This window comes from Rhododendron vialii, chromosome 7a (assembly GCF_030253575.1).
Source record: "Rhododendron vialii isolate Sample 1 chromosome 7a, ASM3025357v1".
NCBI lineage: Eukaryota > Viridiplantae > Streptophyta > Magnoliopsida > Ericales > Ericaceae > Rhododendron > Rhododendron vialii.
In genome coordinates, this window is record NC_080563.1 from 34177964 (window position 1) to 34307743 (window position 129780).

Sequence of the window (129780 nt, forward strand, 5' to 3'; positions counted from 1 at the left end):
TTCCCCTCTCATAACCCGGCTCCTAAACCTCAGATATTGAAGGTGACGACAGACCAGTCTATGCCTTTTCAAAATCAAACAACATAGCAAACGTTTCAAGTTCGGTCCCTTGGGTGAATACCGCAAAACTTGAGTGGCGACTCTGAATCGAAGCGTTTTGCCGCACTTTTCCGGGGCGAGTGCCCACAAAGACTTTGTTGGGAAAATCAAAGAAGTATGTTGATATGCAGGATAGTGTGTTTGAAGATCTCAATGTGAAAGCGCTTAGTTCGATTCAGTTGTGTTTAGCCAATGATGTGCTTCGCGAGGTTGGGGAGGAGGATACAGCTGCCGGTATTTGGTTGAAGTTGGAAAGTATCTATATGACGAAGTCTCTTACCAACCGGTTGTATTTGAAGAAGCGCCTTTATATGTTTCATATGAGTGAAGGTACACCTGTAAAAGGCCATCTTGATGAATTAAATCAAATTATTATGGATTTAAAAAATATTGATGTTGTGATTGATGATGAAGATCAAACCCTTATTGTGTTATGTTCTTTGCCTGCGTTTTATGAGTATTTTGTTACTACCCTACTTTATGGGAGAGATATGATTTCCATGGAGAATGTTAAATCTAGTTTATATTCAACGGAATTAAGGAAAAAAGTATCCGATGAAAGTGAGGTTTATGCTGATAGTTTGGTGGCGCAAGAAAGATCTTTTGAGAGAGATAATGGTAGTAGAGGGATTTCTGGCTCTCGTTCCACAAATCAGAAAGTAAAGTGTTTTTACTGTAGGAAATACTGGCACATGGTGAGAAATTGTCATAGGTTCAAAAATAAGGACAATTTTGAAGAAAAGGTTGTTACTGGTATTGTTGAAGAGGATTCCAACGATTTACTTATGATTATTTCTGTGAGTGTCGGTGATGTCTGTTCGAATATTGAATGAATTCTGGACTCCGGATGTTCTTACCACATGTGTCCAAATGAGAATTAGTTCGATACTTATGAATCGGTCAACTGTGGTACAGTTCTTATGGGGAATAATATGTCCTATAGAATTGTAGGGATTGGAACAGTTAAAGTCAAAATGCATGATGGGTTTGTAAGGACGATTTTTGGTATTCGACATATACTAGATTTGAAAAGGAACTTTATCTCTTTGGATATTCTTGACTCTTTGGGTTGGAAGCATACCGCTGAAGGTGGAGTCTTGAGGGTTTTGAAGGATGCTTGTGTTTTGATGAAGGGTCAAAAATCGAATAACCTCTATGTGCTTGATGGTAGTACGATTGTGGGTGCTACATCTTTGGGATCTTCTTCGGTGAATTCGAGGTTGAATCAGTATTGGGTTTTTAACTTCGTGGTGGAGTCGGTAATTAACTCCGTGTGGAGTTTAAGCAGATCTTCGTGTGTATCCGGGAGGGATACGTTGGGTGGGAGGTGCCCATTGGAAGATAGAGGCTCAATTTGGAGGCATGTGCGGCTGGGTTTCTTGAGTCGCATTTACAAGATCAAGCAGATGTGCTTGAGCCTTGCTCATTTTTGTCGTTGGTGATTGCCCCATAAGGGGCTTTTGGGGAGATGAGCGATTGAAGGTGATGATTGTTTATAGTGTTGAGTTCGAGTGAATTCAAGTCAAGGTGAAGAATTCAATACAACAAAATTCGGTTCTAGTGACGTACAATAGTATGTCGGCAAAGGCTTATTTGCGTTGGCAAAGGGTTTAGGCGAAGCAAGTCCTTGCATCGGCATGCTGTCGCCATTGCAATGTCGGCAATAGAATTTGCCGATGCAAACACTTCAGTTGCCAAAAGGCAGTAGATTTGGTGACGCGCTTTGCGTCGGCGAAAATATGGTTATGTGGGAAACGTATTACACCTCTTGGGTTTCGAACTTGGGACATCTAACTACACAAGCTTTTACGCGCAAGGCTCTGACCAACTGCACTATACAAACTTTTCGTTATATATTTGGAATATCTAATATATATAGTATATATTTAACATTAAAATAGCAATTGAAGTTGAATCGAACGTGATTTTGAACCTTTAAACATTAAAATTAGCAATTTTTATAAACATAAAAATTGTAGCCCTTTATGCTATTGTTCAAACCCAATTTGAATTATCCCCAATCAGAGTTAATTTATTTAGTATTTCGGGCATAACTTTTAACTCATAATTGTGATTGAGGTAATTCAAATTGTGTTTGAACAATAACACAAAGGGTTAACAACTTTCATGCTTATCAAAATTCAAATAGGGTGAAACAATTTAAGTATTTTGGACCGAAAAAAGAATGGGTCTTCTAGAAATGATGTCATTTTATGTTATTATATTTTAATAATTTTCTTTTTGTGATTGTTAATTTTTTCTACTCCCTCCGTCCCAATTTAAATGTATATTATGGATTTTCGTTCATTTTCAAACCCAAAAAAATATTTTGATATATTATTATTTTTATTTTCTTACACCAAATTAAAGTGAAAATGCACAAAAATTCGTAGGGGACATTTAAATTGGGATGAAGGGAGTAGATACTATATCTATGTATTAATTTCACGGATTCACTAGATTTTTTTTAAAATTTCTTATCATTACATACTTGATCAGACGTAAAATACCAATTCTAATAAAGGATCTACGTCTCAATGAAGGGGCTTTCAAAATCAAATAGACCCAAAAATTTACAAGAATTATTAGCACAAAACCTTGGTTCAGAAATAAATAAATTCAATGTATATACCTTTTAAAGGTAGTGGTTAGCTATTTTTTTAAATGATCGATCTAAACCTTTAGTATTTAACGTCTTATCAATTATATATTCTCGCCAAAATTGGTGACAATCAGATGTCAGCAACTATATGATCATAACACATTCGGTGGTTCCTAAGGCATTAAAGTCCTATAGTATACAACTTGAGGGCCGCTTGAACTTTTTTTTTTAAATCAAAACTGTCTATCTTATAAATAAGAAAGATTAAACCATTTCTGCCAAGAATGTAGTAAATCTCTTATCATTACATACTTGATTGCACGTAAAATATCATTCTAATAATAAATCTGCTTCTTGATGAAGGGGCTTTCAAAACCCGATGGACCTAAAAATTTACGACAATGATTAAAACACTAACCACAACAAAATGAATGGTATCGATCAATGTGTTTGTGCTGCGGTCATCTGGCTACTGTACATTAGACTATAGAATAAGACATTGGTTTAGAAACAAGTAAATTGAATGTATAGATTCTAATGGTACGTAGTTGTTGGCTCATTTTTTTGAATGGTCAATCTAAATCGTTAAGATTTAACGTCTTATCAATTATATCATTCTCGCCAAAATCAGTGATAATCTGATCTTGGCAACTACATGATCATAACATATTCGGTAGTTTCAGAGGCATTAAAATCCTATAGTGCACAACTCAAGGGCCACTTGAGCTATTTTTTAAAATCGGAACTGTCTATCTTTTACATAAGAGGAATCAAATCATTCCTGCCAAAAATAAAGTAAATATCTTATCGTTACATATTCGCATCGATGAAAAACTTCATACCCAATGGCGACACACTTCGCGTCGCCAATTGCGAAGATTGTTGGCGCCTAATATCCCGCCAAAGAATTTACCTTTTGGCGACTTGATTTGCGTCGCCGAATGTGAAGAATGTTGGCAACATCAAAGTGTGTTGCCAATAAATACCCAACGACGACGCGAGGTGTGTTGCCGAATGTGAAGACTTTTGACGACATCAAAATGTGTTGCCAATACATATCCAACGGCGACGCATTTTTGTTGTGTCGCCGAATGTGAAAATTATTGGCGACATCAAAGTGTGTCGCCAATACATACCCAACGGCGACGTATTTTTGGGTGTGTCGTCAAAAGTCAGATTTGTTGCAGTGATTGTTGGGAATGCCTTGAATATTTTGTTCTACATTGGTTAATTACGTTGTTTCCATTTTTTGTACCCTATTATAAATAAGGGGTTTGGGGGCTACTAGTATTATGATCTTTTGTTCAAGGGTTTAGATATTAGGGTTTTGTTCATCTCTTAGGGTTCCACCAAGGGTTTATGTCTCCCTTTTGGGTTCCACCAGAGATTTATCCCTAGATATCTGTTTGGTGCTTCAAGTAGAGTTACGAGTATAGCCGACTCTTTTTGTTCTCTCTCTGTTTATAGTGAATCCTCTTGTTCTTTTCCCTGTAGAGTACGTTATTGCTTTGTGCTTGAGCGGAACCACGTAAATCCTTGTGTTTTGTTTATCACTTGTTGATTTGTTATATTCTCAATTTCGTGTTCGGCACAACATCATCGATATAAAATACTTCCAATGAGTTTTTTCTAGGCAAATTCTCACTTTGCCGACCTTACACAAAAACCCATTGCAGAAGCTAAGTCCAAACCTACACCAGACTAATCTTTAAGGCCCCATTTGATAACAGTGATAGATTGATGAGATTCGTAAGGAGATGGGATTAAGATTGGGATTGGTAATGAGATGGGATTGATAATGAGTATGTTTGTTTGAGATAAGATTCGATGATGGGATTGTTAATATTATGTTTGTTTGAGATGAGATTAGATGATAGGATTGGATTGATAGAAGAGATTGGTAATGAGAAGGGATTGATAATGAGGACAGGTTTGGATGAGATTACCAAGACCATTTTCAAGAGGGTATTAGCAATACCCCCAAGTTGGGGTCTTAACAATCCGACCGAATTGATAGTCTAGACCATTTTTGGGAAAACAAACAAGGTATTGATAATACCTCCACTCTACCAATCCAATCCCAACACCTTGGAGGGTTATCAAACGGGGCCTAAGAATCTAATTAACTGTGTAGTAACCAAATCGAATTGATTCCATCATTCCTTAGATCTGTGCCCATAGCAAATCCCCAAACCGAGGGGAGAGAGAAAGAGAGTTCTGGTCTAGATTTAGGAGTAGAGAGAGAGGGTTGAGTTTTGATAAAGGTGTAGATCTTATTTGGTTCAAAAGTTTTGAAAATTTTCTGTCACGCCCTCGATTTTCAATATAAATATCAATGATTTTCATAAATAAAACCTTACCGTAATCCGTACGATAACCAAAATAATATAGCATTTCCATTTCCGTAATCACACTTCCTTCATTTAGTAGTTCCCAAAATATTACATCTTTGGCTTTGAAGCCCAAAAATAATGTAAGTATTGAGTGTCGAAGAGAATTATGAGTTTATAATATTCCTTGGCCAAAGATTTACAAATAAAGTTATTAATACATCTTCAAAAGAGATTTACAAAGATGCCTAAGTAACTCTTCAATGTTAGCTTTCAAAATAATGATCACATCCAAGCACTCTAAGCATGCATGCTATTGCCCTGGGTAAGTACCTGAAAATGATATAAGGCTTGAGCTACACTAGCCTAGTAGGAAATTCTACACTAACATTATATGCAAGAGAAATGCGAGAATGATCATAAGGCAAGAGCAAGATGTAGACCACATGACAGGCAATAACCAAGGATTAACAATCCGACATACTCGATATGAAATTTGGTATACACCTCAACCTTTAACCGTTTTAACTTTCCCTGAATCCAATGTCGCTTCGCGTTATGTGTCATGAGCCGAAGCTCCTGTCGGGCCAATTAAGGGATCTCGATACCCCCTGTTAGGCACCATACCCATCGGTAGGTCCTGAATGTAACCAATATGAGCTTTTGCTCCTGCCAGGATAATTAAGGGATCCCGATACCCCCTGCCAGGCATCCACCAGTCGATGGGTCCTGAATGTTCATCGTTGTGTCAAAAAGGGTTCAAGCGTCTTACATTCTCATATCGTGTCATTTCATTTCAATCGAAATTCATGTAATAATTGACGTCAAAATTTACCGAACAAGGACAAGGGATGCAAAGATACATAACGAACTCAACGAATATGATTAACAACATTATGGGGTGATTTGGTGATAGTTAGAACAAGTTAGAACTGATCAGAGGTTAAAACAATGGAGTTTGGAACAAAACAACAAATCTGTCCTTAAAGCACTGTTGTATAGATACTGGCCAAATCAGTATCGATACAACAGTGCCTTAAAACATTCCAGAGATTCTGGTATCAATACTAACTATATGAGTATCGATACAAATGGGTATTCGAGCAGATTTTCTACAGATTTCAAGAAATCCAACTACAACAACAACAACCATAAACACAATTTCAAGCAAGGAGAACACTTATATCACATATATTGAGATGTAGAATCCCTACCTCAAGGCCGAAGAATGAAACCCGCAAGAGACACGAGCCCTAGCTTCCGAAAATCAAACCGAGTGCAATACGACTCCTCCGAGCTTAAACCAACGAATTACACACCACAATACCCGTAGAGGGTGAAGGATTGAAGGTTGTTTTAGCGGGTTTTGAGTGGAATTAGGAGAGAGGGAGAGAGAGAGAGGGAGAGAGCCGAGAGATGAGAGAAAGAGGCATGAGGGGTGGGGGAGAAAAATGATCTCATACTCTCTCACCCTCCTATATGTACTCACATATATGTAAACTACACATTGTACCCTTCCACAATCAATTCTATCACTTTGGCCCAAAATCACATAAACACTAATATTCTACATTTTCCATTTTCCTCATTTATAAACATTAAAATTAATTAAATTAGATACGAGTCTCTACATTATACCCTCCTTAAAGACATTTCATCCTCGAAATTGTCCATACCAAGACTAGCTAACATAAACATCACATATGCATGCAACAATCACAACAATTAATCTTATGCAATAAATCAATTATCATGATACTTATATCTTAAACACTCACATTGGTTTATTCCGGAAATAGGTGCAGATACTTCTCTCTAACTTCGTCCTCCCTTTCCCAAGTCAACTATTCTCTACCTTGATTACTCCACAAGACTCGCACCAACGGTATCGTCTTACCCCTCAAAACTTGATCACGCGAATCTAGAATACGTATCGATTCCTCCCTATAAGACACGTCGGCCTCCCATTCGAGTTTAGACAACTCATGCACGTGCGACGGATCCAGTTGGTACTTTCTCAACATTGACACGTGGAATACGTCATGTACACCTGATAGCTTCGGTGGCAAGTCCAAATGATACGCAACCTCCCCAATCTTCTCAATGATATTAAACAGCCCAATATAATGTGGCAAGAGCTTTCCCTTCTTCCCAAAACGAGATAAACCCCTACGAGGCGATACTTTAAGGAATACGTGATTAGAGCTGGGCAACAGACACGTAACACGATAATACGACACGAACCGGACATGAAGTTAACGGATTAGGGTTGACCATTTTTGACACGAAACACGAAATTGACACGACTCGAGAACACGAATTCTAAATGGGTCGGGTTCGGGTTGAACACGCGAAACCCGACATTGACATGACTAACACGATTACTTATCCGTGTCACCCAGTAACACGACCCGACCCGAACACGAAAAAAAAGGTGACACCCATTAGCACGACCTGACCCGAACAAGAAAAAAAAGGGGCTGGGCTATGCCAAGAATCAAACCCAAGTCTCTGGCTCATTTTTTAGTATTTCCTACACAAACAAACCACTATACCACAAATTGACTTGTGCTATGGATTTGAAAAATTAGTATAACGTATATAGCTCTATTATATAAAAACGGGGCCCTCAAGTATATAAAATTAGTATAAAGTAGATATCTCTATTAAATGATTCCGATTTTTAAAAAATAGCTTAGACAGCCCTCAAGTGGTGCATTATAGGACTTTATTGCATTTGGAAGCACCGAATGTGTTCCAATCATGTGGTTTCTGACATCCGATTATCACCTATTCAGTTGAAAATGATAAAATTGATAAGACGTTAAATCATAATGGTTTAGATCGAACGTTCAAAAAAATGAGTCTGCAGCTACCTTTGAAATCTATACATTGAACTCACTTGGTTCTAAACCAAGGTATTCTGCTATAGTCTAATGTACGCGAGCCACACAATTACAAAACAATTATGACGATTCATACCGTTCATTTTGTTATTCTTGGTGTTTTAATCACTCTCACCAATTTTTGGGTCTATCGGATTTTAAAGGCTCCTTGATCAGGTCGTAGATTAATTATTATGAAAACTTTTGTTATGTACGATCAAGTACATAACGATAAGAAATTTAATTCATTATTGGCATGAATGATATAATCTCTCCAATGTAAAATCTAGACAGTTCAGATTTTTCAAAAATAGCTCGGGCGGCCCTCGAGGGATGTATTGTAGGACTTTACGAGATTTTTTCATTATTGGAGTCTGGTATCATCGTATGCACATGCAGCACATGATTACACGGTTCATATAAAAGGCAATGAGAAGTTCAGATGTTGCCCTAGCGCAGACATCTCTTATTCTCTCTCTCTCTCTCTCTCTCTCTCTCTCTCAACGACTAAAATACTCAATGTTCCGAATCTTCTGATCTCTCTCACTCTCACTCTCACTCTCACTCTCGTCTCACGCCTGAAAGACTGAATCTCAACGCCTGAGGTTCACCGTTCAAACACCGCTCACCGTCTCGCGCCCTAGCGCGGACATCTCCCGTTAGTAGTTGCCTAATTGGTACGTCTCTCTCTTTCTCTCTCTATCTCCCTCTAACTTCCGATCTAGATTTTGTTAGCTACAAACCCTAAGACCATGTACATTGTACCCCAGATTTTGGTACTATGTTTGAAGATTTTGTTACTGTTCACCAAAATAGATCCGAAAGAAACCAAAAGAGATACTACCTTTTCGGGTTCTTGATCTTCTTGATTTTTCCTCGGTGAAGTGTTTGCCTTTGTCCCAATCGAAAACAATAGCAATAGAGGAGTCTTTGCGATTTGGGTTTCTGAGTTTTGACCAAAAATGCTAGAAAGGTCCATTTGGTGTATTTTTACTTAGTCTCACTCTCACTCTCGTCTCAAGTTGTTTGCGATCTGTTTCTGTTTCGGATCTATTCCTGTTTTTGTGATCTGTTTCTATTTTTACTTTGTCTTCATTACTGGTTCTATATAGTCATTTACACTGGTCTGTTGCGATCTATTTGTTTCACTTATACAATCGTTTTGACTACACTGGTTCTGACAGTTAATCTTTGAACAAATGGATACAAATCCTACAATGGAATCAGTTCATTCTCAATCAGCTCATTCACCACCTGAAAAAGGTGTAGGCAAAGCCAAGAGCAAGAAGCCTCCTCTAAAGAAGGCTAAGAAGCCTGTTCTGAAGAGAAAACGTAGGCTTACGTCTGAGGTATGGAATTATTTTGACATTCTTGACAAGCCTAAGAAAGAGAATGACCCTGATAATGAGAATGACCCTGAGAACCATGATGATGATGAGAATGACCCTAAGAACTCTGATGATGTGATTGTGGATAATGAGCCTGAAAAATGCAAGTGTAAGAAATGTGGTCAGGTGTATCTTTCAGATAGTAAATATGGAACTGGAAATTTGAAGCATCATTTACTTGTTTGTTTAAAGAATCAAACAATGGATATTGGACAGATGCTTATATCTAAAAATGGAGCATTGCAAGTAGGGAAATTTAACCCTGATAGGTTTCGTAAACTGTTGGTGCATGCCGTAGTTAGACATGACTTGCCACTTAGCTTTGTCGAGTATGAGGGTGTTAGGAATATTTTTACCTACTTAAACCCAGAAGCCCACTCAATTTCAAATAGGACTGTTATGACTGCCATCCTTTCTCTGCATGAGAAAGAGTATCGAACTCCAGGTCGCAATTTGCGTACTTTACCTGGTAGAGTTTGTTTGACGTCTGATTTATGGACATCTATTGCCACGGATGGTTATATGAGTCTTACTGCCCACTTTATTGATGCGAATTGGGTGTTGCACAAGAGACTTCTGAATTTCTTGTACATGCCTCCACCATATAGTGGCGTTGCATTGAAAGAGAAGGTGTATGATTTGTTGGGTAAATGGGGCATCGAGAACAAGTTGTTCTCTTTTACTTTGGATAATGCTTCTGCAAATGATTTGCTTGTTGACTTGCTTAAGAATCATCTTAATTTGAATGGTGCACTTGTGGACGAGGGTAGTTGTTTTCGTATCCGTTGTTGTGCTCATATTCTTAACTTGGTAGTTCAAGTGGGGTTGAAAGAAATAGATGTTGTTGTTGACAAGATTAGGGAGTGTGTCAAATACATGAAAGGATCTCAAGCAAGAAAACAAAAATTATTGGAGTGTGTTGCACAATATTCTCTAGATTCCAAAAGAGGTTTAAGGCAGGATGTTCCAACTAGATGGAACTCAACATGTCTCATGCTCGCAAGTGCCATTTACTATCGGCGTGCATTTTGTCAGTTGCAACTTAGTGACTCGAATTTTAAGCATTGTCCTTCTCAAGAGGAATGGGGTAGAGCGAAAAAGATTTGCCAGTTCTTGAAAGTTTTCTATGATGCTACTTGCATTTTCTGGGGTTCGAAATATCCTACATCAAATTTGCATTTTCCAAAGGTTTGTGCAATTCAATTTCTCCTAAATATGGAGATGAACAGTACTGATCCTTTCATGAGAAGGATGGCTAGTCAAATGATGGTGAAGTTTGACAAGTATTGGTCGGAGCATTCTATGATCTTGGCAATTGTGGTTATATTTGATCCTCGTTTTAAGTTTTAGTTGGTGGAGTATTCTTATGGAAAGTTTTATGGTGAGTCATCCAGTGAGGTATTCACATAGTGTACACGAACCCGGGAAAAGCTTTTTGGTCTCTTTAACGAGTACCAATCTAAAGCCTCTTACAAACCTAAAGTTGTTCAAGGAAATGTTGTTCAAGAAAACCAGGGTGAATTCATTGAGGTAACAACATTCTTTTTTACATAGTGTTCATGTAAATTAACTTGGTATTTTGAGTTATCTTCTAATTTTTTTTATATTTTATTATTTATAGGATTTTGATGCATTTGAGAGCCATTCATTTGTTTCTAGTGCACACAAAAAATAGCTAGAATTGTATTTGGATGAGCCTAGGCTTCCAAGAAATGAAAATATTGATGTACTTGAATATTGGAGAGCCCATAATTATAGGTATCCGAAACTTACATCGATGGCTCACGATGTGTTGAGTATTCCTATTTCTACGGTTGCTTCCGAATCTGCATTTAGTGTTGGTGGTCGAGTTCTTGACAAATATCGGAGTTCTTTAAAGCCTAAAATTGTTGAGGCTTTGATATGCTCTAGGGATTGGTTGTTTGGAGGGGAAGGTAAATATATTGTCATCCTTTGTTATGCCTTTTTTAGAGAATAAACTTGAGACTAACATGACTTATTGTTTGTCATTTAGAAATCGACAACGTGAAATTGGATGATGTCATTGAAGACATAATGAACTTGAATCTAGACAACGATCAGTCCGAATCAGTGGGATGTTCTAGTTCCGTGATCAATGTTGAACCTTGATTAAAAGTAAGTATTATCTACTACTTTGATGGTGATTGTTTTTAACTTTTTATGGCATGGCTTCTAAATTGTGCAGCAATGACTAGTCTAGTGTAGTGATAACTAGTCCTGTGAAGTCAGTTGTTGGAAATTAAAGTTTAGAAATGCTTTGAACCACTCTCTTCTAGTAAAGAAAAAGAGTATCAATCCATTCCACTGGGTTAATTAGTTGAAATTTGGCATGGAGCGATGCCTATTCTGAGAATAAGAGGAAGGACAAGTTCATTTATCACAGAGAGTGAGGGATGGGGGAGTTTGTATCAAGAATGGATGTTAACTGTTAAGTTTCTATAATTATGAATCAACTCAACTCAATGGAGAGTGCTGGGCCATCATAGGATTGTTATTATTTATTAAGTTAATTGTCGGTCTGAAAATCTCAATATGCTTTGGTACTCTTTCCTATAATTAGTTGACGTATTCTTTGTTTTTATTTTGTCTCACAGCTCTGCTTCAATTACAGCCTTGCAGGGATATGGTAGGGCTCTGTGGTTGATGCAACGACAAATGGGGAGTGTGGTTTTGTGAAGAAGCCTGATCTGGAAATGAAACCAAATAATGAATGGTTCCGGTGAGAACTTGTTTTGTATTTGAATAGTTTTGTATTTGAATGTTTAACTATTTAAGTCAGACTTATTTAGTATTGGAACTTATCTTTATAAGACTCTAAGTGGTGGTGGACCTGGTGATTGGAACTTATGTTTGCAAGACTCTAAGTGGTGGTGGTCCTGGTGGTTCATTTGATTTTTCTAGGTTGGATGTTGTAGAGACCCGTATTTTAGGCCTTTTTTTTCATTTATATAATTGTACGGCTTGTCGAGGTAAATAGTGTGGATATATGGAATGACGTATTTGTGGAAGGATATAAAGGTAAATAGATGAGAGGTGCATGTGTGAGTGTGTGGTGTGAGGGCATGGGATTATTTCCCCCACCTATGTTATTTCTAGGGAACACTTTCCCCTTCTCATTTTTCTCTCGGCTGTCTCTCTCTCTAATTCTCTCGTCTCTTTCGGCCCTCATCTCTCTCTCCCGACCTCTCCACTAAAGCCCACCAAATTGGTGCAAAACCCATACAAACCCACCTCCATTTTTGGCTTCTATACGCGACTCCAACCTTGAATCTCGTGGGTCTTGCTCGGAAGAGGAGTATTCAGTTTATTTCGAAGTTTGGAGAGCTAGGGCTTGCTCAGCTTGTGTGGGTTTCGCTTCTCGACTTGAGGTAGGAAATTCTACCTCTCTTTATATGTTTTATGAGTGATGTGGTGCATGAAATCGTGCTTGTAATGTCATGTTTAAGTTTGGATTAAAAATTTGGTGTTTCTATAAGAATTGCCTGTCTTTCCTGGATTCCTACCGGTAGGCCCGTCCTTTCTACCGGTAGAACGTCGTTGCTTTGCCAGAAAATCGATTCCCTACCGGTATGAGCTTTTTCCCTACCGGTAGAACAAGTGAGAAATTCTTAGCAAGTAGCTCAAACGTATAGCAGCAGCTCAAAAGCTGTTCACCGTAACTACCTTCTACCGGTAGGAATTCCTTACCTACCGGTAGGTCATGCACGAATTGGAGTATTGGCCTTTCTGTTTTCAGTTTCTACCGGTAGGACTTGCTTGCCTACCGGTAGGAGATTAGTAGATTACGTTCAAAATCGTGGTCTCTCTGTTTCTAGGCCAAGCATTAGAATTCTTACGTTCAAAATCGTGGTCTCTCTGTTTCAAATTTCTACCAGTAGGAACTTCTCACCTACCGGTAGGTCGGTAGGCAAGCAAGTCCAACCGGTAGAACTAGACCTACCGGTAGGTGAACAAGTCCTACCGGTAAAAACTGAAGACAGAAAGGCCCAACATTCCGAATTTCTGCCTGACCTATCGGTAAGTAAGGAATTCCTACCGATAAAGGTTAGATACAACTAGACCTACCGGTAGGAGATTAGTAGATTGTGCTGCTTTCTTTTCAGCTGCTTCCTTCAGCTGCAGTATCTTTCAGCTGCTGCAGTATCTTTCAGCTGATTCCCTATATTTTTTTAACTCACATGTCGAAGCTTTTCATTGACTCTAATGAGTTTGTTTACACATCTTTCCAAGTGTTTTGGTGAGTATTACTCGTTTCTCACATAGAGTGGCATCCAATGGACTAGAGTGAACATGTCTAGGGATTAGACGAGTAGTATTGCAATCCGTTCTCTCTCTCGACTCGTAAAATTCTTAGATTCCTTTAGTACATGCTTTTACGGACTCCGAGTATAGAAACCAGATAATCGGGCATCTTAGAGTCTAGTCGTGGGTTAATATGTGGCTTGTGAAGGTATGGAAAATGTACTTAGAGGTACGGTGAGGACGTGTGGGATTATGGTGTACTTAAAGGAAAAGGCGTGTATTAATTAATTAGTTAGAGTCTTGACATGGATGACAGTTAAAAACGGTTTGAGATGTAATCAACGTGGTGGATTGGTAGATTGTTTAGAATGCTTGAAGTGAAAATCGATGTGAGAAAGAATTGTTTGAGATGATAAAATAACTTGTGTCCTCATGACTCGTCAAGTCTTTTAATCCTTTTGACACTCTCTCTATGAGGTTCAAGTGTAGAAACTAATGGATAAGGTATGGTAGGATTATACGTACGGGCTTGATACGCTATGTCAGATGCGAATGGGTAAACCAGTAAAAAGGCATGAACATGTACATTTGTGGAGTCACGTAATGATTAATTAAAATTCAGTGGTATAACCGTCAAAGGGATGATGAAATTGATTATGAAATGATGTCGATTGTGAAAAGTGTGAAAGGTGACCCAAGTGGTCGTTATTTAGGGAAAAGACTCGGGGTGACCCTACGCTCGAGGGAACTAGACCCGAGGTGACCCAACTGATTCATATTATTGGAGGAAAAGACTCGGGGTGACCCTGCGCTCGAGGGAACTAGACCCGAGGTGACCCCAACTGATTATTATTATTAAGGGAAAAGACTCGGGGTGACCCTGCGTTCGAGGGAACTAGACCCGAGGTGACCCTAGTGATTATTGATGGAAAATACTGGATTAAAGGGAAAGAAAGGTTTTGCAACAAAGGGATTTAATGAAGATCAATGTGGACACGAGAAAGATTGTACTACCGTACGAAGAATAATAAGATGTTTTGATTTGATTATAGACAAATGTGGAACAATGTGAGTTTAATAATATAACTAGTTAAAGAAGTAAACGGCTTGTGACATTGATGTGAAGTCTAGGACTCTTAGGCGATAATTTGCTGTTTGTTGGTAGTCACTTGTACTATAGATGTATCTGTCCATACTCATTCATTCTCGGTGTATGATTCATTCAAACTACATATAGCTTGAGCTTAGAATTCTCTACTGGGCTAGTATAGCTCAACCAAATCTTTCTTTTCAGGTTCTGATGCCGGGCAATAGATTGCATGCATTGTGTGCTTGACAATAAAAGACTTTTGGAAGCTGACATCACTGGTTATTTCGTCATCTTTGTGAAGATCTCAATTCGTTAAAGATGGTTTTGTAAATAATTACTATTGAATTTTCTTTTGACTAAAGTTGTAATTATCTAAACTTAAGGACTTGTTTGTAAATTAAACAGGTGGGAAACTCCTTTAGGTAACGTATACGATATGCGAGGTTTCTCTTTTATTGAAATGTATTACTTAATTATGTTGAAAATCAAGGGCGTGACAGAAGTTAGAACTTAAGTTTTAATTTTTAGGACTCTGTGAATGCAGGAAGTATTTTATTTGCAGAAAGTGTTTAAACGTGTTCAAACTATGTCATGTTACGGGTTGACACGACTATCTAATAAACAGGTTACACAGGTCGTGTTCGGGTTGACCTGTTTGTTAACAGGTCGTGTTCGTGTCTGGAAACTTGACCCGATAAGTAAACAGGCTGTGTTCGTGTTGGGTTGTTGGTGACACGAATCCGGCTGACACGATACGAACCCGACCCGACCCGACCCGTTACCCAGGTCTATACATGATCCCCTTCTTCAAATGGCAATGGGTGACGATGACGATCGGCATAATTCTTTTGTCTACTTTGAGCGGTCAACAATCTTTGGCAAATCACTTTAACTTGTTCGGTTGTCCTCTCTTGAGCTTCCTTAAGGCGTTGGCGAATAGCTTTCATACTCTCAGAAGTCTCTTTGATCATATCCGGCCCCACTAACGTAGTCTCTCCCAATTCGGTCCAACACATAGGTGATCGACACGGTCTCCCATACAAGGCCTCATACGGTGCCATTTCGATACTAGATTGATAGCTATTGTTGTACGCGAATTCTACCAACGGCAAATGGTCCTCCCAACTACCCCGGAAATCCATCACACAAGCCCAAAGCATGTCTTCCAAAATCTGAATTGTTCTCTCGGATTGCCCATCGGTTTAAGGATGGTATGCGATACTAAACAAAAGATTCGTGCCCAAAGCGGCTTGCAAGCTCTGCCAAAAACGTGCGGTAAATCTCGGATCTCGATCGGACACGATAGATACGGGAATCCCATGAAGTCAGATAATCTCCCAAATATACAAACGGCTAAGTGCATCCACGAAATCGGTAACCTGAATAGGCAAGAAATGAGCGGTTTTGGTCAAATGATCCACGATTACCCAAATAGCGTCATGCTCCTTCGGCGTCCTCAGTAAACCCGTAACAAAATTCATGGTCACGTTCTCTCACTTCCACTCGGCCATAGGCAAAGGTTGTAACTCCCCCGCGGGTCGTTGATGTTCGGCTTTAACTTGTTGGCACGTAAGACACCTGGATACGAAAATCACAACGTCCCTCTTCATTCCGGACCACCAAAATTGTCTACGTAAGTCATGATACATTTTCGTCCCTCCCAGATGGACGGCTAATGGTGAATGGTGAAACTCTCTCAAGATTTATTCCCGACACGAAACGGGTACGAATAACTTTCCTTGATAGCGCAAGCTTCGATCGGCGTGAATCATCCACCCCTCTTGAGCGTTTTCACTAAGGAATTTAGCACGAAGTTCCCCCACTTCTTCATCATGTTGTTGAGTCTCAATCGCTTGAGTCGATAAGGTCGATTGCACGGTCAAGTTGCATAGCGTAACCCCTTCCTCGAACTTCCTCAAAATGCGAAGCACAAAAGCCCAAATCATTCATCATTTTCCACTCGTGGATAGCTAGACTCGCTAAGTGTATCGATTTTCTATTCAATGCATCCACCACGACGTTCGTTTTCCCCGAGTGGTGTTGCAACTCGAAATCGTAATTCTCCAAATGCTCCATCCAACGGCTTTGTCGAAGATTAAGTTCTTTTTGAGAAAACAAATATTTCAAACTTTTGGGATCAGAAAAGACTTCAAAATTTTCAGCGTACAAAAAATGGCGCCAACTTTTCAAAGCAAAAACGATGGCCGCAAGTTCTAGATCATGTGTAGGGTAATTCCGCTCGTGAGTTTTCAACTGTCGCGACCCATACGCTACTACTTGCCCTGCTTGCATCAACACGCACCCCAATCCCTCCTTAGACGCATCACAATACACGAAGTAGCCAATTCCACATTCGGGCACAATCAAAATCGGTGCGGTAGTCAATTGCTTTTTTAACTCCTCAAAAGCTGCCTCACACGAATCACTCCAAACGAAACGAGTCCCTTTACGCGTTAACCTAGTCATCGGTGCCGCCAAATGAGAGAAGTCGAGAACGAAACAACGGAATTACCCGGCCAAACCCAAGAAACTACGAATTTCAAACACGTTTTCGGTCACTGCCAATTCATAATCGACTCTATCTTCCCCGGATCTACAGACACACCACCCTTCGAAACCACATGACCCAAGAATTTGACCTCGGATAACCAAAACTCGCACTTACTAAGTTTGGCGTACAATTGGTGCTTTCTCAAGAGTTCAAGAACAATGGTGGGATGAGATTGGTGTTCCTCCTCCGTAGGCAAGTAAATAAGGATGTCATCAACGAATACAAACACAAAACGATCAAGACACGCACGAAAAATACGATTCATTAGGTCCATGAAAGTAGCTGGAGCGTTTGTCAATCCAAAAGGCATAACAACGAAATCATAATGACCATAGCGAGTGCAAAATGTGATCTTAGGAATATCCTCTCTTCAAATCCTCAACTGGTGATAACCGGACTTCAAGTCAATTTTGGAAAACACTCCGAAGTTGATCAAACAAATCATCGATTCTAGGCATGGGATACTTGTTCTTAATGGTGACTTGGTTTAGCTTACGATAATCGATACACAAGCGGAGTGAACCATCCTTCTTTTGCGCGAAAAGAGCCGATGCTCCCCACGGTGACATACTTGGACGAATGAATCCTAAATTCTCCAATTCCTGTAACTGAGTCTTTAATTCTCTCAATTCGGCAAGCGCTAAACGATATGGAGGTACGGAGATAGAAGCGGTACCAGGAAGTAAGTCGATAGTGAACTCAATCGAGAGAGAGAGAGAGAGAGAGAGAGAGAGAGAGAGAGAGAGGGGTAAACCAGGTAACTCTTCCGGAAACACGTCCGGAAAACCGCAAACCACTTAGGGTAACTCCCCACGCACGGAGGCATCCTCATCTAATGTCAAACTCGCCAATAAGGAATAAATTGACTCGCGCTCTCGAGACCCACATAGGTACGATTCTAACGGTTCCCGACGCTCCCCAAAGAATTCGAAACAAGGACTCTCAGGAGGACAAATACGAACTTGAAGCTTGAAACAATCAATGGTAGCAGGAACGGTAGATAGTCAATCCATTCCCAAGATAAAATCAAACCCCGACATTCCCAAAACAATGAAGTTTTATATAAAACGACGGTCATAAATGACTAACTCACAATCTCGACAAATACGATCAAGAGGCGTTCTACCTCCTAAAGGTGTCTCAATGAATAAATGAGGACTAACATTTTCCACTTCCAATTCCAAGGCACACACAAATGATACAGTAATGAATGAATGCGATGCTACAGAGTCAAAGAGTACTTTAGCAAATGAGTTGAACAAAAGAAATGTACCCCTCACAACAGATGTCTCTGGAGCTTGAGAAGTGGTAGATGGAATAGCAGAAGTGATGTTGTAAACTTGCCCCTAGGTACCCTAACCCTACACAAGACCTCCCTTCTGACCAAAACCTTGAGTAGGCGCGGAAGAACTCGCTCCCTTATCAACCTCGAAATTCTGAACTGACGTAGCCTAGCGGAAGTGAGGCTGCCGCTACCTCTGAGTGCCCCTAAACTGCTGGCCCACATTATACCTCGTTCCCGGCTGCTGCACGGAACCCGACTCGCTTTGCACTCCCGACCCCTGAGGACCATTCCTAGCGAGATGATCGGTCTTACCACATACATAATAAGCCTTCAGAAGATGTGGACACTGAGCACAAACGGGTCCAGGTTGATTGCACTTGTAACGCACAGGTGGAGCTCTAGATAATGCACCCTGAGTCCCTAAAGAAGAAAGCGGTGGCCTAAAGTTCAATGAATTACCCTACGGTGTCTGAGACGGTTCCCTCTATCTCTTCCTCCCCTAACTCCTAAAGCTTCCCGACGACGAACTCACACTCACAATTTGTTGTCTCAGTTCCCAAACTCCCTTATTCCTCTACGCTTCCTTTGGTATCTCAATACTCTTCGCACACTCAACAACCTCGGCGTTTTTTGTCTTGCGTTGAACCATTACCATCCTCCTCACCGTGTTATGAAGCCCCTTCTCAAAACGTCTACATTTCCTCTCCTCCATCGCCACCAACTCTGGCGCAAGTTGAGATAAAGACTGAAACTTCTGAGCATACTCCGACACGGTCATACTCCCTTGCTCCAATCTCTCAAATTGGTCTCTCAGCTGCTCGCGACTAGTCTCTGGAAAATATTGTTCCTCAAATAATGTCTCAAACTCGGCACACGTCAGATTCTCAACATCTGGTTCATTTACTTGAGTTACGGTCCTTGCCGTTGTCCTCGCATCCTTTCTAGATTCTAGGACAGATTCCCATCACTCATTTACTTCCTCGGTTTGTTGGACAGCCATAATATTTACTCGTAAGTCATCTTTGGTAATCTTGAGAGCATTGATGAGTATTTGCATTTGCGCTAACCAGTGATCAGCCACAAGATGGTTACTACTCGTCCCATCAAACATTTGAGGATTCCTACGGCTAAACTCTCGCATTGCCGATAAGGCTCGATTGTCTGCATTTTCTCTAGGAGCTTGGTTTAACAAATTTGAAGCTGTAAGTGCTGTGACAAGATCCCTAGCAAATTGAGTCTGAACGTGAGGTACGCCTGCACCTTGACCAACCCCTGCCCCTAGATTCCCACCTGGGTTCTCCCCATGCTGACTAACCTCATCCTTCAGTGGCACCCCATGGCCACGACCACGGCCACGATCTCCCCAGTTTTCGGCCGCACCCCGTCTAACACGCATTCTCGGAGGCATCTTACTACAACAATTAAGAGAGAAAACTATCAACCACAACATATTTACTATGACGTAAAAGCCCCAAACTTCCCAACACGAGTCAATAACAACTCCACGCCACTCTACTATATTGAAAAAGCAATGTCAAGTAGTCATATGAATGTTAGTCACACAAGCATGCACAAATCAAGTCAAAAGATGCAAAATTTTGAACCCATGAGACGAAATGTCTCACCATGGTCTCTAGGTGTTCTAAACCTATACTGCTTTGATACCAAGTTTTCACGCCTTCGATCTTCAATATAAATATAAAATGATTTCCATAAATAAAACCTCGCCATAATCCGTACGATAACCAAAATAATGTAGCATTCCCATTTCCATAATCACACTTCCATCATTCAGTAGTTCCCAAAATATTACATCTTTGGCTTTGAGGCCCAAAAATAATGTAAGTACTGAGTATCGAAGAGAATTATGAGTTTACAATATTCATTGGCCAAAGATTTACAAATAAAGTTACTAATACATCTTCAAAAGAGATTTACAAAGATGCCTAAGTAACTCTTCAATGTTTGCTTTCAAAACAATGATCACATCCAAGCACTCCAAGCATGCATGCTATTGCCCTAGATCAGTACCTGAAAATGATATAAGGCTTGAGCTACACTAGCCCAGTAGGAAATTCTACACTAACATTATATGCAAGAGAAATGAAAGAATGATCATAAGGCAAGAGCAAGATGTAGACCACATGACAGGCAATAACCAAGGCTTAACAATCCTACATACTCGATACGAAATTTGGTATACACCTAAACCTTTAACCGTTTCAACTTTCCATGAATCCAATGTCGCTTCGCGTTATGTGTCATGAGCCGAAGCTCCTGCCGGGCCAACTAAGGGATCCCGATACCCCTTGCCAGGCACCATACCCATTGGTAGGTCCTGACTGTAACCAATATGAGCTTTTGTTCCTGCCGGGCCAATTAAGGGATCCCGATACCCCCTGCCAGGCACCCACCCGTCGATGGGTTCTGAATGTTCATCGTTGTGTCAACAAGGGTTCAAGCGTCTCATATTCTCATATCATGTCATTTCATTTCACTTGAAATTCATGTAATAATCGACGTCAAAATTTACCGAACAAGGACAAGGGATGCAAAGATACATAATGAACTCAACGAATATGATTAACAACGTTATGGGGTGATTTGGTGATATTTAGAACAAGTTAGAAATGATCGGGGGTCAAAATAATGGAGTTTGGAATAAAACAGCAAATCTGTCCTTAAGCATTGTTGTATAGATACTAGCCAAATCAGTATCCATACAACAGTGACTTAAAACCTTCTACAGATTCTAGTATCGATACTGACTATTTTAGTATCGATACAAATGGGTATTCAAGCAGATTTCCTACAGATTTCAAGGAATCCAACTACAACACCAACAGCCATAAACACGATTTCAAGCAAAGAGAACACTTCAATCACATATATTGAGAGGTAGAATCCCTACCTCGAGGCTGAAGACCGAAACCCACAAGAGACACGAGCCCTAGCTTTCGAAAATCGAACCGAGTGCAATAGGACTCCTCCGAACTCAAACCAGTGAATTACAGACCACAATACGCGTAGAGGGTGAAGGATTGAAGGTTGTTTTAGTGGGTTTTGAGTGGAATTAGGAGAGAGAGCAAGAGAGAGGGAGAGAGCCGAGAGATGAGAGAAAAAGGAGTGAGGGGTGGGGGGTGGGGGAGAAAAATGATCTATTACTCTCTCACCCTCCTATATATACTCACATATATGTAAACTACACATTGTACCATTCCACAATCAATTCTATCACTTTGGCCCCAAATCATATATACACTAATATTCCACATTTTCCATTTTCCTTATTTATAAACATTAAAATTAATTGAATTAGATACGGGTCCTTTACATTTGTGAAAGTTTTTCCACCAAATTTTTAAGAGTAAAGAGAGAGTGTGTGTGTGTGTGTGGGGGGGGGGGGGGGAATGGGTCCCAACCATAGGCCACGTCGGATCGGTATGGGAATTGGTATGAAGGTCGTTATTGATAGCAAAATTGTAATATTTTTGCGGCGTGTGGGCATATGTAGTTTATTTTGATATTGGTGGTTTTCGGCATATTACCGAGATGGGCCGGGTATGAGGCTTAAGTTTATCGTTGTGATTAAGGTTGATTTAGTCGATTTAATTGATTCAGTTGAAGTTATGAAATCGTTTATTGATTCTGTTATGTCTTTTTATTGTCCTCGTATTATATACTTCCCGCAGAGTTTATGTGGTAGGTACAGAGCAGAATAAGGACGGGCAGAGTTGGAGTATTTGAAGAATTTTATCTATTGGAGATTATTTGGGAAAAACAATTTTGTCGTTAGTTTGACGGTGTAGAATACACCATATAATTGTTATAATTTTTGAAGCTTAGTTGAGATAATGGGGCTTGGAAGCGAATAGAATACATGTATTTTGGAATTTTATTCTTGAAACAGGGGGGTCGTTTCAAGGCACATGTAAAACGTGTGGTGATAAAGGACTCTTAAATACCACGTCACAGTGTCCCAAGAGCACTGAATAACTACTCCCCTCTCCGCCCCACCTTGTTGCCATGCCTAACCTATGATACTTAAATATTGTTTCTTTCTCAAAGGGCATCGTACGTAAGTTTTCATCCGAGACATTCTGAATAGTTATGGTCTCATTTAAAAATTTGAATAAACACAAAAAATGCTATTGATTGACTAAAATCCCTTATTATTTGGGTACGTATTGCATATTTTTAGATTTCAATAAGCCCATCATTTTTTAGCTTGAAATTGCCTTCTTAAAAAATAAGTACTTATTTGGCGTTCGGGAACGGGGCCCTAATAAGGATGTTTTGTTAATTTTATTTTTTTCAAGTAGACAAATCTAGTAAATTATGATCCAAACTTTTTAAAAATCAAAAATCTACTTGAAAAAAAAATTTAATAGAATCCGCTTGTTTTGGATAATCATGTTTAGTAATTTTTTAAGCTTTTGGTTATAATTTTTTATTTTTTCTATTCCTCTCGTCAAGATGAACAAAAAAATTTAATGCAAAACCAATATTTTTAAAAAAAGATGAAAATAAGATCGAAGATTAGTTTTGTCACTATTTGACCATATCACAATTTTTACACCACCCAAAAATAATTTTTAGAGGGGCAATTCCTTACACTATTTTTTTTTCAAACATTTTTCTTAAACTCTTGGTTGAGCTTATCACTTGCTTTCTTTTTTATAAAGAAAAAGCGTTAACCATATACTATCTTTATGTGGCAATAAAAATAATAACGAATAGCAAACAAGCATAGTGAAAGGATGAACACAAATTTATACATCTTTTATAGATAGATAGTATTTATATAAACATCATATGAGTAAAGTACCAAATAGTTTACTCTCTTTAAGAATCTAAGATTTCAGGTTTAAAACTTCTCGAGTGCTATCAATTCTATTGGGGCTGGTTCATACAATGCATTTGCTTCAACTATAATTGGGGCTTCCACTCCTGAATAGTGAGATTAGCTCTAGTATTGGTCGAGATGTACTTAAGCTAACCCATACATTAGAGTTACTAAAAATATATAAAGCCAGATGGTAACAAAGAGGGAGTAAAAATTTGTTCGCGATCTGCGTTCTTAATATTTCGAATCAGTCTATTAAAAATAGATAAATAATGAGCAATTGGACGTAAAATTAAGAAAATATATTGTCGTAAAATAGGTACTCATATAAAATGAATAAGTTGGGCCAAACTCGACTTAAGGATTAGTTTTCAAATCTTTTTCCTGGGAAAAGGAGAAGTTCGAGTACTTGGACAAGGGTGAAAAGTAGAAGGTTTTAGGAGAAAAGGAGAAAGTTGTGTAATAGTTAGAAAAGTAAAGGAGTTATTGGCGTTTTCTCCACCAATTTCTGTAGTACCTGGCACTTGAGTGGAAGTAATTATTCAATACTTCGGGAGCACCGTCACGTGGTACTTTGAACCACTTTACAATCACATGTTTTTTGGAAATTTCACAAAAACTTATGATTATAAAATAATCCAGAATACCACGTAAAGTAGTTCCGGATTATTGTATAATTTCACCTTAAGCGGACATTTCCTCTAAAGGTGACTCCCACTGACATTTCGCCAGGGCTATTTTAACTTTATTTGGTCTTTACCCGATGTCTCAATGCACACCTTCACTTATTATTTATCTCCCTCATTTCTTGTAGAACTAAAAAATTGTGTCCATTTAAATTCATTTGTTATAGTCCTATTATTATGTGGCGTTTCGCTAAACACTTTTTGCATTTTCTGGGTTTTTTGTTTTGTTTGTATTTAAATTTTTTTTGCATTTGTTAGTTGTACATTTATTCTTTTTGTTTTTCGTCGAAATAAAAAAAAAATATGACTTTTATACAAATATTTTGAAAACATCCAAAATAAAGTCCAAAAAAAATTTCATAAAATATTTGGGTAAACATTCGCTTAAGAAGATGGATTGTAATTCTACAATTCAGAGTATGGATGAAATCGAATCGAATCAGTTTGGTTTAAGTGATTTTTTATGAGACCGATTCAGTTCTGGACATGACTTTTCAGGACCGATCCCAATCGATTTTATTTTGGTTAGTATTGGTTCGAGGCGGGGTTGGTCCGATTGGAGGAATCGGTCCAACCGAAATGGGCCAACTTGGGCCAAGTTAAAAAACTTTATTTTGAGCCAAACCCACCACTAGATAAAACTTCGATTAGATATCAATGGATTAGATTTTAGGAGTAAAGATCAACGGATCATATTGGTCAAGGGTAAAATTTTTAAAAGAATGGTATAGAACTTCAGTTTTTACTTTCGGTTCGGTTGAGTCCTATACTGGTCTAACAATATGGTTTAGTCCTGCCGGAATTCCAGGAAACTAAGACCGAACTGAAAATTAAAATTTTCCAGATTTCAAAATCGAACCCGATCATGATAAAACAATAGTTACAATATAATTTGACATCAATGATAATTTAAGGAGTCTAGAAAATAAAATGAAGTATAACGTTATTTATCGAACAAATTTTCGAGGTTAATTTATTCGACACGAGTTTTTTTTTTTTGTTGATTTTGAAGAAGATTTTTTGTGCTGAGTTAATCTTAACCTTATAGGCACAAGTATATTGTTAGTTTATGTAACGGGCCTAATTTATTTTTATTTTTTTTCCTTCCTCGGTCTAAATATGCATGTATATTAGCACTACACAGTGTACGTAATTTAAAGGTTCTCCTCATACACCAATAAAAAGGGTATTTACTTATTAGTATTCCAATCCCCCGCAAGGACACCTTTATCTTCATCATGGTCACTTTTAGAGTTTAAGTTTTCATTCCGACATTTGAATAAATTCTAAATTGCTCTGATTTTATTAAATACCTTGTCTTTTGGTTATAAAGACAACAGATATATTGCTTAAGTCTGCCCTTACATCGGTGGAGGCCTCCTCCTTTTATAGAAGTAAGGAGGATAATATAAACAATACACATATAATGGCAGTTGTTTAAGCTGTAGCTGTCGATACTCACCAAGAGCCAAGTACCATTGACGAAAACGGCCAAAGAATTTTGCTGTACACTTAGTAATAACAATATTTAGGCGTAGAGTTTTGGGATGAACAGAACTTGGAGGTTCTAAGCATTAACATTAGTAATTACGGTTTTCATATCTATCACCTTACCCTGTATAGCAACTTTTCTGACAAATCGGTCATCCAATTAATTACAATCCTCCGAATAATCTGCATTTTTGCAGCCCTCATTTCAGAATTTTGAGCGTATTACCATCTTCCATAAATGGAAGACGTATATATCCACTTGATAGGCCGTATTTACATCCTACATGAACGGAGTATGCGATCTAATAACTCTAAGAGTAAATTTTAGAAATGATCCCTCTCGTTACAATCGAGTCTCAATTTCGCCCCTAGTAACAGTTGCAACACTTTTAACCCTGAAGTTTGGTTAACTTACCTATTTGGTCCAATAGATATCATTTGCTTCCAAAACTTTTGAAAATGTGCTTAATGAAGGGCAGTACACACATGTGAGTTATCAAAAAACCATGGTTGAATATATAAGGGGGACGATCAACATTACTGTTTTATTGGGCTGAAGAGCGTCCATTTTCAACATCATAGTCATGATCGGGACCATAACGCAACTCATATGGGTTGCAGAGTGAACGTGTCTTCGCGAGTTTATTGACGGTGTACTGCCGGGAAATGGACGACTTCGGAAGGCTGCTTCCCTTGTGAAGGCTCCGATTTATACTTTTCGGGTCATCTTTGTCGTGGCCCTGCTGCATTTCAATGGCATTCTTGATGAGGTTGGTCGATCCTTCTTCTTCCCTTTCCTCGTTTGATTTTGTTGATGAGGGTGAGGGTGACTTGTTCTTGTAGATGGTGTAGAGGATCAACTGGGCCGAGCCCAATACAAACCCAATTGCATTTGGTACCTGATTATTGGCCCATGTATTAAAAGCATATACTAAAAAATAAGGCCATTTTGCTTTTTGGGATTTTTGGATTAACCCCTACACTTAAAATAAACATGCATTTTAAAATAAAATAGAGAGTGGGGAGAAGAACTTACTCCAACGTAATAGTCCTTGACAAGGAGAGCGTAGACAGACCAAACTCCAGCATTGAGGAAAAGAAAAAATGACAATAAAAATGGCATGTACTCCACACTTTTCGTCTTTACCACCATCCTCTGTCACCCATAACATATAACACAATTCTAGAAATGAGAGCCCACAAATTAAATTGTTCATGTCTTGTCTTAATTTTATTTATCTTGCTGATCTTTTGCAAATAGGATAAGAATATTTCATCAATTAATAGTAAAATCGAAAAACAACAGAAAGCACATTCATTCTTCGCCAAAGGAGTAGACAGCCAAATAGGTGGATAGACTTCTCTCACGTGGACACACCTAATCCTCCAAAACCCCTGCCAGCCAAACAATGGGGTGCCAAAGAATAAAGGAAAAGAAAAGGAGAAATAATTACCATGGAAGATAGGGGTGCTGCATACATGCCTATGGTCAATACTGCACATATTATTCCCACAATTGTTAGCCGGAGGCTTCCATGGATTGCCCCAAGAGCCACCCCTATCACCGTTCCCAGAAAAAAAACGTCGAATATTCCCACCAACTTCATTGATTTTACCTGAAATTTATATGGTTCTTTCATTTATATATATATGGATACGGAAATCAACAACCCAATTATTATATTTTGTGTATATATAACTCGTGACATGACTGGTTATCAAGTTGGGCCTTATTTTAAAACACAACTTGCTCCCGCTGATCGTATTCCACAATGGTAAGAACAAATGATAATTAATACACAACTTTTGATAATTAATACCTGCTGAGAACATTTGTTAATGCTGAAAGGGAAAGTCTACAATACACACCCCTTAAAAGGGTGTATCATATACACATATTTTATAGTTCATTCATAACATTTTAGTGTATTTCATAACTTTTGTTCTAGAATTCATAATCTTTCAGCAGTACGATTCGTAACATTTTCATTATGATTTATAATGTTTTAGTGTATCTCGTAACCCTTATACGATTCGTAACTTTTTAGTAATACGATTCGTAACTTTTTCTCTATAATTCATAACATTTTGGGATCACACACCCAAATAAAGGGTGTGTATTGTAGTTTTTCCCATGCTGAAAATGTCCTTGACAAGTATTAATTATCAAAACACATACTTAGCCGTCATTTTCCCTATTCCGTATCTTTCATCTTATAAAATCATGCCAGTAGACTGCAACGATTTTTTATTGATCTAAAAATTGTAGGAACATGAATTTTCTTCAATAAATGGACGCAACATATGATTCAAAAGATCTTATGGTACAAATTTGATGACATCGTGTTACTATGTTATAAAGATCAATTCGAATTTTTTTCATGGACGACAAAACACCATTTAACTTAAAAAGGCACATACCATACTGAAAGAACCAATAAGGCGTTATATTGGGCTACAGCCCAATCCACAACATGGACTGAGGACTACAAAGAGTATAGGCTAAAGTTCACTAACATCCCTTAAGGTTTCTGGCAAATGGAGAGATCTCTCCTTAGGTCTTTGAAATTACAATGTCCTCCCTTGCTATTGAACTATTATATTTATGTTAAATTTAGCTCTTAAATGACACAAATAACCTTAAAAAAAAAGCTAATATATTTATGTATTGTTTTTGTCATTATTTCATTTTCAATCGGATTTGTTGACTAATAGGAGTATTAATTAGTATTTTGTTAATTAAGTTATTGGTTCTTGTTATATATTTTCTTAATTTTTGGGGCTCTTATATATGCTCTTGTACCAATTTTAAATTTAAGTATTTATTCCAAGGTATTTGTTTTACAACTACCATTAGAATTTATTTTCATGGCTTTATTTTTCATTTTGTTCATTCTCCATTTCTCATGTTTCTTTACATAGTGATCTTTTCAAAAAAATGTACGAACATTTTTTTAATTTTTCACTAGTTTTTAAGACTTTATTCGTAAAAACATATCAAATTGCTAGTTGATTAACAGATAAGTATGTTTTATTGTAGTGATTTTGGAAAAAGAAGGAGAAGAATGGATCGATATTTAGGTAAAAATATATTTTTTATTTCTTTGTATTGTTAACGAATGTTTAATACTGACTTTATTTTGTCAAAACATATAATAAAGAAGTCACGATAAATATTCCATATGGTGAATTATATATTTACGAGTGCTTTTTATTTTTGAAAAAAATAGAAGTAAGAGAGAAAAGCGATGGACCATGATTATCAATATATAAAACACATAAGTAATTATAAGAGTTCGAGCATAGCTACATAGCATGTATAACTTAAGTCTAATCTTGTTTGAACATTAAATCGCAGATTAAAAATTAACAAAAATATTAACAAAAGAGTTGAATGACGAGTTACAATTAATTTTCCTAAACGGAGAGCAAATTTACCTTTATATTCTTTGGAGCATAGATGAGAAACAGAGTGACATAAACGAATTGCAAGACAGCACCAGCAGCATTGACTGTGACAATAAGCAAACCACCTGGCTTAAGGAGTCCATAGAAAGTCCATAGGCTTGTGCTCAGTAGCGTCGTTATGTATGGAATTGCTTTGTAATTCTCTGTTGATTTCTTCTTCACCACTCGCATGAACGTCCCTCTGAAACCACACATTCAATTTTAAAGTTCTCATAAAGGCAGGTGTCCGAACTGACTTACGCAAACATAGATTAATCCCAAAGAATCAATCTCACTGTCCACTAGCAGAGTTCACAGTAATTGGTAAACCATCCCTACTTATTCCAATTTGCACATAAAGAGCAACAGGTAGAAAGCAATACATTTGATTTCAATGATTATGTTTCCCAATAAACTGATGGTTTGAGTAAAATTAAAGACACAATTACTCTGATCAGCTGATCGTATTCCACAATGGTAAGAACAGAAAATCTCCAAGGAAAACCAATCTTGTAAATGAAAATTCATCAAGGGTACTGATGATAATTTTTAAATGGCACCCCCTAATCATTTTGTGCAAGGCAAATATTTTTTGAAACTATCCGTTCCGAATATCAATTGACCAAGGAAAAATAATTTTAATTTTGAATTCACCATTGGGATCGGCTCAAGCTCGGTTAATTTTAATTGACTAGTGAACTAGTGCTTTAACCTGGCACGGTAGCAAGTAATATGTAGTCGCCAACTATTTGTGATACGAATTTAAGCCACATAAATAAGCCCCTTAAAAATAGAAAAGTGGGATGAAATTTCCAAACGGAAATATAGCTTTCAACCGACAAAGCACTATTTCGCCCGTAAGACTTGTGAGCTGGAGACAACAGATTATTGCTATTTTCAATCAAAGTTGAGAACTTTTACCGCAAAGAAACGGCTTATTTACTTTTTTGGTCCCCATAGTATTAACGAGTGGTCAATTTCATCCCCAATCTTAATATTTGTCCAATTTCGTCCCCAATGTTTAAAATGTGTGTTAATTTGGTCCCCACCCCTAACGCTGTCTCTCTTATCCGTTAAAACAGATGGCATTAGTGGTATTTCACCTCAAAACACTACAACAACAAAAAAAAATCCAAAAAAAAAAAAAACTAACCCAAAACCATTTTTACTCCCATTTCTGCTCTCCTCCTCTACTTACCCACCGCGGCTCCTCTAACCATCACCTCCACAACCACATCCATCACCACCAGCCGCGACGTAGCCCACCTCCACCCTCTCGATCAATTACTCCCCACGACGTCGCCACCCCTTTCCAATCTACCCTCATCGCCATCACTTATAACAAGAACGCTACAGACCCAAACCCAATACTAATTGCAATCAAATCCACTGCCAAAACCCTACTAACCATCAACAATGGTACAATCACCATTCACCACCACTCCGCCGCCGCCGTCCATGGCCGAACCCGACTACGGCGACCCAAACTCCAACTTTCTCTCTCTGACAGCTCTCAACCAGTCACCCATGGAACATCTACTCCCCCTCCAACCCAAATAAAACCCACCTTCCCAAACCCATGGACTTACCCAATCCCTCTTCCAGGCATACCAACTATTGATGAACTGATTTTTTCTGGTCCGAAAAGAAGTAGTTCGAAAATTCACTTTGACCGGTGGGTATTGTGCGTCTTATTGAGACGATCGCATCGGTGGATGTGCGATCGGTTTTCGTCACTGGAAAGGATCGCCCGTACGCGCTGTTTAGAGGGCGCGCGAGGCGGCGGAATCGCTGGGTTTGTAATAGCCGGACAAGTGACAACCACTGCTTGCAACCACCGGCCCACAAAACCACTTGCTGCCACGAGCCGGTGACACAAACAGCCAAACTGTCTCCCCGTCGCTCCAGGCGTTCACTGACTTCATCTCCCTTGGAACCCCAAAGTTCTGCTCCAAGATCTTGAATATCTTGTACTACAATTTCTGGTAATTATTAGCCCTATATGTATGGCTATGGAACGAGTATTTGATTTTTGATACTGCACAGACCAAAAAAAAAAGCTACTATCCAGTTGACATTTTTAGTTTTTTTTTTTTCAGTTTGTTGCTAGGGTGAAATACCACTAATGCCGTCAATTATTACGGACAAGAGGGATGGCGTTAGGGTCATGGACCAAATTGACACGCATTTTAAACATTAGGGACGAAATTGGACAAATGTTTAGATTGAGGACGAAATTGGCCACTCTTTAATACTTTAGGGATCAAAAAGGTAAATAAGCCGCAAAGAAACCATAAGAAAAAAAAAAGTGGGTAAAAACTAAAAACAATTTGCCAATTAGTATAAAGGAGAATTTCAACACCTGTACCATCAATCTTCTTATATTGAAGCTGGGAGGTCTTTGGCCCAACGGCATAGAAAATGCACTAAGGTGCCAGGAGAAATGAGGTCGGAAGTTCAATTCCTCCTCTAATTTATTAATCTGATTATTCTAATAATATTGATTTTCGCTGATTTAAAAAAATCCTCTTATATAGAACTTTGACATTGATCCAGAAGGAAAAATAAGGGGAAATAAAAACTTCTACTATTTTAGTTTTTTTTTTTTTTTGACATGGACTATTTTAGAATATTTATTAATTAAAAACCATCAAGTTACATAAAGTCATACTTACATTGGAGAAGCAAAAACTAGTAAGGAGATTATATTCCCTGCAGAAGATAAAAAAGAGTATTACGAGAAAAAAAAAAATACTAGTATCTCAAGAATAAAAGAATTCGAATATTTCAAGAGTTTTTGTGGCAAGTGAATAATGCTAACCAATAAGGCCGATGATGAAGCTCAAACTAGCCATCGAGAGAGAGAGAGAGAGAGAGACGATGATGATTTGGGAATGAACCAAACAGAGAGGTGAGATATATAGTATGTGAGAGAGAGAGAGAGAGAGAGAGAGAGAGAGAGAGATTGAACCAAACAGAGAGGTGAGATATATAGTTATGTGAGAGAGAGAGAGAGAGAGAGAGAGAGATGATGATGATGATGATGATGATGTGGGAATGAACCAAACAGAGAGGTGAGATATCTACTAGTATGTGATGGGGAGAGAATTGGGGAAAGAGAGTGGGAGGACAGAAGTTAGGTACTGCTTTAAATGATTTTCTAACATCATTGGACGATTGCCATGCGGTTGGCTCGATTTCAAGACTTACGGATTTGTTCATTCCTAAGGCCTTCGGGTTCGAAAACCTTTCAGGTGCTATCAATTCTTTCGGGACTAGTTCATAAAAAGTTTTGCTCCGTCTTTTATTGAGACTCCCGCAGGTAAGGCGATGGAATTGATTCCCAGAATTGGACCAACGTCGCATCGCAGAAACTTGAATTATCAAAAAAGTGTTGGGAGTCTGATCCACCTGAGGTCTTCCGTGTGCGCGCAGACCCAATCCGTTGGGAAGTATCCACAAAGTCCACACCACATCGCCTGAACCCAATATACATTGAATGACCCATATCCACTTAAAAGGCTAAGCCTTGTAAGTGGTGAGCCATCCAATTGTATATTAAGGTTCAACTCTTTTTCTATTTATCCGATGTGAGACTCAATCTTTCACACATGTTCCCAACAATCTCCCCCTCATGTGTGAACCATCCATTGGGCCTAGCTCCCCCTTATCCATGATCTTTATTCTCCAACACCAATTTAACCCCGGCCTTCACTGCACCTACTCCATCGATCAAGAGCCAACCCCTTAACTCCATCGAGAGCCTCCATGCAGCGCTCCGCCTGCATCCTTGCTCCATCGAGAGCCACCTTGGATTTTTCTCGCTCCATCGAGAGTCCCCGTGCAAGTCCACCAAATCGATTTGAGTCCGCCCAAAGATCGTCAACCATCGGCTCTGATACCACTTGTTGGGAGTCTGATCCGCTTGAGGTCTTCCATGTGCGCGCAGGCCCAATCCGTTGGGAAGTATCCACAAAGTCCACACCACATCGCCTGAACCCAATATACATTGAATGACCCATATCTACTTAAAAGGCTAAGCCTTGTAAATGGTGAGTCATCCAATTTTATATTAAGGTCCAACTCTTTTTTTATTTATCCGATGCAGGATTCAATCTTTCACACATGTTCTCAACAAAAAGGACCATTGCTTTGCATTCTGACACGTTGCATTTTGCACCCAAAATTTTCTCGTATACCAGACTCTGCTTTTCTGGGCTACTAATATCTAATGTGGTTTTGTTTGTCTCTGTCGGCTGAAACCTTTGGTTCTAAAGCCGTTTTTTAGGGGGAAAAGTGATGGGCATATATATCTGAAGATAATCTTTTTCACGGAGGCTCCGTGAATAATCTGTTCACGAAGTGGCACTATTTTAGTCATTTATTCACGCAATTAACTTTTCTTTAAAAAAATTTCATTAACATTTTGACCGTTTAAAATATTTTTAGACTGTCATAATTGAAAACTGTAAACTTCCAGTATCTTCGTAAAGAAGATTTTCTCATATACTTATCCGATATGGATTTGGTTGGAGAAATGGAAGTTTTGGACTCAAACATGCCCATTACGTACCTACAGTCCAAACACAGCGTGAGCCTTATGGATTGGTGGCAAGCGTTACTGTACTCCGCGGGTCCGCAATTATTGCATGCGATGAAAAAAGGTTGGGTAGGCGAATCCGAACTCTCCAAAATCGAAAAGGTGTTCACTGTCGCAATTTTGTCGCTGCAAAGATGAATGATGATTACAAACATTTGCTTCTACGTACGTACAGGATGAGCCTAGACTTCATAGTCGACACTTTAAAGTCAGCGCTGTGCTGAGCTAAAGTTTTTGTTATGGCCGTTTTAGATCTCCAAAAAAAAATTAATTTAAGAGAATCCTTCAAATTTTTTTCCTTTATAATAGTTCAACAAAAAGACAACATATTTTATTTTTACTTTAAGCTCCTGAAAAGTCAGAGCCGACTCTTCGACACAGTCCAATTCTGTTTGGCAATTTTGAATTTGTTATCAAGGATGATCAACAACAACACTTATACGATCTTCCTCATCTTGTTCGGTAGGAAAATCGTGGTGCGTCTCATGTGGACTCTGTAAAAGTGTTCTCATTAACGGTAAGCTAGTCGGGTGCGATGACGACTTGGGATTGTGATTTCCTTTGCTGAGACTTGGATTTTCCGTCTTGGCGACGTTGGTACTTCGCATTTCGATGGCTTCCTGATCGGTCGCCTGAATTGAGCCGATTGAGTTGGATAAAGGTGACTTGTTTTTGTAGATCATGTAGAGTAGTATCTGGGATGAGCTCGTCGCAATTCCAATTGCATTTGGTACCTAAAAAGTAAAAATGAATCATAATTTCTTGGATTTTAGCTTTAGTACTTCAACATGGATTTCATTTTCTTGAGTTGTTCTTCAGTGATACATTAGTAGAGCTATCTACGGATCATCTATTCTCCTCCTTATATTATCTTCAATACCAAAGGAATCAAGAGACAACGAGAGAAATTGTAGGCTAATGGATGATGTGAAAAGTCTCCTATGTAACGGGCTATATATCTCCCAATGCAGAGGTGATCATGAAGAGGAAGATATATAGACCTTTACATGAAACACCCCCTTCAATGCGCAAAAGTGAGAAAAATCTTACGATGACGTAAATGTCTTTGAGGATGAGAGCAAAAGTAAACCAACACCCGGCATTTAGTAGCAGGAAAAAGGAGAGGGAAAATGACATGTACTCTACACTCTTCGTCTTGATTACAGTTATCTGCTATGGTAAGAATAGAATTAACGAATGAAGGATAATAGAATTGACGAATGAAGGATTGAATGCCGAAGGTGGCCTACGTAAGAGTAAAAATATATCAGCACTTCAATTTAAAAACAAAATGAGGTGTTGACAAACTGTCAAGTTTCTAGTGGCACTTGCAACTGCCATGAAGAGCAGCAATGCATGAGTATCCACCGTACAAACAAATGGGAAAAGAAAATGCCAGTAGAGCTAGACCCTTGCTGATCAGACCAGTAAAAATAGACCTTGGTCAATGGTCAATGGTCTTTAATGTGGAAAACCTTATTCCAATTAGTAAGAGGAATTTTCTGATAAAAATAGACCTTTAGTTTTCCAATTTACAAGTATGCCAGCAAGTATTTTTGGGCCTTGCTTTGACTAGATGCATGTTGAGCTTTTATTTTATCTTTCGATGGCCTAGTTTTTGGGATATATATATATATACACACACACATTACATAGGACTATTAGATATTTTGGGGCCAAAATCTGCCATTTTTTGGTGCCATGGCACCTTGGGCTAAAGGGCTTTAGCCTAAGGCCGGCCCTGCAAACCGAACCTATGTTGTAATCACTGGCAGAGCCAAAATTTCCACTCGGGAAGGGCCGAACTAAGAGGAGAAAAAAATTAGACAAAAACAAACTCCTCAATATTGATTAAGTATATTGAAAATAGAGTTCAAAATTTAATTAAGTATGCTAAAAAAAAGTTTCAAAGTATTAAAATCACAAAACCTGGTGTGTGTTTTTTGGTTCTGGAAAGGAAAACTTTAAAGTGATTATGAGAGTGTTATTCCATTTCACATGTGGTAAGGGTTGACGCACTATACTCCTTGCACTAGTCAAGAATTCAAACTCCACCAACTTCATTCCCTTTCTTTCCTAAATTAGTACTTGTAGAATATGATTTGTCTTGTTTAAAAAAAAAAAACAAAACCTTGAAACCTCACCACGTGTTTGGGACCTGCTCGGCACCCAAAATTTTTTCTCGAAATTTATCTTTAGTGACATTATAATTTAAAACTGAATGTAAAAAAATACAAGAAAAAGGAAAAGATAGGACCGATTCGATGAAACGGGTTACCGTAGCTTCGAGGGGTGCTACATACATAGCTATGGTGACTGCTGCACATACAACACCCATAAAGATATGTCGTTTTCCTTTGTCGAGAAACACTGCAATGGCTATTCCGATCACCGATCCAACAAGTGCTATGTTTAGAAATCCCACTAGAATCATCGTTTTCACCTGAAAATGGCAACAAGAAATAATTAATCAACAATGCTACGTACACATTTCTACCGACGACTGTTCTTCTTTCACATATGTGTCGATCCTGCATATTTAATTGTGGAGTTGGCCCATCTTAAACCACCATATATAGTTTGTAATTTCACCAATAGTGACAAAATTCGACGAAGCATGCATAGTCAGCCAAAGAGAAACATTCAGCATTTGCAACCCAATGAATGTGTTGAAATATTTTTCGATTTTCATCGAAATGATACGATTTTATTTTACCATAAAACAATTCATGTAACCAATTACGTATATAATATCACTAGAATCAGTTACAAACTCGACTGTAACAATACAAACTTACAGCCCGTTTGGATGAAGGATTTGATTTTGGGTGGATAGAAAAGAAGAGTGGATTTGAGGGTGGATATATAATAAGGGTGGATATGTAAGAATGGTGGATTTATAATCCGGTGTTTGGATGATTTTTTAAGAAAAGAGATTTGAAGAGTGGATATAATAGGATAAGATGTCAAATGACTTAACTGCACTTGTATTTAAATTTAATGTTTATATTACAATAATTGCAATATAATTTTATGATTAGGCATTAAATTAAAATTGTATTTATAAAAGTACTTATTTTCATACTTTTGAACTTTTAATACATAATAATTTATTTTTTAAATATAATTAATTCAACTTATTTGATAATTTTACTCTTTCATTACAAATTGCAAGGAGTTTTTTTTCTTCTCAATATGGATTTTTTTGTGGCCTTTAGATTAATTCAATCATTCTAGACCATTGGATTGGGACATTGTTTTCTAAGAACCAAATCACTAGATTATTTTTCCCACTTTGGAAATAACGTGGAAGAGATAAAAATCTGGTTCTCTCCTCTCTCTCTCTACCCATAGCCACAAATTCAAATCCCCAATCTCTCTCTCTCTCTCTCTCTCTCTCTCTCTCTCTCTCTCTCTCTCTCTCTCTCTCATACTACCACCAATCCCACAGTGGTTCTCTCATCTCTGGTTCTCAATCGTACGGCGGCAGGAATGACAGTGGCCGATCACAGGTGACGGCGACATCCTCCTCTTCTTCTTCCTCCTCCTCCTCCTCCTCCTCCTCCTCTCTCTCTCTCTCTCTCTCTCTCTGTGATCACAGACTGAGCAAGGGTAGGCTCGTCATTCACATATCTGGCTCAGGGTGGATTTGCCAACGCCGGGGTACCCCCTATAGTTGGTAATCCGGGCCGCAGGTGGATTTACAATCCAGAAGAGCCAAATCCACCCACAAATCCACCTGCGTTTTTTTCTTCCCAAACACCTGATTTACGTGGGGCCAGGGCTCCAAATCAAGCATCCAAACAGGCTGTTATCCCCATGGTATTAACAACTGAGAGAGGCAAGAAGATAAGTACATGATTGGTACTTCGCATTTCGATGGCTTCCTGATCGGTCGCCTGAATTGAGCCGATTGAGTTGGATAAAGGTGACTTGTTTTTGTAGATCATGTAGAGTAGTATCTGGGATGAGCTCGTCGCAATTCCAATTGCATTTGGTACCTAAAAAGTAAAAATGAATCATAATTTCTTGGATTTTAGCTTTAGTACTTCAACATGGATTTCATTTTCTTGAGTTGTTCTTCAGTGATACATTAGTAGAGCTATCTACGGATCATCTATTCTCCTCCTTATATTATCTTCAATACCAAAGGAATCAAGAGACAACGAGAGAAATTGTAGGCTAATGGATGATGTGAAAAGTCTCCTATGTAACGGGCTATATATCTCCCAATGCAGAGGTGATCATGAAGAGGAAGATATATAGACCTTTACATGAAACACCCCCTTCAATGCGCAAAAGTGAGAAAAATCTTACGATGACGTAAATGTCTTTGAGGATGAGAGCAAAAGTAAACCAACACCCGGCATTTAGTAGCAGGAAAAAGGAGAGGGAAAATGACATGTACTCTACACTCTTCGTCTTGATTACAGTTATCTGCTATGGTAAGAATAGAATTAACGAATGAAGGATAATAGAATTGACGAATGAAGGATTGAATGCCGAAGGTGGCCTACGTAAGAGTAAAAATATATCAGCACTTCAATTTAAAAACAAAATGAGGTGTTGACAAACTGTCAAGTTTCTAGTGGCACTTGCAACTGCCATGAAGAGCAGCAATGCATGAGTATCCACCGTACAAACAAATGGGAAAAGAAAATGCCAGTAGAGCTAGACCCTTGCTGATCAGACCAGTAAAAATAGACCTTGGTCAATGGTCAATGGTCTTTAATGTGGAAAACCTTATTCCAATTAGTAAGAGGAATTTTCTGATAAAAATAGACCTTTAGTTTTCCAATTTACAAGTATGCCAGCAAGTATTTTTGGGCCTTGCTTTGACTAGATGCATGTTGAGCTTTTATTTTATCTTTCGATGGCCTAGTTTTTGGGATATATATATATATACACACACACACATTACATAGGACTATTAGATATTTTGGGGCCAAAATCTGCCATTTTTTGGTGCCATGGCACCTTGGGCTAAAGGGCTTTAGCCTAAGGCCGGCCCTGCAAACCGAACCTATGTTGTAATCACTGGCAGAGCCAAAATTTCCACTCGGGAAGGGCCGAACTAAGAGGAGAAAAAAATTAGACAAAAACAAACTCCTCAATATTGATTAAGTATATTGAAAATAGAGTTCAGAATTTAATTAAGTATGCTAAAAAAAAGTTTCAAAGTATTAAAATCACAAAACCTGGTGTGTGTTTTTTGGTTCTGGAAAGGAAAACTTTAAAGTGATTATGAGAGTGTTATTCCATTTCACATGTGGTAAGGGTTGACGCACTATACTCCTTGCACTAGTCAAGAATTCAAACTCCACCAACTTCATTCCCTTTCTTTCCTAAATTAGTACTTGTAGAATATGATTTGTCTTGTTTAAAAAAAAAAAACAAAACCTTGAAACCTCACCACGTGTTTGGGACCTGCTCGGCACCCAAAATTTTTTCTCGAAATTTATCTTTAGTGACATTATAATTTAAAACTGAATGTAAAAAAATACAAGAAAAAGGAAAAGATAGGACCGATTCGATGAAACGGGTTACCGTAGCTTCGAGGGGTGCTACATACATAGCTATGGTGACTGCTGCACATACAACACCCATAAAGATATGTCGTTTTCCTTTGTCGAGAAACACTGCAATGGCTATTCCGATCACCGATCCAACAAGTGCTATGTTTAGAAATCCCACTAGAATCATCGTTTTCACCTGAAAATGGCAACAAGAAATAATTAATCAACAATGCTACGTACACATTTCTACCGACGACTGTTCTTCTTTCACATATGTGTCGATCCTGCATATTTAATTGTGGAGTTGGCCCATCTTAAACCACCATATATAGTTTGTAATTTCACCAATAGTGACAAAATTCGACGAAGCATGCATAGTCAGCCAAAGAGAAACATTCAGCATTTGCAACCCAATGAATGTGTTGAAATATTTTTCGATTTTCATCGAAATGATACGATTTTATTTTACCATAAAACAATTCATGTAACCAATTACGTATATAATATCACTAGAATCAGTTACAAACTCGACTGTAACAATACAAACTTACAGCCCGTTTGGATGAAGGATTTGATTTTGGGTGGATAGAAAAGAAGAGTGGATTTGAGGGTGGATATATAATAAGGGTGGATATGTAAGAATGGTGGATTTATAATCCGGTGTTTGGATGATTTTTTAAGAAAAGAGATTTGAAGAGTGGATATAATAGGATAAGATGTCAAATGACTTAACTGCACTTGTATTTAAATTTAATGTTTATATTACAATAATTGCAATATAATTTTATGATTAGGCATTAAATTAAAATTGTATTTATAAAAGTACTTATTTTCATACTTTTGAACTTTTAATACATAATAATTTATTTTTTAAATATAATTAATTCAACTTATTTGATAATTTTACTCTTTCATTACAAATTGCAAGGAGTTTTTTTTCTTCTCAATATGGATTTTTTTGTGGCCTTTAGATTAATTCAATCATTCTAGACCATTGGATTGGGACATTGTTTTCTAAGAACCAAATCACTAGATTATTTTTCCCACTTTGGAAATAACGTGGAAGAGATAAAAATCTGGTTCTCTCCTCTCTCTCTCTACCCATAGCCACAAATTCAAATCCCCAATCTCTCTCTCTCTCTCTCTCTCTCTCTCTCTCTCTCTCTCTCTCTCTCTCTCTCATACTACCACCAATCCCACAGTGGTTCTCTCATCTCTGGTTCTCAATCGTACGGCGGCAGGAATGACAGTGGCCGATCACAGGTGACGGCGACATCCTCCTCTTCTTCTTCCTCCTCCTCCTCCTCCTCCTCCTCCTCTCTCTCTCTCTCTCTCTCTCTCTGTGATCACAGACTGAGCAAGGGTAGGCTCGTCATTCACATATCTGGCTCAGGGTGGATTTGCCAACGCCGGGGTACCCCCTATAGTTGGTAATCCGGGCCGCAGGTGGATTTACAATCCAGAAGAGCCAAATCCACCCACAAATCCACCTGCGTTTTTTTCTTCCCAAACACCTGATTTACGTGGGGCCAGGGCTCCAAATCAAGCATCCAAACAGGCTGTTATCCCCATGGTATTAACAACTGAGAGAGGCAAGAAGATAAGTACATGATTGGTACTTCGCATTTCGATGGCTTCCTGATCGGTCGCCTGAATTGAGCCGATTGAGTTGGATAAAGGTGACTTGTTTTTGTAGATCATGTAGAGTAGTATCTGGGATGAGCTCGTCGCAATTCCAATTGCATTTGGTACCTAAAAAGTAAAAATGAATCATAATTTCTTGGATTTTAGCTTTAGTACTTCAACATGGATTTCATTTTCTTGAGTTGTTCTTCAGTGATACATTAGTAGAGCTATCTACGGATCATCTATTCTCCTCCTTATATTATCTTCAATACCAAAGGAATCAAGAGACAACGAGAGAAATTGTAGGCTAATGGATGATGTGAAAAGTCTCCTATGTAACGGGCTATATATCTCCCAATGCAGAGGTGATCATGAAGAGGAAGATATATAGACCTTTACATGAAACACCCCCTTCAATGCGCAAAAGTGAGAAAAATCTTACGATGACGTAAATGTCTTTGAGGATGAGAGCAAAAGTAAACCAACACCCGGCATTTAGTAGCAGGAAAAAGGAGAGGGAAAATGACATGTACTCTACACTCTTCGTCTTGATTACAGTTATCTGCTATGGTAAGAATAGAATTAACGAATGAAGGATAATAGAATTGACGAATGAAGGATTGAATGCCGAAGGTGGCCTACGTAAGAGTAAAAATATATCAGCACTTCAATTTAAAAACAAAATGAGGTGTTGACAAACTGTCAAGTTTCTAGTGGCACTTGCAACTGCCATGAAGAGCAGCAATGCATGAGTATCCACCGTACAAACAAATGGGAAAAGAAAATGCCAGTAGAGCTAGACCCTTGCTGATCAGACCAGTAAAAATAGACCTTGGTCAATGGTCAATGGTCTTTAATGTGGAAAACCTTATTCCAATTAGTAAGAGGAATTTTCTGATAAAAATAGACCTTTAGTTTTCCAATTTACAAGTATGCCAGCAAGTATTTTTGGGCCTTGCTTTGACTAGATGCATGTTGAGCTTTTATTTTATCTTTCGATGGCCTAGTTTTTGGGATATATATATATATACACACACACACATTACATAGGACTATTAGATATTTTGGGGCCAAAATCTGCCATTTTTTGGTGCCATGGCACCTTGGGCTAAAGGGCTTTAGCCTAAGGCCGGCCCTGCAAACCGAACCTATGTTGTAATCACTGGCAGAGCCAAAATTTCCACTCGGGAAGGGCCGAACTAAGAGGAGAAAAAAATTAGACAAAAACAAACTCCTCAATATTGATTAAGTATATTGAAAATAGAGTTCAGAATTTAATTAAGTATGCTAAAAAAAAGTTTCAAAGTATTAAAATCACAAAACCTGGTGTGTGTTTTTTGGTTCTGGAAAGGAAAACTTTAAAGTGATTATGAGAGTGTTATTCCATTTCACATGTGGTAAGGGTTGACGCACTATACTCCTTGCACTAGTCAAGAATTCAAACTCCACCAACTTCATTCCCTTTCTTTCCTAAATTAGTACTTGTAGAATATGATTTGTCTTGTTTAAAAAAAAAAAACAAAACCTTGAAACCTCACCACGTGTTTGGGACCTGCTCGGCACCCAAAATTTTTTCTCGAAATTTATCTTTAGTGACATTATAATTTAAAACTGAATGTAAAAAAATACAAGAAAAAGGAAAAGATAGGACCGATTCGATGAAACGGGTTACCGTAGCTTCGAGGGGTGCTACATACATAGCTATGGTGACTGCTGCACATACAACACCCATAAAGATATGTCGTTTTCCTTTGTCGAGAAACACTGCAATGGCTATTCCGATCACCGATCCAACAAGTGCTATGTTTAGAAATCCCACTAGAATCATCGTTTTCACCTGAAAATGGCAACAAGAAATAATTAATCAACAATGCTACGTACACATTTCTACCGACGACTGTTCTTCTTTCACATATGTGTCGATCCTGCATATTTAATTGTGGAGTTGGCCCATCTTAAACCACCATATATAGTTTGTAATTTCACCAATAGTGACAAAATTCGACGAAGCATGCATAGTCAGCCAAAGAGAAACATTCAGCATTTGCAACCCAATGAATGTGTTGAAATATTTTTCGATTTTCATCGAAATGATACGATTTTATTTTACCATAAAACAATTCATGTAACCAATTACGTATATAATATCACTAGAATCAGTTACAAACTCGACTGTAACAATACAAACTTACAGCCCGTTTGGATGAAGGATTTGATTTTGGGTGGATAGAAAAGAAGAGTGGATTTGAGGGTGGATATATAATAAGGGTGGATATGTAAGAATGGTGGATTTATAATCCGGTGTTTGGATGATTTTTTAAGAAAAGAGATTTGAAGAGTGGATATAATAGGATAAGATGTCAAATGACTTAACTGCACTTGTATTTAAATTTAATGTTTATATTACAATAATTGCAATATAATTTTATGATTAGGCATTAAATTAAAATTGTATTTATAAAAGTACTTATTTTCATACTTTTGAACTTTTAATACATAATAATTTATTTTTTAAATATAATTAATTCAACTTATTTGATAATTTTACTCTTTCATTACAAATTGCAAGGAGTTTTTTTTCTTCTCAATATGGATTTTTTTGTGGCCTTTAGATTAATTCAATCATTCTAGACCATTGGATTGGGACATTGTTTTCTAAGAACCAAATCACTAGATTATTTTTCCCACTTTGGAAATAACGTGGAAGAGATAAAAATCTGGTTCTCTCCTCTCTCTCTCTACCCATAGCCACAAATTCAAATCCCCAATCTCTCTCTCTCTCTCTCTCTCTCTCTCTCTCTCTCTCTCTCTCTCATACTACCACCAATCCCACAGTGGTTCTCTCATCTCTGGTTCTCAATCGTACGGCGGCAGGAATGACAGTGGCCGATCACAGGTGACGGCGACATCCTCCTCTTCTTCTTCCTCCTCCTCCTCCTCCTCCTCCTCCTCTCTCTCTCTCTCTCTCTCTCTCTGTGATCACAGACTGAGCAAGGGTAGGCTCGTCATTCACATATCTGGCTCAGGGTGGATTTGCCAACGCCGGGGTACCCCCTATAGTTGGTAATCCGGGCCGCAGGTGGATTTACAATCCAGAAGAGCCAAATCCACCCACAAATCCACCTGCGTTTTTTTCTTCCCAAACACCTGATTTACGTGGGGCCAGGGCTCCAAATCAAGCATCCAAACAGGCTGTTATCCCCATGGTATTAACAACTGAGAGAGGCAAGAAGATAAGTACATGATTGGTACTTCGCATTTCGATGGCTTCCTGATCGGTCGCCTGAATTGAGCCGATTGAGTTGGATAAAGGTGACTTGTTTTTGTAGATCATGTAGAGTAGTATCTGGGATGAGCTCGTCGCAATTCCAATTGCATTTGGTACCTAAAAAGTAAAAATGAATCATAATTTCTTGGATTTTAGCTTTAGTACTTCAACATGGATTTCATTTTCTTGAGTTGTTCTTCAGTGATACATTAGTAGAGCTATCTACGGATCATCTATTCTCCTCCTTATATTATCTTCAATACCAAAGGAATCAAGAGACAACGAGAGAAATTGTAGGCTAATGGATGATGTGAAAAGTCTCCTATGTAACGGGCTATATATCTCCCAATGCAGAGGTGATCATGAAGAGGAAGATATATAGACCTTTACATGAAACACCCCCTTCAATGCGCAAAAGTGAGAAAAATCTTACGATGACGTAAATGTCTTTGAGGATGAGAGCAAAAGTAAACCAACACCCGGCATTTAGTAGCAGGAAAAAGGAGAGGGAAAATGACATGTACTCTACACTCTTCGTCTTGATTACAGTTATCTGCTATGGTAAGAATAGAATTAACGAATGAAGGATAATAGAATTGACGAATGAAGGATTGAATGCCGAAGGTGGCCTACGTAAGAGTAAAAATATATCAGCACTTCAATTTAAAAACAAAATGAGGTGTTGACAAACTGTCAAGTTTCTAGTGGCACTTGCAACTGCCATGAAGAGCAGCAATGCATGAGTATCCACCGTACAAACAAATGGGAAAAGAAAATGCCAGTAGAGCTAGACCCTTGCTGATCAGACCAGTAAAAATAGACCTTGGTCAATGGTCAATGGTCTTTAATGTGGAAAACCTTATTCCAATTAGTAAGAGGAATTTTCTGATAAAAATAGACCTTTAGTTTTCCAATTTACAAGTATGCCAGCAAGTATTTTTGGGCCTTGCTTTGACTAGATGCATGTTGAGCTTTTATTTTATCTTTCGATGGCCTAGTTTTTGGGATATATATATATATACACACACACACATTACATAGGACTATTAGATATTTTGGGGCCAAAATCTGCCATTTTTTGGTGCCATGGCACCTTGGGCTAAAGGGCTTTAGCCTAAGGCCGGCCCTGCAAACCGAACCTATGTTGTAATCACTGGCAGAGCCAAAATTTCCACTCGGGAAGGGCCGAACTAAGAGGAGAAAAAAATTAGACAAAAACAAACTCCTCAATATTGATTAAGTATATTGAAAATAGAGTTCAGAATTTAATTAAGTATGCTAAAAAAAAGTTTCAAAGTATTAAAATCACAAAACCTGGTGTGTGTTTTTTGGTTCTGGAAAGGAAAACTTTAAAGTGATTATGAGAGTGTTATTCCATTTCACATGTGGTAAGGGTTGACGCACTATACTCCTTGCACTAGTCAAGAATTCAAACTCCACCAACTTCATTCCCTTTCTTTCCTAAATTAGTACTTGTAGAATATGATTTGTCTTGTTTAAAAAAAAAAAACAAAACCTTGAAACCTCACCACGTGTTTGGGACCTGCTCGGCACCCAAAATTTTTTCTCGAAATTTATCTTTAGTGACATTATAATTTAAAACTGAATGTAAAAAAATACAAGAAAAAGGAAAAGATAGGACCGATTCGATGAAACGGGTTACCGTAGCTTCGAGGGGTGCTACATACATAGCTATGGTGACTGCTGCACATACAACACCCATAAAGATATGTCGTTTTCCTTTGTCGAGAAACACTGCAATGGCTATTCCGATCACCGATCCAACAAGTGCTATGTTTAGAAATCCCACTAGAATCATCGTTTTCACCTGAAAATGGCAACAAGAAATAATTAATCAACAATGCTACGTACACATTTCTACCGACGACTGTTCTTCTTTCACATATGTGTCGATCCTGCATATTTAATTGTGGAGTTGGCCCATCTTAAACCACCATATATAGTTTGTAATTTCACCAATAGTGACAAAATTCGACGAAGCATGCATAGTCAGCCAAAGAGAAACATTCAGCATTTGCAACCCAATGAATGTGTTGAAATATTTTTCGATTTTCATCGAAATGATACGATTTTATTTTACCATAAAACAATTCATGTAACCAATTACGTATATAATATCACTAGAATCAGTTACAAACTCGACTGTAACAATACAAACTTACAGCCCGTTTGGATGAAGGATTTGATTTTGGGTGGATAGAAAAGAAGAGTGGATTTGAGGGTGGATATATAATAAAGGTGGATATGTAAGAATGGTGGATTTATAATCCGGTGTTTGGATGATTTTTTAAGAAAAGAGATTTGAAGAGTGGATATAATAGGATAAGATGTCAAATGACTTAACTGCACTTGTATTTAAATTTAATGTTTATATTACAATAATTGCAATATAATTTTATGATTAGGCATTAAATTAAAATTGTATTTATAAAAGTACTTATTTTCATACTTTTGAACTTTTAATACATAATAATTTATTTTTTAAATATAATTAATTCAACTTATTTGATAATTTTACTCTTTCATTACAAATTGCAAGGAGTTTTTTTTCTTCTCAATATGGATTTTTTTGTGGCCTTTAGATTAATTCAATCATTCTAGACCATTGGATTGGGACATTGTTTTCTAAGAACCAAATCACTAGATTATTTTTCCCACTTTGGAAATAACGTGGAAGAGATAAAAATCTGGTTCTCTCCTCTCTCTCTCTACCCATAGCCACAAATTCAAATCCCCAATCTCTCTCTCTCTCTCTCTCTCTCTCTCTCTCTCTCTCTCTCTCTCATACTACCACCAATCCCACAGTGGTTCTCTCATCTCTGGTTCTCGATCGTACGGCGGCAGGAATGACAGTGGCCGATCACAGGTGACGGCGACATCCTCCTCTTCTTCTTCCTCCTCCTCCTCCTCCTCCTCCTCCTCTCTCTCTCTCTCTCTCTCTCTCTCTCTCTCTCTCTCTCTGTGATCACAGACTGAGCAAGGGTAGGCTCGTCATTCACATATCTGGCTCAGGGTGGATTTGCCAACGCCGGGGTACCCCCTATCGTTGGTAATCCGGGCCGCAGGTGGATTTACAATCCAAAAGAGCCAAATCCACCCACAAATCCACCTGCGTTTTTTTCTTCCCAAACACCTGATTTACGTGGGGCCAGGGCTCCAAATCAAGCATCCAAACAGGCTGTTATCCCCATGGTATTAACAACTGAGAGAGGCAAGAAGATAAGTACATGATTGGCGTACCTTTTTGTCCTTCGGAGCATAGATGAGGTAGAGAATTACATAGATGGATTCCGAGAGCACGCCAAGGCCATTTACGGTCACAAGAAGAAAACCATTTGAGACTAAAGCTCCATAAAAAGTCCACAAACTTTTGCACAATAGTGTTGTTATGTATGGAAGCGCATCGTAGTTTTCTGCTGACTTCTTCTTCACCACTTGCCAAAATGTTCCCCTGAAAAATACCATATGTACAGGTAAATATTAATTAGCAAGTGTCAGGGGTGGCGGCTTCAAGCCAGATTTCAGTTCAGCGATGACATAACCGCACAGACACAGTTTCAATACTGTACAACATACAATTATACAAAGATCAACATAAGATAGTTGTGAAATACTCCATATTCAATCATATAAGGGGTCGTGATGTAACATTGTACGAAAGTTCAAACAAAATTCTTTGCAGAATAAAATGGCTCGGGGTAGTCGTTCCATCTTTGAAATTGGAACTACCATATCTGGAAAACAAACAATTTCGTCTCTCTTCTTTTATTAAAAAAAAAAATGAAGGCAAATTACTTTTCTTTGTGGTGTTAACAGAGGCAACTGAAGTGATATCATATTTACTAGCTAGAAATGAAATTGTATATCACTCAAAGAAAATAGAAGCAACCTCAAATATTGAACCTTGAAAGACCATTACTATAATGTTCCCCCAACCAAAACAAAAAACCAGCAATTTTGTTATGGAATTTGCACTGCATGTAAACTAGTCTAGCTTTTCACCGAGAATAGAAAAGTTACAACAAAAAAAATCTAATATTAATTCCATTCCAGAAGTTCATTTGTGCACTTGCTCGAGTGATGATTCTTACAAATCAGATCAGCATTGTTCCTATCTCGCCATCTCTGCATCTTCCAAAATGACTTGCATTGCATAATGCAAACAATAAAAAATAACGAAAAAGATTCAATGAATTTTGAGTGGAAGCCTAAAAAAAGTACTGAATAAGCTTCTAAAAATGTATTCTCCAATCAAGAAGCACAATATGGCAGAATAGAATGACATCTATTGGGAATGTCTTGAATATTTTGTCTCACCTTGGTTAATTATGTTGTTCCCGTTTTTTGTACCCTATTATAAATAAGGAGTTTTGGGGCTACTAGTATTATGGTTTTTTGTTCAAGAGTTTAGATATTAGAGTTTTGTTCATCTCTTAGGGTTCCACCAAGCTAGGGTTTGTGTCTCCTTTTTGAGTTCCACCAGAAATTTGTCCTTAGATATCTGTTTGATGCTTCAAGTAGAGTTACGGGTATAACCGGCTCTTTGTATTTTTTCCTTGTTTATAGTGAATCCTCTTGCTCTTTTTCCTATGGAGTACGTTCTTGCTTTGTGCTTGAGCGGAATCACGTAAATTCTTGTGTTTCATTTATCGCTTATTGATTTGTTATATTCTCAATTTCGTGTTTGGCACAATAAATTGGTATCAAAGCTCTAGGTTTTAATCCGAGGCTTTCTTTTTCCGTTGTGTATTGTGCAATTGGTGATCGTTTCAATAGCGACTCGTTTTGAAATTGCAAAGTTCGATAGGCAAGCTCTAGATTCAGTTTATGGCGTATTAAGATGACTTATTCAACAAAGATTACATAAACACTTTTTGCATTTTCTGGGTTTTTTGTTTTGTTTGTATTTAAATTTTTTTTGCGTTTGTTAGTTGTACGTTTATTCTTTTCGTTTTTCGTCGAAATAAAAAAAAATGACTTTTATGCAAATATTTTAAAAACATCCAAAATAAAGTCCAAAAAAAAATTCATAAAATATTTGGGTAAACATTCGCTTAAGAAGATGGATTGTAATTCTACAATTCAGAGTATGGATGAAATCGAATCGGTTTGGTTTAGGTGATTTTTTACGATACCGATTCGGTTCTGGACATAACTTTTCAGGACCGATCCCAATCGATTTTATTTTGGTTAGTATTGGTTCGAGGCGGGGTTGGTCCAATTGGAGAAATCGGTCCAACCGAAATGGGCCAACTTGGGCCAAGTTAAAAAAACTTTATTTTGAGCCAAACCCACCACTAGATAAAACTTCGATCTATCAATGGATTAGATTTTAGGAGTAAAGATCAACGGATCATATTGGTCAAGGGTAAAAATTTTAAAAGAATGGTATAGGACTTCAGTTTTTACTTTCGGTTCGGTTGAGTCCTATATACTGGTCTAACAATATGGTTTAGTCTTGCCGGAATTCCAGGAAACTAAGACCGAACTGAAAATTAAAATTTTCCAGACTTCAAAATCGAACCCGATCATGATAAAAAAATAGTTACAATATAATTTGACATGAATGATAATTTAAGGAGTCTAGAAAATAAAACGAAGTATAACGTTATTTATCGAACAAATTTTCGAGATTAATTATTAGACACGAGTTTTTTTTTTTTTGTTGATTTTGAAGAAGATTTTTTGTGTTGAGTTAATCTTAACCTTATAGGCACAAGTATATTGTTAGTTTATGTAACGGGCCTAATTTTTTTTTTTTTTTTCCTTCCTCGGTCTAAATATGCATGTATATTAGCACTACACAGTGTACGTAATTTAAAGGTTCTCCTCATACACCAATAAAAAGGGTATTTACTTATTAGTATTCCAATCCCCCGCAAGGACACCTTTATTTTCATGGGAGAATTTTTCATAAGTCCATTACAACACTTTGCAAACTCATCTAGTCCACTTCTAAGTTTCATAACCCACTAAGTCCATTAATAATTTTAATGACAAAAATATCCCACCTAAGAATCAAGGGCCTTGTTTGGCCAACACGAAAATATATTTTTTTCAATTTTTTTCGTTTTTGTTGCAATCAAGCCGTTGTTGCCGCCGCCGCCCCCGTCGCTGCTACCATCACGCCACATATAACGTTATATGTGTAACAAAAAACGTATTTTTTTCATTTTTCTCTATTCTTTTTATTGAACCCGCTACACTTAACATTTAACGTTATATATGTGACCTCTTTTTGTTTTTTCCTATTTTTCTTGTATTGATTTTTTAATGTTATATGAATGATAAAAATTTGGGAGAATTTTTCCCAGGTCCACTATACCACTTTCCAAACCCACTAAGTCCATTTCTAAATTCTATAACCCCCTAAGTCCACTAACCTATTAGTAAAGATATAATAACCCTGGTTTGTCTAATATACCCCTGCTTTCAAAAAATCTTTTATCCCGTTTTTTCCTCCATTCCCCTTTTTTTCTCGGATTCCTCCATTATAAAACCCATCCCCCCTCCCCCCCTACCCCCCATCCCCCCTTTTCCGGAAGAACAAAACCCAAATGAACAAAACCCAGACGATTTCCCATTAGAAACCACAGACGAACTTCTTTGTCGTCGCCTTCTTGGTAGTCGGCAATCTTGGTCCTCGTCGGGCTTCTTCGGCGTCAGCCCTTCTTCGTCGTCCTCGATCGGCGAGAAGCACTCGATCGTCGTCGCCGTCCTCAAGCACTCAAATACCGGCGTCGTCTCCGTCGTCGTCGTCAAGCACTCGATTGCCATCGTCACTCCAACAACGAGATCAACGGACGAAAAACAGAGATCAACCCACGTCCCAGACTTCCTTCGTCGTCGATCGCCCTTCGTCGTTGACATCGCACTCCTCCTCGCCGTCACCCTTCGTCGCTTTTGCATATATGTATATATAGTTTCTGATTTATATAACATTATATCTGATCTACTGTCTCGTAAGACATTTTATATGATGTTCTGTTGCTTTTGCATAGATGTATATATAGTTTCTGATTTATATAACATTATATATGATCTACTGTCTCGTAAGACATTTTATATGATGTTCTGTTGCTTTTGCATATATGTATATATAGTTTCTGATTTATATAACGTTATATACAATATACTGTCTCGTGAGACATTATATATGATGTTCTGTCGCTTTTGCATATATGTATATATAGTTTCTGATTTATATAACGTTATATACGATCTACTATCTCGTGAGAAATTATATATGATGTTCTGTTCAACAAATATATAGGGTTATATATGGTTATATCAATGTTGGTAATTGAGTTCAGTTCAAGATATATATAGGAACTCATTAGCAAAGCACAATTGAACAGTTAATAATATATAAGTTAGGGTTTTGATTGCGAGTAGATATGATTATATCAAACTCTGATCATTATATGTTCTACTTTATTGAATTGGTCCGCGCAGCGGCCTTACTGACTTATTATTTGTGCAGTTGTTCAAGGGGTGAAGAGTATTAAGTTACATGTGAAACCGACCGTGAAGAAGGCGACGGCGACAAAGGGAAAGAAGTTACAAGATCTCCTCTTCTTTTTTTTCCCATTTTTTTTAGAGTTAGAAAGGACAGAATCTCATGTATAATGTTATAAGGCTATATGTTTATTTTTTGTCACACTTATTACGTTTTTTTGTGTGTATTTATTTATGTGGCAAAATAATACACATATAAAGTTCTTTGTTTGTTTTTGCATTGTAAACATATATAAGATTATTTATATATGGTTATCAGAAGTTAGTCAATGAAGCCGCTGCGCGGAACAATTCAATAAAGTAAAACATATAACGTTATATGTGAGTTCTATGCTGTGAAACTCCAAAAAAATAGAACATATAACATTATATGAAAGCTGCTAACTTGTGTACCTCCCAACAAAAAAAGAACATATATTGTTACTCGAAGCAAGTCATTGAGGCCGCTGCGCGGACCAATTCAATAAAGTAAAAATATAATATTATATGAGAGTTTTTGTGCAGCGAAACTCCAAAAAAATTATAGAACATATACCATTTTATGTTAATATATGTACGTTCAGATGTAAACGTGGAATGTTATATGTTATTGTATTATAATAAAAAAAGATTTCAAAAACTCATATAACATTAAATGCGAGCCGATGAATGAGTATATAACGTAAAATGTAAGTATCGCACGTTAAATGAAAACTGATAAACGAGTATATAACGTTATATATATACAATTACGTTATATACAGTGTATCAGAAAAGGAGAATCTTTTGTCGCTTTATTCCAACGTAACTACTGGGATTTCAAACGTAGAACGGATAATGGGCTAAAAATATGGGATTTGAATGGAAAGGGTAATCTTCTCTCTCTCTCTCTCTTTCTCTCTCTCTCTCTCTCTCGTTTGGACTCTGTTTCCCTTTTTGATATGGGAACAACGTGAATATGGGAGATTTTATAGGAGTGAGATATGGGAGATTTTATAGGAGTGAGATATATCAGATTAACAGTTTTTAAAGGTAAGGGTATTTTGGTCCTGAACTAATTCCTTTTTTAATTGAATTGGACTTAAGGCCTCACCAAAACCTAATTAGTGGACTAGAGAGGTTATGAAATTTAGAAGTGGATTTAGTGGGTTACAAATATGCTATAATGGACTTCCCAACAATTTTTATAAAAGTTTCCTAACATACAACATTTATTTTTGATTTTTCTTGTTTTTAATCTTTAACGTTATATGCTGGTCCATACAAACATATAACATTATATGTGAATTTTTTAATATCTAAATATCTCAAAAAAAAAATAGAATATATAACATTATATTTGAGCTTCTGCAACTCTGAATCTCACAAAAAAATAGAACATAACATATAACATTATATGTGAGCTTATGTAGTTCTAAATCTCACAAAAAACAGAATATATAATATTATATAAGTCTCACAAAACATGACATATAAAATTTTTTGTTCTCAAAACAACGTCATATCTTTCCGACAATATTATATATCTCAAAAAAATAACATTATATGTTCACATATCATGCTACCATTATCCTTGTTTTCAGTCGCGCCTTGAATTCCAAGTTGAATGTTGATGAGGTCACAGGAGGTCGAGCTTCATTTTTTCACCATTTCTTCATCGAATTCTTCAAAATTTGTGATTTTTTTGCCTCCGAATAGAATTCTTATAACCTCTATATCTACATATATACATATTCAAAACAACATTAACATATCTTAAAAACGAGATATAATATTATATATCTAATCCTAGGAAAAGCAATATTACACATGACAGAAATTCACATATAATGTTATATGCTCCGTTGTTTATCACTTATAGAATTGGTCCGCGCAGCGGCCTCTTCGACTTGATTCTGATAATATATGAATATATCTATATGTGCTTTTAAGAGGCCGTTGCACGAACCTATTCAATAAGAGAACATATAATGTTATTAGTTCTTTTCTTTTCTTTTTTTGAGTTTTACAGGACAAAATTTCATATACAACGTTTTATGTTCTCTATGCAAATTGAAATATTTTTTTTATTTCAATGTTATATATATATATATATATATATATATATATATATATATATACACACACACACACACACACACGTACATATGGTCACATATATTCTCATATAACCATATATAATCATGTATGAATATATCCATATGTGTTTTTGAGAGGCCGCTGCTTTGACCAATTCAATAAGAGAATATATAACGTTTAGTTCCTTTGTTTTGGAGTTTTACAGGACAAAATTAGGTACTAATGGCAAATTGTCACATATAACATATATGTCTCAGTAGATAAGATCATCTATAACCAAACCACATCGCTAACCAAGTTTCAAATCACATATTTTCACGTATAAGTCGAAGAGGCTGTTACGTGGACCAATTCAATAAGTAATCGATAATGGAGTATATACTGTTATATATGACAGAAGCTCATATATAATGTTACACGGTACAAAAGGTTATATATAAATGTTATTTGTTCTCTATATTAAATAACATAGAATATTTCTAATCTTGAATGTTATATATAACAATATAACGTTTATATTATTTATCTCTTTCTAACTAAGAATGTTTTTAAAAAAATGACATTAAATAACAACAAAAACACAACCTGCTCCAACCTTATATGTCTAGCCCTAGAAAAAACACACACATAACCTTATATATTTATTCAAAAAACTCCAAATATATCAAAAGCAAGTCGGAGAGGCCACTGCGCGGACCAAATCAATAAGTAATTGATGAAAAGCATAAATATAACCTTATATATTTATTTAAAAAACTTCAGATCTTTAACCCTAGGAAAAGCACACATATAATCTTATGTATTTATTCAAAAACCTCCAAATCTGAAGATAACCGAACACGGGACAAACAAAAGACTGGGTCAATGATGAGCAACCAAGATTGTATAATCTTGGTGCTCTAGTTCCCTAATTTGTAGCATTTTGATTCCCTTAGATATCATTTGTATCTCATTTTGCACGTAAGGGTTTGTTTTGGTTGTCTCAGGTAATACGCGATGCTAAGGCGGTTCTTAACGCCAAGGATCGTAGTCGGAAGTATCCAAGGGTTCGAGGCAGTGAGGCAATGTTCCACCAAGCCCTGTCAGGTGATTAATCTAGGCCAAAGAGGGTGTCGGGTCGCTATCGGGCTGTCGGGGCCAAAGCAGAAAAAAATCTGAAGTTCTGCCTCCTATGAACCGGTACTGGGATTTGGCCAGTACCGGTTCATGCTGTCCAGAGTTGAAGTTTTCCAACTTTTGAAGACCTATGAACCGGTACTGGGAATTGGCCAGTACCGGTTCATACTGCAGATTACAGCCACGTTTTTGCTGCTTTTTCTACTTTCTACTTTTGGAATATCTTCCACTTTTGGTTACTTTTGGGATATTTTCTTGGGATATTTTGTGAGAGAGAGAGACCACCTTGTATAAATAGGGTCTCTCTCTCTCTCTCTCTCTCTCTCTCTCTTAAAGATTATCTTGTCACTTTCCACTTTAAGTCCATTATTTCTCTAGAACTCCATTAATGGTTTTCAAGTTTTTCTAGCTAATGTCTTAAAGAACTCCTCAAGGTATTTGTTGTTTAATGTTTTCTTGTTTATTAATGTTGTAGCCGCGGACTAGATCCTTTATAAAATCAACTTTATTTTCATTTCTATCGGTTTAAATTCATGTCTTATTTCTATGCTTTGGTTTTTGCTTTAAGTATGTGTGAGTAGTCATTTGGCAAGTCTTGGGATAATCTTTCCCGAGGACTTAGGTGGTTATTTGGTTTTCAAATATTAGGGCTTAAAAGCATGATTTATGGAATAGAACTTAACTTGCATTTTTGGTCCAAGCAAAGGGGTGTTAACTACTTGGTGAGGCGTTTGCCAAGCGGTCTTGGAAAGCGGCTCCCCGATGGCTCGTGGCCTCCTATGTGTTCGATAAATTCGTCAAACAAGTTGGTTCGCCTCCGTTTAATCACATCTTTCATTAAACGTAGTCATAAAAGTTAAATTCTCCGGGCGAGAGCACGCGGTCGTGACTCTCGCCTGAGTTATAATCGAGAACCGGTAACCTCCTTTGTCAAGGGTTAGAAGATCCTTAGACTTGCCTCTTTTAAGTTAACTAAGCTTTTTCCTAGTCTTTTGCCCGGGCGATTTTCACCAATTCTAAGCAAAACCAAGTTGGCCGTCTTGAACGCCGCAGTCTACCTTTTAAACCTACAATCCAGACTAGCTATATTGCGAATTCCTTGTGGTACGATCCCGGTCTTGCTGGTTTACTATGCTACCGACGACCTAGCCATACGCTTGGGGTGTTTCTCAACCTTATTGGAATGCGAGGTTCGGAGGCTAAGCATTTTTGGCGCCGTTGCCGGGGATTTCTTTATCTAGCTTATTTGGAGGATCGACAAACCATTGTAAGTACTCCATTTAATTTTTCTTTTATGTGTATTGAACTCAACGTAGTGGATACCTCTAACTGAGCCACCAATTCGACTTGAGGTTTAACGAAGCTAGTCGAGCATCAATTGTCTTTTTACTTTCTATTTATTATTGCTTATATAGCTGTGGTGGTGGCATAACCCCACAGAACTGTTTGAGAACGAGGCGGCGGCATAGCCCTTCTAGTCTGTTTTATTGGTCTGTGCAGGTTGTATGCTCAATATTTATCGTAGCCCCTTATCGAATCGGCTACATCGATCTGCATCTCGTGAGTTATCACTTACATTAAGCCCAATGGCAGATCAACCGGCAGCGCGTACTTTACGCGATTATTTAACGCCTGAAAGAGGTCCACATGTTTCCCCCATAGGCATTCCCACTTGCACTGCCGCTAATGCGTTCGCTTTTAAGCCAGAATACCATCGGGTTATACCAGAGTTTCGGGGGCATGATTTGGAGGATCCCTATGCTCACATTCGGGAATTCGAGACTATCCTTAGCACCTTTGTGACCGGGCCAGGACAGCTAGATCAAGCTCGCTTGAAGTTATTTCCTTTCTCGCTCAAAGACAAGGCTAAGCAATGGTTCCATTCTTTGAAGCCCCGCTCTTTGCTGACATGGGGGGAAGTGCAAGATGTGTTCACCACGAAGTTCTTTCCGGTCAGCCGAACCAAGCTTCTCATGGATCAAATTCAGAATTTCAAGCAAAAAGATGGGGAGGTCTTCTACAAGTATTGGGAGCGTTACAAGGATTTACTTGCCGCTGTCTCACACCACAATTTTCCCATGTATATTGTGATTAACTATTTCTATTTGGGTTGTGATCGGGAGTCTAAGCAGCTTTTGGATACTATAGGGAGCGGTGACTTTATGGGAAAGGACCCCGACGCCACTTGGGAATTCTTGGATGCTTTGGCCGAGAGAGCTCAAACTTGGCAATACATTGATCCGGGTGACCAAGCGATGAGAAATCAAAGACCGGGAGGCTCCGGTAAGTTTTCGGTGAACGAGCATAACGGTCTTGAGACGCGGTTGGATGAGTTATCGTTAAAGTTGGACAAAATGAAGCTAGATTTGGTCCAAGTAAAAGAAGTGAAAGAAGTGAAGGAGGTTCGCCAAGTGGAAGAAGTTTATGTCATTTGTGAGACTACGGGTCATTCGACCGACAACTGTCATACCATCCCCACCCTCCAACATCACTATAATCAACTCCCTGAAGAAGTATGTGCACTGAATCAACGTTGGGATCCATATTCCAATACTTACAATCCGGGGTTGAGGTCTAATCCGGCTTTCCGGTGGGGTAACCAGAATGAGGCCGGCTCGTCAACTTCTCAAGCCCCTCCTCCTCAGAATCAAACTTGGCGCCAACCTCAGTTTCAAGGTCCGCCACGGTTCCCTACGGTTCCATCTCAAGGACCTCCCGGATTCATACCGCCAAACCAGTTCCAAGGGCAAAACCAATTTCAGCATCAGTCAGCACCACCGCCACGACGCTCTTTGGAGGATACTTTGAATGCATTCTGTCAAATGCAAACGACCACCAATGAGCAAACTGCTCAGGCGATGAACGATATAAAGAATCAAGTGGGTAAATTGACAACGGCTATCGGTGTATTGCAACAAGAGAAAGGCAAACTACCTACCCAACCTCAACCAAACCCTCAGGGCCAACATTTTGCACAAAGCTCTTCGGTGATTCTCCCCGAGCAAGCCAAGGCTATTATTTCTTTGAGAAGTGGGAAGGCGGTTGATAATGCTCAAGTGGAGCCGCCGGTCGCACCAATCTTGCTACCTTTTCCTGCACCATTGAAGCCAACAACGTCAAATGGGGAATCTCCCAAGCTAGTTCCTACGGAAGAAGAGAAAGGAAAAGCCAAAGAGAGCGATATTCCGCCCGCTTTCACCGTTCCCGCTCCATATCCTAACCGACTAAAGTCGCCTGCCAAGCCAAATCTGAACAGTGATATCTATGAAGTTCTCAAGAAAGTGACGGTCAACCTTCCTTTGCTCGATGTTATTAAACAGATTCCATCGTACGCCAAATTTTTGAAGGAGTTGTGCACTCACAAACGGCAACTCCAAGTGCAGAAGAAGGTGTTCTTAACTGAACAAGTGAGCTCGCTTTTCCAGTCAACCCTTCCGCCCAAGTATACTGATCCGGGGTGTCCTACGATATCCATCACTATTAGGGGAAAGGTTGTTGAGAAAGCACTTCTAGATTTGGGCGCAAGCGTGAACCTCCTGCCTTTCTCAGTGTATGAACAACTCGGGTTGGGGGAAATGAAGCCGACTCGGGTGACTTTACAATTGGCGGATTGGAGTATTCGAGTTCCCAAAGGGATGGTCGAAGATGTTCTTGTTCAAGTTGACCAGTTCGTGTACCCAGTCGACTTCGTGGTTCTTGATACGTGCCCAGTGCCGGCGGCTCAATCATCCATTCCAATTATTCTTGGCCGGCCGTTTTTAGCAACATCCGATGTTGTAATTCATTGTCGGGATGGCCGACTTAACATGAGTTTTGGCAACATGAAGATGCAAGTCAACATGTTCCATATCGGTAGCCAATTGGGCGATGACGAGGATGTGTGCGGAGTAAGCATGATCGATTCACTTGTTCAAGACCACGTCACTACGTTTATTTGCAAAGATGAGTTGGAGTTGGCACTAACTTCCGCCGAGGCTGATTTTCTTGATGCCCCCGAGGTCGCGTACTTGTGTTCCTTGTTAGATGATGAGGAGATGTGTGGTATAACCCCGTGGGTTCCAAAATTCGAGGAGCTACCTCCACTTGAGAAGCGCGCCGTTCCTTCTAGCGTGGAACCCCCCGAGCTTGAGTTAAAACCACTACCGGATACCCTCAAGTATGCCTATCTTGGCGAAGGCCAAACCTACCCGGTGGTGATCTCCTCCGCTCTCACCGAACTTCAGGAATTTCAATTACTCTCTAAGTTAAGGAAGCATTCAAAGGCTATTGGGTGGTCCATAGCCGATATCAAAGGAATAGATGGATCTCTTTGCTCACATTACATTTACATGGAGGATGATGTTAAGCCTTCTCGCCAACCTCAACGACGATTAAACCCGATTATGAAGGATGTGGTGCGAGCGGAAGTTCTTAAATTGTTGGATGTTGGCATTATTTACCCTATAGCGGATTCCAAGTGGGTAAGCCCGATACAAGTGGTACCCAAGAAGTCTGGGGTGACTGTGGTGAAAAATGACAAGGATGAGCTTATTCCAATGCGGGTTCAGACTGGTTGGCGGGTGTGCATTGATTATCGGAAGCTGAACCCCAGTACAAGAAAGGACCACTTTCCCCTTCCCTTCATCGATCAGATTTTGGAGAGAGTGGCCGGGCACAAGTTTTACTGCTTCTTGGACAGGTACTCCGGTTATAATCAGATTGAGGTGGCCTTGGAAGATCAAGAGAAGACTACTTTCACGTGCCCATTCGGGACCTTTGCGTATCGTCGTATGCCGTTCGGGCTTTGCAACGCCCCCGGTACCTTCTCAAGGTGTATTATGGGCCTTTTCAGCGACATGGTGGAGAAAATTATGGAAGTGTTCATGGACGACTTCTCAGTTTTCGGTGACTCTTTTGAGGCTTGCCTTGCCAACTTGGGGTTAGTGTTAGCACGGTGCGAGGAAAAGAACCTGGTGCTGAATTGGGAAAAATGTCACTTCATGGTGACCGAAGGCATTGTACTCGACCATATTGTTTCTTCGAAAGGCATTGAAGTGGATCGGGCAAAAATTGATTTGATTGGGAATCTTCCGACTCCAAAGTGTTTGAAGGATATCCGATCTTTCTTGGGGCATGCCGGTTTCTATCGGCGTTTTATCAAAGATTTTAGTGCAATTGCTCGGCCTTTATGTCATTTGCTCGCCAAAGATGTGCCGTTCGAGTGGACGCCGGGTTGCGAGGCCGCCTTTGCCAAGTTAAAGTCTAGTCTCACCTCTCCACCTATTGTGCGATCTCCGGATTGGGAATTGCCCTTCGAGCTCATGTGTGACGCCAGTGATTACGCCGTTGGAGCTGTCTTGGGTCAACGGAAGGGGAAAGAGCCGTACGTCATCTACTATGCAAGTAAGACGCTCAATGAGGCTCAAATGAACTATTCGACTACAGAGAAGGAGTTGCTTGCCATAGTCTTTGCGTTGGACAAGTTTCGGTCTTATCTAGTGGGAGCTCCGATCACCGTGTTCACCGATCATTCCGCTCTCAAGTACCTTTTTACGAAGCAGGATGCCAAGGCGAGATTGATTCGGTGGATCTTACTCCTACAAGAGTTTGACCTCACCATTAAGGACAAGAAGGGTGTAGAGAATTTGGTGGCCGATCATTTGTCTCGGCTAGAATTCGAAGATCATACATCGCACATCCCTATCGGTGACTCTTTCCCCGATGAGCAATTATTTTCAATTTCCACGGTTCCATGGTACGCGGATATTGTGAACTACTTGGTTACCGGTCTGATGCCGGCCCATTAGAATTTGCAAGAACAGCGTCGGTTTTTGGCCGAGGTGAAACGGTTCTCTTTTGACGACCCGTATTTGTTTAAGTATTGCGCCGACCAACTTGTCCGCCGTTGTGTGCTCGATTCTGAGCAACAAAGTGTTATCAAGTTTTGCCACACGGAGGCATGTGGCGGCCACTTTTCGTTCAAAAAGACCGCTGCCAAGATTTTGCAGTGCGGTTTCTATTGGCCACAATTGTACAAGGATACGTTTGCGTTCTGCAGGGCGTGTGCACGCTGTCAACTTTTGGGATGTGTGACACAGCGGAACGAAATTCCGCTTACGCCCATCTTGATCATCGAAGTGTTCGATTGTTGGGGAATCGACTTCATGGGACCGTTTCCTACGTCATTTGGTTACCTCTACATTTTGCTTGCCGTTGATTATGTAAGCAAGTGGGTAGAGGCCATTCCCACTCGTACCAATGATGCCCAAGTCGTGGTTGATTTTCTTCGGGAGTACATTTTAGCAAGATTCGGGATGCCGCGGGCTATCATCAGCGACCAGGGGTCTCATTTCTGCAATCGGTCCATTGCCGCTCTAATGAAGAAGTACGCCATCATTCACAAAGTCTCAACGGCTTACCACCCGCAGACGAATGGCCAAGCGGAGTTGGCGAATCGGGAGATCAAGAACATCTTGGAGAAGACGGTTAATCCTACCCGTAAAGATTGGTCAACTCGATTGGTCGATGCTTTGTGGGCTTACCGTACTGCTTACAAGACGATTTTGGGGATGTCACCGTATCGGTTGGTCTACGGGAAAGCGTGCCACTTGCCAGTAGAGCTTGAGCATAAAGCATATTGGGCCATTAAGAAGTTGAATTTCAATATGGCCAAAGCCGGTGCCCGCCGCAAGCTCCAATTGACGGAACTCGAGGAGTTGAGGTACAATGCTTATGACCATTCTAGCGCGTATAAATCTAAACTCAAAGCCAAGCATGATAATAAAATTGTGATTAAAAACTTTGAGCCCGGTCAAAAAGTGTTATTGTATAATTCCCGGTTGCATTTACACCCCGGTAAGTTGCGCTCACGATGGGCCGGACCGTATGTTGTCAAAACTGTGTTCCCTCATGGGGCAATAGAAGTAGAAAGCATGAGTACCGGTTCCTCTTTCAAAGTTAATGGTCAACGGCTTAAGCCTTTCCTTGGTGACTTTGAAGCTGGCGAGCCCGATGAGGTTTTGGCCGATCCCGTTTATACGGACAGCCCGTTGGTTTAGTTTGCGTTATTTTAATTTGCACGGGGAGCGAAAGCGTAACCGTTGAACTTAACTGTTTGTCGGACCCGGCCCCCGGGGAGGGGGTACCCTCCATTGACTTGGGTATATGTAGCTCCGCACGCCGCTACTAAAAAAAGGATCGTGTGCCCAGCTCCGGTTAGTAAGGGCAATTTTAATATCAGTGACATAAGGCTTTCATTAGCTTTTCTGATAGGAGTAATTCATAGTGAACCACTCACGTCTTCCAGATTAGCCCCAACGGGGGCGGTATAGATCTTAAGTTAGGCCTTGATATTCCCGTGCTCCATTACCGCACTTGGCTCTATCTTGTGCCTGCCTAGTTACGATCTTAGGGGACACTGGACTTCATTGTTTGGCGGAGTCCAGCTGTGACTTGGACGCTCCGAGCTCTGATATTAAATTCTGTATGTTTGGACATTTGTAAATATTGCTTTTATGTTTTGTTCTTTATTTATCATGTTTCGAGATACTATCACCAAGAGATTTCACCAACGCATCATTGTATCGGGCTTTAATTAGTCCTTCTTTGACGTAGCTTGCCGTTAACGATCCATGCTCACCAGATATGTCCCTATCGGGGGCAATTTAGGTCTTTGGGTGCGGTTGGCTATTCCCGTGCTTTGGCACTAGGCTCTGTCTGGCATCACTTTGTTTTGATCATAGGGAACGCTGGGCTTAATTGCTTGGCGAGGTCGAGCGGTGAATTTTACTGCGGGCATGATGTAACAACTGTGATGGTCTAGTATAGCCACCCGCGTTTTGCCTACTTGGTGAGACACGGGAAGAAAAGTATGACTCGTAAGATTGCGTGAAAATCGGGTGGTGTTCTTTGCTATTTTTCTTTATTTTTCTGTTTGTTGGCGCCCGGATAACACAAGTCGGGCGATTCTAATGTCATTTGGCTCTTAGTAGGTAGTTCTGGCTTAAGTCTTTTACAGGGTGTACGTGCTACCACACCAGCCTTGGTGGATTGGATCTACCGTCGGAGTGATTGAGGCATTCAGGAGCCCTAAGCATGGGTGCGATTACGTGTCGCGGTTGTTAGTCCAACAAAGCTTTGGCCATGATCCTGTGTGACTAGCTATGGTTCCGTTGGCAGAGCCGAAGGAGTTGGCCTTGGAAGCCGTTCGGATGACGAAAAGAGCCGGTGACGCAAAAGCCTCCAACTTGGTCGAAGTATAAGGGGGTTGACATTCCCCCGTTGGTACGCTCTTTTGTTCCCTTTCTCCTTCTTGTTGTTTTTCGTGCTATGGGGACATAGCATCCTTTAAGTTGGGGGGAGGGATATAGTTACGCTATATATGTTGTTTCTTGGTTTTCATGTTCAGTAAATATTTTTTTTCATTTTTAGGTTGCAATCCTTCCGTTATTACAAATTTTAGTGGATTAAAACAACTTCGCACATGCTTATTGTTCTTAATTGGCAAGAGCTCGGTGTTTGATATTAAGTGACAGTGTACATTTCAACTCATAAGAATGATTAAAGATGAGCAATTAGGTGTTGAGTATGTTTTGAGCAAGTTTTACCCATATCCCGTTCTTGTTTCATCGTAAATTCGTAGCATAGGTAAAATACTCTCTTGTCATACCTAAGTGTGCTTGATATCATTGTTGAATCATTTTGGAATCTATAGCGTACGAAGGAAGTGATTGTAGGGGGATGAAAACAATTGATGCTTCGGATCAACTGGATTGCAACGGCTTATTCGTGCCTCTTCACCGGAACCCTAGCTCGACGTCTGAACCCTAATCTGCAAAATAGACAAGGGGTGAGTGCACCTTTGCCTCTCGTGGCAAAGGCCCTCCGATGCCTTTGTTAGTATCATGTACTAGAAAACTCAACCCTAATTATCAGTTGGAAAGCAATAATAATGCAATGTATTGCGTACCTTTCACATCTAGGTTTACCTCATATTTATAGATTTATGGATGCTTGCTGTCCAAGCATCCTTGTTGCCATAGGATTCCTAACTCGTATAGGAAACCCAGGATATCAAGGAGTCTCGTTTCCTTTATCAGTTTATGGAAAAGAGTCCTTTTAGGATTCTTTTCCATTAAGAGCCGAACATCCCATACTTGTTGGGTATCTTTCTCAGATCCTATATTCTTGGGATCTTTATCCCTTTATGGGACATGACTACTCTGGAATCTTCCAGAGTATTCCTTCTGCTCCTACTCTCGATTGGAGCTCCTTCTTTGTTCGGCTGTCTCATGGCCGAACAGACTACCTGGACCAAGGACTTCACATGTAACTTGGTCCAAATGTAATCAGAATGTCTCTTATCTGCCGAACAGATAGTTTACACCAGTGACTTGTCATGTCATTGGCCTTTATTCAGCCGAACAGATTGCATGGACCAAGGACTTCACATGTAATTGTTCCATATCGCTGTTCTTCATACTGCCCGGCGATAAGTCCAGTCGTATTTACCACGTGTTCCCAAACATCACGTGTTCGGTAACTAAATGTATCTGCTCGGGAATACCTCCCTACAATTGCTCCCCAGCTTCATGTATTTACCACTGTTCGGGGGCAATATATTATGCTTAGAAACAGAATTCTATCTAGACCAAACTCTTTTGATCCCGTGCAGTCATAATTTCAATATCTCATTGATGCCTTTTGGCGCCTCTGTCATTATACCATCTCGAGGTAATGACTCCACGTGGCGCATATCGTACGCTTTTACATTAAATGTGAACTGACGTTTTATCTTAACGACGTCAATACGACGTTAGCTTGATCCCTTTATCCCGTTACTTAAAAGGTAACGGTGTGAGACGAGACGTTTCGTCTCCGTCTCTGGCATCTAAACCCCAGAAAGGGCTCATTTTGGATTTCCCCACCCAAAACTCCTTCTCTCTCTAAGCTTTTTGCTATTGCCGTCGTCTACAAACTCGATTGCATTCCAGGGAATCGTCACCATATTCTTGTAAGATCCTCGTTCTTACTTCATTTCTTCTGTTTAGGTTCTTATCTGAGATCTCTATTCTCGATTTCGTGAGTCGTTTTCTAGGGTTTCAGTTGCACCCTTTTTCAGTCTTTCTTCTTTCCTGAGTATACCCATGGCTGACGATGGTGAGAATCCCTTGAGACCCAGTAAATTTAGGAAATTATGTGAAACCCCTACTGCCATGGCAGCATTTAGGAGGGAATATAACGTTCCAGAGAACGTTGGTCTCGAACTCGCCCCCCTGGGCGCAGATAGAGACGGAGGTTCCTGGGATCGAATGTGTATCCCCATTGTTGCTATCGTCGAAGGCGGAGTTCGATTTCCCCTTCACCCATTACTTCGCCAGATCCTAAACTGGTATCGTCTTACCCCCATGCAAATATCAACAAACGTCTTTAGGTTGATAATGGGTGTAGTAGCTTTGAATAGGATTCTGGGGACCCAGTTAGGAATTTGGGATATTCAGTGGTGGTACAACATTGTACTAAACCCTGAATACAACACCAATTACTTCAAAGTTAGAAGGGCCGACAAGCGTCTCGTGCTAAACCTGCCAGACTCTGCTCGGGATCATGAAATCGATTTCCTTTACGTCACTGGAGCCTTTAAGCCACTAGGAAAGGATGGTCAGGTGGTGGGTCTCCACTGCCCCCATATATGGGGATACCCACGTATGCTTCTTATTTTTCATCTTTGCTATTTGTTTGTTTGCTGCTTTCTCGTAGCTTTCTATTGTGTCTAATTTTTGATTTAACAACTCCGATTGTGCAGCTGAAAACGTCAACAAACGTCCAAGACGAGAGCCTAGTTATGTCCGAACAGAGGACATCAACAAAATCCTTAAATATAAAGGCGAACCTGGTACCCGAACAGCTGGTCGGGGTCGAGACGCTGATATACTGCTGGGATACGATCCTTCGTACAGAGGGGTCATTGACAGAAGACCTGCCCACCCCAGCACTAGTGCCGCGTCTACATCCACTGCTCCCCAACCACACAGTTCAAGGCTTCAAGCTGGTGTCACTCTTGCCGGTCAGTCAGGCGATATTGTTATTCCTGACGGTATACCTCAAACACGTGTGGTACTCAGGAGATCAAGCCGCAGGCAACTCATTGCCGAACAACAACCCGTTCCTCACCAAATTACCAGTCAGTCGTCCTCATCCGGTTATTCTCGATCACCCCCAACCTCAGGTACGATGACGCACCAACCTATTAACCTCAGTTCTTTACTCACTGTCTCCTCTCGGGGACGTGGTGCTACCAATAGGGTAGCATCAACTGGCGCCCCTCCCCCACGTTCACGTCGCAATAGGGGAGGATCTGCGAGATCGTCATCTTCTCCACGGGAAGATAATCCTGTTGAGACTACCAATGCTCATCGGGACAAACGTCCCAGGAGCGAAGAAACTGGGGACGCTCTTAACCAAACCACTTCTGTAGTCCAACAACCCCCTTCTTCGAGTACTCCAGTGCTTCCTGAAAGCTGGACCCCTAATCTCATTAGGGGTGATCGGCCTGTTCACATAGGGGACAGTGCTAGCTCTTCGGAGACAGCACTCGCCCTTGCCCAAGGTCTACTTCTTCCTGTAGACATGCAGAAGGAGTCCGAAGCTACACCTGATCGGCTTGTCTCCACTGGTCTCGTCAGTGGTATCAAGGTAATGTGACTTAATCTTTTCATATAAGTCTTTGTGTGTATTTCATATACCACTTGATATTCCCAATACTTACTGTTCGGTGTTTTGTCAGTTCATTCAAAAGATGGTCACATTGGGCCAAAAGTTTGAAGATGCTGATAATGAGAGGATCACATTGCTGAACAACAATACCAGACTGCTTCGTACGATTACTAGACTTGAAAGGGAAAGAGACAAAGCCAAAGCAGACTTCGTCGAGGCCAAAGACAAGCTTGGAGCTGCTGAGGACAGCCTCAACCATGCTTTGGTTGAGATTGAGCAGACCAAAAAGGCTGCTTTTGAAGATGGTTATCAAAAGGGCTTCGACGCTACAACGGCTAGTTACGTAGAGCAGATGCCGATCATCCAGGATGAAATCTGGGCTGCTTGTTGGGAAGCATGCCTCACAAAGGTAGGTGTTGCAGAAGACTCTCCCCTATGGGTTGAGAACGATCTACCGAGCCGCCGAGTTACAGCTCCAACTGATGATGTCGATCAACAGATTGACGATTTTGAAGATGTTGATGAAGAAATACAGGTTGAATCTCAAAATGATGTTGAGCAGTCATCTGTTCGGGAAGTAACCACTGAAACTGTTGTCCCAGAAGAGACTGCAACTGCTGCTGGTAATCCTGACGTCCAACCAGAAATTCAGAACCTAGATTGATAAATAAGTATTTTGTGTTTCTCTAACAATATGGCTGGTCCTGCGTGACCACGGTAATTTAACCCTGCGTGGTACCAGTACTTTCTTTTGGTAATACTCTGGATAATATAGGTATTCGGCCCTTTGTGGCACTTGCTCGGCTCTCCTCTGTTTGTTGCATCTGTTCGGATGCACTGTTTTAATCTCAAGTATTTCGTACTGTTGATTGTCTTATGTTATGCAAGTTTCACATACTTTAAGAGCCAGAACAAACATACAATTTGTTCCTTAAGTCTCACGTACTTAAGAGCAAACATATAATTTGCAACAGAACATACAAGTGTTTTTCGTACTTTGTAATTCTTTCTAAGTTTCACGTACTTAGTTATTTTTAAGTTTCTCGTAAATAGATGTTTTAAAAGTCTTTCAAGTGTTGTCATACAAACACTTGATCATAAAGGTTTTCCTTAAATTTCACGTACTTAGGAACATAAGTTTCACGTACTTAAACTAAATGTGGCTTACATTTAAGTCAAGCCAATATAGTTTCTCAAGTATCACGTACTTAAAATACCATATAAGTATCTCGTACTTTGAACGTCCATATAAGTATTTCGTACTTGCTAAGTATCACGTACTTAAGAAAATACATACAAGTGTTTTCATACTTGCGTTCAAATGTATACCCAAGTTTCACATACTTGAAATTCTATACAAGTATTTCGTACTTGTATTCGTTAAGTGTCACGTACTTAAAAATGTATAAAACTTTTAAGTTTCACATACTCAAAAGGTATACCCTGCTCCCCAATACGAATAAGGAGAACCAAACTCGTAGTTCGTATTTAAATACCACAACAGTTATTCGAAAGAAGTGATTTTATTCATAATCTGTAAAACGCAAGAGGGCGTTACTCGTACCCTTTGCAAAAATAATCAAAACTAGAACAAAGGAATTATATTCGTAATTCCCACACAATCACGTAGTGTAAATCCAAAACAGTTTTTAATACTTCTAAACAAAGAACTTTCTCAAATTATGAACATTCCAAGGCCTCGGAATTGGATCACCATCCAGATCTGCCAATCTATAGGCTCCTATGCCCACAATCTCAGTTACTCTATACGGGCCTTCCCAGTTGGCCCCCAGTTTGCCTTCATTTGCCACCTTGGTGTTGCCGAGCACTTTTCGTAGCACAAGGTCCCCAACACCAAATTCTCTAGGATGAACATGTTTGTTGTAGCTTTTCATCAGCTGTTCTTGGTAAGAAGCAAGATGTTCCAAGGCCTTTTCTCTCTTCTCCTCGGCAAGATCAAGCTCGATTTCAAGGGCCCTGTCATTGCCTCCACTTTCAACCAAAGCTGTCCTGTTGGTCGGCAGACCCACTTCCAGAGGTATGACAGCCTCTGTTCCAAATGCCAACGAATAGGGGGTCTCTCCCATAGACCTCCTAGGCGTTGTTCGGTGAGCCCACCAAACTAACGGTAACTCATCAGGCCATTTTCCCTTTGCCCTGTCCAGCCTCTTCTTTATCCCATCTAGGATAGTTTTATTGGATGCCTCTGCTTGCCCATTACTCTGAGGGTAGGCCGGAGTGGAGTAATAATTTCGTATTCCATACTGGGCACAAAAAGCCTTGAATTTCTTCTGAAATTGAGATCCATTGTCTGTAATCAATGAATAAGGGACCCCAAAGCGAGTGGTGATGCTTTTCCACACGAACCTTTCTATCATAGGTTCAGTGATTTTGGCCAATGGTTCTGCCTCAATCCACTTCGTAAAATAATCAGTTGCTACAAGCAGGAATTTTCGATTTCCAGTTGCTTTATGCAATGGGCCCACGATATCCATTCCCCATTGGGCAAAAGGCCAGGGACTCATCAAAGGCACCAGATCCTCGGCAGGTGTTCGAATCATTGGTGAGAATTTTTGGCACTTCTCACAAATCTTTACATAAACCTTTGCATCTTCTTGCATGTGTGGCCACCAGTAGCCTTGAGTAATTGCTCGGTGGGCAATGGATCTCCCTCCAGCATGGCTCCCACATGTTCCCTCGTGGATCTCATGAAGGAACTTCTGTACCATCTCAGGATGTACGCATAGTAAATAGGGACCTGTTAAGGATTTCCTATACAACTTACCCTCTGGGGACAGCCAAAACCTAGCAGATTTGACTCTTATCTTGTGGGCCTCCTTTTTATCAGAAGGGAGTATCTCGTCTCGTAAGAACTCCATTATTGGGTCCATCCAACTTGGTCCTTGGTTCACGTCCAAGACCAAGTCTACACTCCTCCCAATGCTCGGCTCATTTAGGTATTCTACTGCCACCCTTCTTTTGAACTCTGTTGGTACTGCTGCAGCCAACCAAGCTAAAGAATCTGCATGAGCATTCTGTCCAGAACTTATTTGCTCAATATATACCCTCTCGAAGGTATCAAGCAAGTCTTTTGCTGCCTACACGTAGGCTACCATCTTTTCATTCCGAGTCTCGTACTCGCCGGACAGTTGATTCACAACAAGCTGGGAATCACAATACACCCTGACCCGTTCTGCTTTAAGGGTCTTCGCACTTCTCAATCCTGCCAAGAGTGCTTCATATTCAGCCACATTATTCGATGCACTGAATCCAAGCCGAACAGAGAGTTCAATCAGAACTCCTTGAGGAGGAAAGAGGACAACTCCAATTCCAGAACCAGTATTACACGCTGATCCATCAACGAATAACTTCCATTCTTTGGGATCCTGTTCGGCTACGGGTTGATCCTTCAAGGATGATGTCTTAGCTGCCTGTTCCTTTCTCGTAGGAGGCAAAGGAGCAACAGTGGGGGAAAACTCTGCCACAAAATCAGCCAACACCTGGCCTTTAATTGTTGTGCGTGGCTGATACTCGAGATCATACTGACTTAACTCCACGGACCACGCCGAGATCCTTCCCGAGAAATCTGCCTTTCGAAGCAGTGATTTTAATGGATACTCAGTATAAACCACAACCTTATGGTTTTGGAAGTAGTGTGGCAATTTCCTGGTTGCTGTCCTAAGTGCCAGGACAAGTTTTTCTAAAGGCAGATATCTCGTCTCTGCATCCAACAATGTCTTGCTAACATAATAAATGGGGATTTGCTCGATCCCCAAATCCCTCAACAAGACTGCACTTACTGCGTGCTCGGAAACAGCTAAGTACAGAATTAAAGACTCACCTGGCTGTGGAGTTGACAACAGTGGGGGTTCGGCCAGGTATTTCTTCAGATCCTGGAAAGCTTGCTCACATTCTGCTCCCCATTCAAATCCCTCCCTCTTTTTCAGTAGCTGAAAAAAGGGTCTGCATTTGTCACTTGACCTACTGATGAATCTGTTTAGTGCTGCTGCCATCCCAGTCAGCCTTTGGACTTCCTTGGTAGTTTTGGGACTCTGTAATCTCTGCAAAGCATCGATCTGCTCGGGATTTGCCTCTATCCCCCTCATAGTTACCAAATGGCCCAGGAACTTTCCTGAACCAACTCCAAACGCACACTTCGAGGCGTTGAGCTTCAACTTGTATTTCCTCAAAATTTCAAAGACTTCTTTTAAATCAATAATATGCCCTCCTTTTTCTCGACTTTTTACCACCATATCATCTATGTAGACTTCCAAAGTCTTCCCGATGAGGTTCCTGAACATAATGGTTGCAAGTCTCTGGTATGTAGCCCCAGCATTCCTCAGCCCAAACGGCATGACACTGTAACAGTATAACCCTCGTGGTGTGATGAACGAAGTCTTCTCTTGATCAGGTTCAAACATAGCAATCTGATGATATCCTCGATATGCATCGAGAAAACTCATTCGCTCGTAACCAGAGGTTGCATCAACCAATTGGTCAATCCTGGGCAAAGGAAAACTGTCCTTAGGACACGCTTTGTTCAGGTCTGTGAAGTCCACACAGACACGCCACTTCCCATTCTTCTTCTTTACCACAACAGTGTTGGATAACCACTCTGGGTAATAGACTTCACGTATTGCCTTGGCCTCCAGTAAACGATCGACCTCCTCAATCACTGCATCTACATGCTGTACGGCTGCCCTTCGTTTTTTTCTGAATGATCGGCTTGTGTTGAGGGTCAATGTTTAAATGGTGACAGATCACATCTGCATCCACTCCGGGCATTTCCTCTGGCACCCATGCAAAAACATCAATATACTCCTTTAGAAATCTTATCGACTCAGCCTTTTCGTTTGCTGGCAGTGATTCCCCAATCAAAAAATATCTTTCAGGATCAATCTCGTTGATCTGAATCTTCTCCAGGCCCTCAACCACTTTTTCAGCCGGGCTTCTTCCAACATCCTCGATGGTTGGTTGATCTGGTACTTCTAATGTGTGAACATGGTGGACCTTCGGGGCTGTTTTGATGATGGAAATCAAGCATTGCTGTGCCACCTTCTGGTTTCCTTTAAGGACTTCAATCCCATTGATCCTGGGAATTTCACCATCTGATGATAAGTTGAGGAGACTGCTCTCATCTTGTGCAACCATGTCCTCCCTATAATTGCGTTATAGGAAGAAGGGACATCGACCACTAAAAAGTCCGTTCTCAACACTACTGATCCGGCCCGAACAGGTAACGTCACCTTTCCAAGGGGCCAGACTGCTCCAGCACCGAACCCAATAAGAGGCGTTGTAGACTGTTCTAAGTCTGATTGGGCCAGCCCCATCTTTTTGAATGCATCATAGTACAATACCTCTGTACAACTCCCCGAGTCCACTAGAATTCTTTCGATGTCGTATTCCCCAACTCGTAGGGTTACGACCAATGCATCATTGTGGGGTATTTGGACCTCCGCCAAATCATTATCACTGAATGCCATGCTCTCTTTGCATACATCAGTCTCTCGCCCCCTCTTGTTTCCCAACCGCATCACGTGCTGGTCATGCTTAACTTGCCTTTGAAATAGCCTAACCTCACTTCTCGTGTAAGGTGTGGCCAATCCATGTATCATATGGATGACGCCTTTAGGGTTTTGTTCGTAACCCACCTCCATAGCCTTCCCTTTCTCTTTAGGGTCCTCCTGGATAAATTCCTTGAGATAGCCCCGAGAGACCAAATCGTCAAGGTGCCTCTTGTATGTCTCACAGTCCTCAGTCATATGGCCCCAATCCTTATGATAACTGTAGTGCTGATTCGTAGCACGTTTTGCATCTTTGTCTCCTCCTAGACTCGGGGGCTACTTGAAATATGGCTGATTCTTTATTCGATAAAGAATCCTGTATATTGGTTCCTTCCAAACCGTAGTGATAGAAAAGAAAGCTTTTGGGTCAGGAGCTTACTTATCTTTGTACGGATCTTTCTTAGCCTGCCCATATTCCCTTCTCTCTCTATAAGTCTTGGGCTCTGGCTTATCCACTTTTTTGGCAGGTGCCTTTGGCTGTTCGGCAACTGTCCTGCCATCCTCACGGAGAATGTCATCCTCCATTCTGGCATGTTGCTCTATTCGTTCCATCAATTTAGCCAATGTGGCTACTGGATGTTTATTCAATGATCGGCGCAGCTCTCCCCGAATAGGCAAACCAGTCTTGAAGGTAGCAATCGCATACTCCTCACTGCAACTTTCAATCTCGTTGAAAGTTTCCCAGTACTTCTTTGCATAATCTCTGATTTGCTCGTTCTCCTCCTGTTTCATGGTGGAAAGACTCTCAAATGTCTTCGGGGCCTTTCTGCTCGTCAAGAACCGAGCAGTGAATTCCTCGGCCAACTGCCTCCATCCTCGTATGGATCGTGGGGCCAGTTTATGAAACCAGGATAAAGCCACTTTGCCAAGACTGGAGGGAAACATCTTGCACAAGATGGAATCATCCCCTTCATGCATAAACATGGCCTGTTGATAATGTTGTATGTGAGCTACGGGATCCGTATTTGTCTCGTAAAGTACGAATGCACCGTGCTTCACTCTGCTCGGCTGTAGACACCCCAATCTGGGCTTCCAGATTAGTTTACTTACGGTTTTTGATTCCCCAATGATGAAATGGATCAAGAACACCCTGGGAATGATAACGTGTTTGAGCTTTGAGTGTTTGTAAAACCCTTGAACCTGACCTAGCCTAAGCCACTTCAAAAACCAAAAACCCTACTGGCACATGTTGGTTTTGCTCGCACGCGCCAGTCTGCGATCCGCGTGCTGGTTAAAGTTGCAGCCGACCTTGTACTTTCCACTTCTGGAAGGTTTCTGGAAGCTTTCCACTTCTGGAAGGTTTCTAGAAGCTTTCCATTTATGGAAGGCTTCCATTAATGGAATAGTTTCTATTAATGGAATGCTTTCCATTAATAGAAGATTTCCATTAATGGAATGGTTTCCTTTAATAGAATAGTTTCCATTAATGGAGGGTTTCCATTAATGGAAGGGTCTTGCCCTATAAATACCCCCCCATATCCTTCCATTTGAAGGGTTAGAAAATTCACTCCTTGGGTTAGAAAGGTTACAAAATCTTACACCCATTTTTCACACCACTTTCAACATCAAAGCTCAAACACTTTTCAAACCTCAAAAACCAAAGGTATAGCATACCTACTGTCTTTCTGTTCTGATCCCTGAGGGGGGCTGGCAGGGCCAAGGCTGGTAATCAATACCAGTCCTGGTCCTAAAGCTGGCAAGGTTTCAAAAACCGTCGAGGTAGGAACCAACGCGCGATGGTCTCACTCTCACGCGCGACTGTCTCAGTCCAGCGCGCGATGGACCGCGTGGGGATTGGTGTCCTACTGTTTCATGCTTTATTTTGTATATAGATCACTGTTAAGCATGATAATAACCTGTTTACTGCTTTCCTTAGTATAAACTACTAGTTTGTAGTTAGTTTGTGTTTCTGCTGTTTTGGAGTACTCCTGGGATCTTTCTGGATATGTACCAAAACCCAGAAACGTGAAAACCAAACACTGGTTAAAAGGCTGAAACCATCGCGCAACAGACTGAAACCATCGCGCAACAGTTTGAAACCATCGCGCAACAATCTGAAACCATCGCGCGACAGAGTGCCTCTGACCAGTGAGTGGCCTTGCACGGGTAGCTTAGTTTTAGGTCATTATTTTGTCCCTACACTGTTTATGGGATGTTTTATTAATTTGTAGAGCTTTACAACCTTTAAACTGTATATTATGCTGCTATAAACTGCGTGGTTTGTCCTAGGTGTGCACTGGTCCTTCCAGAGCCCAGATGGTTTGAGAATAAGAGCTGTGGGTTTGAGCTTACCGGCGCGCGCTTGTCTTGGAATTGTGTGCGCAGGAGTAAGCAGCATGCAGTGACTTGCTCAGTGCATGCTGGTTTCTTCCTATGCACGTCACTCCAAAACAGGGGCCTCCCAGTTTGTTTAAACTCCCACAGCAGTCTGTTCTCATCCTATACTAACTGCTCATCCATGCTATCATTCACATCTTGCAAACTGTTACAGTTTTAATCCCCTTAAACTGTTCCCCCGCCCTAAATGGCTAAAAATTGATTAATCAAACAGAATCGCAAACAAACATCTTTCGCAAATGCCTAAGTAGAGACCGATCTCCGGATTGGGCGAGAGGGGTGCCATAAAACCCTTCCCCTCTCGTAACCTGGCTCCCGAACCCAGATATGGTTATGACGGACTGGTTCCTTAACTTTTTCAAAATAAACAGCGCGGCAAGTGCTTCGAAATACGGTTCCTTGGGTGTCGGACCTTCAAACCCGAGTGGCGACTCTGTATTTTGCGAGCGCTTGCTTCTCCGCTCGCGCTCCCTCGATCTGGGCCCCTCGGGTCTCGGAATCCGGAAATTCCGAAGGGCACGCTGCCCACAGTGGCGACTCCGCTGGGGATAGAATCAATATTGGTCTATACTCAGATTTTAATACGCTTGAGAACAATCCCACAAAAGTCTGTCAAAATAGTGAGCTTCGCGCTGCTAAAGAAAGGATTGGTGATTTAACAGGACCTCGTGTCCGGCCATCTTGACTGGGGCTTTTCCGATTGTTCTCTCGTGTAGTTTCTTCTAAGTATTGATCAATAAAGAGAGCCAAATTTGAAAAGGCATTTGCGAATTTGCGATTCTGTTCCATTAATCAATTTTTAGCATTCTCATTTGCATCGATGTGGGATAAGCCGCGTTGGATCGTTTTGGCAATCCGGCACGGTTTACCGGAGCCCGGGGACCCCGAATGACCAACAACCTTCGACGATGATGAGTCATTCTACCGTTTGACTGTTGCTCAGCGATTACGCGGGCAGTGGGAGGTATATCTTGGCTCTAGTCCGAGGAACCCGTTACAAGCCAAAACCAGCCTTTGCATATACAAAGCATTAGAACTCTCCAAACTAGGACAGGTACCTATAGGGTAAGATTACTTGCATCTAACCCCCATATACTGTCTACGTGTTACTGCTTTCCCTATTGCATGTACTGTACATCCATAGGAGCATGCTTAAGGTTGTTTTGTCTTTCGAGTTTGTCTTACGCTGTCTAAAGACGTTGTTGGACCCGATGAGGAGTCGATCATTCTGTTGAATGTTCGTTATCAATCGCAAAGTCCTTAGTTCAATGAGACTTTGAGAAATCAAAATTTACTACATCCTTGACTCATGCCCGATTGAGGATTCAACCGAAAATATGGAGCAATAAAAGTAGTGATGCCATGTCACTGACGCCACCCAGGTTGAAGTGCGAAGTCACTATACACCGCCGTGTTCAAGGTTAAGGTGCCATGTCATCACTACCGAGTTGTTCCAAGTTCGAAGTTGAATCTTCAAAAGGGACTAGCCAAAGATTTAGTCTATTTTGACTTCTTTTAGGATCTGTCGATCTACTCAAGGACACATCGCCGAAAAGAATTCTGAGGATTCCAGCAACGTCTGAAACTCGTGAGGCAAACTCGTCTCTGGAACTGTACATACATACATTCTGTTTTGCGTAGGAACATGTTTAGGGCGGCTTTTAGGTTGTCTCTCTCTTTCGATTCTGTCTTATGCTTATTAGGACGCTGCTAGACCCGATGAAGAGTCGTGCATCTCGATGGTGCACGTTGTTAATTTTTTTTCAAAGTCCTTAGATCAGCGAGACTTTGAGAAATCAAACCTTATTAAGTCCTTGGCTCATGCCCGATTAAGGATTCGACCGACAATAAGGAACCACAAAGTATTGATGTCGTGACATAAATATCATTCAGGTTACAAGTGCTTTGTCACTTACAACCACCCCGGCTAAAGCACAGCGTTGCTCACGCCACCCCGGTTAAGGTGTCACGCCGTCAATATCGAGTTGTTTCTAATTCAAAGTCGAATCTTCAAATGGGACTAGTCGAAGACTTAGTCTGTTTTGACATCTCTTAGGATCAGTTTGATCTATTCAAAGGATACACCCTCAAAAAGAATTCCGAGGATTCTGGCTGCATCCGAACATCATGAGACAGACTTGTCTCTAGTTCTAGAGTCTAGGGTTGACACCGACAACGACGTGTACATTGCATTTTGCTGTAGGAACACCACTGAGCTTTTGTCTTACTTTGCTGTCCAACGCTTAAGGTCATTGCACCGAACAAGAGAGTACCGAAAGGAAGAGCCAAACCTACTTGGGAACATTTGCATCAGAATCCGGTTCAAAGACTTGTTAGGCTAGATTCCCAATCAGTCACAATGGAGGCTTCTCCAGGATCACTGTTGGCTGCCCTACAGTCGGGTTCGCCATCGATTTTGCGAAAAGCCACACTGCCGGCTTCCCCATCTTCAGCTTCTTCATCAAGCTCCATTGAAAAACCTGCGATGACAGATCAACCGCTCACTCTGGAAACCATGCTCATGAACCTCCAGAACAGTATCACTGCTATGCAACAGAGGGCTACTCAGACAGATGCTAACATCACTCGCCTAAATGACCTTATCAACACTCGTCTTCCACCAGTGGCTGAAGAGGAAGGCGAGGACGATGAGGATGTTCATGCGGAACCCGTCTTTGTTGAGGATCCAAACCGTGAAGGCCGGCTTATCATTCAACCCACTTCTAGAGAGGCTCGTGTGCTTGCTCCAAATCCCGTTGTTGTTAGGCCTGTTCAAGACCCTGACATAGCTGCTCTTATGGCCAAGATGGTTAAGTTGGAAGAAGTCATTTCAAAATCTGAGAAGATCAGCGCAGGAGGAATTGACCTGGATCGTCTCTGCCTGTACCCTAATGCTAGGCTTCCTGACAAATTCAAGATGCCTGACTTGGTTAAGTTCGACGGGAGCGGCGATCCCAAGACTCATCTCTTTGGCTACCATGCCGCCATGAAGCTGCTGGGTGTGGAGAGTGAGGCCATGTCTCAGCTTTTCCCACAGACTCTCTCTGGGCCTGCCTTCCATTGGTTTCTGTTGCTCGACATCTCCAAAAGAAGAACTTGGGAAGACATAGGGGCTGCCTTTGTCTCGCAGTACAATTATAACTCTCAGCTCAAGATGACTACTCGTGAGTTGGAGTCCACCAAAATGGAAGCAAATGAGTCCTTTGCGGATTTTGTTAAGAGGTGGAGAGCCAAAGCCGCATTGATGACTGATCGCCCAAGCGAGAGGGATCAACTTCGCATCATCTCCCGCAATCTTCAGCCTAACTTCGCCAAGCACCTTGTGTTGGTTCAAGCATCTGCAAACTTTAAGACTTTCTTCGAATCTGGCCTAGCCATTGAGGATGCACTGCAGAGTGGAATTCTGCCTAGGGGAGACTCCTCCTCACAGGAAGCAAAGTTGCGGCCCTATTCTGGAAATAGTAGCACGTTGTTTGGTAACAACAACTACTCTGACATAGCTACAAGTGGGAGTGATCCTCCGGCTTTCAACTCCAATCGCGCTGCCGATGTCAATCAGGTTCAAAACGCCCAAAGCCACCGGGCTCGAACCCAGCCTCGGAATTTCTCTGTCTTCGAGGCATCTCTGTCCGCAGTGATGGAAAAACTCGTCAAGTCTGGGCATCTCAAACCCTTGACCCCAACTTCCCCGCCAAAAGTCCTACCTTCTGGTTACAAACCTCACCTCTTCTGTGCCTTCCACCAAATGCCTGGCCATCCCACTGACGCATGCTATCGTCTTCGACATGAGATTCAAGATCTCATTGACAATGGCACGGTTCAAGTTCCACCAAAGCCTAACGTCATTTCCAACTCCTTGCCTCAACACAACTCTGACCGTCTGGTTGGTCAGATATCTACCACCTCTACTCAAATCAACCCGAGCTCCACCATATTCAACCCTAGCCACTATATCGTCCTAGAGAGCCAACCCAAACCAATCGTATCCATCCCGTTCGAACCGGAGATTAACATGATGGCTGTAAGTTGGGCAATTGAGGTCTTCACTGCCGACACCTGGATTGATGGTGATGAGAAGTTTGCAAAGGGGAAGACTGACCTGCTGAGGTCCATTGTTCAAAGGAGCACCAAGTAGGTTTGGTCCAAGAAGCTGAGGAAGCCGAAGTGCTGTTGCTTGGGCCTGACACCCGCTGGATCCTACCTCTTTCTGTGGAAGCTATGGGTAGCTTTTTAAATATTGCATTTTCAAATCGCGTCTAGTTTGCATTGGCGTTTTGTCTGAGTCTGACACAGAGTCTTTTGAGTCATCTAAGTCTAGCTCTGAGTCGGAGGTTGTGCCTCTTGGCCCTCCACGTTGTAGCTTTTGTTTCAGGTTTCGAGTCTGCTGTACTTGGCAAACCCCGAGGGTTTTTATGATATGCTTTATCTTGCTTTTAAGTACTTCGCTGGCTTTTATATAAACTGTGTCGACTCTGACGACGAAGGGATAGATTTCGATGGGATCATCCCCAAGGAAATGTGTTCCCTCGCCGAAAGGGAAGACAAAAGGCGTGCTCAGCCTATTAAAAGGAGAAGTAGTTTCAAATAAACTTGAAAGACAAGTATAACCTCCCGAAAGGTTCAAGGTTGGTCCAAGGACTGCCCCCAAAGGAGCATTGCGCTCGGTCAGACAGGCTCGAAGAATTCAGCAACGACTTGGCATGGTCTCACAAAGACACGCCTGGTATTGATCTTGAGATAAAGAAACATCGAATCCCTTTGCTACCGGATGCCAAGCCAAAAAGCAGAAGCTCAAAAGGTCCAGCGCCTCATACATGTTCAAGTTTGTAGGAACAGCGTTCCACCAAGTACAAGTTAGCAAGTTCAAAATTGGTCTGGAACGAGACATGTCAACCGAAGCACACTGGACTCTGCGTTATCAAAGCCATTTTATCTGAGGTTGTGGCCAGAGATCATCGATCTCGACGACCTCGATGGCAATCAAATTCAAATACCTTGGTCAACATGGATCAATTCAAAAGTCTTTTCCCTGAGAGAAGCTCGTTGGGCTGAAAACCCCAAGGGTGGGCAGTTCCAAGCAAAAGTTAGAGCAGCCTGCTAGACTAAGAACCTATGAAGGAGGTCTAGGCAAAAGTAAAGGCAACGTTTGAAAGCTCGCTAGACCGAAAACCCGAATGAGCGGTTCTAGGCAAAAGTTAGAGCGTAAAAGGTGAGGTAAAATACTTGAGTGAACCTTGGCCTGAACTACGTTCTGACCTGATTCCCTAGCTTGGGATACGTAGGCAGTCTCTTTTTGAGACTCGGTCACATTCTATCAATTGGATCCATGGTTGACATTTTGGTACACATCAAAGGTCGAAGAGGAACGAAGATCAGATCAAGCTGCATTGGAGGAATCAGAAGGGGGAAAACCTTTGTCTTTCAATTTTATTACAAACTGCTTCTTCAATTTACAGGCTGAGCATAAGTCTTAAAATATTTGAAGCATCAAAAACAGAACGAAATGCTAGAGGCCTTAACCGGCTCACAATTTATTCTAAGTTCAGCGAATTCTGGTATAAGCAACCGTAGCGCGTTTGTTCGAAGTGATGCGCGTTGGTCTCAAACCTGCGCACGCTTCTTGCAACAGACAGTAGCAGTTAGCTACTACCCTCGAATGTCATTCCAGGGGCTTTTGCCAAGTCTTGTCATACCATGCAAGTCATATGGACTTAATGTGACTGCACGGGGGTGTCGGTTTCAGTCCGGGCCTATACGAGTCATTATATGTGTTTTATGTCCGTTTTTGCGACATTTTTTCAGCTTTTCAATCAACTGTCGTTTCGAGATGCTTTTCTCGGTTTTGTTTGTACAGGTCTTTGTGCCTTTTTTGCGTCTTTCGCAAGTGTCAGTTTCACCTATCTAAGGAATGTTGTGAGTTTTTGGCTTATTAATACCCAAAAATTTCATTATGTTCCGTGTGTCTAAGGGTTTGCATTATACTCTGGGGCTCTTTTTCCCTTTTCATTCGAGCTAGGCAAGTCTGTTTATGTGCGCACGTCTGTGTGTCGATTCAAATCACTTGTCAATGCAAATTAGATATTAGTGGTTAGTTTTTGCATTCTCTTCAACACTTGTAAAAGAGTGTCAATAAACTGGAAAACGCAATTGTTACATTGCTACCCTAGTATTAGTAATCCGCAAGCAGCAGAATCTCTTGAAGCAGCAAGGGCGCGTCAGCCCAAGGCCAAGCAAAGCACATCCATGGGGCTCGTCTGCCCAAGCATCAAGGAAAGGGCACGCAGGCCCAATGCCGTTGCAATGTCAACTGGGGCACGCCAGCCCGCTTCTATCTTGGTGCGCATCTTCAGGGCAAAAGGCAGTAAAGTACTTGGGCTCAGTGGTAGTCCTTAGGCGTCGTTGTCCTCGTAGGAGCCGCCCTTAGCTTGCATCTACATTTTCAATTTGTGCATTTTCTTAGTATGCATCTTTGCATATTGTATATCAAATGTTTAAAGCAGAAAAATTCTATGACGGAATCGCTTTTGTGGGTTAGTGCAAGAATGGGGGAATGCCACGCACCACTTTCCTTGTCTCATTTGCCATGGTAACCATTAAGCACACAACCTCGCTGTAGGGAGGTATTCCCGAACAGGTGCAAAATGAGCCCGAGCACGGTCAACAAAGGGTCAACGCACTGTGGACCAGTGATATGAGAAGTCAATGGTCCAGAGAGGTTGTACGATTCTCGGTGCAATAACATGAGACGTTATTAGGACCAAATACAAGGAAAATGACATGAGATGCCACTGTTCATAGAAACTTGTTCGGCAAGAGAGAGCCGAACAGGAGGAGAGTTCCTTACAAAGGATATGGTTCAAATTGTTTCCTTAGGACCAGTAACACGTGAGGTAATTGGTCCAGGCCATCTGTTCGGCCATGAGATGGCCGAACAGAGAGAGAAGTAGTATTTGAGGGAACATTCTGGAAGGTTCCAGAGTAGTCATGTCCCATAAAGGGATAAAGATCCCAAGAATATAGGATCTGAGAAAGATACCCAACGAATATGGGATGTTCGGCTCTTAAAGGAAAAGACTCCTAAAAGGACTCTTTTTCATAAACTGATAAAGGAAACGAGACTCCTTGATATCCTGGTTTTCCTATACGAGTTAGGAATCCTATGGAAACATGGATGCTTGGACAGCAAGCATCCATAAATCTATAAATATGAGGTAAACCTAGAGGTGAGAGGTACGCAATACACAGCATTCTATTTGCTTTCCTATTGATAATTAGGGTTTGATTGCTAGTACGTGATACTAACAAAGGCATCGGAGGGCCTTTGCCACGAGAGGCAAAGGTGCACTCACTCCTTGTCTGTTTTGCAGGACAGGGGTTTCATTGACAAATTAGGGTTACGTTCAAGAGGCATGTGAAGCCGTTGCATCCCAGTGTTGTTTAAAGCACTACTTGAATTTATCCACCTACAATTGGCGCCGTCTGTGGGAAACGAAAGAGTTCCCTTTGAAACACGACCATGGTGGAAGTAGAGCCAGCAACGCCACACGACCCAAAGGATGTGTTAATTGGAGGAGGGGATAAGTCTCCACCCGGGGCTCCGAGAAAGCCCGAAGGAGGACACAAAAGGACTACGAGTAAGGGCCACCCCCTTACTATCCACGGCAACTCCAGAAATAAAGATGGAGAGACGGCATCGAAGTCCACGAGAAGGACTAAATCCCATCGAGGGGATGAATCGATTGCACACTCCAGAAGTGTATTCCGTAGTGAAGACGTTCTTGATAAGAAGAGACAAGAAATTGAGGAGTATGCTCGTTTGATCAAAAAACGAGAACATGAAATCAGAGAACTAGAGAGAATCAGAGAACATCCGGAGGACTCTGGACTATCTCGAAGAAATTCTAGAGGCAGTGAATACGCTTTGGTACAGTATCAAAACGCTCCTTCACGAGGAAAGAGGAGCAGAAGCAGAAGTCTGACCCCGAGGCGACATAAAACTTCTCCACGTAAAGGGAGGAGCAGGATCCGAACACCCGAGCGAAGGAGGGTATCTCCAAGAAAGAGGAGAAGCAGAGGTCGGAGTTCTACCCCCGAAGAAGAAGGGAGTAGAAAACATCATAGGGACAGGTACGAGAGACCTGATTCCGATTGGGAACGAATTAGATCCAAGAAAGGACCAGAGGATGAAGCCATGACTGCACGGGAAGCAGCACGGAAAGCACTGCAGAATATAGCATTCTCCCCTTTTGCAAAAAAGTTACAGGAGGCTAGATTGCCGACCAGGGTAAAGCACGGGACGTTCATCCTCTACGAGACAGATACTGATCCCGTGGCCCATATACAGCATTATCAGCAAGCAATGTTTATGCATGAAGGGGATGATGCAATTATGTGCAAGATGTTCCCGTCGAGTTTGGGGAAGGTTGCTCTGTCCTGGTTCCACAAATTGGGCTCACGCTCCATCCGAACATGGGTGCAATTGGCCGAGGAATTCACTGCACGGTTTTTGACGAGCAGGAAAGCTCCCAAAACCTTTGAGAGTCTTTCTTTTATGAAGCAAGGAGAGGACGAGCTGATCAGGGCTTATGCAAAGAAGTACTGGGAAACCTTCAACGAAATTGAAGGATGTAGTGAAGAATACGCAATAGCCACGTTCAAAACAGGTTTACCTGTTCGGGGGGAACTGCGTAAGTCTCTAAACATGAGTCCCGTGCAGACATTGGCAAAATTAATGGAGAGGATTGAGCAGCACGCCAGGAACGAGGATGACATCCTACGAGAGGACGGAAAGTTGGCCGCCGAGCAAGTAAAGGGGCCTATAAAAAAAGCTGACAAGCCAGAGCCCAAGACTTATCGTGAGAGAAAAGATTATGGGCAGGCGAAGAAAGAGCAGTACAAGGATAAACAAGCCCCGGATCCCAAGTCATTCTTTTCAATAAACACGGTTTGGAAAGAGCCCATTTACAGGATTCTTTATCGAATAAAGAATCAACCATATTTCAAATGGCCCCCAACTCTTGGTGGGAATAAAGATGCAAAACGTGCTACGAATCAGCACTGCAGTTACCATAAGGATTGGGGTCACATGACTGAGGACTGTGAGATGTTTAAACGGCATCTTGATGATTTGGTCTCACGAGGTTACCTCAAAGAGTTTATCCAAGAGGATTCCAAGGATAAAGACAAGGCAATGGAATTGGATTACGAACAGAATCCAAAAGGGGTAATCCATATGATACATGGATTAGCCGAACCTTATACGAGAAATGAGGTGAGATTGCTTCAGAGACAAGTGAAACATGACCAACATGTAATGCAGTTGGGGAAGAAAAGAGGGCGCAACGAAGGGGCAAGCAACGAGGGCATAGTTTTTACGGATGAAGATCTGGGAGGAGTCCAGGTACCTCACAATGATGCTTTGGTCATAACCCTCCGAGTTGGGGAATATGATATGGAGAGAATCCTGGTGGATTCAGGGAGTTGCACCGAAGTGCTATACTATGATGCGTTTAAGAAACTGGGGCTCACTCAAGAAGATTTGGTACAATCAGTAACTCCATTGGTCGGATTTGGAGCAGGAGCAGTTTGGCCATTAGGCAAGGTAACTCTGCCTGTTCGGGCTGGGACGGTAGTGCTACGAACCGACTTCTTAGTGGTGGATGTACCGTCCTCCTATAACGTGATTATAGGGAGAACATGGTTGCACAAGATGAGGGCAGTCTCTTCAACTTTCCATCAGATGGTAAAGTTCCCAGGGTCTAATGGGATTGAGCACATCAAAGGTAACCAAAAGATAGCTCAACAATGTTTGGTATCCATCATAAAAAGAGTCCATAATGCCCACCATATTAATACTGTGGAAACTCCGGATCTGCCGACCATTGAGGATATCGGAAAAGACCCAACCGAGAGGGTGGTTGAGGATTTGAAGAAAACACTGATCAACGAGACTGATCCAGATAGGTATTTTCTAATTGGGGAATCACTGCCAGAAGAGGAAGAGAATGAACTAATTAGTTTTTTGAAAACTTATGTCGATGTATTTGCTTGGACACCAGAGAAGATGCCTGGGGTGAATGCAGATGTTATCTGCCATCATTTGAATATAGATCCACAGCATAAACCGGTCATTCAAAAGAAACGAAGGGCAGCCGTACAGCACGTTGACGCTGTAATTGAAGAGGTGGATCACTTGTTGGAAGCCAAGGCAATAAGGGAAGTTTATTATCCAGAGTGGCTATCAAATACTGTTGTCGTCAAGAAAAAGAACGGAAAATGGCGTGTATGTGTTGACTTCACAGATTTAAACAAGGCGTGTCCTAAAGACAGTTTTCCTCTTCCAAGGATTGACCAGTTGGTTGACGCAACAGCAGGATATGGACGGATGAGTTTTCTCGATGCATATCGAGGATACCATCAAATTGCAATGTTTGGGCCAGATCAGGAGAAGACGTCTTTTATTACACCACGAGGGTTGTACTGTTATAATGTCATGCCTTTTGGATTGAAGAATGCAGGGGCAACGTATCAGAGACTGGCGACCATCATGTTTAGAAAATTGCTCGGCAAAACTATGGAGGTCTACATAGATGACATGGTGGTAAAGAGTAAATTTGGGCAAGGCCATATTGCAGATTTGAGAGAAGCTTTCGAGATTTTGAGGAAATACCAGTTGAAACTCAACGCCTCGAAGTGTGCGTTTGGAGTCGGCTCTGGAAAGTTTTTGGGCCATCTTGTAACTCTAGGGGGAATAGAGGCAAATCCCGACCAGATAAAGGCCTTACAAAATCTGGAAAGTCCTCGGACAACGAAAGAAGTCCAACGATTAACTGGGATGGCAGCAGCTCTTAATCGATTTATTAGCCGATCAAGTGACAAGTGCAGACCTTTCTTTCAGCTGTTAAAGAAAAGGGAAGGGTTCAAATGGGGAGCAGAATGTGAACAAGCCTTTCAGGATCTAAAGGGATACTTGGCCTCTCCTCCCCTTCTTTCGACTCCAGAAACAGGTGAGTCTCTAATTTTATACTTAGCTATTTCTGAGCATGCCGTAACTGCAGTACTTTTAAGAGATAAGGGATCCGAGCAAATCCCAGTCTATTATGTGAGCAAAACTTTGTTAGATGCCGAAACAAGGTATTTGCCCCTCGAGAAATTGGTCCTAGCACTAAGGACAGCAACTAGAAAATTGCCACATTATTTCCAGAGCCATAAAGTTATGGTTTACACTGAGTTCCCATTAAAATCATTGCTCCGAAAGGCAGATTTCTCGGGAAGGATCTCAACTTGGTCCGTTGAGTTGAGCCAATATGACATCGACTATCAGCCGCGCACAGCAATCAAAGGCCAGGTGTTGGCAGATTTTGTGGCAGAATTCTCACCTGCGGTTGCACCTCTGCCTCCTACGAGAAAGGAGTGTGAAGCAAAGTCTCCTGTAACGAAGAAACAGGCATTAGCCGAACAAGATCCCCTGGAATGGAAGCTGTTTGTTGATGGGTCAGCTTGCAACACCGGTTCAGGAATTGGAGTTGTGCTTTTACAACCTGAAGGGTCAATGTTAGAATTATCTGTTCGGCTAGGGTTCAATGCATCAAATAATGTGGCAGAGTATGAGGCACTCTTAGCTGGTTTGAGAAGTGCAAAAACCCTAAAAGCTGAACGAGTTGGGGTGTATTCTGATTCACAGCTCGTAGTCCATCAACTGTCCGGGCAATATGAAACCCGGAGCGAGAAGATGGCGGCATATGTACAGGTGACCAGAGATCTGTTCGATACCTTCGAAAGGGTGTATATTGAACAGATAAGTTCTGGAAAGAATGCTCATGCAGATTCATTGGCATGGTTAGCCGCAGCTGTGCCATCTGAGTTTAAAAGAAAAATAGCCGTGGAGTATTTGACTGAGCCGAGCATTGGGAGAAGTGTAGAGATGGTCTTGGACGTGAACCAAGGACCAAGTTGGATGGACCCAATAGTGGAGTTTTTACGAGATGAAGTACTCCCTTTGGACAAAAAGGAGGCACATAAAATCAGGACCAAATCTGCTCGGTTCTGGTTATCCCCAGAGGGAAAACTATATAGGAAGTCTTTTAGAGGACCCTACTTGCTTTGTGTGCATCCTGAGATGGTGCAAAAGTTCCTCCACGAAATTCACGAGGGGACTTGTGGAAGCCATGCCGGTGGTCGGTCCATAGCCCACCGAGCAATCACCCAAGGGTATTGGTGGCCGTACATGCAAGAAGATGCTAAGGTGTACGTAAAAATTTGTGAGAAGTGTCAGAAATTTTCACCAATGATTCGAACACCAGCCGAGGACCTGGTGCCGCTGACAAGTCCCTGGCCGTTTGCTCAATGGGGAATGGACATAGTGGGTCCACTGCACAAGGCAACTGGGAATCGAAAATTCCTATTAGTTGCAACAGATTACTTCACTAAGTGGATTGAGGCTGAACCGTTGGCCAAGATTACTGAACCTATGATAGAAAGGTTTGTGTGGAAAAGCATCATAACTCGCTTTGGGGTACCTTATTCGTTGATTACAGACAATGGGTCGCAATTTCAGAAGAAATTCAAAACTTTCTGTGCCCAGTATGGGATAAGAAATTATTATTCGACTCCAGCTTACCCTCAAAGCAACGGACAAGCAGAGGCTTCAAACAAAACAATCCTTGATGGGATTAAGAAACGTTTGGATAAAGCAAAGGGGAAATGGCCCGATGAATTGCCATTGGTCCTATGGGCATACCGAACAACGCCTAGGAGGTCTACGGGAGAGACCCCCTATTCATTAGCATATGGAACAGAGGCTGTTATTCCATTAGAAATAGGTCTGCCGACCAACAGGACCACTTTGGTTGAAAGTAGAGGAAATGACAGAGCCTTGGAGATTGAGTTAGACTTTGCCGAAGAACGACGAGAACGGGCCTTGGTGCACTTGGCCTCATACCAAGAGCAGCTCATCAAAAGTTATAACAAGAATGTACACCCACGAGAGTTTGGTGTTGGAGACCTTGTGCTACGAAAAGTGCTCGGCAATACTAAAGTGGCTAATGAGGGAAAGCTAGGGGCAAATTGGGAAGGCCCATATCGAGTTACAGAAATCGCAGGCATTGGGGCTTATCGATTGGCAGACTTGGATGGGAACCCAGTGCCAAGACCTTGGAATGTCTATAATCTAAGAAAGTTTTTTATATAATTTTTCTTTATGCACATCGTGATTGTGTGGGAGTTACGAATAAAACTCTCTTGTGTTCTAGTTTTGTTATTTTTACAAGGGATACGAGTAAAGCCCTCTTGGGTTTTATAGTTTATGAATGAAGTTACGTTTTTTGTCTAGACTGCTGTTTTCTTGGTATTTGTTTTAAATACGAATCACGACATTGGTTTCCCTCATTCGTATTGGGGAGCAGGGTATAGGATATCCATTTAAGTACGTGATACTTGAACACAAGTTCGAAACACTTGTGTTAACTTCAAACAAGTACGAAATACTTGAGAAATTGTTCTAAGTACGTGATACTTTAAAGTACGTGACACTTGTGAGAACGCAAGTACGAAATACTTGAGAATTGTTCTAAGTACGAGAAACAATTGTATGAAATTGAAGTACGAGAAACTTGGACAGATATGCATAAACTTTAAACAAGTATATGTTAGCCACAAGATATTCAAAGTACGAGAACCCTTACGGTGCATACGAATACATGCATAAAAGCATACGAGTATATGCACCAACAGCCCACAGCATACGAAAATATGCACAAACTTGGAAGCATACGAATATATGCTTAAACGTACGTGAAACTTTTAAACTTTAAACGATTTAAGTACGAAATACTTAAACATCTTAAAAACACCCATGACAGAAACATGTGGAAAAGGTATCTTGACAGGAATAATTTAAAAACAGATGTGAAGAACGACAGAGCTCATTCATCTTCAGTGAGATCTTGGACAGCTGCAGGAGTAATTATAGGAGCTACTGGAGCAGCCAGCTCTTCTGTGGGATTTTCATCTCCAAGTTGACCATCACTGACTTCCTTCTGGCCAGGGTTGGTCGTGTCAATTTGAGGCTCCACTTCAGACACAGGTTGCTCAGCCGACACGTTCACCACCTGCTCATCATTTATCTCCTCTGCAATATCCTCCTCTTGACTGGCAGCACTGGGTAGTTCAATGTTGGTCCAGAGAGGAGATGATTCAGGAATCTCAGCTTTGGCAAGGCAAGCTGTCCAAGAGGCCACCCAGACTTGGTCTTGTATCCCAGGCATTTGGCTTGTGTAGCTTTCCGTGGCAACCTTGATCCCTTCGTTGTATCCCTTCTCAAATGCAGCTTTGGTTTCATTCTGGCTCGCCTCAAGTTCCTTCAGCGTCTGATTTAAGCTGTCCTCAGTCCCCTTCAGTTGTCCCTTTAAACCATCAGCCACTCCCAAGGCTTGGTTCCTTTCTTTCTCGAGCCTGATGATGGTCCGTTGAAGCTTGGTATTCTCACTTACAAGCTTGACACGTTGAGGCTCAGACTGGCTAAGCTTTTAAGCCATAGCCACCATTTTTTGCATCACCTGGAACGTTCAAAACAGTTAAACATGGATACCAAATGCTATGGTATGCTATGATTTACAAAAGCGAAATTTTACCTTGGCATTGTGAGACATGAATGAGCTTAGAAGGTTGTCAGGCGAGTTTGCCACCTCCTTCTGCATATCTCCTGGCAGCAGAAAAGCTTGAGACAAGGCAAGGGCAGTGCCTTCTGACTCAACACTGTCCCGAGCAGTGATAGCTCGGCTCCCGTGTGAGAATGGAGGAGCCCAGAGGGGAGTAGGTGATGAGGAGGATGTAGGGGGTCTTTCTTGAGTTTCCTCCACTCGTTGACGTTTTTCACGGTGAAGGGCTTCAATCTCTTCAAGGGAAAATCCTGGGAAAGCATCTGTTTGAGTTTGGGGGCGACGACCACGACCTTGAATACTTTGGCCCCGACCACGACCTCGACCAGGAATGGTGAGGAGGCTGCCCAAGTCAATCGGCCGGTTCATCTCTGAAGTTGAGAAGGTACGGCCGCTGGAAGACGAGTTGGATGTGGAACTGGAAGCTTCCTCAGCAAGAGGGATAGGTTCGTCAGAGATTGGAGGAGTCTGGGAACGCCTCTCTTCTTGTTCGGGGATTGGTCTTGAAGGACCAGCTATTGCAGGGATGTCAGCTGCTCGGGTTCTCCGATCAATAAACCCACCGTACGAAGCTTTGTAGCTGAGAAGTACTTGAGCTGCTCTTGCTCGGCCTGCAAGGTATGTCCCTTCGCCGTTGAATGCAAGTGCTCGTTTGATATCAGCTACGTGAACTTATGGGGTTATGATGTTATAACCATGGTTAATATTTGATGCTGAAACAAAGCATAAGCAATTAGAAGCACGAAAAAGCTTTTCCTATGAAAGAGGACAAAACCAATGAAATTAAGGGAGAGCACTAACGTGGGCTCCCGAATATGTGAGGGGCATGAAAACCAATCACTTGGTCGTCCTCGTCTCTGGGTTCGAAGTTGCCCGTAACGATCAGAAAGTCGTCATCATCCCCTCGAGCAGAGTCAGGGAGTTCGAGAACGAGCTTCTTTCTAGAATCCCTACTCTTTAAATAATACGTAAGGGCGTCCCCAGTTCTGGAAATGCTATATAGATGATGGATATCATACAAGCCTAGAGAAGTCCCTAACATTTGGTTTAGGGTATTTATACCCATAACTACTCGGAAGAAATTAGCAGAAACTTGCATTGGCGAAAGCCTGTAGTACGCTAAAACTTGGCGGAGTAGAGGGGCTAAGGGAAACCTAACTCCGCCTTCGACGACAGCTACTACTGGAATGTGAAGTGTGTCGAAATCGAAACTTTCGCGAATGGCATCCTCAGGAGCCAAAACAGTAGCTACGTTGTCAGGAATCCCATATCGAGATCTGAAACTTGCCATGGTTTGAGGAGTATTACAGTGTCTACGGAATCTCCCCATTACCAGAAAAACTTTTGGGGTTCTCTGAAGTATAAAGAAAGAGGACGATAAAACCCTAGTACGAGATTGTAAACAATCCACTAGAGAAAGGGAGTTGTAAGAAGAAGAAGTGATGACTTACGAGAATAGTCGATGGAATCCCTAAGGAGCAGAAAAGAAGAGGCCTTGAGACGATGAACGGAGCTTCAATGGCGGGGAAGAGCTTGAACCGTTTGTTTCCTGTAGAAGGAGTCTAAGAGAGAGATTGGGGTTTTTTAAAAAATGGGACGAAAACCCAAAAATACCCTAAAAGTAGGTGGCGTACGTGAAACGTCACCCCAGACGCCGTTTTGAGCGTTCCGTTTTCCAATAAACACGTCTGTTCGTATTTGATGTAAAAGCAATACGATGATCGACACGTGTAAAAATTAAGGCTAAAAGCCTGTGACGACCACAAGAAAAGATGATCTTTTCTTAGCAACGTGATGAAACAATGCACCAATATATGAAATAGGGTGCAAAAACAAAATAAATTTGTTCGGTAAAAAGCTTTACTCATCATCTGAAGTAAAATATAAACGAGCAAAGCAGGGGAGCAATTGTAGGGAGGTATTCCCGAACAGGTGCAAAATGAGCCCGAGCACGGTCAACAAAGGGTCAACGCACTGTGGACCAGTGATATGAGAAGTCAATGGTCCAGAGAGGTTGTACGATTCTCGGTGCAATAACATGAGACGTTATTAGGACCAAATACAAGGAAAATGACATGAGATGCCACTGTTCATAGAAACTTGTTCGGCAAGAGAGAGCCGAACAGGAGGAGAGTTCCTTACAAAGGATATGGTTCAAATTGTTTCCTTAGGACCAGTAACACGTGAGGTAATTGGTCCAGGCCATCTGTTCGGCCATGAGATGGCCGAACAGAGAGAGAAGTAGTATTTGAGGGAACATTCTGGAAGGTTCCAGAGTAGTCATGTCCCATAAAGGGATAAAGATCCCAAGAATATAGGATCTGAGAAAGATACCCAACGAATATGGGATGTTCGGCTCTTAAAGGAAAAGACTCCTAAAAGGACTCTTTTCCATAAACTGATAAAGGAAACGAGACTCCTTGATATCCTGGTTTTCCTATACGAGTTAGGAATCCTATGGAAACATGGATGCTTGGACAGCAAGCATCCATAAATCTATAAATATGAGGTAAACCTAGAGGTGAGAGGTACGCAATACACAGCATTCTATTTGCTTTCCTATTGATAATTAGGGTTTGATTGCTAGTACGTGATACTAACAAAGGCATCGGAGGGCCTTTGCCACGAGAGGCAAAGGTGCACTCACTCCTTGTCTGTTTTGCAGGACAGGGGTTTCATTGACAAATTAGGGTTACGTTCAAGAGACACGTGAAGCCGTTGCATCCCAGTGCTGTTTAAAGCACTACTTGAATTTATCCACCTACACTCGCTGTTCTGCTCTGTTGGCACTTAGAATGCACTTTGGGGAATCAGAATTCAATCCAATTCAATGGCTCGATCATTTTGTATGGTGATCCGCCCTTTTCGAATCAACGACAGCCGGTCCTGTCCAAATCTCAACGGCATGATCATTCTGCACACTGATCTGCCCAGTTCAAATCAACGACAGCCGGTCCTGTCCATTTCTCAACGGCATGATCATTCTGCACACTGATCTGCCCATCTCAAATCAACGACAGCCAGTCCTGTCCAAATCTCAACGGCATGATCATTCTGCACACTGATCTGCCCAGTTCAAATCAACGACAGCCGGTCCTGTCCATTTCTCAACGGCATGATTATTCTGCATACTGATCTACCCGTCTCAAATCAACGACAGCCCGTCCTGTCCAAATCTCAACGGCATGATCATTCTGCACACTGATCTACCCGTCTCAAATCAACGACAGCCAGTCCTGTCCAAATCTCAACGGCATGATCATTCTACACACTGATCTACCCGTCTCAAATCAACGACAGCCAGTCCTGTCCAAATCTCAACGGCATGATCATTCTGCACACTGATTTGCCCAGTTCAAATCAACGACAGCCGGTCCTGTCCATTTCTCAACGGCTCGATCATTCTGCACACTGATCTGCCTAGTTCAAATCAACGACAGCCGGTCCTGTCCATTTCTCAACGGCTCGATCATTCTGCACACTGATCTGCCCGTCTCAAATCAACGACAGCCGATCCTGTCCATTTCTCAACGGCTCGATCATTCTGCACACTGATCTGCCCGTCTCAAATCAACGACAGCCGGTCCTGTCCAATCTCAACGGCTCGATCATTCTGCACACTGATCTACCCGTCTCAATTCAACGACAGCCGGTCCTGTCCCAATCTCAACAGCTCGATCATTCTGCACACTGATCTACCCGTCTCAAATCAACGACAGCCGGTCCTGTCCAAATCTCAATGGCTCGATCATTCTGCACACTGATCTTCCCGTCTTAAATCAACGACAGCCAGTCCTGTCCAAATCTCAACGGCATGATCATTCTGCACACTGATCTGCCCAGTTCAAATCAACGACAGCCGGTCCTGTCCATTTCTCAACGGCTCGATCATTCTGCACACCGATCTGCCAGTCTCAAATCAACGACAGCCGGTCCTGTCCCAATCTCAACGGCTCGATCATTCTGCACACTGATCTTCCCGTCTCAAATCAACGACAGCCGGTCCTGTCCAACGTTCAACGGCTCGATCATTCTGCACACTGATCTGCCCGTCTCAAATCAACGACAGCCGTCCAAATCTCAACGGCATGATCATTCTGCACACTGATCTGCCCAGTTCAAATCAACGACAGCCAGTCCTATCCATTTCTCAACGGCATGATCATTCTGCACACTGATCTGCCCATCTCAAATCAACGACAGCCAGTCCTGTCCAAATCTCAACGGCATGATCATTCTGCACACTGATTTGCCCAGTTCAAATCAAAGACAGCCGGTCCTATCCATTTCTCAACGGCATGATCATTCTGCACACTGATCTACCTGTCTCAAATCAACGACAGCCAGTCCTGTCCAAATCTCAACGGCATGATCATTCTGCACACTGATCTACCCGTCTCAAATCAACGACAGCCAGTCCTGTCCAAATCTCAATGGCATGATCATTCTGCACACTGATCTACCCGTCTCAAATCAACGACAGCCAGTCCTGTCCAAATCTCAACGGCATGATCATTCTGCACACTGATCTGCCCAGTTCAAATCAACGACAGCTGGTCCTGTCCATTTCTCAATGGCTCGATCATTCTGCACACTGATCTGCCTAGTTCAAATCAACGACAGCCGGTCCTGTCCATTTCTCAACGGCTCGATCATTCTGCACACTGATCTGCCCGTCTCAAATCAACGACAGCCGATCCTGTCCATTTCTCAACGGCTAGATCATTCTGCACACTGATCTGCCCGTCTCAAATCAACGACAGCCGGTCCTGTCCCAATCTCAACGGCTCGATCATTCTGCCCACTGATCTTCCTGTCTCAAATCAACGACAGCCGGTCCTGTCCAACGTTCAACGGCTCGATCATTCTGCACATTGATCTGCCCGTCTCAAATCAACGACAGCCGGTCCTGTCCAATCTCAACGGCTCGATCATTCTGCACACTGATCTCCCCGTCTCAATTCAACGACAGCCGGTCCTGTCCCAATCTCAACGGCTCGATCATTCTGCACACTGATCTACCCATCTCAAATCAACGACAGCCGGTCCTGTCCAAATCTCAATGGCTCGATCATTCTGCACACTGATCTTCCCGTCTCAAATCAACGACAGCTAGTCCTGTTAAATCTCCCAACGGCTTGATCTTTCGGTACACTGATCAGCCCGTCTCTTGTCACAGTTCCTCAACGATCTGCTCATTCGGCACATTGATCTCTTCGTCCGCCTTCACGACAGTCGGTCCTGTCAAATCCACAAACAACGACCAGAACATCATTCGATGGTCCGTTCATCCGCAACTGATTGTTCCCCAGGAGAGTCCGTCTTGGCCTGTCCCGAACGACAATCACCCTCAGTCTAGCCGCAAGTGCATCTTCCAGCAGGCTTATTGCTCTGTCTCGGATGGTCTTTGATAAGGAGATTGGCTCTGATTCCCTACAGATGGAATTCAACCTGCCTGACACGACCTACCCGTGTTTGTTGGAATACTTTGTGCCGAGGATAGCTTGATCCCCAGCAACGACGGCCTGTCCCGTCCAAATCTGCAACGACAGCCTGTCCTGTCCAAATTCGATCAACAAGCGGGGATTCGCTCGTCCACTTCTACTTCCATCCCCGGCAATGGACCGTCCAGTCCATTCCACCAATCAGGTTCCTTAAGTTTACTTGTCTACTTTGCTAGTTTGCTTTGCTCTGGATTGCCTTGAGGGGTGTCTAGAATTCTTTGACGTTACTTGTACCAAGTCGATGGTGCTTCAAGTGCCGTCAAAGAGGGGCTACTGTAGACACCCCAATCTGGGCTTCCAGATTAGTTTACTTACGGTTTTTGATTCCCCAATGATGAAATGGATCAAGAACACCCTGGGAATGATAACGTGTTTGAGCTTTGAGTGTTTGTAAAACTCTTGAACCTGACCTAGCCTAAGCCACTTCAAAAACCAAAACCTACTGGCACATGTTGGTTTTGCTCGCACGCGCCAGTCTGCGATCCGCGTGCTGGTTAAAGTTGCAGCCGACCTTGTACTTTCCACTTCTGGAAGGTTTCTGGAAGCTTTCCACTTCTGGAAGGTTTCTAGAAGCTTTCCATTTAGGGAAGGCTTCCATTAATGGAATAGTTTCTACTAATGGAATGCTTTCCATTAATAGAAGATTTCCATTAATGGAATGGTTTCCTTTAATGGAATAGTTTCCATTAATGGAGGGTTTCCATTAATGGAAGGGTCTTGCCCTATAAATACCCCCCCATATCCTTCCATTTGAAGGGTTAGAAAATTCACTCCTTGGGTTAGAAAGGTTACAAAATCTTACACCCATTTTTCACACCACTTTCAACATCAAAGCTCAAACACTTTTCAAACCTCAAAAACCAAAGGTATAGCATACCTACTGTCTTTCTATTCTGATCCCTGAGGGGGGCTGGCAGGGCCAAAGCTGGTAATCAATACCAGTCCTGGTCCTAAAGCTGGCAAGGTTTCAAAAATCGTCGAGGTAGGAACCAACGCGCGATGGTCTCACTCTCACGCGCGACTGTCTCAGTCCAGCGCGCGATGGACCGCGTGGGGATTGGTGTCCTACTGTTTCATGCTTTATTTTGTATATAGATCACTGTTAAGCATGATAATAACCTGTTTACTGCTTTCCTTAGTATAAACTACTAGTTTGTAGTTAGTTTGTGTTTCTGCTGTTTTAGAGTACTCCTGGGATCTTTCTGGATATGTACCAAAACCCAGAAACGTGAAAACCAAACACTGGTTAAAAGGCTGAAACCATCGCGCAACAGACTGAAACCATCGCGCAACAGTCTGAAACCATCGCGCGACAGAGTGCCTCTGACCAGTGAGTGGCCTTGCACGGGTAGCTTAGTTTTAGGTCATTATTTTGTCCCTACACTGTTTATGGGATGTTTTATTAATTTGTAGGGCTTTACAACCTTTAAACTGTATATTATGCTGCTATAAACTGCGTGGTTTATCCTGCGTGTGCACTGGTCCTTCCAGAGCCCAGATGGTTTGAGAATAAGAGCTGTGGGTTTGAGCTTACCGGCGCGCGCTTGTCTTGGAATTGTGTGCGCAGGAGTAAGCAGCATGCAGTGACTTGCTCAGTGCATGCTGGTTTCTTCCTACGCACGTCACTCCAAAACAGGGGCCTCCCAGTTTGTTTAAACTCCCACAGCAGTCTGTTCTCATCCTATACTAACTGCTCATCCATGCTATCATTCACATCTTGCAAACTGTTACAGTTTTAATCCCCTTAAACTGTTCCCCCACCCTAAATGGCTAAAAATTGATTAATCAAACAGAATCGCAAACAAACATCTTTCGCAAATGCCTAAGTAGAGACCGATCTCCGGATTGGGCGAGAGGGGTGCCATAAAACCCTTCCCCTCTCGTAACCTGGCTCCCGAACCCAGATATGGTTATGACGGACTGGTTCCTTAACTTTTTCAAAATAAACAGCGCGGCAAGTGCTTCGAAATACGGTTCCTTGGGTGTCGGACCTTCAAACCCGAGTGGCGACTCTGTATTTTGCGAGCGCTTGCTTCCCCGCTCGCGCTCCCTCGATCTGGGCCCCTCGCGTCTCGGAATCCGGAAATTCCAAAGGGCACGCTGCCCACATCGGCAACCTTGCTTCTTGTAGCCTCTTTGTAAAGGGGGAGGCTGCAATATTACTCAGGGCCTTGCGTGCTGCTTCTCGTGCAGTCACTGTCCCATCCTCTTGCTCCTTTGACTTGTGGGCCGAAGCCTTGACCCAATCAGCATCAGGTTTCTCGTACCTATCTCGATGATGCTTTCTCGTATCATCTTCCTCGGGGGTAGAACTTCGGTCTCTGCTGAAGTCCTTTTCTCTGGTGTTCGGCTTTTACTTCTTCTTCCCCTTTTTCGTGGGGAAGCCTCATGACGCCCTATAACAGGACTTCTGCTCCTTCTTCTACGTGAATGAGTCTGCTTATGGACCACCAGAGCCCGTCCGTCTCTCTGGGAATTCCTTCGAGAGAGTCCAGAATCTTCTGGGTGCTCTCGTACCTGCTGCAGCTCTCGTATCTCGTACTCACGTTTTCTAATTAAACGTGCATACTCCTCGATTTCTCTTCTTTTTTTATGAAGGACATCGTCATCATCGTGTATGTTCTTTGAACGGGTAACTGACTCTTCTCTTCGGTGAGACCTACTCCTTCTCGTGGAGCCAGTAGCAGTTTTGTCTCCTTTTTCTTTGGAGCTACCTCTGTCATGTCTACCAGTAGGCTTTCTCGATGCGCCCGGTGGGGATTTATCTCTTCCCCCACCCAACTGGTCCTTTGGACTAAATGGTGTAGCTGGATCTTCTTCCATCGTTCTTATTTTTCAAAAGGGAACTCGTTCGTTTCTCACAGACGGCGCCAATTGTAGGGGGATGAAAACAATTGATGCTTCGGATCATCTGGATTGCAACGGCTTATTCGTGCCTCTTCACCGGAACCCTAGCTCAACGTCTGAACCCTAATCTGCAAAATAGACAGGGGGTGAGTGCACCTTTGCCTCTCGTGGCAAAGGCCCTCCGATGCCTTTGTTAGTATCACGTACTAGAAAACTCAACCCTAATTATCAGTAGGAAAGCAATAATAATGCAATGTATTGCGTACCTTTCACCTCTAGGTTTACCTCATATTTATAGATTTATGGATGCTTGCTGTCCAAGCATCCTTGTTGCCATAGGATTCCTAACTCGTATAGAAAACCCAGGATATCAAGGAGTCTCGTTTCCTTTATCAGTTTATGGAAAATAGTCCTTTTAGGATTCTTTTCCATTAAGAGCCTAACATCCCATACTTGTTGGGTATCTTTCTCAGATCCTATATTCTTGGGATCTTTATCCCTTTATGGGACATGACTACTCTGGAATCTTCCAGAGTATTCCCTCTGCTCCTACTCTCGATTGGAGCTCCTTCTTTGTTCGACTGTCTCATGGCCGAACAGACTACCTGGACCAAGGACTTCACATGTAACTTGGTCCAAATGTAATCAGAATGTCTCTTATCTGCCAAACAGATAGTTTACACCAGTGACTTGTCATGTCATTGGCCTTTATTCAGCCAAACAGATTGCATGGACCAAGGACTTCACATGTCATTGTTCCATATCGCTGTTCTTCATACTGCCCAGCGATAAGTCCAGTCGTATTTACCACGTGTTCCCAAACATCACGTGTTCGGTAACTAAATGTATCTGCTCGGGAATACCTCCCTACAGTGATACAAGGCATTCTTTGTTTAATTAAACCACAAATGTGTCCCCTCATCCTATTTTGTAGCCTGGTCCGTGTCCTCCTATTTGTTCAATAACTTAGGGAACCGGATGTTTGGAGGGTGGTTTGGAATGCTGTTTTACCTGCTGAGAGGTGTTCGGGGTATGTTTGGAAGGTGTTGGGAATGAGCGGAGTTCGAAATGTTGAAGTGGGCAAAAATTCAGGAAATCAGGAGACATGAACCGGTACTGGGACCAGTACCGGTTCATAACCGACAGAATTTGAAAAAAAAGGGGTTCGGCTCCTTTTCCTTTTCTCTCTCCTACCCCACTATATAAACCCAAAACCTATTCTATTCCCATTCCTAAACCCAGAAACGGCAGACAACCGCCCCCCTTCGCCTCTGTTCTTCTAAAAACCTCCCAAACCATCCCAAATCCCTCTTAAATCTTCATAATCCTTCACAAAAACACTTAATCTTCAAGTTTTGTGGAGGATTTCAGAAGTTTCAAAGGTGGATTCTCCCTCTCAAGGTCCGAAAGTCTCCATAGCCAAGGTAAACTCGAAATTCTTCCCCTCTCTCATGTTCTTCACCATTATTCATCATATTTATCCCCCAAAGTGAAGGGTTATCAAGTTTCACGAAAAGTGTTGCAAGATTTTGAACCCTAGATCCCCAAATCAAGAATAAATCGAAATTTTTCTCATTTTCCCCAAATTTTTCGGAAATCACCCATAACCCATCATGTCTGACTTTGTGCTAGTTCGAGGTTGGTTTACGGGCTATTTTTGTGATCAAAGCGCTGTATGTGTTTGATTTCCGGGGCAGGCTGTATTTGTTTCTGAATTTGGGGGCTGTAATTTCTGTTTCGGTTAATAGATTGCATTATCAGGGTGATTTTTTGTGAGTTTTTGGCTGCTTTTGGACTGTTTCCGTTACGGGGGGTGAAATTTGCTGTATGTGGTTGTTTGACTGAAGTTTGGGGGGTGCTGTAACGCCCCGACTTTCCGGAAGCAAAATAAAATAAATTTTTAAGAAAATTTGCTAAATAAATATAATTTTCCAAAATAAAGTTTAGCTATTACAGTCACAAGATAAATTTACTGATTCAAAATACATTAATTTCAGAGCTGACTCTAGGCTTGATACAAATCCGAAACATACTCGATCTTCGTTCCTGATATTCTTTCCGAGTTAAATTGTAACATCTTTGAATCCTCTCCATCGAATCCTACACCCACTGGCAAATTGATCGCCAAAGCAAACGATTTGCCAGGATACAGACGTATCCGTGAGTGATAAATCACCCAGTAGAATAATCCAACCCAACCACCCCTCTTACTTTACAATTAGCAGATAACAAGATAATATTGAATCGAAGAAGCCAAACAAATATTCTCCACATGAGCCAATTCATTACTATCCATAACCTAATGTAAAATCTAAGATCTCTCCGCGAGATCTTTCCTCCCCAACTGGTAGCCATGCTCGGTCCCATGAGATCACTTCTCTTTGTTGTCGCAGATGCACCTAAGTTATGTACCGAGTATGCATCCCAATAACTACAACAAGGGGAAAGCTTATCATGCCTAAATCACAACTAGGGTTTGCCTATCTTAGATACCACCTCACAAATCACTTCACAACCATCGCTGGACACCCGCCAGTCTATCAATTTATCACTGGACACCCGCCAGTTTCATTTTCATCACTGGACACCCGCCAGTCTATCAATTTATCACTGGACACCCGCCAGTTTTATTTTCATCACACAATTTATCACTGGTGTTTTTATCACTGGACACCCGCCAATTTTATTTTCATCACACAATTTGGACACCCGCCAATTTTATTTTCATCACACAATTTATCACTGGTGTTTTTATCACTGGACACCCGCCAGTTTTATTTTCATCACACAATTTATCACTGGACACCCGCCAGTTTCATTTTCATCACATAATTTATCACTGGTGTTTTTATCACTGGACACCCGCCAGTTTCATTTTCATCACACAATTTCTCACTGGTGTTTTTATCACTGGACACCCGCCGGTTTTATTTTCATCACACAATTTATCACTGGTGTTTTTATCACTGGACACCCGCCGGTTTTATTTTCATCACATAATTTATCACTGGTGTTTTTATCACTGGACACCCGCCAGTTTCATTTTCATCACATAATTTAAAATCACGCCTGCAGGCAATCTAAAAATAAAAAATTTCCAGTCTATCCATTATCTAGCATCGTCTAGATGAATTCTATTTCGCAATACCACCCCATGTCTCTAGGGTCCACTCTAGCATCAAAGTCAAGTATCGGCACAATATGCAATTAATCAATAATAATTAAAACAATAAATAGATAATGAAATCACGCAACTTTTTATGAATGGGCCGTTGCCCTTAATCTTGTATGGTCACAATGTCAATAATAAAGTAAGAGTTTTAAAATAAATTAAAAAGAAAAATTTTCTGGGCTCTTATTAATTAATTCTAAGATAATAGATTAATTAAAAATCAATTTAAATACATTAATTAGATAAAAATATTGAAATATTTATCATGACCTAAATAAGAGTCCTAAAGATCCTACGCAACCAGTGGAGTGTCAAAAGTTGGGTTCGGAGGGTCACGGAATTTATTTAAATAAAGACGTTAAATAAAGTGGCCGAAAGTGAAGTAAATAGATAATAAATAATTTACAAATTTAAAATATGTTACGGTTAACAAAATTTCATCTTCAGAATATAGAGAGTCGAAATAAAATTACTCGGGCATTTATAATAACATTTATAAGGTCACAAAGAATTTTTGATCGGAAACACTATAGAAATAACAATAAATAGTAAATTATATAAAACAAAATATCAATTTAACAAGATATCATCTTTGAGATGCAAAAAGTCTAGGAAAAATTAGTTTGGGTGTTAAAACGTTGTTTGGAAGGTCGCAAAGATTTTTCGTTTGTAAACTTTGATAGATAACGAATAAATAATTTAATAAATAGATAATTAAATAAAAAAGATATGATCTTAACAAGTTATGATCTTTGAGATGTGAAAAGTCTAGGAAAAATAGTTCGGGGGTCAAAAATGGTGTTCGGGAGGTCGCAAAGTTGTTTCGAAACGTTTAAAACCAACTTAATCTACCAGATAAATTAAACTGATATAATTAATACGTTTTATACTAAGTTGATATTATATTGTAAGAAAATAATATCCATTCAGTAGTTTTTTATAATAATAATATCAGACGGATTGTAAAAAAATATCAGAAATGTCATCTTCTTCACAAATAATTACAAATAAAGTGTTAGGCTCAAAAATAATATCAAATTGGTGAATACGGCAGAAAACGCGCCTTGAACTATATTTTTTTCGTTCGAGACATAGGGTTAAGCATATAAACACTTAATATACTTAGAGAAGAGGTTGGATAGGATTATAGTACCTTTAATCAGATCGAATTGATTTAAAAACGAATCTTGAATTTTGGAAAAGAAGACTTCGGATTTTTTTGATCGGGAGACTTTGGAACCAAATTGGACAATGCTTGGTGATGCTTGGAGTTGTGGGAAGTGATTGGAATGATCAATTCGGGTCTCGGTTGCTCGTGGCTATGAAACCCACTTTTCTCTCTCTTTCTTTCTCTCTCTAAAACTCCATGGATTAAAACTTGGTTTTCTCTGATTTTTCTCTCTTTTAGACTGGTGGGGCGTGAGGAATATTGTGGTGTAAATTTCGTGGATCAAAGGGGTGGGGTATTTATAAGAAAATTTTGGAAGAAGAGAATAAGAGTGAATTTAATAGGGTTGGGTTCATGGGATTTTGAATGGACGAATTTGGCTTGGTTTTAGGGTTAGAGAGGAAGTAGAGACTGAGTAGGAGACGGAGAGACGGAAAGAGTTTGAGGTGAGGGAGGAGAAGGAGTGTGCATGTACGCATGTATGTGTAGGAAAATTTAAAAAAAAATGCATGTATATATTGTATGCATAATTGTATTAAAAAAAAAAAGAATTGCATTAAGAAAAATAATTCTAATAATATTATATTTAGAAGAAAAAAAAATTGGGTCAAAAATCCGGATCGTTACAGGTGCTCTGTTTTGTGAGAATTGTTGTTTCGAAATGGGGAGATCAAAGAAGCTTATGGGGGATGCGATACAATCAGTGGATAGTTCTGGTAAAACGTCGTATATTAAACGCTCTGATACGGAGAAGAATGCTGAGCGGGCAGAAAGAAGTGAGGAGGAAAATAGGAAGCGGAAAAGAGAGAGAAATGAGGAGGAGAAACAGAAATGGGAAAAGGAGTTAAAAGGTCGGAAGTACATTTGTGAGCGGCAGGTGGATCGAGCGAAGTTAGGAACTCACCCAATCATCGATATCATCAACCAACGAGGATTGCATTTCTTTTTCGATCCTATCAAAGGTTTTAAACCCAAGTTGGTGCTTGATTTTTATGCTAATATGGAAGTGGATGAGAAGGAAGAGAAAATAACCTCTCGCTTTGGGAAGAAAACTGTGCTCGTAACCCCGACTATCATAGCCAAGTATCTAAAAAACTACCAATGCCCCTCACTCCAAGCTATTACTTACCCTGCTAGAGGATGGTCTAAGTCAGAGGAAGAAATCCAAAACGCACTAACTGATAAACCATTGAAGCTTGACCGTTTTGTCCACGGCAGGTTATTCGAGAAGTATCGGGTTATTAATAAGGTGGTTCATTACAATCTGTGTCCCCATGGTTCGGAGAAGCTTCCACGGAAGGAGGATGGCGAGGTTATTTTTGTTTTTAGTTCCAATGAGGAGGTGGTTGATTGGGCTTTGTTCATTTGGAAGTTATTGGTGAGGTTTAGGGAGCGTTCGGCACCGTCAAAGCCTAATATTCCGTTTTCGGCTATGATTACCGCTCTTTGCGAGTCTCAAGGAGTACTAGTTCCAGAAAGGCTTCTTCCGGGTACCCCCGATCCTATTACGGGTGGCTCTGTGGAGAAAAGCAAGGCATTATCTCAGCCACCCCTGCCCAACAGTTTCGATTTCCCTACGCTTACTGCTAGGACTCAGTCTGGGAGGATTGAAGAATATACTAGAATTATGGCTACTCAGCTCCAATCAGTGCAGAGGAAACAGAAAAAGCTTGAGACTCAAATGTGTCGTACGAGGAGGGATGTCTCGGCCATAAAGAGGGGGATGTTATGGATAGCAGCTCGGTGTGGGAAAGAAGGTGATGTGTATGTTCCCACGGAGGCCGATATGAGAGAATCGACTCCTGAGGAACCAGAAGCTGTACATGGTGCTGGGACTAGTGGTGGTGGTGAGTCGAGTACTCGGAAGCGAGGTAAAGAACCTGTTCATGATGAGGATGTCGAGGAGTCGTCGGAAGAGGATTAGGTCGGTGGTTTCGCTTTTGGAAAATCCCTCTACTTGGTCGGGGTACATGGGGGTTGACAGTCCTCCTATCCTATCTTGTTTTTCATTTTAGTAGGTGAATTCTTAAATAATAGTCTTAGGAAGTTTTTGTTTAGGCCGGCATGTGGCCTTTTGACTTGGTAGTTTGGTGTCGGTGGCGGCCTAGGGTAGAAAAAACCAAGCTAGCATATGGCCGCTTCCCATTTTGCTAACCGTTCTTTTGATTAACCAAGGTCATTACAAGCTTTAAAGCCCTTAGTTGATCCTTCGTACAATTTGATTTCCTTTTGATTCAGATTGTTGATTGTGGCATATTTAGTCTGTGGCATTTTACTTTTCAGTAAATTTCTGGCTGCTTAGTTAATTTGTCTTCCTAATGGTGCTCTCCACTTATATTTGGCTTGGCATTTTTTGTTCACCACGCCTATTTTCGAGCACCTTTTGCGTGGGATATGGTTACTTTTGTTATTAAAGGTTGTTGGAAGTCTCGTATCCACCTTTTTTATTTTGGATACTCCTGTTGGATGCTTGTTATTTACCTGCTTGCATCTAGTTGCTCATCTTATCTCCGACTGTGAGTTGCTTTGGGGTAAATGGTTTGTTTTTGATCTCTTGCGCATTGGATTTATTGAAGCATGTGCCGTAGTTGTTTTGCCGGAAGGATTGTTTAGTTTTCCCTTATTTTGTCTGCATCATTGCTCGGGGCTAGCAATGTTTAAGTTGGGGGGCGTGATGAGCAACCAAGATTGTATAATCTTGGTGCTCTAGTTCCCTAATTTGTAGCATTTTGATTCCCTTAGATATCATTTGTATCTCATTTTGCACGTAAGGGTTTGTTTTGGTTGTCTCAGGTAATACGCGGTGCTAAGGCGGTTCTTAACGCCAAAGATCGTAGTCGGAAGTATCCAAGGGTTCGAGGTAGTGAGGCAATGTTCCACCAAGCCCCGTCGGGTGATTAATCTAGGCCAAAGAGGGTGTCGGGTCGCTGTCGGGCTGTCGGGGCCAAAGCAGAAAAAAATCTGAAGTTCTGCCTCCTATGAACCGGTACTGGGATTTGGCCAGTACCGGTTCATGCTGTCCAGAGTTGAAGTTTTCCAGCTTTTGAAGACCTATGAACCGGTACTGGGAATTGGCCAGTACCGGTTCATACTGCAGATTACAGCCACGTTTTTGCTGTTTTTTTTACTTTCTACTTTTGGAATATCTTCCACTTTTGGTTACTTTTGGGATATTTTCTTGGGATATTTTGTGAGAGAGAGACCACCTTGTATAAATAGGGTCTCTCTCTCTCTCTTAAAGATTATCTTGTCACTTTCCACTTTAAGTCCATTATTTCTCTAGAACTCCATTAATGGTTTTCAAGCTTTTCTAGCTAATGTCTTAAAGAACTCCTCAAGGTATTTGTCGTTTAATGTTTTCTCGTTTATTAATGTTGTAGCCGCGGACTAGATCCTTTATAAAATCAACTTTATTTTCATTTCTATCGGTTTAAATTCATGTCTTATTTCTATGCTTTGGTTTTTGCTTTAAGTATGTGTGAGTAGTCGTTTGGCCAAGTCTTGGGATAATCTTTCCCGAGGACTTAGGTGGTTATTTGGTTTTCAAATATTAGGGCTTAAAAGCATGATTTACGGAATAGAACTTAACTTGCATTTTTGGTCCAAGCAAAGGGGTGTTAACTACTTGGTGAGGCGTTTGCCAAGCGGTCTTGGCAAGCGGCTCCCCGAGGGCTCATGGCCTCCTATGTGTTCGATAAATTCGTCAAACAAGTTGGTTCGCCTCCGTTTAATCACATCTTTCATTAAACGTAGTCATAAAAGTTAAATTCTCCGGGCGAGAGCACGCGGTCGTGACTCTTGCCTGAGTTATAATCGAGAACCGGTAACCTCCTTTGTCAAGGGTTAGAAGATCCTTAGACTTGCCTCTTTTAAGTTAACTAAGCTTTTTCCTAGTCTTTTGCCCAGGCGATTTTCACCAATTCTAAGCAAAACCAAGTTGGCCGTCTTGAATGCCGCAGTCTACCTTTTAAACCTACAATCCAGACTAGCTATATTGCGAATTCCCTGTGTTACGATCCCGGTCTTGCCGGTTTACTATGCTACCGACGACCTAGCCCTACGCTTGGGGTGTTTCTCAACCTTATTGGAAGGCGAGGTTCGGAGGCTAAGCAGTCAACCTTCTTATAATATTATATTTTTTGTTTTTACTACTCCGGATTTCTCTCCAGTAGAACAAATAACAGAGAAGAAACAGATACCGATACTCTATATACGTATGTACTAAATATAAGAAACAGAGAAGAAAACATGAGAACATGAGATCATAAAAAAAAACCAATCAGAAATAAACACAACCAATATTACTCGTCCGATCCATTGTCGCCACGGAAAATGGAGACCCGGTTGTAAAGGAGAAACGGTGCTGAAGACAAAACAAAGAGGAAGACAGCCTCTTGAACAACACCTTGATTTTTCTGGATCCCTTGAAAAGCCCATCACAATTGAGAGGATGTAGATTCACGCTGATAGCAAATCATGGAAGAAATATCGTAAGCAATTTCAACCACCAATTGATAATACAGCCCATTGATGAGTTGAAATTAGATTGAAATGAACCCATGCAGTAAAGAAATCATCCCGACTCTTTTTTGACGGAAACCTCTCAAACCCACTTTTTAGATGCAGAATCCCCATACCCACTTTTCTCCGATGGCAGAGAGAGAGGAGGAGGAGGTTGTGCTTCAGATTTGTTTTTAGTCTAGGATTTCTCTCTCTATATGACAGCTTATATAGGAGAACATTTTTGTCTTGGTTTAATTTTTTTTTAAAAAGAAATGGACTTAAGATCTTACTAAACTCTATTAGTGGATTAGAGGGGTTATAAACATTAGAGGTGGACTAATTGGGTTACAAGTTCTTTATAGTGGACCTTAGACCAATTTTTTATATTTTCATCATGGTCACTTTTAGAGTTGAAGTTTTCATTCCGACATTTGAATAAATTCTAAATCGCTCTTATTTTATTAAATACCTTGTCTTTTGGTTATAAACACAGCAGATATATTGCTTAAGTCTGCCCTTACATTGGTGGAGGCCTCCTCCTTTTATAGGAGTAAAGAGGAGAATACAAACAATACATATATAATGGCAGCTGTTTAAGCTGTAGCTGTCGGTACTCACCAAGAGCCAAGTACCATTGATGAAGATGGCCAAAGAATTTTGATGTACACTTAGTAATAACAATATTTAGGCATGGAGTTTTGGGATGAACACAACTTGGAGGTTCTAAGCGTAACATTAGTAATTATGGTTTTCATATCTATCACATTACCCTGTATAGCAACTTTTCTGACAAATCGGTCATCCAATTAATTACAATCCTCCGAATAATCTGCATTTTTGCAACCCTCATTTCAGATTTTGAGCGTATTACCATCCTCCATAAATGGAAGACGTATATATCCACTCGATAGGCTGTATTTATATCCTACATGAACGGAGTATGCGATCTAATAACTCTAAGAGTAAATTTTAGAAATGATCCCTCTCGTTACAATCGAGTCTCAATTTCGCCCCTAGTAACAGTTGCATCACTTTTAACCCTGAAGTTTGGTTAACTTACTTATTTGGTCCAATAGATATCATTTGCTTCCGAAACTTTTGAAAATGTGCTTAATGAAGGGCAGTACACACACGTGAGTTATCAAAAAACCATGGATGAATATATAAGGGAGACGATCAACATTACTGTTTTATTGAGCTGAAGAGCGTCCATTTTCAACATCATAGTCATGATCAGGACCATAACGCAACTCATATGGGTTGCAGAGTGAAAGTGTCTTCGCGAGTTTATTGACGGTGTACTGCCGGGAAATGGACGACTTCGGAAGGCTGCTTCCCTTGTGAAGGCTCCGATTTATACTTTTCGGGTCATCTTTGTCGTGGCCCTGCTGCATTTCAATGGCATTCTTGATGAGGTTGGTCGATCCTTCTTCTTCCCTTTCCTCGTTTGATTTTGTTGATGAGGGTGACTTGTTCTTGTAAATGGTGTAGAGGATCAACTGGGCCGAGCCCAATACAAACCCAATTGCATTTGGTACCTGATTATTGGCCCATGTATTAAAAGCAGATACTAAAAAATAAGGCTATTTTGCTTTTTGGGATTTTTGGATTAACCCCTACACTTAAAATAAACATGCATTTTAAAATAAAAATAGAGAGTGGGGAGAAGAACTTACTCCAACGTAATAGTCCTTGACAAGGAGAGCGTAGACAGACCAAACTCCAGCATTGAGGAAAAGAAAAAATGACAGTAAAAATGGCATGTACTCCACACTTTTCGTCTTTACCACCATCCTCTGTCACCCATAACATATAACACAGTTCTAGAAATGAGAGCCCACAAATTAAATTGTTCATGTCTTGTCTTAATTTTATTTATCTTGCTGATCTTTTGCAAATAGGATAAGAATATTTCATCAATTAATAGTAAAATCGAAAAACAACAGAAAGCACATTCATTCTTCGCCAAAGGAGTAGACAGTCAAATAGGTGGATAGCCTTCTCTCACGTGGACACACCTAATCCTCCAAAACCCCTACCAGCCAAACAATGGGGTGCCAAAGAATAAAGGAAAAGAAAAGGAGAAATAATTACCATGGAAGATAGGGGTGCTGCATACATGCCTATGGTCAATACTGCACATATTATTCCAACAATTGTTAGCCGGAGGCTTCCGTGGATTGCCTCAAGAGCCACCCCTATCACCGTTCCCAAAAAAAAAAAACGTCGAATATTCCCACCAACTTCATTGATTTTACCTGAAATTTATATGGTTCTTTCATTTATATATATATGGATATGGAAATCAACAACCCAATTATTATATTTTGTGTATATATAACTCGTGACACGACTTGTTATCAAGTTGGGCCTTATTTTAAAACACAATTTGCTCCCCCTGGCTCCACCCTGTCTACAAGGATGAAAATGACGGCTCATGACGTGTTTTAATAATTAATACCCGCTAAGGATATGCTGAGAACATTTGTTAATGCTTTCCAAAAGGGAAAGTCTACAATACACACCCATTAAAAAGGTGTATCATATGCACCTATTTTATGGTTCATTCATAACATTTTAGTTCGTTTCATAACTTTTGTTTTAGAATTCATAACGTTTTAGTGTATCTCGTAACCCTTATACGATTCGTAACTTTTTAACAATACGATTCGTAATATTTGCTCTACAATTCATAACATTTTGGGGGGTGTGTATCAAATAAATGGTGTGTATTGTAATCTTTCCCCATGCTGAAAATGTCCTTAACAAGTATTAATTATCAAAACACATCTTTGGCCATCATTTTCCCTATTCCATATCTTTCATCTTATAAAATCATGCCGGTAGACTGCAACAATTTTTTATTGATCTAAAAATTGTAGGAACATGAATTTTCTTCAATAAATGGACGCAGCATATGATTCAAAAGATCTTATGGTACAAATTTGATGACATCGTGTTACTATGTTATAAAGATCAATTCGAATTTTTTTCATGGACGATAAAACACCTTTTAACTTAAAAAGGCACACACCATACTAAAAGAACCAATAAGGCACTATATTGGGCTACAGCCCAATCCACAACATGGACCGAGGATTACAAAGAGTATAGGCTAAAGTTCATTGATATCCTTTAAGGTTTCTGGCAAATGGAGAGATCTCTCCTGAGGTTTTTGGAATTACAATGTCCTCCCTTGCTATTGAACTATTATATTTATGTTAAATTTAGATCTTAAATGACACAAATAACCTTTTTAAAAAAAGCTAATATATTTATGTATTGTTTTTGTCATTATTTCATTTTCAATCGGTTTTGTTGACTAATAGGAGTATTAATTAGTATTTTGTTAATTAAGTTATTGGTTCTTGTTATATATTTTCTTAATTTTTGGGGGCTCTTATATATGCTCTTGTACCAATTTTAAATTTAAGTATTTATTCCAAGGTATTTGTTTTACAACTACCATTAGAATTTATTTTCATGGCTTTATTTTTCATTTTGTTCATTCTCCATTTCTCATGTTTCTTTACATAGTGATCTTTTCAAAAAAAATGTACTAACATTTTTTTTTTAATTTTTCACTAGTTTTTAAGACTTTATTCGTAAAAACATATCAAATTGCTAGTTGATTAACAGATATGTTTTATTGTAGTGATTTTGGAAAAAGAAGGAGAAGAATGGATTGATGTTTAGGTAAAAATATATTTTTTATTTCTTTATATTGTTAAAGAATGGATTGACACAATTACTCTGATCAGCTGATCGTATTCCACAATGGTAAGAACAGAAAATCTCCAAGGAAAACCAATCTTGTAAATGAAAATTCATCAAGGGTACTGATGATAATTTTTAAATGGCACCCCCTAATCATTTTGTGCAAGGCAAATATTTTTTGAAACTATCCGTTCCGAATATCAATTGACCAAGGAAAAATAATTTTAATTATGAATTCACCATTGGGATCGGCTCAAGCTCGGTTAATTTTAATTGACTAGTGAACTAGTGCTTAACCTGGCACGGTAGCAAGTAATATGTAGCCGCCAACTATTTGTGATGCGAATTTAAGCCACATAAATAAGCTCCTTAAAAATAGAAAAGTGGGATGAAATTTCCAAACGGAAATATAGCTTTCAACCAACCTGGCATGGTAGCAAGTAATATGTAGCCGCCAACCGTTTGTGATACGAATTTAAGCCACATAAATAAGCTCCTTAAAAATAAAAAAGTGGGATGAAATTTCCAAACGGAAATATAGCTTTCAACCGACAAAGCACTATTTTCGATCGAAAGACTTGTGAACTGGAGACAACAGATTATTGCTATTTTCAATCTAAGTTGAGAACTTTTACTGCAAAGAAACAGCTTATTTATCTTTTTGGTCCCCAAAGTATTAACGAGTGGCCAATTTCGTCCCCAATCTAAATATTTGTACAATTTCGTCCCCAATGTTTAAAATGTGTGTTAATTTGGTCCCCACCCTTAACGTCGTCCCTCTTATCCGTTAAAACAGAGGCATTAGGCTCTGTTCCAGAACGGATAATAAGTACTTATTTTTTAAGAAGGCAATTTCAAGCTAAAAAATAAAGGGCTTAATGAAATCTAAAAATATGCAATATGGATCTTGTTTGAAAGATCTCGATGAGATCTTTAATATGGTACAAAAAAAATCAAAAAATTATTTTTCATTTAAATTATTTTTGAATTTGAAAATGTGAAATAAGTACTTATTTTTTAAGAAGGTGTTCTGAAACGGAGCCTTAGTGGTATTCACCTCAAAACACTACAACAAATAAAAAAAATCCAAAAAAAAAAACTACAAACCCAAAACCATTTTTACTCCCATTTCTGCTCTCCTCCTCTACTTACCCACCGCGGCTCCTCTCACCATCACCTCCACAACCACATCCATCACCACCACCACCACCAGCCGCGACGCAGCCCACCTCCACCCTCTCGATCAATTACTCCCCACGACGTCGCCACCCCTTTCAAATCTACCCTCATCGCCATCACTTATAACAAGAACACTACAGACCGAAACCCAATACTGATTGCAGTCAAATCCACTGCCAAAACCCTACTAACCATCAACAATGGCACAATCACCATTCACCACCACTCCGCCGCCGTCGTCCATGGCCGAACCCGACTACGGCGACCCAAACTCCAACTTTCTCTCTCTGACAGCTCTCAACCAGTCACCCATGGAACATCTACTCCCCCTCCAATCCAAATAAAACCCACCTTCCCAAACCCATGGACTTACCCAATCCCTCTTCCAGGCATACCAACTGTTGATGAACTGATTTTTTCTGGTCCGAAAAGAAGTACTTAGTTCGAAAATTCACTTTGACCGGTGGGTATTGTGCGTCTTATTGAGACGATCGCATCGGTGGATGTGCGATCGGTTTTCGTCACTGGAAAGGATCGCCCGTACGCGCTGTTTAAAGGGCGCACAAGGCGGCGGAGTCGCTGGGTTTGTAACTGCCGGACAAGTGACAACCACTGCTTGCACCACCGGCCCACAAAACCACTCGCTGCCACGAGCCGGTGACACAAACAGCCAAACTGCCTCCCCGTCGCTCCAGGCGTTCGCTGACTTCATCTCCCTTGGTACCCCAAAGTTCTGCTCCAAGATCTTGAATATCTTGTACAATTTCTGGTAATTATTAGCCCTACATGTATGGCTATGGAACGAGTATTTGATTTTTGATACTGCACAGACCAAAACAAAAAGCTACTATCCAGTTGACATTTTTAGTTTTTTTTTTTTTTCATTTTGTTGCTGGGGTGAAATACCACTAATGCCCTCAATTATTACGGACAAGAGGGATGGCGTTAGGGTCGTGGACCAAATTGACACGCATTTTAAACATTAGGGACGAAATTGGACAAATATTTAGATTGGGGACGAAATTGGCCACTCGTTAATACTTTAGAGATCAAAAAGGTAAATAAGCCGCAAAGAAACCATAAGAAAAAAAAAAGTGGGTAAAAACTAAAAACAGTTTGCCAATTATAAAGGAGAATTTCAACACATGTACCACCAATCTTCTTATACTGCTGGGAGGCCTTTGGCCCAACGGCATAGGGAATGCACTTAGGTGCCAAGAGAAATGAGGTCGGAAGTTTAATTCCTCCTCTAATTTATTAATCTGACTATTTTAATAATATTGATTTTTGCTGATTAAAAAAAATCTTCTTATATAGAACTTTGACATTGATCCAGAAGGAAAAATAAGGGGAAATAAAAACTTCTACTATTTTAGTATATTTATTAATTAAAAACCATCAAGTTACATAAAGTCATACTTACATTGGAGAAGCAAAAACTAGTAAAGAGATTATATTCCCTGCAGAAGATAAAAAAGAGTATTACGAGAGAAAAAAAATACTAGTATCTCAAGAATAAAAGAATTCGAATATTTCAAGAGTTTTTGTGGCAAGTGAATGCTAACCAACAAGGCCGATGATGAAGCTCAAACTAGCCATCGAGAGAGAGCAAGGACGGAACTAGGATTTTACCTTAGCAGTGGCGAAATGTATACTAAAAAAATTTAAAAAAATATATTTCAATATTAATAGTCATCAGCTCCAGAAAAAATTAAAAGAACATAACAAAAACTAAACTAAATGATGTTTGTCATTTACACATGGAGTACAAAAGAAGACTAATTTTAATTTTGGGCATCGATGATGGCATAATAATTAAATTTCTTTAATTTTTTTAGGTTAAGTTGTTTTAGTGTTAGAGTGTGGAATATTTTTTTTCTTAATTACACATCATCATTTATATTATTTCACTTTGGCCCATTGAATTTATTTTTGGAATACTTTTTTGGATCTCCTTTCATGAAAAAAAAATATAAGATTTATGACTAGTATATAATAAAAAATAAGAAAAAAACCTAGCAGTGACGAGACTACATAAGTTGGGGATAAAAAAATTTGTCACATATAATAATTGCATTTTTTAAAATTCTTGTCATGGCGGTCGCCGCCATTAGACCTCCGTTGTTCCATCCTTGGTTAGCATGTCAGCTGGCGCAAGTTATTATAGGTCATACATTATAATGATGCAATTATATAGTGTATGGCCATTTATTATAAATTCTCTCACCAAAAGTGCAATCAAAAACTCTTAACCAAAACTCTCTCTTAAATCAAGTCTCGCAAAATACTAGTTTCCACAAAAAAAAAAAAAACATTTACTGGCTTCTCCAATCCAAATGGACGAATCTTCAATCAATCAAACAAACAAACAAACAAATTAATGAAGTGCGGAATCTTCCAATATTGGATTTGAGCAAAAAAATTCCACACACAATCCTTCTCAAATACAAGAATGACTATGTGTGGGGATAAGCTCATTCAATGTGCATTTGAGATATTTCGTTTGTTTATTTTAACAGACTTTCAGTGAAGACTACTGCAATCAGCTTCAATAACAATGTACGAGACCCTTTGTTTGCCACTTGCTGATAAAGTGGGGACCTATTAATTCAGTGGGCAATGAATTTCATTCAGTCCTTTTCGATTCCCTCGTTCAACAATAAGTTGATAATAGTCTCTCATTAGTCACCAAACCATCATTCTCAATTAAATGAAAACAAAAAGAGAGACCAATACTATTTGAATAGTACACATACATACTTGTTAGCAAGATAATTCCCAGGTCAAGAAATCCTTCCATAGTAACTTCTGATCTAGTTCTTAATTCTCGATCTTATGAATGTTATAGTTGGAATGGTCTCGAAAGACAATTTAAGGAATCTATCTTCAACTAATTAATTAAAAGTGGCACGAGACACTGAGATATACGTGATTATAAAAAGTAAGAAATACAGCTGTCTCCAAATAATATTTTCTAATGAACCTGGCTATATTTGAATAAGATTGATCACTCTTAATCTTGGTTAGCTCATTAGTTTTTGTTGCATAGTCATAGTCGTAGATTTGATTGGGTTCAAGCAAAAGTAAACTAAATTAAGAATAAAAGAATATTCACGTGGTTGTGTTCCCGAAGCACTGGAAAATCTCTATGTATATATATACTGATATACACCACGGATCAAGTGAGGGATCCCTTATTTTGTTAAAATGCGGGACTTTCATTTTTCGATCAAATTTTGAAAATTCGAACCGTTCAATGTGTGCAGAACGTGATTTTAAGGGTCCCCGCGAGAAATCAGCAAAAAAAATGACCGGGAAGGGCTTCATCAGAGCAATTTTTTTTGAACCGTTCAATGAAAACTGCTCAGATGAAGCCCTTCCCGGTCATTTTTTTTGCTGATTTCTAATGGGGACCCTTAAAATCACGTTCTGATCACTTTGAACGGCTCGGATCAACGAAATTCAATCGGGAAGGGAAGTCTCGCATTTTATTAAAATGAGGGATCTCTCACCGGAACCTGACTGTATGTATATATATATATATATATATATATATATCCTCGTACTCATTAATTTCCTTATGCAGGTTTGAAGACTCGCCTTTCTGCATGACTCGATATCCAACCTAATAGAACGACTAATTTGGAGATAGATCTCATCCACTATTTATTAGCGGGGATTCAATTAAAGTCGAGATAAAGTTCGTAAAGACTGATCTTCAATACAAAAATGCATTGCACTATTAATAGTTATTGGCTCCAAAAAAAATAAAATAACATAACAAAAACTAAACTAAATGATGTTTGTCATTTACACATGGAGTATGAAAAATGACTAATTTTAATTTTGGGCATTGATAATGACATAATAATTAAATTTCCTTAATTTTTTAGGTTCAGTTGTTTTAGGGTTAGAGTGTGGAATTTTTTTTCTTAATTACACATCATCATTTATATTATTTCACTTTGGCCCATTGAATTTAGTTTTGGAATACTTTTTTGAGTCTCCTTTCTTGAAAAAAAAATAGAAGATTTATGACCAAAATGTAATAAAAAAATAAGAAAAAAAACTTAGCAATGGCAAGACTATATAAGTTGGGGATAAAAAAAAATTGTCACATATAATAATTGCATTTTCTAAAATTCTTGACGTGGCAGCCGCCGCCACTAGACTCTCCCCGGTTCCATCCCTGAGAGAGAGAGAGAGAGATATATATATATATATATATATATATATATATATATAGATGATGATGATGTGGGAATGAACCAAACAGAGAGGTGAGATATATACTAGTATGTGATGGGGAGAGAATTGGGGAAAGAGAGTCGGAGGACAGAAGTTAGGTACTGCTTTAAATGATTTTCTAAATCATTGGACGATTGCCATGTGGTTGGCTCGATTTCAAGACTTACGGATTTGTTCATTTCTAAGGTCCTCGGGTTCGAAAACCTTTCAGGTGCTATCAATTCTTTCGGGATTAGTTCATAAAAAGTTTTGCTCCGTCTTTTATTGAGACCCCCCCGCAGGTAAGGCGATGGAATTGATTACCAGAATTGGCCCAGCGCCACATCGCAGAAACTTGAATTATCAAAAAAGTGTTGGGAGTCTGATCCGCCTGAGGTCTTCCATGTGAGCGCAGGCCCAATCCGTTGGGAAGTATCCACAAAGTCCACACCACATCGCCTGAACCCAATATACATTGAATGACTCATATCCACTTAAAAGGCTAAGCCTTGTAAGTGGTGAGCCATCCAATTGTATATTAAGATCCAACTCTTTTTCTATTTATTCGATATGGAACTCAATCTTTCACACATGTTCCCAACAATCTCCCCCTCATATGTGAACCATTCATTGGGCCTAGCTCCCACTCGATTTGATCCTCTTGACTCCCCCTTGATCCATGATCTTTATTCTCCAATACCGATTTAATCATGGACTTCACCGCACCTACTCCATCGATCGAGAGTCAACCCCTTAACTACATCAAGAGCCTCCATGCAGCACTCCGCCTGCATCCTTGCTCCATCGAGAGCGACCTTGGATTTTTCTCGCTCCATCGAGAGTCCCCGCGCAAGTCCACTAAATCGATTTGAGTCCGTCCAAAGATCGTTAGCCATCGGCTCTAATACCACTTGTTGGGAGTTTGATCCACCTGAGATCTTCCGTGTGCGCGCAAGCCCAATCCGTTGGGGAGTATTCACAAAGTCCACACCACATCGCCTGAACCCAATATACATTAAATGACCCATATCTACTTAAAAGGTTAAGCTTTGTAAGTGGTGAGCCATCCAATTGTATATTAAGGTCCAACTCTTTTTCTATTTAGGCCCCGTTCCAGAACACCTTCTTAAAAAATAAGTACTTATTTCACATTTTCAAACTCAAAAATAATGTAAATGGAAAATAATTTTTTAATTTTTTTTGTATCATATAAAAGATCTCGATGAGATTTATCAAACAAGATCCATATTGGTAGAAAAATTATTTGCTTAAATTCATTATTTTTGAGCTTGAAATTGCCTTCTTAAAAAATAAGTATTTATATTGAGTTCCGAAATGGGGCCTTATCCGAAGTAAGACTGAATCTTTCACACATGTTCCCAACAAAAAGGACCATTGCTCTGCATTCTGACACGTTGCATTTTACACCCAAAATTTTCTGGTATACCATACTCCAAATATTCTACAACCACACCCAACATCACACATCCAAATACACACCCTCTCACAAAACACAAGGGTCCCACACACACTATGTACCCTTGTGTTTTGTGAAAGGATGTATATTTGAGTGTGTAATGGTGGGTGTGATTGTAGCATCTCTCTACCAGACTCTGCTTTTCTGGGCTACTAATATCTAACGTGGTTTTGTTTGTCTCTGTCGGCTGAAACCTTTGGTTCTAAAGCCGTTTTTTAGGGGGAACAGTGATGTGCATATATATCTGAAGATAATCTTTTTTATGGAGGCTCCGTGAATAATCTGTTTACGAAGTGGCGCTATTTCAGTCATCTATTCACTCAATCAATAATTGAAATTTATTTTTAATTATAATCAATCACAATTAACTCTTCTTTAGAAAAATTTCATTAACATTTTGACCGTCTAAAAATATTTTAGATGATCACGATTGAGTGCCGTAAACTTACAGTATCTTCATAAAGAAGATTTTCTCATATATATATCTGATATGGATTTGAGTGGAGAAATGGTAGTTTTGGACTCAAACATGCCCATTCCGTACGTACAGTACAAAAACAGCGTGAGCCTTATGGATTGTTGCTCCGCGGGTCCGCAATTATTGCATGCGATGAAAAAAGGTTGGGTAGGCGAATCCGTACTCTCCAAAATCGAAAAGGTGTTCACTGTCGCAATTTTGTCGCTGCAAAGATGAATGATGATTACAAACATTTGCTTGTACGTACGTACAGGATGAGTCTAGACTTAATATTAGGTGAGCTAAAGCTTTTGTTGCGGCTGTTTTAAATCTCTAAAAAAAATTTAATTTCAGAGGATCTTTCAAATTTTTTTCACTTATCATAGTTCAACAAAAGGGCAACATATTTTATTTTTATAATAATTCAACAAAAAGGCAACATATTTTATTTTTACTTTAAGCCCCTGAAAAGTCAGGGCCAACTCTTCGACACAGTCCAATTTTGTTTGACAATTTTGAATTTGATATCAAGGATGATCAACAACAACACTTATACGATCTTCCTCATCTTGTTCGGTAGGAAAATTGTGATGCGTCTCATGTGGACTCTGTAAAAGTGTTCTCATTAACAGTAAGCTAGTCGGGCGCGATGACGACTTGGGATTGTGATTTCCTTTGCTGAGACTTGGATTTTCCGTCTTGGCGACGTTGGTACTTTGCATTTCGATGGCTTCCTGATCGGTCGCCTGAATTGAGCCGATTGAGTTGGATAAAGGTGACTTGTTTTTGTAGATCATGTAGAGTAGTATCTGGGATGAGCTCGTCGCAATTCCAATTGCATTTGGTACCTAAAAAGTAAAAATGAATCATAATTTCTTGGATTTTAGCTTTAGTACTTCAACATGGATTTCATTTTCTTGAGTTGTTCTTCAGTGATACATTAGTAGAGCTATCTACGGATCATCTATTCTCCTCCTTATATTATCTTCAATACCAAAGGAATCAAGAGACAACGAGAGAAATTGTAGCCTAATGGATGATGTGAAAAGTCTCCTATGTAACGGGCTATATATCTCCCAATTAATGCAGAGGTGATCATGAAGAGGGAGATATATAGACCTTTACATGAAATACCCCTTCAATGCGCAAAAGTGAGAGAAAACTTACGATGACGTAAATGTCTTTGAGGATGAGAGCAAAAGTAAACCAACACCCAGCATTTAGTAGCAGGAAAAAGGAGAGGGAAAATGACATGTACTCTACACTCTTCGTCTTGATTACAGCTATCTGCGATGGTAAGAATAGAATTAACGAATGAAGGATAATAGAATTGATGAATGAAGGATTGAATGCCGAAGGTGGCCTACGTAAGAGTAAAAATATATCAGCACTTCAATTTAAAAACAAAATGAGGTGTAGACAAACTGTCAAGTTTCTAGTGGCACTTGCAACTGCCATGAAGAGCAGCAATGCATGAGTATCCACCGTACAAACAAATGGGAAAAGAAAATGCCAGTAGAGCTAGACCCTTGCTGATCAGACCAGTAAAAATAGACCTTGGTCAATGGTCAATGGTCTTTAATGTGGAAAACCTTATTCCAATTAGTAAGAGGAATTTTCTGATAAAAATAGACCTTTAGTTTTCCAATTTACAAGTATGCCAGCAAGTATTTTTGGGCCTTGCTTTGACTAGATGCATGTTGAGCCTTCATTTTATCTTTCGATGGCCTAGTTTTTGGGATATATACACACACACACACATTACATAGGACTATTAGATATTTTGGGGCCCTAAAAATCTGCCATTTTTTGGTGCCATGGCACCTTGGGCTAAAGGGCTTTAGCCTAAGGCCGGCCCTGCAAACCGAACCTATGTTGTAATCACTGGCAGAGCCAAAATTTCCACTCGGAAAGGGCCGAACTAAGAGGAGAAAAAAATTAGACAAAAACAAACTCCTCAATATTGATTAAGTATATTGAAAATAGAGTTCAGAATTTAATTAAGTATGCTAAAAAAAGTTTCTAAGTATTAAAATCACAAAACCTGGTGTGTGTTTATTGGTTCTGGAAAGGAAAACTTTAAAGTGATTATGAGAGTGTTATTCCATTTCACATGTGGTAAGGGTTGACGCACTATACTCCTTGCACTAGTCAAGAATTCAAACTCCACCAACTTCATTCCCTTTCTTTCGTAAATTAGTACTTGTAGAATATGATTTGTCTTGTTTAAAAAAAAAAAAAAAAAAACCTTGAAACCTCACCATGTGTTTGGGACCTGCTCGGCACCCAAATTTTTTTCTCGAAACACAATGTTTATCTTTAGTGACATTATAATTTAAAACTGAATGTAAAAAAATACAAGAAAAAGGACCGATTCGATGAAAAGGGTTACCATTGCTTCGAGGGGTGCTACATACATAGCTATGGTGACTGCTGCACATACAACACCCATAAAGATATGTCGTTTTCCTTTGTCGTGAAACACTGCAATGGCTATTCCGATCACCGATCCAACAAGTGCTATGTTTAGAAATCCCACTAGAATCATCGTTTTCACCTGAAAATGGCAACAAGAAATAATTAATCAACAATGCTACATACACATTTCTACCGACGACTGTTCTTCTTTCACATATGTGTCGGTCTTGCATATTTAATTGTGGAGTCGGCCCATCTTAAACCACCATATATAGTTTGTAATTTCACCAATAGTGACAAAATTCGACGAAGCATGCATAGTCAGCCAAAGAGAAACATTCAGCATTTGCAACCCAATGAATGTGTTGAAATATTTTTCGATTTTCATCGAAATGATACGATTTTATTTTACCATACAACAATTCATGTAACCAATTATATAATATCACTAGAATCAGTTACAAACTCAGGCTGTAACAATACAAACTTACGGTTCGTTTGGATAAAGAATTTGATTTTGGGTGAATATAGAAGAAGGGTGGATTTGAGGGTGAATATATAATAAGGGTGGATATGTAAGAAGGGTGGACCCACCTCCTAAGAATGGTGGATTTATAATCCGGTGTTTTGATGATTTTTTAAGAAGAGGGATTTGGAGAGTGGATATAATAGGATAAGATGTCAAATGACTTAACTGCACTTGTATTTAAATTTAGGGTAAATTTCACTTACTTCCCCTGAGGTTTCTGACAATGACAGACACCTCCCCTCACGTTTCAAAAATTGCACTTACCTCCCTTCTGCTTTACTTGTCGGCTGCAGATTCCCCCAGCCGTTAGTCAACTGTCACTAAAGGTGACGGAAAATGGTGAGGTCAGCCAAAAGTGAAGATTCATTTCCCATTTTGCCCTCATCTCTTGTCTTTAGCCTTTTATACCCTCTTTTTCATTCCAAAAAATGCAATAAACATATACCAAAACACCATATGTTGATGATATATGTTCAATGAATATCAACAATAGAAAATACATGTTCAACATTTTGGGCTAGCCAAAATTGATTTTTTTTTTTTTGTCTTTTCTAATTTTTTTAATTTAATTTTGGGATAAAAATTATTACTTCTTTTAGTTTCTCTACATAAGAGGAATCTATGAAGTAGAAAAATATGGACCAATTTAAAAATTTTAATTTAATACCAAATAAATAAAATAAACAAGATAAATCAACTTGTTTTAATTATTTTGGGTTTTTTTTCTAAAGTTTGAAAAATATGGTCCATGGTGTTTTAATTTTTTTATTCTACTCATTGAGATGAACCTAAAAATTAGAATGGGTGGTTCTAAGATACGTGGTGGTTGTTAATTATTCTACTCAAAGTTTAAGAAGGTTCACTAATGACGAGAAAAAAACCAAGAAAAGTAGGATTCATAGATTTGTAATAAGTGAATGGGTGGTTTTAAGATACGGGGGGTTGTTAATTATTATTCAACTACTTATTTGATTTTTTAGTTTCAGGCTACACATAAACATGTATAAATCTTTGGCATTTAAGTGAAATTAAGCTTAGTTTGGCATGAACGAACATTTATTTCTTTGTGTTTTAAGGAAAAAAACTTCCTTGTATTCTCAACTTGTATAAATATAAATAAGTCTCCAAAAATAACCCAACATAACTCTTTTAAACCCACCTTAAAAGCTCTGCGTAAGTATGTTAATTTTTTTGAGCCAACGAAAAAACAAAAAGAATATTTGGCATCTCAAATTAATTTTTGCTACAAAGACAAAAAAAAAACTACTAAACAAGTTTTTTAACTCTATAACTTCTTTTCTTTTCTTTTTTGATTTTTTAGTTGTTAGGGAACTTTTACCATCTTTGGTTCAATTTTATACTTGTCCCTCGAATGATTAAAGAAATTGGTAAAGAATTAGACAAGAATAAATGAAAATAAAAAGTTTCAAAATTTTAATTTTTGAGATCCCATATAGAGCAGAGGTGACTAATCAAATGTTGAGGTGATTAGGTTTATTTTTTTGAGTTATTTATTTACTCAAATAGACAAAAGTATAAGAAAATTTGAGAAGGGGTAAAAAAGTAAAAGCCCAACTTCTGTTAGGAAAAGTTACCCGACAACTCTGATAGGGGAGGTAAGTGCAATTTCAGAAACGTGAGGGGAGGTGTCTGTCATTGTCAGAAACCTCAGGGGAGGTAAGTGAAATTTACCCTTAAATTTAATGTTTATATTACAATAATTGCAATATAATTATATGATTAGGCATTAAATTAAAATTGTGTTTATAAAAGTACTTATTTTCATACTTTTGAACTTTTAATACATAATAATTTATTTTTTAAATATAATTAATTCAACTTATTTGATAATTTTACTCTTTCATTACAAATTGTAAGGAGTTTTTTTTCTTCTCAATATGGATTTTTTTGTGGCCTTTCGATTAATTCAATCATTCTAGACCATTGGATTGGGACATTGTTTTCTAAGAATCAAATCACTAGATTATTTTCCCCACTTTGGAAATAACGTGGAAGAGATAAAAATCTAGTTCTCTCCTCTCCTCTCTCTCTACCCATAGCCACAAATTCAAATCCCCTCTCTCTCTCTCTCTCTCTCTCTCTCTCTCTCTCATACTACCACCGATCCCATAGCGGTTCTCTCATCTCTGGTTCTCAATCGTACGGCAGCGGGAATGACAGTGGCCGATCACAGGTGACGGCGACCTCCTCCTCCTCCTCCTCTCTCTCTCTCTGATCACAGACGGAGCAAGGGCAGGCTCGTCATTCACATATCCGGCTCAGGGTGGATTTGCCAACGATGGGGGTACCCCTATCGTTGGTAATCCGGGCCGCATGTGGATTTACAATCCAGGAGAGCCAAATCCACCCACAAATCCACTTGCGTTTTTTTCTTCCCAAACACCTGATTTACGTGGGGCCAGGGCTCCAAATCTGGGCGCGTACAAATCCGAGCTCCAAATCAGGCATCCAAACAGGCTGTTATCCCCATGGTATTAACAACTGAGAGAGGCAAGAAGATAAGTACATGATTGGCGTACCTTTTTGTCCTTCGGCGCATAGATGAGGTAGAGAATTACATAGATGGATTCCGAGAGCACGCCGAGGCCATTTACGGTCACAAGAAGAAAACCATTTGGGACTAAAGCTCCATAAAAAGTCCACAAACTTTTGCACAATAGTGTTGTTATGTATGGAAGCACATCGTAGTTTTCTGTTGACTTCTTCTTCACCACTTGCCGAAATGTTCCCCTGAAAAATACCATATGTACGGGTAAATATTAATTAGCAAGTGTCAGGGGTGGCGGCTTCAAGCCAGATATCAGTTCAGCGATGACATAACCGCACAGACAGTTTCAATTAGGGGTGATACCTGTCCGATTTCGACCGGTTTGGGTGTATTTTTAGGTTGAAACCGGCTATCCAGTTTGAGATTTTTAGAAACCGGAACCGGTTGAGATAAACCGGTCCGGTTTCGACCGGCTCAACCGGTTTCGGTCCGGTTTATCCGATTTTCATTCATGGGCTATATTTTAGGCCTAACACATTAAAAAATTTACAATTCAACCCATAAAATATCAACCAAAAATCTATAATTCAATCCCTTTTTTTGGACCCAACAAAAAAGGATCAATTTGAGCCCAATACATAAAAAAAAAAAAACCATAAAAATATAATTAAGCCCATAAAAACAATTTTTATATAATAAATATATTTATTAGACTAATATACACCACAAAATATCAACCAAAAACTCATAATTCAACCCATCCCTTATGTGTGTGTGTGTGTATATATATATATATATATATATATATATATATATGTATATATTATACATATATATAACCGGTCCGGTTTCAACCGGTTTTTAAAACACAGGATCGAAATTATTTTTCCGGTTCATAAAATTTTATAAACCGGAACCGGATCGAAATTATTCAACCGATTTAAAAAATTCGGTCCGGTCCGGTTTGGTTTTTCCGGTTTCGATCGATTTTCCGGTTTCGAGTAACAGCCCTAGTTTCAATACTGTACAACATACAATTATACAAAGATCAACATAAGATAGTTTTGAAATACTCCATATTTAATCATATAAGGGGTCGTGATGTAACATTGTACGAAAGTTCAAACAAAATTCTTTGCAGAATAAAATGGCTCGGGGTAGTCGTTCCATCTTTGAAATTGGAACTACCATATCTGGAAAACAAACAATTTCGTCTCTCTTCTTTTAAAAAAAAAAAAAATCTTTGTAAATTGCTTTTCTTTGTGGTGTTAACAGAGGCAACTGAAGTGATATCATATCACTTGCCTTTCTATGCATATCCCCTGAGCGAAGCTGGAGTAGTTCTAGGAGCTGGCGCAATGATAGTTACCTAGCAACCAATGGTTGTCAAAAAGCCTTTGATTCCGGTTAGAGTTCGAGGGTGTTCCACTAACCCTTCTTTTTATAAAAGTTATTTTTCTTCAATTTTTAAAGTCAAATATAATGAAAATAAAAAATAATTTTTTTGATTTTTTTTGCACCATATAAAAGATCTCAATGAAATTTATCAAACAAGATCCATATTGGTAAAAAAATTATTTGCGTAAACACATAATTTTTGGGCTTAAAATTTACATTCCTTTTCAAAAACCTACTTTTTGAAAAAGTGGAACACTCTCGACGTGCTATTATGACTTCGTTGGGCAAGTCCAAACGGGACTTACCCCCCAACTTTAATGGTCTTCCGCGCAAATGAACGCTGAGATTAATCCCCGGATTAACTAGTTCATTGGGATGATACCGAATTATGAAAAAAAAAAAATTAAACTATAGAAATTAAATAAGCAATTTTGCATTTTATATAGAAAATGGTCAAAATTAAGGTGGATATGGGTTAAGCTTATCTCAACCCTCAAAAGTATCATACATTAACCCATATTTTTTTGATCCGCACACATTAACCCATATTGATCCTACTTATTTGTCTTCCACATGTATACTGAAATAACCACCTTCTGAGATAAATAAAAGCACCACTTCACATAAATTGTTAGTAATACTTACAGGGGAGCGGCATAAACTAGTAGGGAGATTGCATTCCCTGCGACAAATGAAATAAAACATCCATTAATTTTTATTTTTTTTTGGAAGAGTCATTCATTAAACATCCATTAATTTGAACTCAACTTTTCTTACAAAAAATAAAAATAAAAATACAGGACACATTTTTGCACAATTTTGTTCGATATATGAGGGGAAAACTAATACTCAAACAGAGGATAAATATTTACCCAGAAGTCCAACCACGACAGCCGGGGAAACCATGAGAGGCGAGGGTTTTCTTGATTTTTTTCCCCCCTTGTTAATGTCAAGAACGGAAAAGGTGATGAAGATACCGGAGGGAAACAAGAAATAAGATCAATTTATATAGCTGTGAATCAGTGAAATTAGTCAATGATTGAGGTGGTGGTTTTTATACGTTAGATTTTGTTTCCATATTAGTGGGTCATGGTCGTCGTCTTCTTTTTTCTTTTTCTTTGTTTTTTTGGGGGGTAAGGGTCATGGTCGTTTTGACTATAACTTTTCTCCATGTTGTGACTATAACTTTTCTTAAGGGTCATGGTCGTTTTGTTTCCATGTTGTGACTATTACTTTTCTTAAATGGTTCCTTCTACAGTCCGCCCAGGAGGCTGGCGAGCGGCGTGAGATTCATGGCATAATGGACGGTACTTTTTGCAGTGTGTCAGAATAAAAACTGAAGACTTCAACTAAAACGGTAAATGACCAAAATAGTCTTCCAACTTTACCCAATATGGACCTCCTATGGACGGACGATGGAGAATAGCAATATTTATTTTTTTATAATATAAATCCACATGTCACATGTTTGTTTCTTCTAGTACCATACTTGAGTGTTCTACTTTGTCAGATGTACGAGTACTTTCTATTTTGTCTAAAATACCTATTTTGCCCTTAACAACTCATATCTACCTTTTGCTCTTACAAATTCATGGGCACGGCTACTTCCTGTTGGAAAAAAAATTCACAGCTATTTTTTCCTTTTAATAACTCTGGTGTCCAAACAAACTTACTCGTATCTCAATTAATTTTGGAATCTCGATTCTACCGTTTACTTGTGTGAAGCCTAAATAAAGTTGGAGCAACTGTTTTGTATGAATTGGCCCTAAAAGAGTTGATAGCACCTTTAAGATTTCGAATATGAGACTTTACGAGGAAGAAGCAAAACTTAATAACGCGATGTTATTTTGGTATTTTTCATTTTTTGTTTAGTTTTTCGTCGTAATTTTTGGGGTTAATCGTTGGTCTCGACGAGACGAATCGAAAAAATATAAAAATATGGACCGATGTTGAAAAAAGTTCATATAAGACAATACTGTAGACAAAAAAGACATTTGTTTGATACTTTCTTCAATTGCGTTGAAGACCCACCAAAAAAAACATTCAGTATGCGTAGTTTTGCATCAAACTTTTATGACTTATTATTTCGTCTTAGCGAGAGGAAAAAATTATCAAATCTTATAATTTTTTAGAAAAAGACAAAATAAGTCCAACGGATAGTTTGTCTTTTTTAAAAAAACTAAGAGTTTTGATCAATATTTTTTTATTTTTTCGATTCCTCTTGTTGACACGAATTAATAAATCACAAAAAATTGACGCAAAATAAAAAATGCAAAAAAAATGAATAAAGATAAAAAAAAAAAATAGGCTGCTGATTTTGCCACTCCCTTTTTGTTAACGGCACTCCCCTGCAAGTATATTTTTGCACCAAAAATACACTTGCAATGGAGTGGCGTTAACAAAAAAGGGAGTGGCAAAATCATTTTCTAAAAAATAAGTCAAATAAACAGTTTTTAACTTTTTTAAAAAAATTATGAGTTTCGATCAAAAAGAGTATATGAAAATTGTATTTGAATTGTTGTATATATAAATTAGTACTTATTTGGGAACAATTGACGCGCTTTTGTGGCAGAAGTCACCAACATGCTAAACTTTTGTTATTCAAAGGGAGGGGAGGGCTATTTTCATCATTTTGTTAATAGACCTGCCACATGCTCTGAGAAAACGTACACAATTTGAAAGTTAAGGGACCCACTAATAATCAGCCCTTTGGGCGGATGGTAGATTTAGGCTCCGTTCGAGAACACCTTCTTAAAAAATAAGTACTTATTTCATATTTTCAAACTCAAAAATAATGTAAATAAAAAATAATTTTTAAATTTTTTTTTGCACCGTATGAGATCTTTCAAATAAGATCCATATTGCATATTTTTAAATTTTAATAAACTCATTATTTTTGAGCTTAAAATTGCCTTTTTTTAAAAATAAGGACTTATTCTACGTTCCGGAACGGGGCCAGCCCTCTTAAATTTGGAAGTACGACCTGTTGGGACAAAGATTTGCTTCTCTCTCTAGCTCTGTTAAAGTAATAGGCAGCTGCCAATTGAAATCCCATACCACGTTTGGCTATCTACCTCGGATTTTATCTCGACAACTAATGATTGAGAGTCATTCATTATCGAGATGAGATCTGAGCCGTCGGATGCACGATCTGATGGCTCAGAGGTGCGCAGCACGATGCTGTGCACACTATTGCACAGCATCATCCCCCAATTCGTAGTAATCTATAAAACCTTTAAATCCCACAAATCGCTATTTCATCACCGGGACAGAAAACAGGAGCACCAGTGGTATTATTTAGATCAGAGTCGGGGAAAATTATGCGGGGACTGTGATGTGGTACCCCAAAATCCTTTATCATCATACATTTACGTGGGCCTCACGACTAAGTGTGTGGGTACCATGTAAATGTGTGGTGATAAAGGGCTCTTGGATACCACGTGTAACGTGACAGTGCCCCAAGGGTGCTGAATAACTACTCCCCTTCCCGTCCCACCTCATTGCCATGCCTAAGCTATGATAAATTAACACCCATAGTAAAACATACGTGCTATGGGCAGTGGGCACAGATCATGCACATAAATTGTTGCAGGATCCATCTTAAGGCCCACAATCGTTATTCAAATCTTTTTTTTTAAATATTATATGTTTTTTTAGATTTTTTTATAAAAAAATTAGCTCAATCGAATATTGATAAGGGTTTTTTGTTGTTGTTTTGAATTTGTGAACTAGTCAGTTTCACCTTACAATTTTTGAAAAGGCTTTTACTGATATCCGATTAAACTAATTTTTTATTGAATCCAAAAAATGAACAGTTCGGATCATCTTTGCGGAATTTGAAACGAGCACCACAAAAATGCCTGTGCATTGTCTATTCGACATTGTAACAGCCCTGATTTTTGGAAGGTAAAAATTTCGTTAAAAATTTGAATTTTATTTGAATTACTTATTTTTACTTTCAGTAATCCGTCGTAATTAGATTCTAGTCCTTCGGGGCCAATCGAATTAGATTCCAACTGACTATTTGGAGGGACCGAGCAACCAAACTCACCTAGTTACTAGATGAACCTTTTGCCTTTACCCATTGGTCAATAGATGTTAGGATAATTTTTGTCCATTGAACAATAGGCCTCCTATTAAAATATGTGGATTAGTACATGGATATAGTATTATATATGTTTTAAACACATGTGCAAAGGACTTTTTTTTATTTTATTGGGTATTCTCCCACCTCTCTATTATCCATTGGTTATTAACCATTAGGGGAATTATTATCCATTGGGTAATAGCTCCAATCTTCCAACAAGGTACAATGATTTTATTAAATAATCAAGTTTTGGATTTCCCATGTGATTTTGTGCATTAAAATATTTGGTGTAAATCTAAATCCTAGATTCTAAGAGCATCCACAATGTAATAATCAAAACTAAAAGGTTGCTAAAGTTAGCAATGTTTGCTAAAAAAAAGTGCTCACATTGTAATAACCAAACTTAGCAACCTCTTAGTAACTCATCAAATTTTGACCTTTGAATAACCAAACTTAACAACTTTTACCAATAACCAAAACTCAATAACCAAACCCAATAACCAAATTCAAAACTAAAAAATTAAAAAACACCTCACATTAGAATCGTCTCAGCGAGACGAATAATTTGGTGTGGTCGGGTGCGTGATTGGAACTCGTTTGCAATTGGACATAGATGCATTGCGTATTGTGGGGTTTTTTTTTATAGGGATACAAAAATAACCAATGTGGAGATGAAGTTTGTTAGGTTTGATTATGAACTAAATGGATAATCAAATGCTGACGTGGCACATTTTGGTTATCGATTTTGATTATTCCCATTGCGGATGCTCTAAGTACTTCTAGTAATATTATAGTACTAGTACTTTATAGGTTTCTTAAATGGGAGAATCTTAGTCTCTTATTTTATTGGATACTTGGTACCACTTCCATATTTGAATATTGGACATGAGTACATATATATCATATTATATAAAGCCCTAGATTTCCTAAAGTACATGATCCAATAGTTTAATAAGAACATGTGCATAATTAGATTACTTTAATGGGATATTTGATTTGAAAATATAGTACCTTGTACCTTTTGGCCTATTATTTTTCTAGAAAAATCTTTACCCATTGGATAATAATTGCTAGGGAAAATTTTATCCATTGGATAATAGCCAAGAATTTTGCTATAAATAGCACCATTGTCCAAGCATTCAACTCACACATCCCATTCTTCAACTTCTCTCTCTAGAAAGCTTGTGTTGTTCTTCCTTGTTCTTGGTGTTCTTGAGTTCTTCAAGAAACTCATCCAAGACCGCTACTAAACCGCCCTTCAACCACCCTCTCGATCCAAAAGTAGTAGTAATAGTAGTTAAGATCTAGTTTCAAGAGAAACCTTTCTCTTTCGAAACTTCTAGAAGCATACCGTAGGAAGTTACTCCGCCCGACGTACCCATTTTTCCCGTAGTCGTCACTACCGCCAAGAAGAAAGGTAGAGTCCCTAGTCTACTAACTCTACGTATAGTATAGAACCGTATCTTGAAAAGTAGATTATTCTTGCACTCTAACTCTAAGTATATAAGGTTATCTGTCACCTATAATGTTTGAGATGCATGATAAAGCATAAGTGATTTATCACTCCAAGGGTGTCCGTACATGTGGCGTTATGCTTTAAGTTGTGATTTGAACATGCTAAATAATATAGAGTTGGATGATCTTGCTAGT

At 40.0% G+C, this 129780-nt stretch overlaps 7 protein-coding genes across 13 annotated transcripts; 2 read left to right on the forward strand and 5 right to left on the reverse strand.

Annotated features, from left to right (window-relative positions):
* The first annotated feature begins 9115 nt into the window (after positions 1-9115).
* LOC131332941 (zinc finger BED domain-containing protein RICESLEEPER 2-like) lies at positions 9116-10654 on the forward strand. Its single transcript, XM_058367250.1, has one exon. The coding sequence runs from the start codon at positions 9116-9118 to the stop codon at positions 10652-10654; it is 1539 nt and encodes a 512-aa protein (XP_058223233.1).
* A 6558-nt stretch (positions 10655-17212) lies between these two features.
* On the reverse strand, positions 17213-19901 carry LOC131332942 (uncharacterized). Its single transcript, XM_058367251.1, has 4 exons — positions 19503-19901; positions 19094-19430; positions 18721-18913; positions 17213-17576 (listed from the first exon to the last, which is right to left on the reverse strand). The coding sequence occupies exons 1-4, from the start codon at positions 19899-19901 to the stop codon at positions 17213-17215; spliced, it is 1293 nt and encodes a 430-aa protein (XP_058223234.1).
* Positions 19902-25727: 5826 nt separating this feature from the next.
* LOC131334871 (bidirectional sugar transporter SWEET16-like) lies at positions 25728-115291 on the reverse strand. 6 transcript variants are annotated; one of them, XM_058370169.1, is made up of 7 exons: positions 115273-115291; positions 112594-112633; positions 112452-112488; positions 28955-29165; positions 26971-27132; positions 26553-26672; positions 25728-26415 (listed from the first exon to the last, which is right to left on the reverse strand). In XM_058370169.1, exons 2-7 carry the CDS (start codon positions 112625-112627, stop codon positions 26062-26064), a joined length of 918 nt encoding a protein of 305 aa, XP_058226152.1. In that variant the 5' UTR covers positions 112628-112633; positions 115273-115291; the 3' UTR covers positions 25728-26061. The 6 variants fall into 6 exon arrangements, with proteins under 6 accessions (XP_058226152.1, XP_058226151.1, XP_058226150.1 ...); XM_058370168.1 differs by lacking the exons at positions 112452-112488; positions 112594-112633; positions 115273-115291 and adding exons at positions 31639-31675; positions 31785-31825; positions 32003-32028; XM_058370167.1 differs by lacking the exons at positions 112452-112488; positions 112594-112633; positions 115273-115291 and adding exons at positions 31639-31675; positions 31785-31819; positions 31985-32024.
* LOC131334874 (bidirectional sugar transporter SWEET16-like) lies at positions 33870-34710 on the reverse strand. 2 transcript variants are annotated; one of them, XM_058370177.1, is made up of 2 exons: positions 34614-34710; positions 33870-34297 (listed from the first exon to the last, which is right to left on the reverse strand). In XM_058370177.1, the coding sequence occupies exons 1-2, from the start codon at positions 34698-34700 to the stop codon at positions 33977-33979; spliced, it is 408 nt and encodes a 135-aa protein (XP_058226160.1). In that variant the 5' UTR covers positions 34701-34710; the 3' UTR covers positions 33870-33976. The 2 variants fall into 2 exon arrangements, 1 of the variants encoding a protein (XP_058226160.1); XR_009202308.1 differs by having other exon boundaries at positions 34171-34297; positions 34571-34709.
* LOC131334870 (uncharacterized) lies at positions 65888-67188 on the forward strand. The gene is made up of 2 exons (XM_058370166.1): positions 65888-66359; positions 66451-67188. The coding sequence occupies exons 1-2, from the start codon at positions 65898-65900 to the stop codon at positions 67042-67044; spliced, it is 1056 nt and encodes a 351-aa protein (XP_058226149.1). The 5' UTR covers positions 65888-65897; the 3' UTR covers positions 67045-67188.
* Positions 107212-108408, reverse strand: LOC131334873 (bidirectional sugar transporter SWEET16-like). Its single transcript, XM_058370176.1, has 3 exons — positions 108227-108408; positions 107809-107928; positions 107212-107670 (listed from the first exon to the last, which is right to left on the reverse strand). Exons 1-3 carry the CDS (start codon positions 108251-108253, stop codon positions 107323-107325), a joined length of 495 nt encoding a protein of 164 aa, XP_058226159.1. The 5' UTR covers positions 108254-108408; the 3' UTR covers positions 107212-107322.
* A 2425-nt stretch (positions 115292-117716) lies between the features above and the next one.
* LOC131332943 (bidirectional sugar transporter SWEET16-like) lies at positions 117717-124949 on the reverse strand. The gene is made up of 6 exons (XM_058367252.1): positions 124916-124949; positions 124689-124725; positions 122677-122887; positions 119582-119746; positions 118357-118476; positions 117717-118037 (listed from the first exon to the last, which is right to left on the reverse strand). The coding sequence occupies exons 1-6, from the start codon at positions 124947-124949 to the stop codon at positions 117717-117719; spliced, it is 888 nt and encodes a 295-aa protein (XP_058223235.1).
* Positions 124950-129780: the final 4831 nt, after the last annotated feature.

Coding starts and splice junctions, on each gene's coding strand:
- LOC131334873 (XM_058370176.1), bottom strand. CDS start 108,253: ATGTATGCAGCACCCCTATCTTCCATG. Junction 107,929..108,226: donor CAGCACCCCTATCTTCCATG/GTAATTATTTCT, acceptor TATGGGTGACAG/AGGATGGTGGTAAAGACGAA. Junction 107,671..107,808: donor TCAAGGACTATTACGTTGGA/GTAAGTTCTTCT, acceptor GCCAATAATCAG/GTACCAAATGCAATTGGGTT.
- LOC131332942 (XM_058367251.1), bottom strand. CDS start 19,901: ATGCCTCCGAGAATGCGTGTTAGACGGGGTGCGGCCGAAAACTGGGGA. Junction 19,431..19,502: donor TTACCAAAGATGACTTACGA/GTAAATATTATG, acceptor GAATCTAGAAAG/GATGCGAGGACAACGGCAAG. Junction 17,577..18,720: donor GTGCAGCAGCCGGGAACGAG/GTATAATGTGGG, acceptor GAGGATTTGAAG/AGAGGATATTCCTAAGATCA.
- LOC131332941 (XM_058367250.1), top strand. CDS start 9,116: ATGGATACAAATCCTACAATGGAATCAGTTCATTCTCAATCAGCTCAT.
- LOC131334871 (XM_058370169.1), bottom strand. CDS start 112,627: ATGGCTAGTTTGAGCTTCATCATCGGCCTTGTTG. Junction 29,166..112,451: donor CTAGTTTTTGCTTCTCCAAT/GTAAGTATGACT, acceptor GTGTGGTTTCAG/AGGGACGTTCATGCGAGTGG. Junction 27,133..28,954: donor ATGCTCCAAAGAATATAAAG/GTAAATTTGCTC, acceptor TATAAATTTCAG/GTAAAATCAATGAAGTTGGT.
- LOC131332943 (XM_058367252.1), bottom strand. CDS start 124,949: ATGGTTTCCCCGGCTGTCGTGGTTGGACTTCTGG. Junction 124,726..124,915: donor TGTCGTGGTTGGACTTCTGG/GTAAATATTTAT, acceptor CATTTGTCGCAG/GGAATGCAATCTCCCTACTA. Junction 122,888..124,688: donor CTAGTTTATGCCGCTCCCCT/GTAAGTATTACT, acceptor GGTATTTTTCAG/GGGAACATTTCGGCAAGTGG.
- LOC131334874 (XM_058370177.1), bottom strand. CDS start 34,700: ATGTCATTTTCCCTCTCCTTTTTCCTGCTACTAAATGCCGGGTGTTGG. Junction 34,298..34,613: donor TCAAAGACATTTACGTCATC/GTAAGATTTTTC, acceptor TTTACTTTTTAG/GTACCAAATGCAATTGGAAT.
- LOC131334870 (XM_058370166.1), top strand. CDS start 65,898: ATGACGCACCAACCTATTAACCTCAGTTCTTTACTCACTGTCTCCTCT. Junction 66,360..66,450: donor GTCTCGTCAGTGGTATCAAG/GTAATGTGACTT, acceptor GTGTTTTGTCAG/TTCATTCAAAAGATGGTCAC.